This window comes from Staurois parvus, unplaced genomic scaffold (genome assembly GCF_062004578.1).
Source record: "Staurois parvus isolate SC_StPar_1 unplaced genomic scaffold, SC_StPar_1.0 ptg000071l, whole genome shotgun sequence".
NCBI classification, from domain to species: domain Eukaryota; kingdom Metazoa; phylum Chordata; class Amphibia; order Anura; family Ranidae; genus Staurois; species Staurois parvus.
In genome coordinates this window covers 3,823,430-3,951,848 of record NW_028317867.1, presented here as the reverse complement: position 1 = coordinate 3,951,848, position 128,419 = coordinate 3,823,430, and the positions used below count along the sequence as shown (strand labels likewise).

General features: G+C 41.8%; 1 protein-coding gene across 1 annotated transcript; it reads left to right on the top strand.

Moving 5' to 3' along the window:
- The first annotated feature begins 13,839 nt into the window (after positions 1–13,839).
- LOC149469411 (cyclic nucleotide-binding domain-containing protein 2-like) lies at positions 13,840–120,352 on the top strand. The gene is made up of 17 exons (XM_089669322.1): positions 13,840–13,869; positions 13,945–14,018; positions 17,262–17,373; positions 31,214–31,288; positions 35,655–35,743; positions 39,318–39,474; positions 43,256–43,336; positions 54,191–54,255; positions 59,232–59,309; positions 73,048–73,108; positions 75,871–76,021; positions 80,157–80,236; positions 83,136–83,199; positions 93,027–93,067; positions 107,518–107,580; positions 109,581–109,628; positions 120,042–120,352. Exons 1-17 carry the CDS (start codon positions 13,840–13,842, stop codon positions 120,258–120,260), a joined length of 1,488 nt encoding a protein of 495 aa, XP_089525448.1. The 3' UTR covers positions 120,261–120,352.
- The last annotated feature ends 8,067 nt before the right edge of the window (positions 120,353–128,419 follow it).

The following is a 128,419-nucleotide window of genomic DNA, read 5'->3' as shown; positions in this document are numbered from 1 at the left end:
GCAAACAGCTAAATACACAGTTTAAATACATGCAAACAGGCAGGTGACACACTTATTTCTTGGTTTAGTAATGCAGCTTCCTGTCACATCTCCAGCTTCAGCTTCTCATTGGACAATAATCAGCATCACTACTGCTGTCCAATTGGTAGGGAAGTGACCCTGGCATTAGTATTAGATCTTTCTGGCTGTGTAGTTTGGCTGATGTGTGTAAATCAGAATCAGAATACATTAACAGGTAAAACAGTAAAAATATAAGTATTTTAGCTGTAGACTTATTTGCCTGGACTTTGGCTTTAAGTGTAACATTTGAACCATAAACCACCTTTTTGTTTAATATTTACAAACACATAAATATTCTATGTTGTTGTACTAGTTCTGGTCTCTTAAACACGTTTTTCTGGGAAGCAGCACTTTATGAGTGGGGAGTTATTTACGATACTATCTCACAGCTTAGCTAAGTAAAGCTTTCTCCATTAATACATGCTGCTAGTGTATATTTAATGATATATAATAATATTCATTAGGCACAAGAGTGTGTATTTCTCTCACATCCCATTACTAAACTATCTTTATATATAATGGCCCTGTTGTATTCTTAGTAGATGTGCTCAGTAAATACGTCTATGGAGCCAAGCCATTTTGTAAGACACATCGCTTTCTGTGATCAGTTGTGTCTGCCAGACATAAAACACTTTTATTTTCCTACTTTTCCTGCCAAAAGTGTATAGGATGATGGTCATAAGTAGAGATATGTGAATATTTGGTCTCTTCCACCCCTGCTCAACCTCTGATTGGCATTAGTAACAGCCAAAACCCATTTGGCAAAGAAAACAATTGCTACCTACTGCTGACTTCACCTAAAAGAGGTTTCAGTTGGCTTTAAAGAGACTCTGTTACCAACTTAAAGTGGTAGTAAAGTCTGCTGTTTTACTTGTACCTACAGGTAAGCCTATAATAAGGCTTACCTGTATGTACTGTAAATATTTCCTAAACGTGCACTGTTTAATGGATTCACAATATTGCCAAAAGTATCAGGACGCCTGCCTTTACACGCACACGAGCTTTAATGGCATCCCAGTCTTAGTCTGTAGGGTTCAAGATTGAGTTGACCCACCCTTTGCAGCTATAACAGCTTCAACTCTTCTGGGAAGGCTGTCCACAAGGTTTAGGAGTGTGTCTATGGGAATGTTTGACCATTCTTCCAGAAGTGCATTTGTGAGGTCAGGCACTGAGGTTGGACAAGAAGGCCTGGCTTGCAGTCTCTAATTCATCCAAAAGGTGTTCTGGGTTGAGGTCAGGACTCTGTGCAGGCCAGTCAAGTTCCTCCACCCCAAACTCGCTCATCCATGTCTTTATGTACCTTGCTTTGTGCACTGGTGTACAGTCATGTTGGAACAGGAAGGGGCCATCCCCAAACTATTCCCACAAAGTTGGAAGCATGAAATTGTCCAAAATGTCTTGGTATGCTGACGCCTTGAACAGGGCTTAAAATTTCAAGTCCTGAGCTACTAGCCAGGCCTTAAGAGTTACTCGCCACCAACAAACACACAAAGAGACACCTGTACACACACACAGACATGTACATACAGATACACACACAGAAACATGTAGACACGCACAGAGACACATGTACACACACACACACACACACACACACACACACACACACACACACACACACACACATACAGACACATGTATACACACACAGGCACCTACAGACATGCATACACACAGATACATGTACATACACAGAAATACACACGCACAGACACATGTACATACACACAGACACATGTACATACACACACAGACACATGTACACACAGACACATGTCCGTACATACACACAAACACACACACACACATGTACATACAGATACATGTACACACACACAGAAACATGTACACACACACACATACATGTACATACATGCAGACACATGTACAGATACACACATGTACATACACACAGACACATGTACATGAATACACAGGCACACACATGTACACACATACACCTATAAAAAGTTGCAGTAATTCGTTGTTCACTCATAGAGCCGGGTACTGCACTCTAGGGGGAGGCAGAGAGCACAGCACAGACTCCTTCCTTTGCTTTCACTGCACTCAGCTATTGAGCAGTCTGACGGCTCCCAGTGCCAATGACAGATCCGGCCAGAGCTCGGAGCCTGCTCAGCAAGACGGCCCTGGGGGACACACTCACCCCCACCATAATTTCCACTCGCCATTGGCGAGCAGGTGAGTGGAAATTTCAAGGCCTGCCTTAAGAGTTCTCTTCACTAGAACTAAGGTGCCAAGCCCAACCCCTGAAGAACAACCCCACACCATAATCCCTCATCTACCAAACTTTACACTTGGCACAATGCAAGTACTGTTCTCCTAGCAACCGCCAAGCCCAGACACATCAATCGGATTGCCAGACAGAGAAGTGTGATTCGTCACTCCAGAGAACACGTCTCCACTGCTCTAGAGTCCAGTGGCTGCGTGCTTTACACCACTGCATCCGACGCTTTGCATTACACTTGGTGATGTAAGGCTTGGGTGCAGCTGCTCGGCCATGGAAACCCATTCCGTGAAGCTATCTACGCACTGTTGTTGTGCTAATCTGAAGGCCACAGGAAGTTTGATGGTCTTTAGCTATTGACTCTGCAGACAGTTGGCGATTTCTGCGCACTGTGTGCTTCAGCGTGCGCTGATCCCACTCATTTTATATGGCCTACTACTTCATGGCTGAGTCACTGTTGTTCCCAGTTGCTTCCACTTTGTTATAATACCACTAAAAGTTGACCGGGGAATATTTAGTAGCAAAGAAAATTCACCTTGTTACACAGGTGGCAACCTATCGTGGTACCACGCTTGAATTCACTGAGCTCCTGAGAGTGATCCATTCTTTCAAAAATGTTTGTAGAAGCAGTCTGTGGCCATGGAGGTGATTGAAACACCTAAATCAAGTGATATGGAGGGGTGTCCTAATGCTTTTGTACTACCTGTGTAGAACCCCGGCGCATTCGCTCTGAAGGAACCGCATGCCCGATATGGGTTAAAGCCCATTTGAAGCCAGAGTTGTGTTGGGGAGTGTGGTGCTTCTTTCAGAGTTGTAGGTACTAAGAGCATATTCAATATACTCAAGCTGTGAGCTTTCCGAACCTGTCTCTTATTAGTGCACCAATGCATTTAGCCACAGGGATACATCTTATCAAAAAGGTTATAGTCCTGGACTTATACCGTCTGTATAACCCAATTAGGGTTCCAGCCTAGCTTTCATTAATCAGATGTGAATCTACATGTCGGCAGTCATGATCCTGTTGGTTATACTAGGTATACCCAGTGAGTCTAATCCCTAGAGCCCTGTCATCATCATTACCTTTGTGGTTGTTGATTGGGTTAACTCATTACAGTGTATTACTGTGATCTTGGTACCCATCAAGTGAGGCTTTGGATATTATTGACTCATTTAATCATGCTAATTTCAGACGGATGGTTGTTGACAAGTGTTTTGTGTATGTATATGTGTGTGGCCCGGGCTTGGTTTTAAGGAGATAACGTTATCTTACCTTATTTTAATGGTGAATGTAGGATTGTTGGTCAATAGGCTTTATAACCTAATGTGATCTCAATAAAGCTGTTAATCGTATTACACCGTGGTTGGTTCTCTTTCACACCCCTTTTTTTTAGGAGGTCTCACTGATCTCCTAGTTACTTTTTGGTTTAAGTTTGGTTTTCAAAGACCCCACCCTACTAACACTATAGGCGAGTCGGTGATTTAATCAGTAATTTCGAGATCTGGTTTCCCACCTTGGGAGAGGTAATTTTGTCGCATTTTGTTTTACCAAATTATTTAACTAAGAACAGGGGACCTAAATAAACAGCAGCTCCTTCAGGGGTGATCACTACACATCTTTTGTATTTGTTATAAGAATATCATCTTCATTGCAATGAGAAAGCACTTGGATTGCAAATAAGGCCAGTTCAAGCCACAAGCTTAGTCTGACCAAAGGACTTTGTCACACTAGTATTTGTCACTGGTATCAAGTACTCACATGCTCCTATAGTATAATTTCCTCACTGGCTGAAATGCTGCAGTCTGGCTAGCCTAGCGACAGAGCAATCACAGAGTGACACCTAACTATTGGCAAATTTGGTAAACTGATCATATTTTATCAGCAGTTAAAGCTTTCAATTGACTTTCTGGAATGCTGGCCATTCATGAAGCTTTTGCCACAGATCTGATCTACAGGGCAAAAAATCCATGAAACCATCCTTTAAAATTACTGGAAGCGTGTAGCAGTCCAGATAAGTTGTCACTTTCCCTTCTAGTTGTTGCTTACAACTTTGGTCTAGGAAAGTGGTTTCCAAACTGCGGCCCTGGGGCCAGATGTAGCCCTGTGCTTACCCTTATCCTGCCCATGGAGGCACTGTTCCTGCCACTGACACCAACAATGGTTCATTACCGCTGTGTCCAGGTGATCACATGGTGTTTTACCATGTGATCGATGTGTCCAATCACAGCAATCACATAGTAAACAATACAAAGTGAGAGCAGAGAGAACCAATGCAGCAGCCTGTGAGTGTACAGCAGCCTGTCAGGCTGTATGTACACTCACAGACTGCCTTGCCAGCCACCCCAGTGTCCCTGGAAGCTGCCCCAGTGTCCCTGATTACTGCCCCAGTGTAGTCCTAATAAAAAATACAATCAGCATCTGTCACCTGTCTCAGTGCTCACAATAACACCATCATACACCATACCAATGTCCTGATCACCGCCATAACCCATATCAGGACCATGATCATCGCCATATGCCATACTAGCACCCTGATCACTGCCATATCCCATACCAGTGTTCTGATCACCCCATATGTCAAACTAGTGTCCTGATTACCGCCATACCCCACACTAACGTCCTTATCACCGTCACACCCCATGCCAGCATCCTGATCACCATCATACCCTGTACCAGCAATCTGATCACCCCATACCAGCGTCCTGATTTCCACCATACACCATACCAGTGTCCTGATCATCGCCATACCAGCGTCTTGATCACCAATATACCTCATACCAATGTCCGGATCACTGCCATACCTCATACCAACATCCTCCTGATCACTGCCATATCCCATACCAGCATCTGATGTTTGACACAGTTCCCTACACATGGCTAATGTGTAAAGTAAAGTCTACAGGGTTGGAAAAATCCACATGTAAATGGGTATAAAACTGGCTAAAAGATCGTAATCAAAGAGTAGTGTTTAATGATTCATACACTGAATGGTCTAGGGTTGTCAGTGGTGTACCCCAAGGTTCAGTATTAGGACCCTTATTTTTAAATATATTTATAAATGATATAGGGTCTGGGAGTAAAAGTACAATTTCATTGTTTGCAGATGACACCAAGCTGTGCAGTGGAATAACGTCCTTACAGGATGTCTCCAACTTACAAGCCGACCTCAATGCACGGTTTAATTGGGCAACTATGTGGCAAATGAGGTTTAATGTTGATAAATGTAAGTTCTGCACTTGGGGGCTAAAAATATGCATGCATCATACATACTAGGGGAAGTACAACTGGGGGAATCAATGGTAGAGAAGGATCTTGGAGTTCTGGTAGATCACAAGCTTAATAATGGCATGCAATGCCAAGCTGCGGTTTCTAAAGAGAGCAAAATACTCTCTTGTATTAAAAGAGGTATAGACTCCAGAGAGAGATATATCATATTACCCCGGTACAAATCATTAGTAAGACCTCATCTGGAATATGCAGTTCAGTGTTGGGCACCAATTCACAAAGGGAATATTGGGGAACTGGAAAAAGTACAGAAAATGGCAACCAATCTGATAAGAAGCATGGAGGAGATCAACTGTGGCGGGACCGTTCCACCTGGGCTTCCTTGTGTGGAGCAATGCGTCTCAACCAATGGTCCCCTTTTCCAGCAAGGCTTCCAGTGCTCTGCCAAGGCAGGTATTAGAGCTCAAAATACTCCCTTCCCTGCTCTCCCAAACCATGAGATGGAACTTCGTGTAGGGTGAAAATGAATGACTCTTTATTAAACACAGCTCAGTATATACAGCTTCACCCCCACCCCCACCAGACAGCCTGGCACCGGGGTTTTCCCACCCCCACCAAAACCCTACAACCAACAATACAGTATGAACTCTATTAGAAGTGAAAGACTACAAGGTCACATTTCCCTAAACAAACAGTGTAGAATGTCTGTGAAACATGTCCAGCTTTACAAAGGGGATAAAACCAGAACAGAAAGGGCAAAATGTTATCACAAAGGGACAGTTCGTCACAAGGCTCCCCCGTTGTGTAACACCCACCAGACCCAGCAAGACCTTCAAACGGGTCCGCTTGGGGCTGGTCGGTTCAGAGGGTTACTTCTCCAACTCGGGTTGCTGGGACAACCCATCCGCATTGGCGTTTTGCTTCCCCAGTCGGTACTGGATTGTAAAGTTATAGGGTTGGAGGGCCAAACTCCACCGCAACAGACGACCATTGTCCTCGGAGACCCGGTTTAGACATACCAGGGGGTTGTGATCAGTGAGTACGGTGAAGGAGCGCACGTACAGGTAGGGCTGCAATTTCTTGAGGGCCCATACCAAGGCTAGACACTCTTTCTCCACAGCAGTGTAGGCCACCTCCTGGGGTAACAACTTTCTACTTAGGTAGGTCACTGGATGGTCATTCCTGTCATCCCCGATTTGGCTCAGAACAGCGCCCAATCCAAAGGTGGAGGCACCGGTTTGAACACAAAACCATTTGGAAGGGTCAGGAGCAGCCAAAACGGGAGTATGGATCAGATCATGTTTGAGCTTTTGGAAAGCTGTTTCACACTCTGGGGTCCAGCTTTACAAAGGGGATAAAACCAGAACAGAAAGGGCAAAATGTTATCACAAAGGGACGGTTCGTCACATCAGCTATGAGGAAAGATTAGAGGAACTGAATTTATTTTCTCTTGAGAAGAGGAAATTAAGGGGGGATATGATCAACATGCTTAAATACATAGGTGGTCATATAGTGAATTTGGTGTAGTTATTCATCTTAAGGTCATCACAGAGGACAAGGGGGCACTCTTTATGTTTGAAGGAAAAGAGATTTAATCTCCAAATATGGAAAGGTTTCTTCGCAGTAAGAGCTGTGCAAATGTGGAATAAACCACCTCAGGAGGTTGTTCTGGCCAGCTCAGTGGATTGCTTTTAAAATGGCCTGGATTCTTTCCTAGGTAAAAAAATATAACTGGATACTAACATCTATAAGCAAAGTTGATCCAGGGAATAACTGATTGCCTCTGTGGGGATCAGGAAGGAATTTTTTTCCCCTGCAGGAGCAAATTGGATCATCATACCCATCAACTGTGGGTAAAGGATTATATTTTTTTTTCCTTTTTATGGTTGAACTAGATAGACTTGTGTCTTTTTTTTCAGCCAAACTAACTATGTAACTATGTAAGGTCCACTTTAGTTCTAGTAGAAATCCAGTACTCTACACACCTACCTTTTGTTCAGTGAATTAACAGACAGGAGTCTTACCTAGTCCTTACTCCACTCTCTATCTAAAACTAAAATACATTTTGCCTTTACAAATACTTTAAACTGGCCATAGCTGCTCCCGCTGCTGTCAATCACAGCCAGTGAGCCAATGTGGAGACAGAAGGGGAGGAGCCAAGCCGACATGGGGGCACCTGACAGGAAGGAGGAGCCCTGGCAGGAGACCCCAGAAGAGGGGGATCCAGGCTGCTATGTGCAAAACTACTGCACAGAGCAGGTAAAGATAACATGTTTGTTAATATTTAAAAAAAATAACCTTCAGTATTGCTTTAAGTGATTTGGTAATGGCCATGGGCCGCAATGCAATGAAATGGTTCAGAATTTTGAATTTATTATTTTGAATAGCTTAATGAACATCTACCTTCTGCAGCCACTAAATACCAGCCAGAGAGAGAGTGAAAGAAGCCAGCTTTCAGCTGTTGCAGGAGGAAAATGGAGAAGATTGTTTCCTGTATATGCTGTCCCTACCGCTCCTTCTTTCCAAGAATCTGACAGGGAGGCCACATGGGCCCAGGAGCATGGGGTAGCATCGCCACTGTGACCCCTGATGCTACATCAGTGGTTGGGGTGTGTGGTAAAAGCATGTCTCAACTATGGGGTTTTACTACCTCCCCAAACCACAGATGTATAGGAGCTCTTAATATACTGTACCCCCTATAAGGATGCTTTCACAGTGATGTGCTGTGTTTTACCTGCACAGTGGGTGCAGCACAGAGCACCTGTGGCTTTCTTGTGGATTAGCTGCACTTTGCCATAGACTTCTATTATATTTTGCTAGTGTGGTGCACTTTCTGAAAGCGTACCAAAACTCCTGTATTCAAACCTGCAGGATATACAGTAATAGAAGTCTATGGCTCAGTGCAGCTAACACGCTGGAAACCCACAGGTATGCTGCATTGCACCCGCAGATCAGTGTGAAAGCAGCCTAATAGTTGTTAACCCTTTTATAGGTGATAATATGCCCATTGCAAAACCACAGTGTATATGTTGTTTAATACACTGTCCTTTTTTTTCTCTTCCAGCTTTTGCTGGCATCGCTTTCCAGGCAGCTAGAAATGATCCAAGCGAAGTTCACAGTATCATTCCACCTTGGAAAAGAGCTAGCACTACTGAGAGCTGATTCACACATGTGCAGTGCGGATTCAAGCTCAGGTTTCACAGCTAATTGATACAGACAATTGGTAAAGATGACATCCATGGTACCCAGGGCCAAGACAAGGGGTTGGCGGAAGGGACGGCTGCCCTGGGTGCAATGGTTTGCTGTAGGGATGGGGGTGCCTTCCTTCTGTTACCAGGCTGACATGTGTAGTGACAGCAGCACTGATTTTGACAAGTGAGTGACTTCTGAGTGTAGGATCTCCTAAGCTTGCACATCATGACCAGGGGTGGGGGTGCAGTTTGGCATCTTTGCCCTGAGCTCTGGATGACCTTTAACTGCTTAAGGACCGCCCTATAGCAGATATACTGCTACAAGGCGGCACCTGTGCGCAAAATCAAGTATATATACGGGATTTTGCATTTAAGGGTAGGGGGCGTGCGCGGGCCTTGCGTGTGCCCTATCCATGCCACCATTTGCAGCTGCGCATGTCAATCACTGGTTGATTACCGAGCATCTCCAACAGGGAGGAAGATTGTGTTGTTTACAAACAATTTCCTTCCTGCCAGCTCAAGCTGGGCTGGCTCCTTCCATGCTTCCCAGGCTGTCCTCTCTCAGGGGATTGTTGAGACTGAGAGGTCCTCCCTTCCAGCTCCTGCCTACTGGTAGGCCCCTCTCCTAGGCCCCCTCCCAGGCTCCATACTCCAGCCTTCACTCCATTCTCCACCCACCTCTTCTCCCATGCTGATCAGACTCTCACATTTAAGGGCTGTCCTGCCACCATGCCAAGCCTCCTGTGCACAGTACAGCCATCCCAATCAGTGTGATTACAGTGAAGAAAACACCCCCGCCCCCTAGTAAAACACTCCCTGCATATAGTTAACCCTTTAATCTCCCCTCACATCAACTCCTTCCTGCTCAGTGCCATTGGTACAGTGTCAGTGCTTTTTTTTAGCACCGATCGCTGTATTGGTGTCACTGGAGTGTCAGTGACACCAAGTTAGTTCCCCCCAGTGTCAGAATGTTTACCGCAGTCCCGCTAAAAGGCACTGATTGTCGCCATTACTAATAGAAGAAAAAAAATCCCATTATCTATACTGCCGTTTTTAAATGCTAGAACTTTCAAGTAAACCAATTAATTTACACGTATTGGGATTTTTTTTTAGCAAAGACATGAAGCAGAATACATTTTGGCCTAAATTTATTACGAAATTATATTTTTTACATTTTTTTACTGGACATGTTTAATAGCAAAAAGTCCAAAATATTGTTTTTTGTTCAAAATTGACGGTCTTTTTTTGCTTATAGCACGAAAAATAAAAACTGCACAGGCGATCAAATACCACCAAAAGAAAGCTCAATTCATGGGAAAAAAAAACATAAATTTAATTTGGGTGCAGCGTTGCATGACCGTGCAATTGTTACTTAAAATAACGCTAAATCCTCAGGAGGGCAAGTGGTTAATTATGTCCTAAATTACAAAATGTGAGGCTCCTTAGCTGTAAATTATTGTAGAAAGTATAATCTACAAAAATTACAGTGTGAATCTACAGTATATTTATTTAAATTGTTAGGTTGATATGTGAAATAAAAATGAAAAGATAAAGATTAATAATCCATTGTCAATTGTTCTAAGCAGATTTAATGGGAGCATACAAGACTTACAAAAGGATGGATATATGAAATAAAAAAATGAGAGGATTTGCACGAGATTGTTTCTGAGCATCTCAAATGGCCTCAGTCAATGTAGCCCATAACCATACTGGCACTGTCAGCTTTGAGTTTGTTTTTTGCTTAGCCATAAATCAGCTATCAATTTTTAAATTGATACTGTGCCTAGTTCACCCTGTAGATGGCAGTACATATCAGTTCATGAACCAGCATGATTCCACCATCTGAAAAAAGAAACGACTTGTGGCTTCTAATTTTTTAGAAGTGACTAGAACAAAAAAAATTAAATAAAAACAAAACACAATAGAAAATTAAATGTTTTTTGCTTTAACCTTCAGATGACAAATTTATTGTTTTATTCCATAACTATATATACAGTATTTTTGTACATGATTTGTACATGTTTTGATACACACAAAGAATGCAGGTTTCCCACACCGCGTTCTGGTGTGAACAGGGCGTCATGAGACAGAATTTCAGGGTTGGTGACCTGTTATTCACATTGTATATACACAATACTGAAAGTACTTATATCCTTTAATAGAAGCAATACAAAAACAATTTTAAAAATGGGATTTTAGTGGTACAACATGAGACCATTATTTATCTGTAAATTTTATACATAAATACAGAATAATAAAAAAATACATGTCCACAGTCTCTGACTGCTGTATCTTTTGTATCCTGTCCACTGTCTCTGACCATCTCTCTTGTATCCTGTGTGCATTCTCTGATCATCTTTCTTGTATCCTATCCGCAGACTCTGACCATCTCTTTTATCCTGTCCAGAGTTTCGGACCATCTCTCGTATCCTGTCTGCAGTCTCTGATCATATCTCTTGTATCATATTCACAGTCTCTGACCATCTTTTTTGTATCCTGTCCGTAGTCTCTGGCCATCTCTTGTATCCTTTCCACAGTCTCTGACCATCTCTTGCACCCTGCCTGCAGTCTCTGACCATTTTTCTTGTATCCTGACTGCAGTCTCTGACCATCTTCTGTATCCTGCCTGCAGTCTCTGAACATCTTTCTTGTATCCTGTCCGCAGTTTCTGACCATCTCTCTTGTATCCTGTTCGCAGTCTTTGACCATCTTTCTTGTATCCTGACCTTAGAGTGCAAAAGGAAACTCTGCAAACCCTGATATAAAGGGGAATTCTGATGTAAAGGCCAATGCTGCAGACCCTGATGTAAGAGGGAGCTCTGATGTAAAGGTGAATGCTACAGATCATGATTAAAGGGTGGGGGGGGGGGGCTCTGGTGACCAGAGACCAACTGACATCATATTTCCCCTTTACACCAGAGTCTGCAACATTCCCCCTTATTTCATGATCTGCAGCGTCCCCCTCTTGCACTGCAAGGGGGAGTCTGCGTTGGGTTATATTAACCTGACCTTTACGTAAATGGAGAAATATGTTTTTTGCCTTTTGTCATACCTTAAACACATTGCTAATTGCACTAGCTACACCTTTATAGATTAAATTTTGATATTTGCACTGTTTTGCACTTAAAATGGCCATTATATGTACTTTTTTGAAGTTTCAGTAAAAAATGTGGCTCTAGCAGTTATTGTCATGATTTTTGTCCGTAAAAAAATTGGTGCTGTTTTTAAATTTTTTGCATCCTGTTAGTAAATTTTTTACTTTGGGTGTGTTGGCAATACTGCAAATGGAACAGGGCCCCTCTGCCATCATAGACCGGATCTGGGCCCCCCCTGCATGCCCAAGCACCCATGCACCTTCTTTCCCAAGTGCGCAGCGAAACCAAGTGCTGATGGGCAGGGTTATCCCTGCTAACCTCCGTAACTTTGCGCAGCTTAAAAGAAGTTCCAATGCACAGCGGATAGAAGCAGGGATCAGCCTGTTCAATCGGCCAACAGATCACCGCTCCAGGGAACGAAAGTGAATCGGGTTATTAACAGTGAGTTTGAAGCAAGTTTTACACTTCAGCTTGAACTGGTACATGGTACTTCGTATTAGAGAGTTGCACACACACATACACACACAAACACTCTGGGTCTGTTCATTGGTCTTCATTAGTGACTTATTTAACATAGGGGAGTGTTTACACATTTCTGATTTCTGGGTAGGGGGCGCACATGAGCCACATGCGCGCCATACTCGCGCCGCCTATCGTGCCTGTGGCTGTCAATTAACAGGTCTCGGCCAGTGATTACTCGCCGGCGCCCGGTGATTTCCGATTATCTCCAATGGGGAGGAGAACTGTTTTGTTTACTAACAGTTCTCCTCCCTGTCAGCTTGGGCACACTGCTTTGGATGGCTGGTCACAGCACAGCCATCCATCCAAAGCAGTGTGCTTACAGTGAAGCACACTGACACAGCCCCCTAGTAAAAAACTCCCAGCACACAGTTAACCCTTTGATCGCCCCTCATGTTAAGGGGGCACAGCTAAGGTGGGATCCTCCCCTCCGTCTGCATTACAAGGGATTGTTCTGCATTGTGCAGGACTGAGCTGTCAAACTGACAGTTCAGTCCTGCAGAATACCCTGGGAGAACTCTCCCTGGATAGCCAGAGGCACTCCGCTCAGCTGTCAGTGTGACAGCTGCTCGCTTTATATACAAAACACAGCACCCAGCTGTCACTGAGCTCTGATGATTACACAGGATTCTGCAGGAATCTGCAGGAGTTTGTAATCTGCAGGAGTAAACTGTCAGTTTGACAGTTGGATCCTCCTCTGTATTCTTTAGAGAATCAAAGTTTTTTTTGTTTTTTACAGTTCTAGTTTTTTGTTAGTTTGCCAAACAATCTTGTCCCAGCACTGACAATGGGCATTAATGGCATAAACACATGAAATATAGCAATCCATTGGTTATAAAGTTACAATTGCTCCTATAAATTGCAACAAATCGTAATGCAATGAAAATTTAAAATGTTAATTAGTTAAAAGTAACAACAGCTGTTTATGAATGGCCCCCCTAGGTTTATATCCTATCTGGAAACCACATTCAGCAAGCATCTCACATTGCTTCTTAAGAGAACTACAAGGAGCCTATTGTCACATGTTTACATCTTCACCATGTAACCTGCCTTTCATGCGGCATTATGAATGAGCAAGGCTGTAATGGTTTGAGGGAAATGCTAGAATCAAGGGAACACACAGCCTTCTTAATGGCTTGATTTCTGCCTCTTTCATAAGACAATTATATAGGCTACACCAGGGGTTCAGATAGTTGGAGATCCCATTGAAGAAGCTGAATGAAGAATGAAAATATATTTTCTGAATTTGTTCAACATATATATCACTCATCTTAGACTCTCTTTAAACATGGAATCTGATTGATTGTAATGGGAAACAGCGCCTTTATTTTTGCTCATTTGTTTTTGAATAAATACTGCATGAATGGACACAGTTATCATGTAAGCAGCAGTGTCGCCCAGGCTACGCATACCATACGATCGGTGAAGTAGGGAAATATGTCTCCTCCTCTATTCTACTTTGCTAGCAACTCAGTGTTGTCCCACGGAGGTGTACAGACAAGCAATATGACTGACATTCAACTTGTTAATAATAAGGTAACTATTACGCTTTATTTTCTCATGCTCATTGTGCTGTAATCCCATCTAACTTTAATGAATTTATTTATGCAGACAGAGTGCCGGAGGTTTCACCAAGTAGCTACCAACATTAAACATGTGTGTGGAATGCTGCTGAGCGTTAAGAGGTAATTTCACAGATAGTGATGGATGTCATTTCTCACATTATACCTTAATATGTCGTTTTATTCAGTGCTGTTGTAACATATGCCAATTTAAAAAAAGGAACTGGTGTGTTGTGGTATATAACCTTGGTAGATGTGAGTTTAACTACAAGCCAGTCTATAGATACTTATTGATAACAAATCAATTAGTCAGTTAGCTTGATTTATTCTGCCACTGGTGCCATATGTCCTTGTCACTGGGATACATAATGTTGTTAAATGTTTAATAAATGGACACGTGGGCACTTTTAAAATGTTGCGTCTTCTTAGGAGTCCTTTTCTGTTTCACTCTGAAACTAAATCTTGAAGGCTTAATGAACTAAACAGTGTAAGGTGCAAGGCACTTAGTGTGAAAAATGTAGAAGCCAGGGGCGGACTGACCAATCGAGCACTCGGGCACTGCCCGAGGGCGTGGGGTCAGTAGGGGGCCCCTTGAGATGCCCATGGTACCTTTCATTGGCTTTTTCATAGGCTTTTTTGGGTGTGGGCGAGGACACAGGGGCCCCATGATCCCCTATTGCCCGGAGGCCCCATGAGTTGTCAGTCCTCCCCTGGTAGAAGCTGTCTTAGATTGTAAGCTCCAAGGAGCAGGGCCCTCCTATCCCTCTTGTATTGAACTGTATTGTTGCTGTATTGTCTCCCGTTATATTGTAAAGCTCTGAGCAAACTGTTGGCGCTATATAAATCCTGTATAGTAGTAATAATAGAAGCAGCAGTCAAAATCCATTTATGCTGCCCTTGCTTTAGCAAAGTGAATGAGTTTCTGTACCTTGAACTTGGCACCATCCCCCACTGCTCTGAAACAGAGGCGAACTTAGAACCTTCAGGGTCCCGGTGCAAGAAACCATGAAGGGCCCCCCTGACCCCCAGTCAGCGTCCTTCCAACTGATACAAGGGCCCTCTACTCCCATTGTGGGGCCCTTTATTATGGTCCGGCAGTGGGACACTTTCACATGTTCTGCAGCGGACCCCCTTCCTGCCATCTTGGAGCCCCCCACAGTGGCGAAAAGCCAGGGCCCGGTTGCAAGTGTGACCTTTGCGACCCTAGTAGTTCCGCCAATGGTGTCAGTTATTATTTTTTTAACATTTATTATTTTTTTTACAATTTTATTTTAGGCGCCCTGTTGGGGGGCTTTGGTAAGATATAAGGGATCTAAACAGACCTTTGATGTTCCACCATTGAGACAGAGAAAGGAGATTGAGGACAAAGCCCTCAATCTCCACCTCTGCAGCCTCAGTTCCACTGAATGGATAGGGAATAGCTCTGTAAAAAGCTTTCTGTTCATTCACAAACTGAAGCATAGTAAACACAGTTCGGTACTGATCACTCACCTCCATGTAATTTACTAGCCCCTTCACCACTCTCCATCCTGAAAGGATTCCCTGCAGGAGGACAAGGATGGGGGAGGCCAGGAGAGTGCACAGGGGTCCGAGGGCAGCAGAACCTTGATAGGAGGGGCAGTGAAGGTAGCATTTTGAGGAAATGATCCCCTCCATTTTCCTCCCCTAGCCACTGAATGCGGGAGGGAGAGGAGGAGAAGCAAGCTTTCAGTGGTTGCTGGAGGAAAATGGAGGGCATCGGTTCCTCTAAATGGCACCCCCACCAATCCTCATATCCAGGTGTAAAGGGGAGCCGCATGGGCCCCCTGAAGCATGCGGCTGGGTTGCAATTAAGACCCCTGTAGTTATACCCCTGCTCTGATCCATAACTACACTACCCAAAATTGATTTGATACATATAAGTAAGGGAAAAAACGTGACACTCCACTTGTATCCCCATAATGGAGTGTTTGTAACACGAGCAGCAAATTGGTACATCTGAGTACTGTCACATGGCACAGAAGATCCATGCATATCTCTGGGAAAACGTCTACTGCAACTACTGGAACTAATAGAGGAAACTTGGGCTTTCTGGTGCCAAGGAATCAGGACAGCATAGGAGCACAGGAAAAAATTAGTATAATCCCTTCTTTTAAAGATATCATGTTACTTTGCCTAGCACAATACATATTTATGTTGTAGCAGAATGCCTATTTACTCACCATGTTCAGATGTAGGGGAAGACCCCTTTAACTTCTTTTCCCACAATTCCCTGGACATGTCTAAGAAAGGTAAGTTTCTCCGTTTCTCTCCTTCAACATCTTAAAAGGAAGGGGGTCTCTGCAACCAAGTGAGCAGTCCTCCACAGTCAGAGCCTAATAGCATGCAGCTTCTCCTAAAGTGTCCAGTAGCTATAGCAGTAGAGAGGCCAACAGGAAAAGTACACGGGCAAGTTGCCCTGGTTGACACAGGCTTACCTGAGGCATGGGATCTAAGCACTAACTGGTATTCACCAGAGTTCCTGATGGTAGAGATGGGCTTTACTGCATGTTAGTACCAGGTCTCAGTCCTCAGGATTGCCCCATCAGAAGGTGAGTAAGCCGTACTGTAAGGTACAGTAGCAGATAGGAATCACACAGACGGGGTAGTCAGACAACAAGCCAACGGTCAGTAACTAATGGTAGTGGAGATACAGATGGCAGCAGGAGTGACAGCAGGAGCGAGATATTGGCTGCAGAGAGCACAATAATCTGGCAAACAGAAAGTGCAAAGGCATGACATAAATAGGAATTTCATGGGTGGAGGCAGGACTGTCCAATGGATCAGACAGGGTGTTGTCCAGCCTTGAAGGTAGCTCAGAAAATACATCACTAGACACGGCAGAGGTCACAGGTTCAGATCCGGGTCCTGACACTCAGCTAATGTAGGGAACACATCCCCAGTTGCTATCAGATTATTCTAGTTCCAGTGGAGTGGCCCTTTGACCTTGGGCCTTGAATCCTGCTAGCTGTTCGCCTTTGTTGCCAGAGCCACCCTGGCTATCAGAATAAGCACAAGCAGCTGTTTATACTCAGAACTGTTTTATTAAAGTAGAGATTTTCAATTAGACTCTTTGTTGCTAGAGATGCTTTTAGAGATCCTGTTCTGCAGCCGTGTTACAATTGAGCCACAAAGACATTGCTGTTAAGAACTTGTGTTTTGCATTATTGCTTCTCACTTTGCACCTGTTTAGTAAACTACAAGTTAGTCATTCTTTGTCAGGCCATTTTGCCTATTACCCATCTTATTATGTTACATTCCATTGTTAACAGGCAGCTTAGGAAAAAAGCTGCTTTTACATTGTCAGTATATGCTATGAAGCTTTATTTAATTTACTAAATTTTACAGATATATAGGAAGAAACAGTGTTGTGGAATGGGCTCTGTTTCGTCTTCAGATGCAGATCCACAGCAGACGTGACCTGCTCTTCAACATCAGCAGCTTTTCAAAAAACAACATGGTATGTACTAGAATATTCTTTCAATCACACACATCATAATAAACATGGGAAGCAAGCAAGTGAATATTGCATTCTAGGTCAGATTGTGGATGGCGTTGGTCTTGTATGTTTACTAAAGAGCGTTCAGCAATTATATTTTTTCCCTTTCCTGGTCTCCAGTAATAAAATAATATGACAAAAGAACCAATGACACTCCAAGCTACATTCTGTATACATTAAGCCCTAAAATGCTTTACCCCAACATTAGCAAGCAATGTGGCACAGCAATTGCTGTTGTGGGTTATAAAAGCAGTGCTCAACTTTTACATACATTTTTTCCAAAATTATATGCCATGTGTGCCAGGTGCTGTTTCATAAATTGCTCATTATTCAGCATGCTTGCATTTGGTTCTTCTGTTGCTGTGGCTAGCATCTGTATGGTCATTATGGCTTTGGTGTAACATGATATTTAGCAATGCAAAGTGACATTATACTAATAATATCTATCAACTATATCAGTAATAAAGTAATAATTTAAAGGGACACTGTCACATTATTAATTGATTAATATGGCTGCTATTATATAATCTCTTCTTTAAGACCGCTAGTTCCCTCGCTGTCATTTTGATGCTTTGACTTTAAAGAAGACGTCTCATTATAAAATGTTTAACTTTTATTTATTCCCCCAGGGGACCAAGTTACTTGGCCCTTTTCAAATCTCATCCCTCAATTGTCGAGCAGCATGGTTGGACATGTTTACCCCCCCCCACCCACTGTCCTACAAAGGTGCTATAAAGGAGATGGATTTGTGTGGGACAGCTCTCCTCCCTGGAAGCAGAGGTTGCTGTGGGGACCAGCACTGCTATTCAAAAAGATCACCCGGCTTGTGGCTCTGTGTGTCTATCTGTGGCTGAATGTAAACATACACAGTCACGGTAGATGGATAACATAGCCCCACAACACGGAGTGATCTTTACATTTCTATGAATCAGCACTGCCATTGCTGTGGAGTGGGGGGCTGTGTATGTGCAGGAAGAACAGTGGCTAAATGGATAGCAATTCCACCTGGCAGTACTCGGGTCTTTGGTTCAAATCCCAACCACACCATCACCTGCCTGGAGTTTGCATGTTCTCCCTGTGCCTGCATGGGCTTCCTCCAGGTACTCCAGTTTCCTCCCACACTCCAAAGACATGTTGGTAGGTTAATTGGATCCTGTCTAAATTGACCCTAGTATGTGTATGTATGAATGTAAGTTAGGGACCTTAGATTGTACACCCCTTGAGGGTTAGGGACTGATGTGAATGTACAATATATATGTAAAGTGCTGTGTAAATTGACAGGGCTATATAAGTACCTGTAATAAATAAATGTGTAAAAGCAGCTGCTGAAAGATCACATAGCCCTCAGCATTATCAATGAACAATCAGTGCTGCATGTGCATTCACAGTAGTAAAATATGAGAGCTGTGGCTCTGTATTCAGCTGCTTGTACAAACACAGGGCATCAGCATATAGATTACACAGAGCCAAAGCACAAATTATTTTTTACTATAATGAATGTAAAACCAGTGCAAATTGTTCTTTCATAATAGTAAAAGATCATTCAACTTAAAGAGGGAGTAGGGTCTCTGTGCTGGCTGCACCTGCCTCCATATGAAACCCATAACTTGAGCTTGGGGTGGGGTGGAGCTAAAGCCAGCATGAAGTGGTATGTTTAGGGGACCACCGATCAGAATGGGACCAAAATTTTTCATAAGAGTTCTTTAATGCTGTCTGTGTTGCTGACCCAGAAAAGGGTAGACATAAGTAGTTCTGAAACTCATTTACAGCATGCTTCTTCTGGGACTGTGACTGAAGATTTTACTCATTCCCTTTCATCCTAGTCTTCGCCTCACCTGGTAGTGTTTCTTTACTCTCTGTGCTGGTCCAGCTCCTCTGCCCTCCCTTCACCACCTACGTAATCTTTTACGTAGGGGTTGTGAAAGGAAATATTATAGAGTGTCACTTGAGTGACAACTCTGAGTCTGCTGAAGCTGCTAAGATCATATTCAAGGTGGTTTTGCCCAGCAGCACTCTCAGGGCTTTTGGATGTCCACACATGGGAGACTTTTATGGGTAAATAACATGCATGTGTGACACTCACCGCCACAGGGGCCGCTGTATCTTTGCCCAGGGTTCTTTCCCTAGTAGTTGCTCTGGAAGCTGCACTGACTAGATCCCCAAGGAGAACAAATTCTCTTGGTGAGCTTCAGCAAAGTAACTATAGAATGGGTCCTCATACTAGCAGGGTTGGGAGCTTGATGAGCAGCAGAAAGCAGAAGTACACACTGGCTGCCCAGGTGGGCAGCATGCCTTCCATCCTGGACTTCCCCTCTCCACGACAAGACAAGACCACTCCAGATCTCAGACTATTTATACCCCTTCACAACAGCTACTTGTACAGGGTTTAACTAGGCTTGGCTTGAATGGTATAAATATTTACACCTATATTCCAGAACTAACTAGAGAGTTCTGACAAGACAGGGAGAGAGCAATCAAACAAGCTGCCTGTGAGACACTGAACACACCTATCCAATCACATGCAGCTGCACAGAAATGCCCGCAGCGAAAAAAGAAGAAAAGAATTAGCGCAGGGCAGGCATGACTAGGCCCAGAGTGGGAAGGAAGATGTGTAAGGGTTAATGTTAGTATTAGGGTTGGTAAAGGATAGCTGGGGGATCTGGTTGGTAGAGGAGAATGTAGGTGGGGTCTCCTGCACTTTAGGGTGGAGTGTTCCGGCGGAGGGGCGTCAGTTGGTGGGGTCTCCTGCACTTTAGGGTGGAGTGTTCTGGGGAGGGGCGTCAGTTGGGAGCTGGACGTGGGAAAGAGAGCTTCCCTCTCGCCCTCCACCAGGGTGTCCTTCCCTGAGGTTTAGGTACAGTGGCAGCTGCCAGGGAGGGACAATTGGCCCGGCTGCGGCTTGCAGGGGCTGTACTGGCTGCGGAGCCGGGTCTCTGCCTCACTGCGGGGCCCGGGCTTGTCACCAGCGGCAGGGGGGCAGGAGCGCCCATGTGCTTAGGCCTCCGGAGCACTTTTGCCCGCCCCACAGAGAGCTCAGGACCAGAATGGGAGCCCCACTCGGGACCCTCCGGCCCCGCTGGCAGGGCGCTCTCCTGAGTCTGCCTGTGGGGAGGCCGGGAAGTAGAAGGACGGTTGGGCCGGGCTGGGTGAGTCTGCGGCCTCCAAGGGGAGGGCCTGGCTGCGGAGCCGGGTCTCTGCTTTTCTGCAGGACCCGGGCTCCTCGGAGGTAGTCGGGCGGGAGCACCCATGTGCTGGGAGGTCTGCGCCTCCGGAGAGCTTTCCCCCAGTCTCCCCACTAGCCCAGGGCTCGGCTCCATGATGGGAGCCCCACTCGGGACCCTCCGGTCCCCGCTGGCAGGGCGCTCTCCTGCCTCTGCTCCCGGGGAGGCCGGGAGGAATCCTAGGCTTCGGCGGAGTTCGGGGGGGCGGGGTCACTCGTGGACGAAGCCGCGCCCGCACGGCAGTGAGGACGGGATGACAGCGGCTCCTCCGCTGACAAGGCACCTGTCAGGGAGGGTGCCCAGCGGGGGGAGATGTCCTGCTGCAGCTGCCGGGCTGTCTGGTGCTGCGGCCGGCGGGCCCCCTGTCAGCATGGAGCAGTGGCTTCATTAAAAAAAAAAAAAAAATTTTTCCACAGGTGCAGCGCTAGGCGGAGGGCTGGCAAGTGCCCAGGGTCGTCAGGGAGCGTGGCTGGTGCTGGGCGGCAGGAGCGGCACAGACCTGCGGGACCCGTGGCTCCTGGGACTGGGAGGCCATCCAGTCATCGAGAGGAGGAGGACCGATCGGAGGGCGAGCTGTCGGAACCCGATCCGGGGGCGACAGCTGGTCGCTCGGCGCCGGTGGATTTTGGACGCGCGGCTGCTGGGACGTCTCCTGGGCAGCCTCGTGAGTTACCATTTTTTTTGGGGTCTGCTCTCTTCTTTTCAGCTGCTCTCTGGGAACTGTTGGGGGCGGGCTTCTGCGGTGTCGGGGGGCGGCGTCATCTCGTTGGGTATTGGTGCGGGGGTCTGCGTTTTGCGGTCCGGCTGGGGACTTGTTGCGGCGCTTTGCGCTGGGCGGTAGTGGGGGCGCTGGGCCTGCTTCTGTGTGATTCCCGCCTGCAGGTGGGGATGTTTGCGGGGGCCTAGGGCAGGATAATGGGGACGCACGGGGGCCTGGTGTTTTTTTCTCCGGGTTAGGGTCAGGGGTGGTTACGGCGGGGTCCGGTGCTCTGGGCTAGGCGGCCCCATCCACGGTTTTGGGTGAGGGTGCGGGGGGTGCCAGGGCCGGGCGGCTTCGCAGTGTGCCGGTGGTTCGAGGGCCCGTTGGTGTGCATTGACATTCGGATGTACGGGAGTAGATTGGGTGAGGTGTGTATGTCGGGATCTTCACGCTCTTGCTCTTGGAGCGGCTGCCTGTCGATGGGTCGAGGGTTGACGAGGGCAGGCGGGAGGACGAGGAGAAGCGGCGTTCTTTTTCGTTTATCCCGCGTGCTTTTGCTAATTGGTTGCAGGCTTTCGCGATTGTGGCCAGTGTCATTGGGGAAACGGCCCCTGAGCATTGCTCGGCGTTTTTCTGTTCCCTTGACGCTATTAGCGAGGCTCCTGGGTTTAAGGGGGGATCGCTGGGCTACGGTGCGATGAACAGTTTCGGCAGCGTAGGGCGGTTTACCCGTCATTGCGCTGGGACAATACGGTCCGTGGCCTTTGGATACAGCTTATGACTCCGGCGAGGCCCTCTGGTCTGTTTTCGGGGTGGGCCGGTGGTTCGTTCTCCCCGGGACAATCAGCCTCAAAGCGTAGGGGTTCTGCTGGCGGTTCCAGTTTTGTTCGGAGGGTTTCCGCATCCCGTGTACTTTGACTTCGATTCCTCCTTTTAGCGCGGAACTCACGGTCGGCCTTGCAGTATGCAGCGGTGGTTTCGGATAAGTTGCGTAAGGAAGTGGGTTTAGACCGCGTGGGCGGCCCGTTTCCTTTTTCTCCCTTGGGGGGTTGTGCCCAAAAAGGAGCCTCATGCGTTTCGGTTAATTCCTCACCTGTCCTTCCTGACAGTGGGGTCGGTGACCGACGCAATCGATACAGAGTCAGGTGCGGTGTATTATACGTCGTTCGATGCGGCAGTTTTCTGGGTTCTTCGGTATGGGCGCGGTGCGCTCCTGGCGTTATGGGATATTGAGTCAGCGCTGTTGTGGGTACATCCGGCCGGTCTTCGTGTTTTTGGGTTGTCGTTGGGAGGGCTCGTTTTATGTTGTGAAGTGCCTTCTCATGGGGTGTTTTATATCCTACGCTTTGCTCGAGAAGTTCAGTTCATGCATGGAGTGGGTGGTGCGGGATGTCTCCGGGGTGCCTGCGGTCATCCGTTATTTAGATGATTTTCTTTGTGTGGGTCCGCCAGCTTCCGGGGTATGTGCAGTTTTTGCTGGCCACTTTGCAACACATTGCACAACGTTTCGTTATTCCGCTGGCGTTGGACAAGACGGAGGGCCCGGCTGCGGTGATTACTTTCCTGGGCGTTGTTTGGATTCCGGAGCTGTGGAGTGCCGGCTGCCTGAGGACAAGCTGTTGGCCTTCAAAGTTGAGATTCGTGGGGTACTAGGCAAGTGTAAGTTTCAGCTGCGGGCCTGGCAGTCGTTGTTGGGCAAAGCTTACCTTCGCTTACCGTATACTGCCGATGGGTTGGGTGTTCTGCCGCCGATTGCAGATTTGGCTCCCCTTTTTGGATTCCTTCAACAGGCGAGCTCTGTGGATGTCTGGCCCTGGGAGCTATTTTGACCTGGATTTGTTCCCGGATGCGGCGGCTTCCGTGGGATATGGGGCCTTTTGCTGAAGTCGGTGGAGCGCGGTTCCATGGCCTGCTTCCTGGTGGGAGGCGGGGGGTTTGTTCTTCGTATCTTGGTGCTGTTGGTATTTATTTATTTTTTTTCCGGTGGTGCTGGTGGTTGCCGTGTGGGGGGAGCATTTTTCGGAAGTAAAGGTTCATTTTCGGTGTAACATTTTGGGGGTGGTTTCGGGTCATCAATCGGGTCTCAGCTTCTTCGCGGCCGGTGGTTGGCCTGCTTCGCCATTTCGTGTTGCGTTGCCTGCAGTTGACCATTTTTCTTCATGCTGTGCATCTCCCTGGGATTGAGCAAACTCTGGTTGTCGCTTTGGCTCATTTTCAGTGGGACACATTCCGAGGGTTGGTGCTGGGGGAGGAGCACCGCGGGGTTTCTTGTCCCGACTGGCTGTGGGATGTTGCCTTGGGGTCGTTGCAGGCTGGATCCGGTAGTCGGGGAGTGAGGCGACATGGTCTGCATACTCGACTTAAATGGTGTGGGACCCATCGTTGGTATGGTGTGCCCGGGTACATTCCAGTTAACCAAGGTTTAACTGGCAGGTGGTGGTGCTGCACTGCGGATGGTATGGTTGTCTCCGAGCTGGTTGGTTGCGTCTGGAGGCCTAGTGACATATGGTTGTCTGCAGGTGCATTTTTACTGGCGGGAGTGGTGGACCTGCTGCAGCGGGTCAATATTGATCCGTGGGGGCCTGAGGTGGGTTCGCTGTGTTGTAATTTTGGCACGGAAATTAGAGCGGGGGGTGTCGGCTGCTGTGTTTGATTGCCGGTTGGCTGGTTTGGCCTTCTTCTTAAGTTGCTGGGGTGTCGGGGTTTTCACGAAAGCCTTTTTGGGTTCGACAGGCCCTTCGGGGTTCCCGTAGGGCTCATCGCTGAAGGGATTCACGGCATCCGGTGTCCGTTGAGTTGTTAGGGTCTTGGTTTGTGCGCCTGCGGTCTGTGTGTCTTTCGGGCTTCGAGGTGTTTGTTTCGGTACGGCCTTTGCGGTGGCCTTTTGGGGGCATTGCGTTTTGGTGAGTTCGGTAGTCCGTCTATATCAGTTATTGGGGGGTTATTGGGGGATGTGGTCGTGTGCTGGGTTTACTGGGGTGGGAGGTTCTCGTCCATCGGTCTGGGACGGACCAGTTGGGGCGTGGTGCATGGGGTGCAGTTCTTTGCTCTTCCAGCATCTTATGTGTGCCCAGTGGGTGCGGTGCCAGATTTTCTATCCCATCGCCGGTGGGGCAGGGGTCCTTTTTTCCAGCACGCTGAGGGGTCCTCTTAATTCACTTTGTGTCAGTTTTCTGACGGTGTTTCACGGCGGCTGGTTGGATGCGTCCTTGTGTGCTTCGCATTCGCTTTGGATGGGGGCTACTACGGAAGCTGCCGGGTGGGGTTTGTTGGATATGGGTCGCACGTATTGGTAGGTGGGATTCACGGAGATTTCGACTGTGCGTTCGTCCGCATCTGTTGGGGGTCTAGTGGGGTCTCGTGTTCTGTTGTCATGGCCTGGGGGGAGTGCCTGTCCTGTCTGGGTGATGTATTGTCCTGGGGGTATTGCTTGTCCTTTTCTTTCAGAGGGAGCGGGTGGCCTGGTGTGGATCCTGGGTCACTCCTATGTGTTCTTGGGGGGCCCGGTGGGCTGATGTTAGGCCTACTGGTAGGCAGCTGGGGTATGTTGTGGGGTCGTGTGCTGCAGGGGGGCAGCGTTTGACTCGACGGGATGGCCCACTGGATGTCCTGGTGCTTCCTGCGGGTGGCATCGATCTGAAGGTCGACAAGGAGGTGGGGCGCTTCTTTGTCCGTAATGGGGGGCTGGTGGTCCGGCATCTGGAGCTAGAGGTGGATACTTGGAGGTATCTTTGGAGTGCTGGGGTACATCTGACTGCGGTTGGAGCGGATTTATGGTCTCTGGGTCTAAGGGATGGAGTTCGGAGGGGTTTGTTGTGGTGTGGCACGCATGGGTAAGGGCTCACCCAGCGTGCTGTGGCGGTGGTTGGTCTTTGGAGGTGGTTCTTATCTTGGAGGTACAAAATGGTGTGGGACCCATCGTTGGTATGGTGTGCCCGGGAACATTCCCAGTTAACCGAGGTTTAACTGGAAGGTGGTGGTGCTGCACTGCGGACAGTATGGTTGTCTCCGAGCTGGTTGGTTGCGGCTGGAGGCCTAGTGGAATATGGTTGTCCGCAGGTGCATTTCGGATCGTTTTGGTGGTGCCTTCAAAGACCAACGACAACTCTTTATGTTTTCTGTTATAAGGAATGGTTGATGTGTTTAAACTTGATTGGTTAATAAAAGGCCGTGCTGGCCATTTACTCCAAAATTTGTGTTGTGTTTTCTGTAAGTATAGTAAGTAAAGGGGATTGGTATGGAAGGGTAATGGTGGTGTAGTGGGGTCTGGATGAACCTATCTCGGGTGCACTAGTCATGACTACAGTGAGCTATACCTACAGTAAATTTGCTTGACACAGGAATTTCAGCAACACTGATTGCAGTAAGGCAAGCTAAATTTACCTAACAACAAAATGCAGATCCACCAAACACAGTGAGCCAGAAGTAAATCTATCCAATCCTAGCACCCATCTTGGAGGGCACCACACATAAAATATGCTAATTGTTTTAGGGGGAGATTATTGTTGTAATAAATAATCTGGTGACAGGCTCTCTTAAAAAGAAATTAAATTGTTATGTACCCATCCATAGTTTAAAATGTGACAATAGTTGACTTGGAACTGCATTGAATTTTCATGTTGCCCCAATGTTTATTTGGGTTTCTCTGGGTGGCGCATCTTTCTAAAATACAAAAATATATTGATAGGTTAATAGGATTTCAAATTGGTCCATGAGTATGAGTGATTTTTTTTGCCTCTAATTAAATCTTAAAATGCTACTGAAGTCTCTAGTTTTTTTTTTACCTAAAATAAAAAAAGATGTAATAATTACTTGTAACATGCAACGGTATCGAACAGAGTGGCCCCTTACCTCCTCTTCTGAGGTCCTCCACCAGTGCTGTCCGCTCCTCTACTTCTGTGTCTGCCCCATAGCAAACTGCTTGCTGTGTTGACAGGCATGTAGGCTTGCTCCTGAGTCAGGCTGTGTGCATCCATAGACACACAAGGCTTGGCTTGTCCCTACTCCCGCCTCACAGGATTTTTGATTGACAGCAGCAGGAGCCCATGACTCTTACTGCTGCCTCTGTGCCTGTGAGAAACAGGAAGAGAAGACAAGTGCTGCTGCACAGTGCTGGATTGATATAGTACTCAGGTACAGTGGATATAAAAAGTCTACACACCCCTGTTAAAATGTCAGGTTTCTGTGATGTAAACAAATGAGACAAAGGTAAATAATTTCAGAACTTTTTCCACCTTTAATGTAACCTATAAACTGAAAGTGAAAAGGCTCACGCTCGTACGCTGCTACACCCTAAAAAAAAATAAAGGAAAATTGCTGCAGCCACTCATTAAGTGTACTCTCCCTTAAAATGTATATAAACCAAGAATGTGCAGTGTGCTAACTCCTCATCCAGACATATAAATTAAATAAAATAAACCTCCAGTAATCCTGTCAGGGATCCCCGCCGCGATGGTCCCGGCGCAGGCGCAGTATGCCGCCCTGTGCAGGGACGCGGGCTCTAGGTCCGGGCCGGCCGCGGCGTGTGAGTTCGCGCATGCGCAGTAGGAGCCGCGGCCGCCCGCTGGGCACCAATGGCAGCGCAGGGCGCGATATTTAAACGGCCCTGAGCTGTTATTCAGTGCCTTCTGGTCTTGTCCTTGCCCTGTATCCTGTATCCTGAATCTGAACCTGTACCTGTAAGTTGCTGACCCGGATTGTACCTGACCACTGCTGAATTCTCCTGCCCAGACCCTTGCTTTGCCTGACCTCTCTTCCGTATGTCCCCTATTGGATCTGACCTACTGTTGTTGACCTGGCGTGTGACCCGACTATTCTCTGCCCGCTGCCTTGTACCGTGCTGTCCTCCCCGTTACCGACCCGGCTTGCCTGACTCTGCACTTGCTCCGCCATCCATCCATCCATCCATCCATTCCTCTCAGCGGGGTTCCCAGACCTCCTCATATCAGGCTCTCTCCCGTGGGAGCCCCTGGCGACCACCCCTACCACTGACGGGTGTCCTCAGTAAGCACGACCTGGTCCCGGGGTACTCCAAGTCCATCCCCACCATCAGGGGCTCTGGTGAACAAGTACTCTGGGACTTAGACTCCGTGCGCTGGGGACGCCTGATTAGTGGAGTGCTAGTGGTGTCGCCAGGCGGTCCCTTACAAATCCCATGCAAGATAAATTCACACTACAATAGAAGTCCAACTCCCAAATCACAGAATGTCCAAAATAGTGCATTTAACAATCACTTTCCAGAAGACATGCTCGTGCTCAAGATACTCTCCCTGCTCACCTTTAAGCTTGACCTATAAATTATAATAGGTGAAATGCGTTTTTACAGCAGTAAATCCTTTCATGTGGCGACGAATCCAGAATCATTTTACAATCACGACTCCAAAAACGTGTATATAAAAAACAAAAGCGAATCGTAGTGCAACACCGTTTAAATTAAAGCTAATGGCTGAGTGCACAATACATATGTGCTCACATTACAGCAAAACACACCGTGCTCCACAACAGTGTTGTAAAGTGTTCACTTCATCCAACATATACAAAAGTGCTTCCCATCACCAATGAGTGTGCCATGCACTCACCTTCTTCCTTGACCCATATATAGGTCATAAGCACTATTAGGCCCCATGTACAGGGGACACTTCTGAACGATGGAAACTGACTGCTGGAAAACGTAGGTCAAAAAATGTCTCTGTAGCCACGTTTACATAACGTGTTTATGTGCATTTGCGTTTAGAAGTGTTTTTTAAAGATAAGCACAGGAAAACCTCCCAAATGCCAAGAATGCACTGAAAAGTGGTAAATGATTAACTATTTCAGACTGTTTCAGATAAATAGAGAAAGTAGAAGCAGAGACAGCAGTATGTGTTGAAATTAGCTTAGGAGTGAGTTGCTCATTAACATTTCTTTTGTTTCCAAGGGTGGGAAAGGTGTCTGGTGGAGTGAGTCATTAAGGTCACCTGGCAGGGGGTCTCCCTGAGGAATTTGAGGTGTGAAAGGTCATTAACATATCTTTTCTTTCCAAGGGTGGGAGAGGTCTGAGGTATAAATTGGTCATTGCAATGTGTGACAAGCTTGGTAGGAACATCCTGTTTTCAGTGTTTTGTCCATCTGAGCACCTTGAAAATGCCTTGCATGTATTTTTCATGATGAAAAAAGGCTATGGAAAGCATCGGGAACTGGAAGAGTTGAAAAAACTTTTCAGACACGATTTGCCGCGTTTAGCAGCATTTTGCATTTGAAATGCTGATAAAATCAACTGCTGAATGCACATTTTCTGCGGTCAAAAAAAGAATGTAAACTCAAATGTCTGTAAACGACTGTAAATGAAAATGTGTACATGGACACATAGGAAAACATTAGGGTGAGTTCAGGGGCTGCTGAAAAAAAAACGCTGAACAGCTCCTAAACACGAGTTTATCAGCTGCAGTGTACATGAGCCCTAAACGTTGGTAAATATTTTGCTTGTCCACCGCTATCCCTTAGTAGCTAGTTCCTTGCTACTGGCCCTTTAAAAGACAAAATTTCAGCTTCCCACCGGGATGGTAAATGCTCAGGGGAAAAAGAGGACAAATCATAGTGCAAAAAGGTACTTACATTGAATGAGAATGGCAGCTCTCTAACACGAAAAAATCTCCAGTCCTCTGCCCCCCCCCTCACTATACCCCACAGTGGTAATTTTCCAGTGCTGCAAGGGTTAATACCGCTCCTCCATTCAAAGAAGCTGCAGTATAACTTTCAGCAATGAAAAGTGGTCTATGAATGGAGGATGGGTGGATGCATGAAAGGTCTGCATTCATAAAGTTTCACTGTAGTACAGGTATGAATGGAGAAGGGAAATGGAAAGAATGGGCAAAGTTGTCACTTTTGACAAGTGTTTATGTCAGGTTGAGTGGCTCATATTTACCCCCACAGAACAGGAAGATTACACAAACAGATTTTTTTCATTCAGCTTGTGGGCTGAACAAACTCCAAAAAGAAAAATAAATGTGATAATATGACCGTGACAATTATCAACACCTATTGTATTGCACCAAATGCAATCTATATGTAAAAAAAGCTGCCACTATATATAGACCATAATAAATGAAATAATATAAACACTCAAATCATATAGTGTTGTAGTAGCGCTAAATAAATAATAATGAAATGTGAAGTGAATACCAAACAATAATTGTGACAAACAAAAACTAATAAACTGTCCGTGATTAATGTGATAAGAAATCAATTCAAATTAAAAGTGATCCAAAGTCCATGAAAACACATAATAAAGTGATCCAAAGTCCATGAAATAAATTCTTCTCCTTCACCGTGTGGTATAGACTGACAACCAAGTGATTCACAGGAATACCCCACACTCACCACAAATATTTGCCTTCCACTCTCGTGGTTGGCAAAAATCTTCCTGGGATAATCATCCCAATTATAGATGACACTTATGAATTGTGTGAGACAAAGATTCTACTGCCTCGAGATAGACCATGTAAAACAAACGAAAAACGCTCCAATGGTGTAATATGAACAACCAGATTCTTAAATTAAATGAATGGACCTAACTCACAAGCAAACTGATAAAACAAGCCCAAATGATGTGACCATTGATAAGCCTGAAGTGATCATAGACCAGGTGCTCTCACCACCTCCGGTTTGTTGGTATCTGACGCCGTCACGGCACTTCCGGTCACGGGCCACGTCACTTCCGGTTGCCGCACCGTCATGCCCTGACGTGTTTCGTCACTTCCGACTTATTCATGAGTAAGTCCGGAAGTGACATGGATCGTGACCGGAAGTGATGCGACAGCGTCAGATACCAACAAACCAGAGGTGGTGAAAGCACCTGGTCTATGATCACTTCAGGCTTATCAATGGTCACATCATTTGGGATTGTTTTATCAGTTTGCTTGTGAGCAAGGTCCATTCATTTAATTAAAGAATCTGGTTGTTCATACTACACCATTAGAGCATTTTTTTGTTTGTTTTACATGGTCTATCTCGAGGCAGTGGAATCTTTGTCTCACGCAATTCATAAGTGTCATCTATAATTGGGAAGATTATCCCAGGAAGCTTTTTTGCCAACCACGAAAGTGGAAGGCAAATATTTGTGGTGAGTTTACATTCATGTGGGGTATTCCTGTGAAGCACTTAGTTGTCAGTCTATAACACACGGTGAAGGAGAATAATTTATTTCATGGACTTTGGATCACTTTATTATGTGTTTTCATAGACTTTGGATCACTTTTAATTTGAATTGTTTTCTTATCACATTAATCAAGGACAGTTTATTAGTTTTTTTGTCACAATTATTTTTTGGTATTCACTTCACATTTCATTATTATTTATTTAGCGCTACTACAACACTATATGATTTGGGTGTTTATATTATTAAAAAAAAAATCAAACTGATTCCTCCATCTACATTAAACAGTGCAGAGAGACGACTCTGAGGCTATAGTATTTTGACAGCCGGTTCCAGTAGAATACAGTGGGTGCTGCCAAAATGATTGGCTGCAGTCGCTGTTCGGTAAGAATTGTCCACCAGGAGGAATTTAGGGTGTTGTCAGGGCCAGATTTAGCATGGGCAGGATGCATGCATGAGAAAAGGGTACCCCTGGCATGTCTATTTATGTGTGTATGAAAATAGATCTTTTAGCAATCAGTTCACTTAAAGGCATGTACAACATGTGAAATACCAAAAAATTTAAATTGCAGAGTAAAAATAACTGACGGAAATGAGCTCATGTTGTAACTGCATATTGTTTTTTTATGAAAACAATTGTACTCTCTTAACCACATACCCTATAGTATGCTAGCTATCTGCAATATTGCTGGTGGCTATGGAGATAGTTACAGTCAACATAACTTCAATGACTTCCTTTTATTGCAGAGAAAAGATTTTGAAACGATAAAGAATCTGTTATCTATTTGTCCGAAGCAAAGAACTCCAGAAATCCTGAGACAGGTATCATAAAAGCACGGTGTTTATTCTCTAATATTGATTTAGTATTATAAGTGCTGCTGTTGAGAATTAATTACTCACACTTGTAATCCATGATTGCAACTGACTCAATAGACTGAGTTTATCTTCAGCTGCCCTGCATTCCTGCGCTGACACACTCAACCTGTCTAAACAAATAGCAGTGACGTGCTAGGAGTTATTGGCTCCCACCTCTTATTCACCTACACAGGAAACCCAGCACTGCTTATACATGACAGGTGACAACTGACCACACGCTGTGAGTTATAGTACATTGATGCCGTGCATTGTTATATGAAACAAGAAAACAAAGCTCAATGGCGGCATGGTCTGCAAATAAATGCTAGTCCAAACATGCAGAAACAACTTAACTTACATGGTGGAAATCTTGATGCCTAAACCCAATATTGCAACTTTGGCATGTGTTCGTAAAACTGTACAGATCATTGCAACTACCTATTCCAAATCTGGGCCTTCATTTGGTGATAAAAGGTAATGGATATCTCCTGACATTTATTTCAGGCACTTATATAGCATTGTCAATTTACACAGTGCTTTACATATATATTGTACATTCATATCAGTCCCTGTACAATCTAAGGTCACTAACTCACATTCATATACTAGGGCCAATTTAGACAGGATCCAATTAACCTACCAGCATGTCTTTGGCATGTGGGAAGAAACCTGAGTACCCAGAGGAAACCCGAGTACCCAGAGGAAACCCACACAGGCACAGGGAGAGCATGCAAACTCCAGGCAGGTGCTTCTGTGGTTGGGATTTGAACCAATGACCCTAGTACTGCTAGGCAGAAGTGCTAACCATTTAGCCACTGTGCTTTATTTTAAACATTGCTTGCCTTAAATGGTACAAAAAGGCATTTTTTAAATGTAGCTATATTTTTTTTTTACATTACGACTCACCACCAAAAAAAACAAAACAAAACAAAAACGTTCTACTCTTGATGTTTACAGCAATATTGCACATTTTGCTTTTTTTACCCTACTTAAAGTAGAGTTTATGTGTTTATTAAAAGTCTTTTAATAAACACACACTTATCTGTCTCAGATTCCAGTGATGTACTCGCCTGCGTGGTCCCTTCTCCCCTTCTTTCCTCCACAGCGACGGCATCTCAACTGTGGGCACCAGGCTGTGACAGTTTGTGCCTTGACAGCCTGGTGCCCACTGTGCATGAGCGAGTCGCGCTGCTCTTCCTAATTGGTCCGGCAGTCTCCTGGGACCTGTGAAATTTCCCAGGAGACTGCTGGAGGGAAGAGGGGGCCGACCTTCCAGCTCACTTTGCCGCGGCGAACTGATCCAGAAGTGGGAGTGGGTACCTGTCAAAAAACAGGTACCCGCTCCCCACTCCCCCCCCAAAAGGTGCCAAATATGGCATTGGAGGGGGGAAGGAGGAGGCAAATAAGCGGAGCTACCACTTTTGTGTGGAATTCCACTTTAAGAAAAACTAGCTGACATTAAATAAAAAACATGTTTTTAATCATACCTAAAACATACTGACCCTAACCGTTGACCATGACCTTTGATACTGACCTTGAACTTGACCCTGATCTAGACATTTTATCTTTATTGTTTTTTCTACACACAGGCTTTTTTACATTCTTCTTCTGTGGCTAAGAGAAGAAAATACAATGTATATTTTTCTTTATTCAGAGGAGAAAGAGAGCACAGGGGCAGGTTTTACTGAGTGACCACTGTGATAGCCTGTAATAATACAAACCTCTGGAGAACTTCTTGTTGAATTTTGCACATTGGTACATTTTGGAAAAAAAACCCTCTAATACTAGAAAACATTACTTATATAACACCTTTATTCTTATAAAAAAAAAGTTTGTCTCGAATGATAAAGGAATATCAGATTGATTTTGTGAATTTTACACATCTACATTCAATAAATCCCAAAATGACATACACAACCTTTCTGCAAGTCTTACCATTTCCACAACTGTCTATATCTCAGGTTCAGGCTATCACAGCAATTAATTGATCTGGAGCTGGTTCTCCTGATGTAACTAGAATGTTTCAATTGCCTGTCTTCATTTGGGTATTTGTAGAGGTTTGGCAATGCCGCATACAAATGAAGAAAGCTCTGTAAAAAATGGATTTTGGTACCATCATGGGCACCTAGAGAGAAGGATCAAACTTCCTGTCTGCTGCAAAACAGAGTCAGTCTTAATGCTTCTCCACCATTCAGAAAAAGGTTTGTATTTTCATCAATTAATATAAGGCTTTCTTTTTGGCCTATAAAAGAAAGCCTTGTACTCATTGATAAAAATAAAAGGATGTGTTCTATTGATCAAAATGTTATATTGTGGATAAGCTTAAAGGATATTGATTAATTTTGGAAATGTTGGACTCAGATGGAAGTGAACAAGACAGGCTTACAAGAAAGGCCATTCTATGGAATCAAAAGCCTTCCCAATATCCAGAGAAGCTATGGTGCATGATGCCAGGATATGTTCTGATAGCTGAGAAGACAATTAAGCTATGCAAATATTATATGTGGTGGACTTTCCAAGCAAAAAGTATGTTTGATCATCATGTACCAAGGACAGTAATAAGGAGTTCAGTCTAGTGGTCAAAGATTTTTTCTTTTATAGCCACTATTTGATAGAGAAGCTGGTTTGTAAGACAATCAATTTGATCATTATCCTGTTTCAAGTAGAATTATACATTGACTGAGGTAGTTTCCCAGTAGAAAAAAAGTATTTTTGTATACTAGTTCTAGGGTAGGTAAAATTTTTGATACTTATACACTTTCAGGGGGGAAGTGACAATATAGCCTATTTAATGCCATCCCCCAAAATGTCTTTATCTAATATTTGAACCTGAGATATAGATAGTTGTGGAAATATTAAGACTTCCAGAAAGGTTTTGTATATAAATTTGTATATAATTTTTATCACTTTTTTTAAAATAAGAATAAAAGTGTTAAATAAGTCCGGTTTTCTAGTAATAAAGTTTTTTCTCCAAAATGTATCAATGTGTAAAATTCAACCAGAAGTTCTCCAGAAGTTTGTATTATTACAAAATTATTTTGAAAACATGAAAGTTGGAAAGAACAAAATATTGCCGTTTGGACTAGAGTTAGACAAAAGATCTTTGTAAAACTTACAGGGTAGATATCCCTTAACATACAGAGAAAAAAGTGAGCGCACACCCCTGTAAGAACCACAGAATACTGGGGTGCTGTGACGAGGCTCTGTAGCTCATGCATGTATTTGCAAATGTGTGCTAACTAAACCCCTGTTTTTAACGCATACTGTTAGACAGGTTAATTTGATTTGTTTGCAAGCTGGCTGGCAAGTTGAGCTGGGAAGTTTTGTTGTTTGACATGCGTCGCCCTTCCATGTGCCCCTTGCTGTGAAGGCCAGTTATAGACTGGGGCAGTGGCCATTTCTTGTATTGTTGAATTGTTGGTCAAGGGGGGCGCACTGGACACTTTAGCTGCCATTGTGCTACATGCTGGGTGTCCAGTGTGCTCCTGTACCTTTAAGGAGGGGTGGGCTCCCTCAGGTTCACCTGCCCTTGGTCTATCCATTAAATACATGTGCCTCTACTATGAGGGCTCCTAAGAGAGTTAGGCACTACAGAATACTGGGGTGCAGTGACAAGGCTCTGTAGCTCATGCATGTGTTTGCAAATGTGTGCAAATTAAATCCATTTTTAACGCATACTGTTAGACAGCTTAATTTGGCTTGTTTGCAAGCCAGCTGGGAATTTTTCTGTTTTGTTGTTTGACATGCGTCACCCTTCCATGTGCTCCTTGCTGTGAAGGGCAGTTATAGACTGGGGCAGTGGCCATTTTGTGTACACCCCTGTAAGTATCTATAAAATCAAAATCTGATTCAGATAAAATATATTTCAAACACGTTTGCATGATTACTTCAAAAATCTGGGGGGCATATCCTGATATAAATTATAGCTGGAACACAAAAGCTGATAAATTGCTCTGTTTTTTTGTTTTATTTTAATTATCATTTTATATAAAAACAGAAGCAGGTTCTTAGCTGTTCACTTTTCATATTTTTATGTAGTGTGTTTTGAAAATTATTTGTTTTATTCAAGTACTGAATTGCTGGCAGTTGCTGGTGTTTGGAAAAAAATGTTCTTGTTACTAATGACGACAAACCCGATTTTCCCTTAGTGTAATATGAAACAATGACAGCCAAATGACTGTTTGCTTATATGAAACAACTGTTCTAGCTTTAGACCCTATATTAAAACATCCCTTACATCTGCTGTGATCAGTTAGAAAACTCAAGCAATTACTTTAATCAAGAAAGCCAAAATGATATATTGAAGTAAAGTAAACACATTTTGTTTTTAAAGATTCAGCTTTGTCTGAAGAAGAACAGAGCCTTGCAAGGTCTTGAGGACAAGACTCAAATGGAGCTTTGTCAGTATGTCATATATCAAGCGTAAGTATATTACATTATTTCCCACTCCTCTGAAAGTCAGTGATCTTCTCCACTGTTCAGTGTCCTGGGTTATGGATGGGCCCTCGTGTCTTCATATACAATGCAGAACTGCTGGACCTGCATTATATGGGATGAAGTCCGAGAGCTGCGACAACTCGGGCAGTGAAGAAAAGTGGCTTAGGGGGGACTAGACTTACGGCATGAAGGAAGCCCGCAGAAGTGAGGAATAAGAAAAATGGTAGGGTAAAGTCTTTTTAAAGACTTAAAGAGTTAAATAGTTCAGCTTTATCCTGCTGGCTGGATTTGGTATTGTAAAATAAAATGTTTTGTATCTTCAAAAAAAAATATCTTTTTAAATGTATTTGTAGTCCTGACCAAAATAAAATATATTTCATCCCACTATATATTTATAGTTCTTCTGAAAACTTGGGGGTGTTGATCCAAAGTGTGATGAAACGCATGTCAGCCCGATTGGGTGATTCCATCAGAGAACCGCTTCCTTGCCACTGGGACACAGGACCAAGGTATTACAGCCGGGCTTTGCACTCAACTTCTTTATTGAACAAGAACAGATGTTCTTTATATACTTCAGAAATAGAAGCAATCCCCACAAGAACAATAAAAACAAATATTATACATTATAATAAACATCCCACATTGATTGGGTAAGAGCTTGATCACATTATCCTAAACAGTGTAAAATGTAAACAGTACAGCTAACAGTGATTAATTAACAGTAAGCTAATCAACAGCCAGGCACTCAGACAATGATTTGATTAATCAGGTTGGGTTGGGTCTGTTACATTAATGTGACAGACCCAGCCGGGACAGGGGCTTTTGGAGGGGATTGCAGGCTAGCCTATCGCCTACTTCCCATGGCCTTGGCATCCGAGGAGCTGTATCCTTTGGTGTGTGTCTGGGGGGACCTTTTGAGCAGTTTACTTCAGATTCAATGTCTCCTCCAAAACACACAGACCAGAATACAGAATTGGGATCTCTGTGCCCAAACCAACATTGACTGCTCCAACACCCCCCTTCCTAGACTCAAAGACTCTAAGAAAATGTTAATATAATCAGCTCAAAACAAACCTGATGTGAGGACTCTTGCTCTAATCTGTTTATTAGGTGTTATATGTCTTTCTATCATTGTGTGCCTCCTAGGTGTGCATTCCATTGTTAATTGAGTTAATTGAGTCACTTATTGTTTGTTTGCTGGCAAGTCCCTTTGGAGGCTCCTAGATGATGAGATTAGACTGATGTCAGCTTTATCTTGTTATCGAATTAATGTGGGATCCTAATTTATCCTAAAGTGTAATATTTGTGGTTATTCACGTGGGGACTTCCCCTATATGTGAAGTGTATAAAAACCTGTGTTTTCTGTTCAAAAAAAGAGTTCCAGTTTGGCATCTAAGCTAGTCTCGTCTAGTCTTGGGTGCAATGCCTGGTTATAATACTCTGGTCCTGTGTCCCAGTGGCGTGGAAGTGGCTCTCTGACAGGAATCATCCAATCGGAGTGACAGGCATTCCATCACACAAAGTAATAGATAAAATATTCTTGTTCATTACTATATATGTAGAAAATACATTCTGTATTTTGCTGTGCCTTTGAAGAGGGTGTTGCCTTACTACCTGGGCCTACAGAGTTTGTTTTCTGAACTGACACATTTCAGAGGCAGACTGGGCTCGATGGCTGTTTTTGCCTCCTGTGCTGGTGTTCTATAGCATATTGAGCCAGCAACTGGTGGCATAGGGTAGAGACTCATTCACCCTTTCAGACATCTGTTAGAGATGCATCTGGAGTTACTGACAGCTAATTGTTACTACAAAGAAACCTGCAATCACAGTGCATGGTAAGGGGGAGGCCTCCATCACTTTCATCCTATGGCATGAACTATGGCAGACAGCCACAAAAGAAGTCAGTAATGGAGGACTTCAGCAACTGTTAATAACAGTAGATGCAATCTTAAGGTCCTGTGTTGATTGGCTTTTATTTGATTCAAATGGGTTTTGCATTCCCATACAAGTCTTAGAGAGTGAAAAACCCACTAGAAGCAGGTCAAAGGCATGTGTTAGGGCCTGGGTCCAAATGTAGGATCTCTGCTGTGTCTGGCAATGTTTCTTCTTGCTAAGCCAATTGGAATGCTGGACATCTCCCTGGACAAATCCTTGAATGATCCTCCTTTTACCTTGTTTGTCGTGATCCTTGAACTCTTTGCTCCTCCCATGAACTTCCTGATTTAAGCCATGTCTCTGCACTTCCTGCTTGCCCGATTATTGTGCCTTCTCCAGCCAATATCTCGCTGTTGTCTCTCCTGATGCTGTCCATACCTTCGCTACTACTCATTACTGACCTTTGGCTTGTTCCTTGACTATGCTTCTACCTGATCCCAACCTGCAACCACATGTTACTGACCTTTGGCTTATTTACTGACTACACTTCTATTTGATCCATACTTGCTATATCTACTACTGAACCCTGGCTTGATCTCCTCCTGGTGGGACGCTCCTGAGGACCGTGACCTTGCACTAGCACTCAGCAAAACCCATCTCCACCATCAGAAGCTCTGGTGAATACCAGTTAGTGCTTAGACCCTGCACCTCAGGTGAGCCTGCATCATCTGCCAGGGTGACCTGCTTGTATACCTACCCTACTGATTGGTGGATGCCTCTCTTTTGCTATAGCTACTGGTCTCCGAGCCTGGCCCCTGGCCGTGAGCATGACAGAAATAGGTCAATTGCTGGTCAGAAACACCTCTCAATGAATTCTGATCTCAGAAGCATCTCAAACTGATGTCATCTACTGAAGCTCAAAGTCTGTTAACACAGGCCCTAACAGATATCTAAAAAGGTGAAATGACTCCGTACCTGCACTGGTAGAGGTCTGAATGGGTGAAGATGTTTAATGCACACATGTCCTTTGTGTCTCTCTTCTGTATAGTTGCATTCTGTATAGTTAGTTCACATCTCACAGCTGACAATATTGGCAAATGTGTTGTGCTAGAAGCGTGGATGCACTGTTACCTCAATGCTTTTATACCTCAGTGCTTTGAACTCTACATCCTGTCCTTACTATTGAGTTAGTCTCTGAGATAGGTGGCCCCATAGATATTTATTGCAACAAATAATTGTATTTACAAAATAGCAGCTCGGAAAGTAGAAAGTGCATGGACCAGAATCATTGAACTTACTGCACCACTGCACTAGAACAATTCGTGGAGAGCCATATTTGCACAAAGACCTCTCAGAGAAACATGTACAATTAATAAATTACACATGCCTCCAACTGTCTTTTCCATAGATATTTTTTGGAGCTCTATTTTAGGCTCATTGTCAAGCACTTTTTGGCACACAGTCAAATAGAAAAAATACTTTTTTTGCAATAGTTTGTTATCTTAACATTCAGAAATTATTTCAGGAGGTTCTTAGGCTTTCAGCATATCCTAAGAATGCCCCTTTTTTAGGAGGTTTACCTGATCCTATGACTTTTCCAAAGGAACTGGACTGGAGAATAATAAAACAAATAGCATGTAACATTTATATGTATGTAACAGATATATATTCTTTGTGTTTCCAGGTACGAATCAAAAACATTAGTTATTAAAAAAGGCCATATACCACGTGAATGTTTTATAATATTATCTGGAAGTTTAGCTTCAGTCAAGGAAGATACAAAATCAAGAAAACTAAGTACAACTTCGTTATATGAAGTAGAAGAAGGAGACATTGTGGGGGTAACTATTTAGATATTTTGGGGTTCATATTGTGAAGGAGGAAGAACAAATATAGCCATATACTCTCCAGGGAAAACAACTCCAAGGGGGCACTCACAAAGTCACAGGAAATTACTTTGCTTTGCAAGCCCTACCGCACCAGCTAATATTCTGCATAGTGGCCCTTTGTGCCTTCATACCTCATTTCACACACAGGAGTGATGGTGGGGTGAAGATAAGGGGTGAAATTAAGCTTTATTTAAAGTAGAACTATAGGCAAAACTTATTTTTTTTCATTTTGGATAGAGTAAGGGAGGGTTATAACCCCTGTTGGGCTTTTTTTGGGTCTCATTGCGGAGATTTCCCTTCACTTCCTGTCCCATAGACAAACAGGAAGTGAGAGAAAAACCTTGAAAATTAAGGCAATTGCTTGGGGACCCCCAGGTCCAGAAATGACAGAAAACAACTTTCTACCTAACGATTCACCCCGAAAAAATACATTCCTAACACTTGTCCCAGCCTAAAAAACATAATTACTAGATCATGGAGTCAAGCATTATCTTGCTTGAAGCAAAAGCTGTACTTTGACCCATCTCCTTCAGTGCAGCCATCTTTAACTGAGAACTGGAGCATAAACAGGCACGCTGCAGTTCTCTGGCAGAAACCTCTTGGAGTGTGCGTGCATGTATCTTATATCGTTTTATTATAAACAAGAGTAAGGGTTCATATACACGGGGCATTTGGAAAACTCTTCTGAACGATGGAAACTGACTGCTGGAAAACGTAGGTTACAAAACGTCAGTTTAGCTGCGTTTGCATACCGTGTTTAGGTGCATTTGCGTTTAGAAGTGTTTTTGAAAGATAACCTCAGGAGACCTTCCCAAATACCCAGAATGCACTGAAAAATAGTAAAAAATTAACAATTTCAGACATTTTCAGAGGAATAGAGAGAGCAGAAGCAGTAAGAGCTGTATGTGTTGAGATTACCTGTCTTTTCTGGTTGTATTTACTATGGATCCCATCATGAGCATAATGCAGCACGTTCTACCATTTTTTTCCTTTACGCGAAACCTGGAGCTGACTGCACTGGTGTACTAGGTCCATATGAATACATGGAAAACGCTTTGCATTCATTTCTGATGATGAAAAAAGGCTCTGGACAGCAACTGGACATGGCACAGTTAAAAAATGCTTCTAAACGCAAACGCTTATAAACGCGGTTAACCGCGTTTACATGTGTTTACAAGCATTTGGCGTTTGAAACGCCGGTAAAATCTACTCCTGAACACAAGTTTGATGCACTCAAAAAAATGACTGTAAACTCAACTGCCTGTAAACGACTATGTGTACATGGACACATAGGAAAACATTAGGGAGAGTTCAGGGCTGCTGAAAAAAACGCTGAACAGCTCCTTAGCGTCAGTTTAGAAGCTGCAGTGTACATGAGCCCTTGGTTGGTAAAAAAAAGCTTTCCTTTTTTAAATGCTTTTTTTTTTTTTGGCTAATGTTAAGAGAAAAGGAGGCGACAGAAAAGATGGGCTTAAAGCTGTATTAAACCCATAAACAAACATTTATTATATTGCAGCTTACCAATTCTTAGATGTGATGGCTGAATTAGTGTTCTTTTTTTAGGCTTTCTTTCTTCTATTTTCATCTAGTGATCTGGCCAGAAAGTCTCTTGCAGTTACATGGATAAGACAAACCATTGTCTACTGGCAGGGGTGCCTAAATGATAATCCTTTATTTATTCATGTAAAACATTTATTACAAAAGGGAAAAATCGTTTGCTGTAAAAGATTATAACGTTTCATTTGAAACTCAGCTTCAATTTGTTATTGTAATTAAATCTGCTAGTATATCTAATCCCCCCCCAAAAAAAAACAATCCTACTGTCCAAATCTGCCCCCTGTGCTTATTCACCCACAGTGGTGAGTGATTGGCCAGATCACCAGGTGATATAAGAAGGAAAAGGCTTAAGAAGAGAAAACTAATACAACCACTATGTGTAATGACTGGTAAGCTGCAATATATTACATTTTTGGTTTTGGGCTTAATACCGCTTTAAAGAAATGGGTAAAGTTCCATTATACAAGGACTATTTCTGCCAGCTTAACTAATGCAAACAAGACAAATTCAGGTTCAAATTTCAGAGCTATCCATTGCTTCTCATGCATCTAAATTTGGAAATTTCTGTCTTAAAGGCCTGGATGAGTTCTAACCGAGGCACATCACACTCCAACAGACACCACCCTAGTCTGGTTGGGCTGTCCTCAATGGAGGGGTTTCACATCTTAATGTTTAAAGCAACTTTCAGAAAGAGAGAACTAAAAGTATATCTAAAGGATTTTTTTAAAGATTTGGATAGAGCGGTGAGGGGATAGAACCAATGTTTTCTAGTGCTAGTTCAGTTTCGTTATGGAGATACGCTCCAAAATTCTGAGATTTGAACAGAATAGGAATAGAGAAAAATCATTCAATGGGGACGCTTGTTCCAGAATTAACTAAGAAGCAACTTTCCTGACATTGAAAACATAATTTATTGTCCTTTCATGTCCTGTTGTGCCTACAACACAGGAAGTAAAGAAAAAAACCCACATTTTTTAACCCTTGCCTACGCTACGTTATCAAAAATGAAAGAACACATTTAGCTTTAGTTATACTTGAAAATACTATATTGCCTTCAGCCTTCAGCTGGCTGTATTCTCTTCACAGGTATCAAACCTAGAAAACAGAACATATGTTCTTTCCAGGATTACTGAGCATGCCATATAATATGTAATGCTCTCTATTTAGACCCTACAAAATGATAACACCAGGACACATGGGGGCTGAGTTACTAAAATTGAAGAGTGCAACATCTGGGGCAGCTGTTCATGGTAGCCAATCAGATTCTAACTTCAGCTTGTTCAATTAAGCTTTGACAATAAATCCTGGAAGCTGATTGGTTTCTATGCAGAGCCGCACCAGATTTTGCACTCTCCAGTTTTAGTAAATCAGCCCCAAAGTATATAAAATGGTACTCCTACCAGTAGAATGTTTGCATAGGTTTGAAAATTATGCAAATTTGTGAAATGTTTTATTTTTTTGAATATATACATGCATTCTGATGAGACATGTAATACATAACCCATGAGTCCTGATTGTGATTTGATTCTGGAACTGCATGATTTATCACTGATCAAACAGATCTGAATGCCAAAATTAAAGAGAATCAAAAATGCAAAAATTGGTAATTCACCTGATTCATTCATCCTTGGGTTTGCCTCATAGGTGGCACTTGACCTGGCGGTTTGCATAATAAGCAATAAAAAGGCTTATGTACAGTAGTAATGTAAAGAATGAATAATCACAGTATAAAAATACTTGAATTAATAGAAATGAGAAAAGATTGAAGAATGTGTAGGCAATGAACTGAATAAAAAAACTGAACTGAGTACCCCATCCATACAATAGAGGTAGATGGGGGAATCCACCCTGCTGCGCTATTGTATTCTGATAGCAGGGGGACTACTCCATTGTCAGAATACTCAAATCACCACTACAGCCATTGGCTGCAGGTGCTGATCAAGCAGCTTTAATTTCCAACAGGTTCGTTCAATCGAAATTTTACCAAAGATTGACTTCCTTTAAGTGGCAGTAGATATCCACATATGGATCGAAATTTGATCTGACCTTGGTGAATCAGCTGAATTTTGATCCATCTGTGGCCAACTTTCATTTTGGAAAATTAGTGTGTATAGAAAATGAATGTGTATAGTGAAGAATGTAATAATCTGTACATTTTTCTGTTATCTTTTGGCAGGATATTGCACTTGTCACCGGTGAAAGATTAATCTCCTTCGTATGTAAAACCGATGTAGAACTTCTAGTAATTGACAAGGAGGTATAATAATCACCAGTGTTGTGAGTGTGTCTTTATTTTGCAGTGAGGTGGATAATTTACTGGGCTTTTAATAAATAGATAAACTCATAAAAAGCAAATTAAAATATAACTTTATGTCCAGTTCTGCGCTAGGAAAACACTATCTGAAATCTTGATATTATTCTTACACATGCTCTCGGCAAGAAGACATCAGGCTAACAGTGTGAGGTTTAATTCTGTGAGTCAGCCTGGCTTTACTGTATTGTATCACACTACTACTGCTACTAATGTTTTAAGCTGGCTTTACACAGCTACATTTTTCTGTTCAACCTGAACAGGATAAATTAAAAATCTAAGAGATTCTTCCATCAATACTATATGTAACGCTCCCCCCCCCACAGGAGCCACTAGTAGTATCTTTTCCTGGCCTTAGGCTTCTTCACACTTGAGTACATTTCTAACTTTTACCAAACGCTCCTATAGCTTTAGTATAGGTGTTAGACAGGCGTTAATGAGCTTTAGTATGGGCATTTATATGGCTTTTTACAAGCACTCCCCAAACGCCTTATCTGCAGTTTTGAAGTATTTTATAAGTGTTTAACAAGAATTAAAACCACACCACAAATGCCTATATTAAACTAGAATGTTATTAACATGCTGCAAACGCACCACAAATGTCCTGCAAATGCCTGCCAGCGCATTCGCGATACATCACCCTAGATTTAAATGGGAGGCGTTGACAGGCTTCAAACCCCTCCTGGCTCGAAATGAGGCTTCAATTTTTAAGCAATGCAATGCTAACGCTTCATGTTTTGATAATGTGAACAGCACTATGTGCTGCCCATAGTATCCTTTGCATGGGCTTTTGCCTGATTTCAATGCCAGTGTGAACTAGGCCTAAGGTGGAACCTCACTCCTGCTGACATCACCAGAATACCTTGGCCAGGAACTCCCAGCAGTCACACAAGATTGGCACACACTGACACTTACAAGATAAACAGATTGTATTGGCAGACTAGAGTTAAAAAGCAATACAGCAGCTCAGTGATTCAGGGTTAAGAGTGCTCCAGGGTATGAGAACAGAGCAATACAGACAATGGAGAATTGAATGACAGATACTTACCGTAATTTTCCTTTCCTGACAGGCTTCATGTCAGCACAGCTGGGTAAGGGCCCCGCCCCCCCATGCTTCCAGGACCTAACTCATAAATTTGAGCCCACTCGCAGCCCCAGTGTTCTGTAACTAGTCCTACCAAGCTGGGTGGGAATTGTACTGCCTTGGAGCCTGTCAGGAAAGGAAAATAACGGTAAGTATCTGTCATTCAATTTTCCGTTTTCCTGACAGCTCCATGTCATCACAGCTGGGAACTAACTAGCCACACAGGGACCTACTATAATACTTTTAAAACGTATTGGCAATATCAGTGGTGGAGTACACCAATTCCCCTTTATCATCTTTGATTTTGTTTATAAAATATTTAGATTTCTTTTCCTTCAATCTTTTCATCAGATATTTTCCTGGTCTATTCCCCCACTGATATCTTTCTTTTGAAACCCTATTAAAGACCTTCCTCGTTTCCTGTTCCATCAGATCTTTTAATTCCTCTCTTTTAACCACTTCCCGACCGGCCGTTGCATATAAACGGCCGGACGATGGCACTGCAGGGTCGGGTGGCCGTTTATAAACGGCCTCCCCGCACCCTGCTTGTGCACGCTCCTTGGGCACCGCGATCCGGTGCCCGCTGTGTCCTCCGGACACAGTGAAACACCGATCGTTGGACGGGACCTCTGTACGAGGTCCCGATCATGTGATCACTGATTGGCCAATCAGTGATCACATGCAAAGTAGTAAGCAAGATGTCACTTGTGACATCATTGCTTACTACGTGTGAAATCTGTGAATGATCACAGAGGTCACATGGTACAAGGCTATTCACAACAGCTCTCTCAGTACTTCTCAATGAGTGCAAGAATGCACACAGAGAGATAGAGAAATGATTGCTTTTACATCCTATATGGGTGTAAAAGCAATCAGTGTAAAAAAAAAAAGAAATCTTCATCACTCCCCACAAGTAGTACAGTGTCACCATGGTGACACTGTACTGCTAGGGTGACAGTATGTAAAAAAAAAAAATTTAAATAAAAAATAATAATATAAAAAAATAAAATAAAAATTTAAAACAAATGTTTAAAAATTATACTTTTTGGTTATAAACTAATTTGGATTTTTTTTTTTTACTAAAAAGATAACGGAATAAATTTTGGCCAAGATTTATGATGAAATATTATTTATTTGCAAAATTTTATTAAAAAAACAAACACTTTCTTTCAAAATTTTTGGACTTTTTCATTTACATAGCAAAAAAAATTAAAATCCCAGCGGTGAATAAATACCACCAAAATAAAGCTTTATCTGTCTCAAAAAAATGGTAAAAAATTTATTTGGGTACAGTGTTGCATGACCGCGCAATTGTCATTCAAAGTGTGATAGCGTTGAAAGCTGAAAATTGCCCTGGTCAGGAAGGGGGTAAAAGTGTCCGGTCTGGAAGTGGTTAAGGGTAATCTTCTGATGTGCATCTATATCCTGCTTCTTTTTATGTGCTTGTTCCAGTCTATATAACTCCTCCGTCACCAACCTTATTTTTCTCTCCCAATGTCTCTTTTTTTTTAGTCCCTGCGGCGATCAAAATTCCCGATATAAGCCTTATGTGCCTCCCATATAGTAGTCACAGATACTTCCTCGACTTCATTCAGAACAAAAAATTGCTCTATTTCCTCCCTTAAAATTTTCTCTATTTCAGGGTCTTGTATAAGCATCTCATTTAATCTCCACATAGCCCTCTTATTCCATACATCTCCAACCCATAGTCTATCCGTGACAGGAGCATGATCCGAGATAGACATAACCTCTATTCCAGATTTAACCAATAAATCCAATTGTCTATGCTTAGTAAGATTGGACTAAGCAGTAGTAGTACCAAGGGCATAAACAACAGCTCTCTAACTGAGAGATTACACCCAAAGTGACTGTGGATGCCTAACAATAAGTACGACAGACTGGCTCACTTGAGGGTTCTCAGTTGGGAGAGGCTAGGATTAGGCCTGAAAGTTTGTTACTTTATACCAGCAAACCAGTGCTGCCACCAGGCAGGCCATAAGGTCTCAACAGTTCCCTGATATTAGCTTCTGCTGACTCAGTTGGGGCCTTTTATCATTGGTGCGCAAAAGACTGTGATGCTGTTTTGGGTTGTGTTGTTCAGAAAGCAGTTCAACAAAGGGTTAAACCCAGTCAATGGATATGCCCCTTTAAATCAGTAAAGCCACGGCAAATGTGTTTGGAAGAATGGGGCATGCAATGTGGAAGGAAGATTGGAAGGAGTTAATGTTGAAATATATTACAACAAGTGGTGATACGAAAAGGGGGTAAATCAATTCAGCAGTCTGCGTTAGTGGCATCTTTGGTGTTGATAAATGCAACTTTAAGTAATAAATGTCAGCAATATGGTTGAGTCCTATTGGAGAACAGTGTCAATGAAAGGTAACAGCCCTGCTAGGCCTGCATGGTAAACCAAGAGCTAGCTGTCGAGTATAGCAGCGATGTGGGTCAGTGATCCTCTCACTCAGTCCTCTTGCGGCAATCCTTAGGAGAATGTGAGTTGTCTGCACAGTGGGGGTCCCCTTGAGTGACAATACAGCTGCAGTGATCAGGGCGCATGTAACACAGCAATGACTCTGGATAATAAAGGATCTCCCTCAGGTTGTTTCATGGCTCACTGCTCAGCCCAGAAATCTGCTCCTTGGCTTGATGCAGCTCTGTAGAATGCAGTCTAGTTCAGCCTGGTCTAAACAGCATGGCTCAGCGCAGTTCCACACACACCTTTGCCAGATGGCACACCTCTCCCCAATGGCCTTGACTCCTTACCAGGCTTTTTATTTTATATTGTCCCTCCCTTGGCTGATGCTTATGGGCTTGTTTTGACTTCAGCTTTACTGCATGCAAGAACCTTCTTTGAGACTACATCTCCCAGATTGCTCTGGGCACTTGTATAGAACTATGGTAGACAAAGTAGTGAACACTGCTATCTTGTGGGAAAATAGTGTTCTACATCTTCAGTAACAGTGCCCAGTGTTACATATACAGTGACTGGAATGGGCTCAATGAAAAACTAATCTAACCTACTTGATTCCACCATACATGCTATACAGTGCAGATGGAAGAATCTGTTACTGGAACTGTTATACAGTATTTTGACAGCTGCTGTCATATTACCCAAACTGTGGCTGCATCTGTATCTGTTTGGTTGACAATTTTCCATCTGACTTTCAATCGAAGGGTGTCAGGTTGGAGGGTGGAAATAGGGCTACCCTTGGAGTGAATTTCTTTCGGTTCATTAGGAAATTAGGTACAAATTTACATAGTGTATAGCCAGCTTTATGTACTAGAAGCTGGAAGGAAGAGTGTTCATGTAGACCTAGAAAAAGGTAGACCTTAGCATTGTAATTCTAATCATTCACAACACAGTTAGCAAGCAGGTGACACAAATAGCTGCAAGATGAAATAGTGTTGTCATATTTTGGCTATGTAGTGTGATGAGGCTTTGTGACTAACAAGACTAGTTTAACAGAATTACAAATATTGTAGCTGCTAAAACAGTTCAAAATACATATATATTTCAACTATGCATTTAGCTGTTTGATGTTTTACTTGGATTTACAATTAAAATTCATGGAGAAATTAGAACACTAAGAACTCACCTGTAAATGTTTTATTGACTGATAATATACCATTGGGCATTATATTCTAAAAGGCAAAACTGCTTAAGGATATCAAGTAACATGATTTATTGGTAAAATGGAGTCTCGTGTCTGTAATGATGTTAGGAATCAAACAGATTTCCCAGAGAAGAAACCAAAGTAATTATTCATGCTTTAGGGTCAGCAAATATAACGTGAATATTAACCCTTATGTTACAAAGAATTTGTATTGTTTCTACAGACTCACAAGTTGTCTCCAGTGGCATCCCACTAGTTCATTTGTCCTGTTAACTGAAATTGACACATTTGGCGCTTATTTAATAAGCAAAGAGAAATAATAATAAAGTTTAGCACTCAAGAGCAGACAGTCATAACTCATGTTTCACTGATCTGATTTCTATAAACTGAATTCCAGTTAGCCTCTATGGCTTATTGTGCTTTGTGGGGGCAAGCAGATGCAGGTATGTACCTAGAGGTGCCTGCACAGCCTCCAAGACCTTTGTCGTAGCTTGACTGCCCCCTCCTACATTCTCCTTGTCTCTATTGGCCAGTGAGATTCTAATTCATAGTGATGTAACAATCTGGCAAATGTACTGTATATAAGTAGTAGTGCACCAAACGAATGGAGGGCCTGTGACAAATCTGACAAGCACGGTTTATTAAAGACCATATGCATCTTGAAGTAACTCTGCCAGGTTGATAAAAAATGGGGAAAGGCCCCTACAATGCAAGCGGTATCATAGTCACCTTTCCAGCAGCTTTGTCTCCTCTCTTAGCACTGTTCCAGCACTGCAGCCTCCATTATTGTCTTCAGCATTCAACACTTTTGAAAATGTCAGATGGCTGTGTTCCCTGGTGCATGCTGTGGTTCATTCCTTCAACTCCTACATCACTACATGACACAGCAGTTTGGTGGATGGAACCAGCAGGGGACACATAAATCCAACACTTCTGGAAGTCATTCACAAAGGCTGCAGTGCTGGAATGGAGGTGGAGTAGGAGACATGGACCTCTGGAGCAGCTAATATAATTCCAGTTCTCTTGCTGAGACCTTTCACCCATACTTTTGTTAACCTAGCAAAGGATGCTTTAAGAAGTCTTAGCCATACATTTTTCTTATCCCTTCCTTTTACCTTCCTTAATTAATATCTGCCCATTATGCTAAATACAGTTTACAGGTACCATTAAAAAGGCATTATCTAAATTATTTTACCTGCTTTTTGCCCTCCTTTACTTAAATACATCATTTTAATATATATTATGAACACACTTCAAAGGAAATATGTCATTAGAGAAATATGGACACTACCATCTTAGACCAGCCCTTCTAAAAATGCTAGATGCCTGGCCACCATGTTGGTATAACTATTTTATTGTTTTTCTTATGTTTTCCCTGATTTGCATGCTTGTTCATAGTTAGTAAGTCAGTATTGTTGAAGCCAAAGGACTACCAAAACTTTGTGAGGCAGAAACACCCATTGGCTGCATCTAGTCAATCAAAGAAAAAGTAACAACCATAACTATGTGGTGGGGAACCAAAACCATTCAATTGATCTTTCTTCCATACTTTTTTTTTTTTAAAGCAGTCTGCTAATAAAATTGATTAAGCCAGGGTTTACATATGTAAACCAGTTTGCAGTGTCATTTCAAGCCCCGTCCAGTGAGACATCATTCAGTGGTTCAGGTGTGATTCGGGTGTGAATTGTTAAAGAGTATGACACTGGAAATCGCACCTGACCCAGGCTGAAAATCATACTGGACTCTTTTTAAAATTGCAAACATATGTGAACCAGCTCCATAGAAACGGTTTTTGTTCACATGTCATGCAAATTCAAATGCAGTTCAAAATTCACAAATGCATCCAATTCACATATATGTGAACCGAGTCTAATACTTACCTCTCTCAAGGGGATTGACTCTGATCATTGTTCTGCTGGCATACAAGATACAGCACTGAAGAATCTGCTGCCTTGGACACAATTCTAGGTGTCCTGGTCACTCTTGGCATGCTGTCAGTCATACTATGTATGAGGCCAGTGAGATTCACCACTACACATGGTGAGGGACCTGATACCTGACCTAGATAACTGTAAGATGCAGAAGATCCTTAGGGTACCTTTTCAACAGAGATTTCCCCCAGAAAGGTAAGTATTAATCATCTTTTATTGTAGGGTGCTATAAAAAAGTATGGAGACAGGATCGCTTTAAAAAGCCACCCCACTTCTCCAATCTCCACCTCAAAGGAAACTCCTCTACTGATACCGAACATTAATGGCTTTCATGGTGGACACAGAGTTGTTTCCAAATGATAAATGCATTTATTTTATTCAAATTTATTTGCCAAATTGCTACCTGTGTAAATCAATATGTAGCCAGTTCTGAGACTCTTTCTTCAAGAAAGTACAATGTTTAGGTGTACTTTGGCGAACATTCATAGAAATCTTAAAGAAAAATGGAATCATCATTGCTGACCTCTCCTTTAGAGCCGGTTCACATATATGTGCATTGGATGTGGTTTGAACTGCAGCCAATCTGCATGACATGTGAAATAACATTGCTTCCTATGGTGCCTGTTCACATATATCTGGCAGTGCAAATTCAGTGCGGATTTAAAAAGAATCAGAAACTGCTAGTTCTCCAGTAGCTTCAAGGCTGACCTGGAGGAATAATAGATCTCTGGCTTTGCTGACTGCAAGCTTGGCCTGCCTAAGTAATTGATTTAGGAAGCATTGTCTGTCAGGCATCTATAATTTTCATAAGACGACCAGAAATGACTGTCCATCTTAACAAAGGTTTCATTTCATCATTCCTTGTGAAAAACTGAAAAAAAGGGCGTATCCATCTAAGAAGTTAAATGTGAGACAGTCCACAACAGCAAATGGGCTTATGGTGTATATCTTTCTTCTGCATTCTGTAGTTTCAACTCTGATTTGATGCTAGCGCTACTGAAAAATCCACCATGAAACTAGCATTTAAGATATCTATGTGTTAATGCTTAAAACAATGAATCATGCATTGTTAATCAGTTCCTGCAGTTAAAGTAGAATGTAATGAATGTTGTGGTGAATTCCATATTGAATGTACCGGTAGCTGCTGCCAATTTCCCGACAATAAAATTTACTTATGCATTTTTTAATAGTGTCTTTTTAAATGCAGCAATAAGGGTGCTACCTTAATAAATATAACTTGTTATATTTAAAACAAGCCATTTCAGACTTTTGAGTAAAAGTCCTACCTAAGGATATGTACCAAAAAGGTTACATAGTTAGTTTGGCTGAAAAAAGACAAAAGTCCATCCAGTTCAACCATTAAAAAAAAAAGTTATAATCCTATATCCTCAGTTGATCCAGAGAAATGCAAAAAAAAACCCAGCAAAGCATGATCCAATTTGCTCCTGCAGGCAAAAAAATTCCTTCCTGATCCCCCGAGAGGCAATCGGATATTCCCTGGATCAACTTTACCTATAAATGTTAGTATCCAGTTATATTCTGTGTATCTAAGAAAGAATCCAGGCCTTTTTTAAAGCAATTTACTGAGCAGGCCAGAACCAACTCTTGAGGGAGTCTATTCCACATTTTCACAGCTTTCACTGTGAAGAAACCTTTCCGTGTTTGGAGATTAAATTTCTTTTCCTCCAGATGTTAAGAGTGCCCCCTTGTCCTCTGTGTTGACCTCAGGTTGAATAGCTCTACACCGAGTTCACTATGTGAACCACTGATGTATTTATACATGTTGATCATATCCCCCCTTAATCTCCTCTTCTCAAGAGAGAATAAATTCAGTTCCTCTAATCTTTCCTCATAGCTTTCACTTTGTTAGTTGGGGATTGACTTCTGGGCCTAAAACCTTTCATGCCACTTGCCTGCACCCTGTTTAAAGTGAGTACTTTACCTTTTTGTGGTTACCATAAACCTGTGGAGAAAAAAACAATGCTTGACATGTACTGAAAGTCCAGGAGCAAGTATACAAGGTCTATTCTGCCATCCAACTTACTAAAATCTCTGAAGACAGCCCTGGCTTGCCCTCTCCTGCATCCTGCAATTCACTGTTAGTGAGACTTCACTTCACAGTTGTGGTCTAATGGTGAGGTGTAGGAGGGGGCAGATCATAGCGAGCTGCCATGGAAGCTGTAGAGTTTGTAGACAGGCACAGCACTATGGACGCCACTCAAACCCGTCCCGAGAAGTCCTGTGAGAACACTGTGGTGCCAATGGCCTCAGCCGTCACTCCAGCCACACACTGTGATGTGTTTCACCCTGCCCTGCCCATAGGGGATTTGATCACAGAGGCCACTGTGACTAAGCCCCCTATGGGTGGGGCGAAATGCATCAGAGGGCGTTGCCAGAGTGACGGCTAAAGCCATTGGCACCACAGTGTTCTCACAGAACTCCTCGGGGTTTGAATGGCATCCATCCTCCCTCTCTGCACACTGCTTAGTTCCTGGTATAACTTGGGATGTTGCTCCCCTCTTCCTTGCCAGCGGGGTGATTGTGTCCTGTCCAGCCTCGAGTGGTGCCAAATGCTTGCTACATGGTTTTCAACCTAAAGGATAAGTTCACCTTTAGAACATGTTACCTGTTAGACCTGCATTTGGGGTGTAACATGTAACATGTTCCAGCAACCTTCCCGTGGCAGCAAGAGGGGGTTCCCTTCCCCCATGACCACTGCCACATTTAAAATGAGCACACCTGTGCTCCTCCCACAGAGCCACATTATTCATTCACAGGGAGCTGTGAACTACAAGTAGGGTTGCCACCTCATCCCTTTAAAACCGAACACATATTAATTACACAGGTTCTGGGGCTAATTTAATGCAGGTAAGGCACTTGGTGAGTTTAATTACCATCATAATCAGCCACAGAACCTGTGTAATTAATATTTGTCCAGTTTTAAAGGGATGAGGTGGCAACTATAACTACAAGTCCAGTCTTCCACCACAGTAGATGGTTTAGAGTTCTCAATGGACTAGGTGTAGGATACCAGAAAAAGCAGTTTTACTCATCTGATCCCCCATCCATGCTCCACAGCAGCCAGTGCTCTCTTCTCCTTCCCTGCACTCTGACAATGGACTGTCCCTCATCAAGTCAATGTATTTGATAATGTTAGAGGATATGCAGCTTCAAGAGGACAAGAGGTGGGGACCAGCCTAGCAGCCTAGGGACCAGCCTAGGGAGTCTGTGGGAGTGGGGGATCAACTAGGTAAAGGTGTTTTTTTGTATCCTAGACCTAAATGAGCATTTAACCCATGCAATGTGTGGGCAGCCCAACAGAAAAGGGGGATTTTTGTTTTACCTATAACTCAGCTTCAACAGAGGCAGATACTTACAAGGTAAGTATCATTTGAATTAGGCTTTCTTCTCCATTGGTTTTCTTCAACAGATAAAATCAAAGTGCAGAAATATCAAAACTGTGTTAATGGACAAAATATTTGTAATTATTCTAATTAGACAATGCAATGATTTACACACAGCCAGAATGGTGAAACCACTATTTACAGTTGCCTCTTCCTTGGTCACCTATCTCTATCTATCACTGAACAAGTATCTGCTGTATAGTGGACTGTGGGAAAGGAATATAAAGCCAGATTTCAAACAGTAATACTTTTTTTAAACATCATCCATCATTTTAATGAATAAACTAGTAGACTATAGGAAAACAAATGGCCACAGATTGGTTTTCATTTTAAATACTGCCACATGTGGTTAGCTGTTGAGAGCATGATGACCTAATAAAAAGGATTTTGTTGATGTGGGGTGAATTTCTGAAATTGCAGTCAGATTATATTAAAGGGTCAGTGATTAAAGAATTAAAAAGTGTGTTATTTGGCATTATCAAAGAACTAAATGGTTAATGTCACTTCATTTACAACTGCATCCATATTTTGCATTGTCTGAGCCTTTTTGGCCACTACTGCAGTACTGTAGACACACAGTGCCCCTTTCTCTTGATTATGTCACAAACTGATCAACTTTAAAAGCACTTATCATAGACATTTTTGTGTTATTGTAAAGGTTTCTTCTGCTCTGAAGTGCTTTTTTGTTTACTTGATTATTCATAATTAATGATATGATGTAATGTTTGTATTTTTGAGCTCTGTTTTTTTTTTACTCTGGCCTTCAGGCATTCAATGAGATCCTGGCTGCAAAGGTACAAGAGGAATACCTGAGCTTATGCCATTTCTTAAGGTAATTTAACAACACAAGAAAAGTATATTGTTAATGTAACTGCAGGATATCATTTGCCATGTAATAGGAGCTAAATATCAATATATTCTAAATATTTCATTATTATTTTGCTGTGTTATATTATTTCATATTTTCATGGCAGCTAGTTATTGAGCAAAATGCATGTTGCTAATTAGAAAAACCACAAGAGGGCATAAGAGCCTTTAAAGTGTAACTAAACCAATAACAGTATAATCATTCTGTATATGCAGTAAAGCATGCTTGTTATACTCACTGTGGAACCTAAGGGGTTAATCCTCTGCATTGTGAAAAAAGGCCATTTGATCCTGTCTTCTCGGCTCCTCCTCTTTTTCAAATATCCACGTCTTATCTCCTGATAAGACAGACTGAAACATAACCATTCAGCACATGCTCAGTTTAGTATGTATTGTTGGAGAGGTTTTTTTTTTTCTTGGTAGAGTGCATGTGATCAGCACAGGGCCAATCAGCACTGTCCAGACAGAGGTCAGGTGTCTCTCCTGTCAGCATAGGCATGCTGCTTTCTCTCTCTGCACAGCAAAGAAATGCAAAGTATGTCTCCCTAGTAAAACACACACAGCACACAGTTAACCCTTTGATCGCCCCAGATGTTAACCCCTTCCTGCCCAGTGCCATTAGTACAGTGTCAGTGCTTTTTATTAGCACTTATCACTGTATTAGTGTCACTGGGGATTTCCGTAGCAGTAAGTCAGTTCCCCCCAGTGTCAGAAGTCACAGTCCTGCTGTCCCACTACAAGTTGCTGATCGCCGCCATTACTTGTATAAAAAAAAATTTAAATTACAGTATATGTACTGCCATTTGTAGACTCTATAACTTTCATGTAAACCAATTAATTTACACATATTGCGATTTTTTTCTAGCAAAGACATGTAGCAGAATACATTTTGACCTAAATTTATAATGAAATTTGATTTTTTAAAATTTTTTTGGATATGTTTTATAGCAAAAAGTCAAAAATATTGTTTTTTATTCAAAATTGTCAGTCTTTTTTTGTTTATAGCTCAAAAAATAAAAAATGCAGAGGTGAGCAAATACCACCAAAAGAAAGCTCTATTTGTGGGGTAAAAGGACGTGAATTTCACTTGGGTGCAGTGTTGCATGACTGCTCAATTTTCAGTTAAAGTACAGCAGCGCCATATCGTAAAAAATGGCCTGGTCAGGAAGGGGGGTAAATTCCTTTAATCACTACCGGTGAATAACTGTTTATAAAGGAACACTAGGGGGCAATCGAATTTCTTGTGCAGGCTGGTGTAAAGGGAACATGTAACATGGCAGATATCTCCCTAATATTAGCATATAAATCCTAAGGGGCTAATAAGGATAAGGACAGAAACAATGCCATTTATCTGCAAATCGGTATAAAATAGACACATAACACGTAACGTCTAAATGTGTGTTATTTTATGCTTGGAAGAATTATTCCAGACAAATCTGATTTTAGCATTATGTTTCCATAAAGTGACTGAACTCTTCCATTACAGCTCTGTATCAGAACAAAGCAATATAGAATTGTTGTAATAAAACATTTTTCATATTAAATCACGTATCGGTTACCCACAGAGAGCACAATGGACTTTTCTAATCCAATAGTAATTTTTATTTCTTAAAAATGTCATCTTCAGATAATATTTAAAATGAGGTTTCTTAAAAAAAAACAGCAGTTATGATCAAATGTGATGTGTGGTAGGTTATTACTAAAGATTAGAGTGATTCTAAAGTCTAAACTTTTTTTTTTTTTACCTTAATGCATTCCATGCAATAAGGTAAAAAGTGTTTGGATAGCAGTATGTCTCCTCACCCCCCCCCCCACCCCCATACATACATCACTTGATCCAGCGCTGTGCCCATCTGAAGTGGCTCTCTCCTCTCACTTCCTAGCCTCACAGGCTTTGCTGAGGCAGCAGGAGCCATTGGCTCCCGCTGATGTCAGTCAAAACTTGTGACAAGGGGGTGGTGCTGAACCACGCTGTCTGTGTCTATGGAGCATGGCTCGGGAGTGAGTCCGCAGGTGTACCCCCATAGCAAGTAGCTTCCTATGGGGCATACCAAGAAGAGGAAGAACCAGGAGCACTGGCAGGGGATGCAAGAAGAAGAGGTTTGGGGCCGCTCTGTGCAATTCTAAGTATAAATGTGTTTGCAAACTTATTTCTTTTTAAATAGCAATCACTTTAAAGTAGATGTAAGTCCTCACTAAATTACATTTAGTTTGCTAAAACACTGTGTATCATAAGCATTCCCATTTAAAAAAAAAAGTGTTTTTCTTATCTTTTTAATTTTTAATTTTATTTATTTCAGGTACTTATACAGCGCTGTCAATTTACGCAGCACTTTACACATATATATATATTGTACATTCACATCAGTCCAGGGGCGGACTGACAACTCATGGGGCCCCCGGGCAATAGGGGATCATTGGGCCCCTGTGTCCCTGCCCAAACTCAAAAAAGCCTATGAAAAAGGTACCAGGGGCATCTTATGGGGCCCCCTACTGACCCCGGGCCCTTGGCCAGTGCCTGAGTTTCCAAATGGTCAGTCCACCCCTGCATCAGTCCCTAACCCTCAAGGAATATATAATCTAAAGTCCCTAACTCACATTCATACACATATTAGAACCAATTCAGACAGGATCCAATTAACCCACCAACATGTCTTTGGAGTGTGGGAGGAAACCAGAGTACACAGAGGAAACCCACACAGGTACTGGGAGAACATGCACTTCCAGGTAGGTGGTGCTGTGGGTGGGATTTGAACCAGTGACCCTCGTGCTGCCAGCTGGAAAGGCTAACCATTTAGCCACTGTGCTGCCCATCTCAGATCTGATCTCTTGCTGCATCTTTCTGCCATTTCAGATATTGTCTGAATAGTTCTGATAAAAGCAGATTATCATCCAGTCTAGCTGGTTACAGTTTACACATTACAAAATGTATTTTTTCCTTTGAAAGTCCAATCTTTTGAGCAGAAAATAAGCCAAGTATGACAATAAACAAGTATGGCATTACATGAAGGGGGTTCATTTTCTAAGGGCAAATTGTTCACTTTACAAGGGCAGCTGCACTTGGCAAGGAAATTTGCCCCAGAGCTTAGTGAAGCTCTTCCAGCTTCCATCATCCAGTCATGTGCCTACAAGTTCTTTTTACAGTTAAACTTCTTGGCATTCACTAAGTTCCCTGGCAAATCTCCTTACAAGGTGCAACTTCCTTTGCAAAGGAAACCGTCTGTTTGCCTTTATATTATATGTTATACCAGTGGTCTCCAAACTGCGGCCCAGGGGCCGGATGTGGCCCTTTGCTTGCCTTTATCAGGCACTTGAGGCATTATTCCTCCAATTTATGCAAGGTGCTATTCCTTCTACACCAACAATGGGGCATAATTCCTGTCACTGATACCAACAATAGGGAACTATTCCTACCACTGACTCCAACTATGGGGCACTATTCTTCCCACTGACACCAATGATGGGGCACTATTCCTCCCACTGACACCAATGATGGGGCACCATTCCTCCCACTGACACCAATGATGGGTCATTATTCCTCCACTGATACCAATGATGGGACACTATTTCCTACCACTCTCTCTGCAACAAAGGGGCACTATTCCTCCCACTGATACCAATGATGGGGCATTATTCCTCCACTGATACTAATGATGGGGCACTATTTCCTACCACTGATACCAATAATAAGGCATTATTCCTCCACTGATACCAGTGATGGGGCACTATTTCCTACCACTGATACCAATGATGGAGCATTATTCCTCCACTGATACCAATGATGGGAGACTATTTCCGACCACTCTCTCCAACAAAGGGGCACTATTCCTCCCACTGATACCAATGATGGGGCATTATTCCTCCACAATGATGGGGCACTATTTCCTACCACTGATACCAATAATCAGGCATTATTCCTCCACTGATACCAATGATGGGGCACTATTTCCTCCCACTGATACCAATGATGGAGCATTATTCCTCCACTGATACCAATGATGGGACACTATTTCCTACCACTTTCTCCAACAAAGGGGCACTATTCCTCCCACTGATACCAATAATGGGGCATTATTCCTCCACTGATACCAATGATGGGGCACTATTTTCTACCACTCTATCACTCTCAACAACAAAGGGGCACTATTCCTCTCACTGACACCACTGATGGGGCGCTATTCTTTCACTGAAACCAACTAAAGGGCCTTATACTTCCCACTGACACCAGTGATGGGGAACTACTGTATTTATTTCTCTAATACCAATAATGGGGCAATATTCCTCCCACTAATACCAATGATCGAGCATTTTTTACTCCCATTGAAACCAGGGCATTTTTTTACTCATGCTGGCCACAGTCCAGCCCCCTCAAAGTCTGAAGGACAGTAAACTGTCACTGTGTTCGGGAAGTTTGGAGACCACTGTTATACCATCAACTTCATTACCATTAATAGTACGTAGGTGTGGCGATGTGTGCACCATGGCAAGAGTGTCATATTTTTAATAAATCGAACACATGTTTCTAGGGTATGTTCTCACCTAATATGTACATGAGTGATGTGACAACTCACATTGTGGTACATGCCCATCCATTTCCTTTAGATCCTCAACATGCATCCACACAGCAAAATTTGTATGTGACCCTATTTTTTTCATAACACCGCAAAGCATCACTGAAGACGTGTCTACTGGTGAGTGCTAGTGCATTGAGGGCCAAATATAAACTAAAGTGCATGCCCCAAAAATGCATGCACAACTCATACGTGCAACTTGCATCATCATGCATTGAATTGTAGCCTGAACCGTATGGATTAACTATGATGGCCATGTGAAGCCTTGCGAAATTCTGCTAATCTTGTATTAGCAACCAATGAGCAAAAATATGGAAAGCTGCAAGTTTCGTCCTTGAAAATAATATACTGCACTTTTTTTCTGTATTAGGAATCTGCCGTTGTTTTCTTCATGGCCTCCAGAGAAGATAAACCTTCTTGCTCATTGCTCTCTCCGAAGAAATCACAGGTCAGATATTACAATGCAAAAATGTTCTTGTCATCTATCAGTATTTTAATACATTTTTTTTCTAAGGAGTACAGACATGTTTAAAACAATAGAAAACATTGGAGTCCTTTTATGAAACTGAGATCAGTGGTGATCCTAAGGATCGTTGCTGATCTCAGATCATTAGTGGTTTAGGAAACAAAGATGATCAGAGGAGAACATGTTCTCTGCTGATCATCTCAGCACACAGAGAATCTGTCAGAAACGGCCAGTGTATGCAGGATCGATGTCAGCCCTTCACTGGCGATCTGTGTGAAAATTCTCCCTCCATATTCTCCAGCCCAGAGATGGAGAATCGGGGGAGCCGTTATTTACCGCTGCTTAGTAAACTGTGTGTTTGACTGATCTCTTACTGTCATCTCGGGAGATTATGGTAACAGCAGCCCTTTTCTAGCGTTCAAAGCATTTGTAGATCACTTCTCTCCTCATTAGGAGAAACAATCTACACGGCTTCATGAACAGGCATTCAGAGGAGAACTGTCTCCTTTGGGAATGCCAGAGAACTGAGCAGCGGTCATTTACTGCTGCATGATAAAAGGACACCATAGACAGGCTTTGTGTATTTTTATCTTACACTAACACCTGTATAAAAGAACTCTGTGAATTCTGTGTATCATCGTTACTCATTTATGCAAACGTCAGCAGAGGGCATTGTGTTAAATATTTGAAGAGAGGATAACATTTTACGGCCGGTTCACCCCATAGAAACGCAGTACAGATGCGTTCCAAATGCGTTTCTGCATGTGCTTTTTTGACATGTTTTTGGAGCAATCCGATGCATTTTTTACATGGTCTGTTGCGTTTTTGATGCTTTTTCGATGCATTGCAGTGCATTTTTGATGTTTTCCGGTCCTTTTCTTAAAGTTAAATGGGGACATATGCCTTCCAGTGCGTTTTTGATGAATTTTACTACATTCCAGTACAGTTTTGTGCTGGAAAAATGCAGCCTGTTCTAGTTTTTTTTCTGCAATTGGAATGCACTGGAACTGCAAGCAATGATATTAACTATGACATTGACAACCATATAACCTACTTTCTGTGCATTTTGGATGCAGAAAAAAAGCAACTGAAACGCATGTAGTGTAAACTGGCCCTTAAAACAAAGGTCAAAATAAAAAAATAAAAGTCAACAGCTACAAAAACTGTAGCTGCTGACTTTTAAAAAACAGCCACTCACCTGTCCCTGTTCCCAGCCCCAACATCTTCAGTGTAGGCACCCTGCTGAGACAGCTTGCAGCTTCACAGCCAGGTGCCCACTGCGCATGCGCGAGTAGTGCTGCGCTTTGTGAATGGTCCTGTAATCTTCTGGGACCTATCACCTGTCCCAGAAGACTACGGGGGGGGGGGGAGGTGAGGGGGAGGACAACTTCTACTTCTGATTGCCTAGGCGATTGCAGCAGAAGTGGGATTGGGTACCCCCTCCCTAAAGGTGCCTTATTCTTCATCCTCCTTAATGGGCAGCGGGGGACGAAGCCTTAAAGTGGGACTTCTCTTTTGGGTGGAGCTCTGCTTTAATGTGTCATTAAAATACCAGCAGTGGTTGTGTGGTGCACAGAAGCCCTAGAAAAAAATAAAAGGCTATTTTATAAATAAATAAACCATACAATGATCAGAGAAACATATCATTTAAAAACAACTACATACCGCAGGGTTGCTCAACCACTGGCTCGCAGGCCACATGTGGCCCTCGGAGCCCTCTGATGTGGCCCCCAACCTCAAACCAGGGAAGCACACTTCTGTTATATCCTGCAGGTTTGGTGAGCTTTCTGAAAGTTGCAGGAGTTTTAATGCACTTTCAAAAAGTGTACCACATCTGCAAGATATAATAGAAGTCTATGGCAAAGGGCAATAAGGGCTTGTTTACATTTGTAGTTTTGGGGTGGTAAAACCCCATAGTTGAGACATGTTTTTACCACACACACCCAACCCTGCCCCATGTTCTAGGGGGCCTGTGTGGCCTCCCTGACACCTTCTAATTTACACTTGAGCAGGAGGGGTAGCAGGGATGGCATATACAGGAACCTCTCCATTTTCATCCTGCAACTGCTGAAAGCTGGCTTTTCCTTCTCTTCCTCCCGCTGGTATTCAGAGGCTGCAAGAGGAAAATGCTCATTATGCTATTCAGAAATAAAAAATTCTAAATTCTGAACCATTTAATTTCATTGTGGCCTGCGACCAGTTACCAAATCAGTAAAGTGGCCCTCGCTCTTGAAAAGGGTGAGCACCCCTGACATACAGCATCCCCTATCTATGGAGTGAGGTTGGGACAAAATTATTTAAGGCAAACGAACATAAAATGCATTTGCAACATGATAGTGAGGCTCTGGCACACAGGTGTAGGTGTTCTGGCATTTTTTTTTTACTGATGTGAATGCTGCCCATTGCTTTCAGTGAGCCTATACACACGAGCATGTAAACTTCTGTAAGCTCTTTAATTGTAGATCATATCTGGATCAACTGTGGGTGCAGGACTCTGTATATGGAGTTTTATTTATTTTTTCTGTTTATTTTTTTTTTAGTTGAACTTGATGAACTAGTGTCTTTTTTTATTATTATTATAAAGTATTTATATAGTGCCAACAGTTTGCACAGCGCTGTAACCTATGTTACATTTTTAACCTATGAAGCTATGAATTTTTGGCATTCTGGGAGCAAGAAGAATTTTTATGTGCACATAAACGCATGTAAATGTGCGTACTATACAGACAATACTCTCAATTTTTTGAATAGTAACTTACTGCCATGAAGATCCAGCATTTATTCATCAGTATAAACTGTATATTTTCAGCTCCCTTTGGCTCTCATGTTTTTAAATAAAAAATGTTATGATAATTATGAACTCACCATATCATTGCCGGAGGAAGAGTTAGGAGGAAAATACCCCAGAGAACAAAGATAGGGAGCCATGTGAGAGACAGTTTTATAGTGATTAATGAGAAAAAACAATTGTGCTTATATTAGTGGGCAGCACAGTGGCTAAATGGTTAGCACTTCTGCCTGGCAGTACTCAGGTCATCGGTTCGAATCCCAACCATGGCACCACCTACCTGGAGTTTGCATGTTCTCCCTGTGCCTGTGTGGGTTTTCTCCCACACTCTAAAGACATGCTGGTAGGTTAATTGGCTCCTGTCTAAATTGGCCCTAGTATGTGTATGTATGAATGTAAGTTTAGGGACCTTAGATTGTACACCCCTTGAGGGTTAGGAACTGATATGAATGTATAATATATATATGTAAAGCGCTGCGTAAATCGAGGGCGCTATATAAGTACCTGAAATATATAAATAAACTTACACAGGAATAGTTTTTTTTTATATTTGGCTTTTACAAAATTTCTACAAAGGTGCATGCCATTATTTAAAATTCTCAGATACTAAGAAACAAACATTCCTCGTATGATGCTGGTGCTGGTATGGGACAGACACTAAGGTAGGGTTGATTTACCAAAGGAAGACAGGTTGGTGTCCTAGCAAAGTGCATGTTAGTGATAGCGGTGAAACTGTATGTACCATTGATTCTCCAATCACGTACAAGGCAAATAAAACAAACAAACAAAAAAAAAGATTTATAGAAGCGCCTGATTGAATATAAACAGTGACCACAGCTTTACCTTATTCACTAACATTCCCTTGTAAAATGAGCATTCATTCTGTAAAGTGAACCGTCAATTTAGGTGAGCAACCTCTATTTCTTTGATAAATCAAACCATTGAATAAACACTTAGAGGCAGATTTGGTGTACAATGGTTGTATTTAACCGCTTTAGGACCGCCTTGCAACAGATATACTGTGTGCAAAATCACGTGTATATATATGTGATTTAGCATTTCCGGGTAGGAGGTGCACGAGCCATGCACTGCCATTCGCAGCTGCGGATGTCAATCACTGGGTCCCCGCTGGCGCCCGGTGATTACCGAGCATCTCCGACAGGGAGGAAGATTGTTTTGTTTATAAACAATCTTCCTCCCTGTCAGCTCAAGCACACTGCTCTGGATGGCTGTGCACAGTATAGCCACCCCGATCAGTGTGCTTACACAGAAGAATACACCCCCTAGTTAAACACTCCCAGCACATAGTTAACCCTTTGACCACCCCTCACATTAACCCCTTCCTGCCCAGTGCCATTAGTACAGAGTCAGTACTTTTTTTTTTCAGCACTGATCACTGTATTGGTGTCACTGGAGATGTCAGTGACACCAAGTTAGTTCCCCCCCAGTATCAGAATGTCCGTCGCAGTCCTGCTAAAAGTCACTGATCGCCGCCATTACTAGTAGAAAAAAAAATCCCATTATCTATACCGCCATTTGTAAACACTATTACTTTCACGTAAACCAATTGATTTACATGTATTGGGATTTTTTTTAGCAAAGACATGTAGCAGAATACATTTTGGCCTAAATTTATGACGAAATTTAATTTTTTAAATTTTTTTTACTGGACACATGTAGCCTCCCTGGCGGTATTCCCGAGTGTAGCTCGTGGTAAAGTTTCAGTACCACAAGCGGTATCCCCGAGCTATACTCGGGCTTACCATGTGGCGCTGCTCCGCGATCCCTTGATCACTTACCTTGTCCTGCGCTCCCGCGATGTCCCTCCTGCAGTGTCCCCAGCAATGTAATCCGGCGGATGCCGGCATCTGTCATCTGGGTTCCGTCCCCTGCGAGCGTCGGGACGTATGGGGTACGGGGAACGGCGGGAAATTTGAAAATGACAAAAAGTGACATTCACTAAAATCACTAAAATCTCATAGTATAACATTACTGTATACATTTTGTCCCTAGTGCTTTGTCCTGTGCCCTGCCTGCATTTTTACTGTTCTTTCTGCCTGGAAACTGAGAAATGTCCATGGCGTCCAAAAAGCGTCCCTTTAGGTCAAAAGCGGTTTTAGACCAGCTAGAGAACAGCGATAGTAAATCAGAACCACTTGCAGAATTGAGTGATAATGATTTGTGGGGAAATTCGTCATCAGACACTGAAAACGATTCTGCGACTTTGCTCAGTGATGCGCTATATTTCAAATTTCAGTGTTTATGGTTTGATTATATTATTGAATTAAATTTATTATTATATTATTATTTTTTATGATTATTTATTAAATTATAATTTATGATTTCGTGTTTCAAGTTTTATCATACCTGGGATGTTTACTAGACTCTTGTTCGGACAGATTTCAGTGAGTTATTCCTAAAAATTACAGGCCTACAATATAAAATGCCAAACTTCCAGGCAAAATAATGGTACCGCTTTCAGCACAAAAAATCTGAAATAATCATACCGCCAGGGAGGTTAATAGCAAAAAGTCCAAAATATTGTTTTTTTTTCTCAAAATTGTTAGTCTTTTTTATGTTTATAGCGCAAAAAATAAAAAAACACACAGACAATGCTAAAAAAAGCCCAATACGTGTAAATTAATTGGTTTACATGAAAGTTATAGCATCTGCAAATGGCGGTAAATATACTGAAATTTTTTCTATACTAGTAATGGTTGTGATCAGCGACTTATAGCGGGACTGCGGTGGGCATTCTGACACTGGGGGGGAACTGACTGTCACTGACATCCCCAGTGACACCAGTACAGTGATCAGTGCTAATCCTGGCCCTCCACCACCTCCCTCACCCACACAACACCCTCCCGCCTCCACGTCCTGCCGCAACTTAGTATCTGTCCCCCTGCTCTCTAAAATCTCCCCCCCATTTTCATGTGCACTCCTGAACACCCGATCGGTGTGCAACAAGCTTGCCGCCATCCACGACCTCTTTGTTTCCTGCTCCCTCAACCTCCTAGCAATTACGGAAACCTGGATCCAGGCCACTGACTCTACCTCCCCTGCTGCACTCTCCTACGGAGGTCTCACCTGGACCCACTCACCCAGGCCCAACGGTCGTAAAGGTGGTGGGGTTGGTCTGCTCCTGTCACCACAGAGCACCTTCCGAGTCCTCCCAAACCCCCCCTCTCTATCCTTCTCCTCCTTCGAGGCCCACTGCGTCCGACTATTCTCCCCAACCCCCCTAAAGATTGCTGTGATATACCGGCCTCCTGGATCCATATCACGCTTCCTGGATGACTTTTCCTCCTGGCTACCCTTCTTCCCCTCTTCTGAGCTACCCACCATCATCCTTGGGGATTTCAACATCCCTGTCAACCTCGACAACCCAGACACATCCCATCTCCTCCACTTAACCTCCTCCTTTGCACTTGCACAGTGCATACAATCCACCACCCACTCCAACGGTAATATCCTTGATCTCGTCTTCTCCAACCGCTGCGCTCCCCACAACCTCACTAACACCCCCTTCCCTCTCTCTGACCACAACCTGATTACCTTCTCTATCTCCTCGTCCTCCAACGCCTACCCCTCCAAGTGTCACAATTCTACCAGCCGTAACCTCCGCAACCTTAACCCTGCCCCCCTCCACTCTGCAGCCGATCAACTCCACGACAGCATCCTCCCCCTGCCCTGCCTTGGCTATGACTGCCTACAACAACATGCTGTCAACAGCCCTTGACTCACTAGCGCCTTTAACCACACGCAACATCAGACCCCGACCGCTCCAACCTTGGCAGACTGATCACACCAAAACCCTCAAACGAAACAGTCGTGCCCTGGAGCGACTATGGCGCAAAACCAAATCCCAACAAGCCTTCACCCACTATATATCTGCCTTCCACATCTACACCTCCTCCCTCCACGCAGCCAAACAAGCCTACTTCCTGACCCTCAAGCCGACAGTCCCGAGGAACGTCCTGACATCACATCCACTAGGCCACGCTCTCTACACATTTCGTCACTCGACGACTTCAAGGCGCTTCTTTTTACTATTTCATTCTTATTTTATTATATGGTTTTCTAGTTATTCTTTTCTGTTATATTCTATTGTCTTCTTTTATGTTCTTTTCTATTTTTTTTGTATTCAAATTTGATTCAAATTCAATTCGAATTCATTTGGATTCGGATTAGTTACTAATGTAATTCAGAATTCAAAGACATCTGAATGTCTGAATACCGAAAAATTTGTGCAAATTCGAAACAAACCGAACTGCACGTGTCTATTAAACATTAAAAAAAAAATAGATTTAAACCTCATTATCTGGTATGGGTGTTGGACAGAAAGCTCTTATATCAAGCACTTTGATAACTGGCAATTAGTAGGAGAAATTTAGCCATTTCAGGGGTTTGCTTGATCCACCAATATTGTCTGTAAGTGGGGTGTGGAAAAGGAAGAGTCTAGGACATCTAATGACTCTTTGGGCTGGCTATAACAGTAATGCATACAGGTTTTTAAAGCATCTGACAAGCATCTATCAATGTATGTATAACAACAAATAGCCTTTCAAGCTCTGTAACTGTACCAAGGATGGGAATACAGCTATCCAATCACTTCACTTTCTCTATGGCAGAAGCATACTGGTAATGACACCTTGGAGAGTCCTAGGTTTTCTGATAAGTCTAATTAGCAACTTAAATTAATTAAAAACAGAAGGGTTAGCATTGGTTCTCCAGATGCCAAATACAAATTCTGATGTCTAATTATATGTAAAATTAAATATAAACAGAGCTGTTGTCAATTTGTAGTTTTGCTACATTTCCATTTAATGAACGCTCTTATCAATGTCCGTTTGAGTCTGTCAGTTGTGTGCAGTTTCATACTGAATTATTCAGATACTTTTCCTCTTGTGTTGGCAGTTGCCACTATTTATCTGCCTATTCTATCTACACAATTAACATGGACAGAAAATCTGTATGAAGCTAAGCCCAGTGGGCTTGAAAGTAACAGACTCACTTAATGTGGAACTCAACGTTTCAAGAGAAATTAATTTTTCTTTACTTTGATGACTAAAATAAACTTGCTACCAACAGCCATCTACACATATAGGTAGTCATGTGGTTTATTAGGTATTATAACTAACCTTTAAAAAAAGACAGTGGTAAGAGAATGCTAGATATAATAATAAGGATGATGGCACAGGCTAGAAGTGACAGAGTTGTTCACTTGGTAAGGAATGGCTAGGGTGGAGTGGTAAGCAGTTTTGAAGAAGTGGGTTTTCTTGTGCTGTTTAAATGTGTGAAATGTGGTAGAAAGCATGAAGAATTCATTTAAGTGCATTAAATGAAGCTATGAATGAGGTAGACACATTTACAGTTAGGTCCATATATATTTGGACACAGGAGGCACAATTTTAGTTTTTTTGCAGGTATTTACCAAAACATATTCAAGCTATAGTTATTCAATGGATATGGGCTGAATGTGCACACTCTCAGGTTTAATTTGAGGGTATGTACATCCAAATTGGAGGAAGGGTTTAGGAATTATAATATAAGACGTTCTCAACGCACTCCATGTCTGAGACTGCAGGCTTTTTACTTGGAGGTGAACTTGAACTGACATAAAATGTTTCCAAGATCACAACAGTGCCGAAAGCATACAGTACATCTTATGGTGCTTGTAAGTACCCGTGTTAATCTTCAAATCAATCTGTGTTCCCATGATGACTTTTGGATTCAAAGTTCTTGATTTATGCCAAATTCTTTGCCCTAGCCATCCTGATATTAACCGCAGTCAGCTCCTACTGCCAACTGCATTTCTGGCATTAGATAGTTGAATGACATCAAGTTTAGATTGAACGGAAGTCCATGCCCCGTGTAGAGCTTGGCTCTAGTATTCAAAGAGCTTCACAAGAACAAATGGATTATTTTGAAGACTAATACAGGTAATTGCATACATTGGTGTCTTCATTGTAGATCTATTCTTCTCCCATCAATGTTTTAGGCCAGTTCTAGTTGAATTTGAATTTAAATATTAATTATTAAAATGTTGAATGTTCAGCTTGGATCTGTTTTACCAATAAAAGATTCGTACCTCTACCTTAGTAACTGTAGATATACAGTTTGTAATGTAAAAAATGATGTACTATTACCAATAAAAGATTAGCTTTTAGTTATATATTTTAGAGAACAAGACTGAAGGTACTGTAATTTGCCACAGCAAAGTTCTTCAGTCACATTATATTCAACTAGACAGAACTATTTTCTTTTGGTGTTGTCAAACGCATATTTAAACCTAAAATAGAAAATTGCATTATGTTCAGCAATAGCTATTAATAATAATCTCATCCTTATGGACAAAAATGTACTTACATGCTGAATATTATGTCCTTGCTTATACTATATATACAAATGATTAGAGAAAAAGATCAATCTATAAATGTATCAATCCCCTATTGTAAAAAAAACCTCCAAAATTGTAAAAAACAGACATTGTGCGCAATCCCGCTGCATTTAAAACCGCACAATATAATAACAAGCATCATAGAGTGTAAATGACTCCAAATACAGCACTATAGCTACAGTATATATATTCCTACTAAGTCATAAGTTAAAAATTTCAAAAGCGTCAATGTGCAAATGACATTAAAACTCAAACTGCCAAAAAAATATAATACAACTCTTCACAGTGTGATAGGAAACATATACTGTACATATGACAGATAATAGAAATCAAAAGATATCATGTGCATAGTGTTGAAATAAATAAATTGAAATGCAGTACACTAAATATCAGAATACACAATAAACACAAGAATTCAAAATATAGGTGCACTTTTCCTTTAAATCAATGAAAAGATACCATAATATCAAAACCAATGTGCTTGTGTCAAAAAAGGTCGTAATTAAATTACATACAAGCACAATTTAAAAGTCCATGTCCCTTTACATGTAAAAAAAGTCCATAATTGAAATTCTTGAAATTTCGAATCATATAGACATAATGTGCCAGAATCCACTCCACAAGGTCCTTGCTTCAGTGTGTCACACCAACCAATGTGACAAAACCTCTTACCAGATACAAACAATCTCCAATTTATAAGAGATCAACAGTGCTCAAGGACTAGGCAACACCTCAGCCCGCAATCAGCATGGATTATCCAGTGATATTACGGGTGCTCAGTAAGAAGATTTACAAATACCATGGAGAGAGATAAAAAAGCAAACCACAAGTGTAGTATTTTAAAACCATATACCATTTATTAAAAGAATGCTGCTTACAATATCTAAGAAACAAAGGACTTGTACGGCAGCCAGCGCAGCCGGCGGGCGTAATGACGTCACTGGTCAAGGCTCCGCTCTATGCGTTTAGTTACAAATCATCAGGGGATGAGAGCTGTACAAATGGCTACATAGCATAATATTGCTGAAATCATGTGCTTTATTAAAAAGTGATTGCACTTACAAGATAATTTCTTGATGCACATCAAACAGCATCCATCAATGTGCAGGCTCAGGAAGGGAAGATCATCTCCCACTGACAACAGAGTAGATGCCAGCCACTCTGTCTGTCAGCACTTCCTCCAGATCCTCTGCACACACAAGACTCACTGCTTGACCACACTCTGATGTGTTTTGTCGTTAAGTCCTCTTACAATGGAACACATCGGGGCGCTGATAGTCAGAGCAGCCGGCATTTACTCTATCAGCAGGAGGTGAATTTCTTTTCCTGAGCCTGCACATTGGTGGATGTTGTTTGATCTGTATCAAAAAATGATTAAGTGCAATCACTTTTAATAAAGTTCATGATTTTAACAATATTTTGCTATGTAATCATTTTTTATTCTATGCTTCCGGGATTATATTCTTGCTGCGAGAAATGAGGGGTTGAAAAGAGTTTGTGGTGGTGAAGCAGCTGGATCCTATTAGAACTTTGAGCTACATATAGGGATCTTTGAATAAAGAAAGACATGTAGTATTGGTGAGTGGCCGTCTGATTTGCGTTGACGGGTATCGCTGAGACACAGTGAATTTTTTTTTTTATAACAACATAACTGTTTTGTATTTATCATTTTAAAGGACTGAAGAAACTGTCACTGTTATATGTATGTGTTTAATATCACACTGTGAAATGTTTTTGTTGTTGCCATTTTTGGTTATAATGTTGTTTGCTCTGTGATTTCACATTGAGGATTTTTGAAATTTAAAGTTATGATTTAGCTGAAATATTTATAGCAATAGAACTGTATTTGGAGTGGTTTATACTCTATGATGTTTGTTATTAAATCCCTACTATATAGTTGGGACCAATAAGTTGCTAAAATTCTTCATATCTATTGTAGTGTTTTAAAGCACTTTTGCAATTGATGGCTCTTCAAACAAAAATTCCCTGCATTCACATATAGCTACTATTTAAATTCAAACATTTGGATATCAACTGACGAATCTAATCGGAAACATAAGCTTGCTTAAAATGAAGCTTTATATTAGAAATACAGTTCTATATTCCTGGGGTAAAATCATGAATCAGTTTTTAGAAGGAAATTTTAAAATGCTGTACAAACATAAGGGCCGCCTTTATTAATAGACACATTAGGCCTTTGGCTGTGGTACATGACAGACACAAAGAGGCTGCTTAATCCTATATAGTTTTTGACCACACATTTCTTCCTCACCATTACCAGAATACACCCATCTAATATAAGTAGTTCCTCTTTAAGGTAAGCGGACAAGAGATAAAGCACCATCACGCCCCGATCCCCAATTCCTATTAGTCTATCACTATAATAAAAAGCCATGCTGGCCAATTAGAATGTGGATAATGCAGGAGGGGCAGTCAAGTTCTATGACCACCAATTGCTAGAGCTTTGCCTGCTGGAAACAGTATAGTATTTGGCCATAGCACAGGGCAATGAACACTGATGAAGGTATATTTCGGCACCTCTAGCTTCCTTTTTTTTAAGTGGCAGAATTGAATTAGTGACAGTCTTCAGAGGATGAGGATTCATCCCAAGCAGATGTCTACCATTATTACAAAGTTCCTACAAGGCACAACTCTTCCCCAAATCCAAATTATTGACTTTGATTCTCAAGCCCCATTTTTTTATATTTTAAAAGATCTGTAATAAACAAGGGATGGTTATGATGAAGATCAACTGGCTTCTCACTCTTATCATTTTGGTATATTTAGATGGAGATAGAGAATACATTCAGCACCCACATGTATTACAGTTTTTGATCTGCTGCCAATTTAAGGCAGATTTGGTCTGATGATTTCTCTGAGGCACAATAGTGCATGTTTCTTCACATTTCCTCAACAAATATAATTAGCAATGCCTCATTTCCTCAGCATTTTAACATTTACACAAAACGACCTGCATGTGTATTTCTCAAACCTTGGTAACAATGAATGATAGACTTAAATAACATTAACAATAAAATAAAAGAACAACATTTAAATGGATGTTTATCTAAATTTTCTATACACATTTTATTTCATTCCAGGTACTTTATTTTGACCTATGTCAGAAATTAATGTTGATGATTGCAAGCCTGGTATTGCTAAAAGAATGACTACTGATAAATTGAATTAAGAACAACAAGATTAAATCTAGTCATTGTAGGCGATTGTATTTACGATTTTCACAAAGTTCCATTGCAGATTTAGCCCAGATAATCAAAATATAACCATACATAAACAAGGTAACACAGTACAAATAGAGAAAAACAAGGTAATTCCAGCATGCTATATTCTATTAATCTAAATTTTTTCCTGTAATGTTTATGTCTGTTTCTGAGAATCTATTTTTAGGTACACTTGTGTTCCACTAAGTATTGAGGTTCTGATTAGTTTTTCTGATATTTGGCAATCTCTGACATCATGGTGACATCAGCAATATATCAATCTGCTTCCTCTTATGATTTGGATGAACTCATGTATATGACTGTTGCAGGGCATGTAACATTGTGTCTGACATCATAACCAGCAGCAGCAAACCAGATAGGAATGATCCATGAGCTCAGATGATTAAACTTTCCAATTAATCCTACTCACGGAATTCTAAGCTCATCTTGGGTCACTACCCAACTTGGCTGGCTGAAATTTGATTCATCTATGGGCAGGCTGGTTGTACTGAAGTCAATCTATCAATTGATGCCTAAAGACCTCCCCTTCAGATCCCTGTACCAAAAACATATTGGGATGACAACCTTGTTCAATAGAGTAGAGCCTTATTGGCTCAGAGTGCTGTCTCTTCCACTCTCAGCCTCATTTGTGGTGTGGAAAGAGTATATCCAAAATAATTTAAAAACAAATTTTAGAACTCTAGAAGTCAATGCAATGGATGATGATTAATTAAGGTGTAATTAAAGGCAAAACTTTTTTTTCATCTTGGATAGAGTAAGGGAGAGTTATTATCCTTGTCAGTATTATTTTGCTGTTTGTGTGCCATAGGGGAGATTTCCCTTTGCTTCCTGTCAAAACAGTAAGTGAGAGGAAATCCCTCAAAAGTGAAAAAATCCAAGGGTGTTATCAGGGTTACCAGAACTACTGATCCATTGGAAGATTTCACATCTATTACTGCTCTGATGTCAACCCAAAATTTGGGATTTTCTTCAACTTTCACTATCAATGTTAATGGTAAAAAGAACAAATAGAGAGGGTGAAGCTCCCTAATGGGGCACAGGCAACAAAAAAAAAACCTGACGGGTTTTCTAATCCCTCTCCACTCTATCCAAAACTAGAAAAAATGTTTTGTCTTTAGTTATACTTTAATATTGGTTATTGACCTTTGTCCCTTTCACTTTAATTTATCTTGCCATATTTTAATTGTACAGTAAGTGAATAAAATAAATTAGATATCAAATTCTACATTACATCATGTAATACTAACAAACACATTATAGTCTGTCTTTATTTTTTTTTCCTTTCTACAGAGCTGGGACAACTGTTGTTTTAGACAGCACCAAATCCTCATTCTTGGTGTTGATTAAATCTGTAAGTAATTACTCTATTTCACTAGAACACCCCTCAGTTAAACCATGTGAAACAATAACTTAACATTCTACATAAAATTACTCTATTTATAAAAGTTAATTGAGGTTTTCTGACCTTCTCAGCCTGAAAGACATAAATTGACATAAGTAAAGAATATTTGAATGAAATATGGTATTCTAGTACTTACAGATATCACTCCATGTAAAATGCCTGGAAGTCATAAATCATGGTCTCCCATTAGAGATTAATGATCCTTTCTTACACATTATTATTTATTCATTATAGGTATTTATATCATATATCAATCAATTTATATCAATTTTCGAAGTGCTTTACATACATATTGTACATTCACATTAGCCCCAGCCCTCAAGGACCTAACAATCTAAGGTCTCTAACTCGCATTATTACATACATATACTAAGGCCAATTTAGACAGGAGCCAATTAATCTATCAGCATGTCTTTTGAGTGTGGGAGGAAACCCATGCAAACACAGGGAGAACATGCAAATGCTAGGCAAGTAGTGCCATGGTTTGGATTTGAACTCATGACCCTAGTAATTCCAGGCAGAAGTGAAAAACACTTAGCATGCTTGTTTTATTACTGAAGCACAACACAGGGAGATTAAAGCGTACTTGGGATAGTAGATATTTGAAGGCTGCCTTTCGGACCTCCTTCTTAAAATGCTAGTTGCCAGGTGTCTATTGTGATCTGACATTTCCAATACATTCAAGTCACTGGCCTAGAAAGAATGCAGGCAGTGAAGTCAGTACGCCTGCTCTATGAACCTATTTCAAGTCAGTAAAGCAGAAAATACTGAAGGCAATAATTTGCCATACAAACCAGGCAACTAACATCTGCAAAATAAGAGGTTAGGAAAGGAAAAATAAATAAAGACATGTACACTATATTGCCAAAAGTATTGCAACACCTGCCTTTACACACACATGAATTTTAATGGAAGTCTTAGTCCGTAGGGTTCGATATTGAGTTGGCCCACCCTTTGCAGCTACAACAGCTTCAACTCTTCTGGAAATGCTGTCTACAAGGTTTAGGAGTGTGTCTATGGGAATGTTTGACCATTCTTCCAGAAGTGCATTTGTGAGGTCAAGCACTGATCTTGGACAAGAAGGCCCGGCTTGCAGTCTCCACTCTAATTCATCCCAAAGGTGTTCTATTAAGTTGAGGTGCAGGCCAGTCAAGTTCCTCCACCTCAAACTCACTCATCTATGTCTCTATGGACCTTGCTTTGTGCATTGGTGCACAGTCATGTTGGAACAGGAAGAGGCCATCCCCAAACTTTTCCCACAAAGTTAGGAGCATGAAATTGTCCAAAATGTCTTGGTATGTTGACGACTTAAGAGTTCCCTTCACTGGAACTAAGGGGCCGAACCCAACCCCTGAAAAACAACCAAACAACCCCATACCATAATCTCCCCTCCATCAAACTTTATACTTGCCACAATGCAGTCAGGCAAGTACCATTCTTCTGGCAACCACCAAACCCAGACGTGGCCATTGGATTTCCAGACAGAGAAGTGGGATTTGTCACTCCAGAGAACACGTCTCCACTGCTCTAGAGTCCAGTGGTGGCATGATTTACACAACTGCATCCGAAGCTTTGCATTGCACTTAGTAAAGTAAGGCTTGGATGCAGCTTCTCGGCCATGGAAATCCATTCCATGAAGCTCTCTATGCACTGTTGTTCTCCTAAATTGATGCCCACATGAAGTTTGGAGGTCTTTAGCTATTGACTCTGCAGATAGTTGGTGACTTCTGTGCACTGTGCACTTCAGCATGTGCTGACCCCACTTTGTCATTTACATGGCCTACCACATCGTGGCTGAGTTGCTGTTGTTCCCAGATGCTTCCGTTTTGTTATAATACCATTGACAGTTGACCGTGGAATATTTAGTAGCAAGGACATTTCACAGATGGACTTGTTGCACAGGTGGTGACCTATTACAGTGCCACGCTTTAATTCACTGAGCTCCTGACAGCGACCCATTCTTTCACAAATGTTTTTAGAAGCAGTCTGCATGCCTAGGTGCTTGATTTTATACACATGCGGCCATGGAGGTGATTAGAACACCTGAATCCAATGATTTGGAGGGGATTCCCAATACTTTTGGCAATATATATATATATATATATATAAAATGATCACCTGTTTTGATGCACAGCAGATTTCTGCACTGAACTTTGAAATCTGACATAGTTAAATAAAGCTGCACATTGTACAAAGATGAAATGCATCCTGACTGACTTCTGTGGGATTCCAGGGACCATAGAGACCTATGTGAGAGGCCACTGACCCAAGCAGCATGCCAAAAAATATTGCAAAGGGCCAGATTCGGTCCTGGAATAATAAAAAATAGAGGTTTCATAAATTCTATTTTTCAGGAGGAACCTAGAAAAATCTTGCTCTGTCTTTAAAACTGCTCGATGGACTTACAGACTGGCCATACTTGTTATTTTGCTCTTTCCAGGATGGTGGAGCTGAAAAGAATCAGCTTCACTGCATGTGAAGTCTCCACCCTAACTTAACCAAGTAAAAACCTTGGTCATATTTGCAATACACCTGTATTTTCATGCAGAATTTCCAGAAGAAGGTTATTTTTCTTATCCATTTACTCAGCATGCTAGGTACATTTTTGTATTGTACTGTAGCTGATAAAATTTAATCTTAAAACATAAAAACTCTGCTAAATAAGATATAGCTGAAACCCTGATATTTCAGATTTTCTGTTCATATTCTAGGGAAAGTGTCAAATAGTTGTTCAACTCAATCCGGACAGACCATCTACTGCAGCTGGAACCTCCAGAAATTACTACTCGATTGTAAGCCGGCTTCCCACAGTGCCATTCTTGCTTGAGAAAACAACAGACAGCTCTTCATATCTGCTGGAAAGTAAGATTTACTAACTGATATAGCATAGGATTAATGAGGATCTCAAAGTTTAAAAAAGAGAGTCCACATAATAATGGGATACTGAGCTAGAATTGGGTCTGCTCAGGGCAGATATGTTACTGGTTTCTTATAATACTTCCCTGGAGATTTTGGCTTGCTTTACCTTACCTACAATATTATTTTCCTTACTTAGTTTTTTCAAGCACCAAAATGTTTAAGCCTAGAGGTCTGTTTACCTGTTTGCAATATACAGTATATATATATATAATCAGTGAAACTGGCAATGCAGGCACTAATCTCTTAGAAGAAATGTGTTTAGCTTGCACAAATGCCTCTGACATTTGTGCAACTATGTAACTATATTACCCAGGACCAAGATCTAAGTTTTCAACTCCAGCCAATTTCATTTGTCATCACTGGGGGCTCTTGTTCTCTCTATTATTATTTTTTTATTATTACCATTAATTACATATAATTCCTAAACATTTGGATTATACTGCTGCCTTCAGGAGGGTGGGACAGTGGCAAACAAAAATTGTTAAGCCAGACGAATATAACCTAGCATCTAACCATTACTGTGAGCAAACAGTAACGCAGAGGATCCATGTCCTTCAATAGACTTTAAGAAAAAGATTTTAATGTATGTACAAGACCATCCGGTCAACAGCAGAAGGCTGAACACTTCTAATCCTTTACTTCAGGGAAAGGTCCCTGAAAAGGAAGTGTGTCACCTGATTAGACAACCAGGCACATAAAGAGATACCCATGAATGTCAGAGCTTGCACAGAATAACATTTAAGTTGTATAGGGAAAAATAACATATGCTGGAAAAAATGGAAGGGTACTAACTCTTAATTCTCCTGAAGAAGAGAGTAGGGTAATCAAAATCCACACAATAGGGTACTCAGGGACGTACCATAATCAAAACAAAAAAAAATAGGTTGAGTAGAACTCCTTCCAAAACAACACCCATAGTTGTTTCTGAGGTATGATATCCACATTGCAAGCCTGCTAAGCAGTTATTAAATATATTATTCTTGGGATCATCCAACCTTCCTCTGTAAAAACAGAGTCTTCTGCTGAGGAGTGAAGGGGTAGGAATCCTAGTATTACTACTAAGATATTTATCTGATAAAGAAGGAAAGAAGAGAGAATCTAAGGAGACTCCCTCAGAAGACTGCAGCTTGGCCACAGAAAGATGATCCTACACAAAATTCTAGAATTTTATTGTTACTCTTTGAGGGAATCTGCAGCAGGCTAACAGTGTGTCATACCTGCAGACCATCCAGGGGGAGTACATGGCTTTCCAGTGATGGATAATTCTTTCCAAGGAGGGAAGCATAGGTACTCCCTTGCTAAAACCCTCACTTTTCCTTTGCAATAATTGTATTGGAGTTTTACAAAATACATCAGGGAGTGAATGTGTGTTTTATCGCACAAGGTACAGATACCCTCACTTTTCAAGATAGGAATAATCATCTGAGGAGATCTGGAAGGTAATATCTGAGCTCTAGGAAGACAGTGCACTCACAAATTACACAAACTCTGCTGCCCAGCATAGGGAATAGGTCATATGGTCTGTTGCAGAGGAGGTTTCCTCTGATGTACAACAGAGGTCAGGAGAGCAAACCAATGAACAAAATGATTCCCCAGATGATTCAGGAACTGTATGTCCTGGAGAACCAGCCTTAAGGGGCAGACAAGAGTATACGTCTGTTAGTGGGAAGGAAAGGAACCATCCCTCTCCCTGGTCAGGGTTCGGCGAGTTGTAGCTCGTACCTTTTGATCTGAAAATACCAACTTGGGGACCACCCAGATTCCAAACTTCCTAACACAGATGATGAGGCAGAAAGGGACTGAGAGACCACATGTTAAGAGGGGACCATGCTCAATAGGGATTCCCCAACAATTACACAAACCCAGAAAGAGGTAAATAGGTAAACGCCTATAAGTATGAGGGCAAAGGTCCACAGGGAGTGGACTGTCTTAATGAGTACTTGAGTCAAACAGCTGCACTGGAAGGGGACCTAATATTACCACTGCTAGAAAGCTGGCAGATGATAGAACCATCAGTTTTGTTTCAACTATTAGAATCCAGAAAATGTATTCGCTTCAGGAGGAGTCACCTGAATGTTCCACAATGGGTATTCCAAAAAAAAAAAAAACCCTCCTCAGTATTATGAACAGGGGCCAGAATTGCTGGAAAACACAAAATAATCAGGTCCTTGCTAGAAAAGGGAACCATAGGGACTGACCCCTGTTAACCTTGGTTAGTAAGTCCCTCAGGAAAGGAAAGAGGCTGAGGGGAGTCAAGCACCGCAGGGGGTGTAAGTGTCCTCTGTCCATCTTTAAAAAGACATGTTTCACTGCATAGTGTAAAACAATTAGGCTCAAATTGGGGTACAGCCTTTTGTACTGACAAACCCAAGTAGATGAAGCTGCTATAGGTCACAAGTGTTTGGCAGTATCCAAGTCACTGCAGCTGGCAGTGGAACAAGACTGAAGAATGATCCATGAGGTCCTTCAGAAGCAGGAGCAACAGTGGGATGGTGCTTCTTTTAGACTGAATGAGGGGAAAAGAGCCCAGGGCACAAGAGTGCAACACTTCACATGATGACATCATCTCAGTTCCCTTAGCCTTAACCGCTACCGCAATGAGACGGTCACAGCAGTACATTAAAAGGTACCCAATGGTAACAACTCTTTGGTAGCTCCCATTGCTTTACCCTGACTTGTCTTACTTACTATGTGAGTCCTCAGAGAGCGGGTCACACCAGAGACCGTGCCACATCTCTAGACCCAGAACTAACACAGTGCACAGGTCTGGAAAGTACCACAATGCAGAGCCCAATGCCCAAAGATCACATTCTTGGCTAGCCCTGCAATCTTCAGTCCATTTGGGTCCAGGTAAAACATCCAAATGCCGTTGCTGAGCATATGCTGATTTGCATAGCTGCTGTTTAGAGACTAACTCAATCAGCTTTTATGAAGTCTTGATTAAAGTCACAGAACAAAAATATATCTATATACGAAGTGCAGAGTATCTTGAATGAAAATTAAAAAAAAAAGAAGAAAAGCTAGTGAAATATAGTTAGACATGTTTTCAGCTGAATTTAAAAAGATGTCTAACTTCCTAGCAGAGTAGCAAAAAATAGAGGCATGACAGTTATAGACAGGGTTACTGTATATGGGGACTGGCTTAAAGAATATGTTACCCCAACATTGGGTTGTTTTACAAAGTAAGGGTTCACCTACACCAGGATTTCAACCAGGTTGCTCAGGCACCCTGGGGTGCCTTCAGGTTTCTTCATGAGTGCCTTGCCAAAATGCTTTTTATTGAGCACAATTACAACCTTCCAGCCGGCATCCTAACAACCAGTGATGTCATTGGTGTAGAAAGAGGATGTCGGCTGCCTGCACAACTTCCTTGTTTGCCCCTCTCCTGCCCCTCTCTGTCCACATTTGGGTCACATTAGCTGAGTGACGGAAAGAAACTGATGGAGACGAGAAACATGGAAATGCCAGTCAGTACCAGTGTGAAAAGGTGTAGTTACTTTTGAGGAATACTACTATAGCTGGGTGTCCTGTGTGCAGGGGCGGACTGACCATTTGGAAACTCGGGCACTGCCCGGGGTCAGTAGGGGGCCCCATGAGATGTCCCTGGTACCTTTTTCATCGGCTTTTTTGAGTTTGGTCAAGGACACAGGGGCCCCATGATCCCCTATTGCCTGGGGGCCCCATGAGTTGTCAGTCCACCCCTGCCTGTGTGTATGGATGCTGCTCCTTTTTGTAACACTATTCCTGTAGGCGGAAGTTTAAGAATGTTTAAAAATCGTTAAACTCCTGTGTTCCTCAATGCACAATAAATAACGAGTTTTAATACTTTCTAGTTTCCATCTTAAGTTTTTGTAAAATGATAAGTTTTTTAGTACATGCTGAAAATCAAGACTTCTTGCCATATTTATAGTTGTTATTTGGTACAGTATTATATAAGATTTTGTACTTGGCATGATACATTTAATGAATTGATTGTCTTCTTATCACTGTATGTTTCAGTATGTTGTGGCATATTGGGAGAGTCCCCTGTGCTTTATGATTCTGTTATAACCTATGTTTACATGTGTCTTATGTGCAGGGACTGTTTTGCCCAGAACATCTTACTCAGCCTCCTACAGAACAGTGGCTAATCCAATGCATATGAAACCTAGGCCTCAGGTAATTAAGTACTTTTTAAGGTCCAAATGTGTCTATCCATTAAATAGACCTTGTCACCTTGGCTATTCAGGACAAAGTAGAAGGGTCTCTTTTAACCTACCTACCAACTCAGTTATACTCACCTTCATAGTGCTCTACTGCCATCCCTTCCTGCACAACATTCACTATGACATTTCTGGGGGGAACCTACAGAGAATTATGTTGTCACCCCCTTTTGTTATGTGACAGCATTTTAGTCTAGCGATTTCCTGCTAGGTCTGAGCATTGCACCATAGATGGAGGTCACATGCTGCTCTATACCTGAAGCAGCAGGTTTTTTTATGGTGTCTGTGGCAGAAAAAAAATCAGCAGGGGAGTGCTGCTACGGTGAGTATAGCTAGGTTGTAGGCTGTCATTTTGTTCAGTTTGATTTTAGAACATCCAATCTTAATTTGCATTTTCCTGAGTTACAAAAGTGTCAGTGTTACCTCTGCCTAGTTTCTTTTTCTTTCCCTGCAAAGACCCACAAATACCTGTTGAGCCTGCCTGCAATGTTCAGCACATTAAGCTTCCTTTGATGGTGTGGCAAATATGTTTCACTGCTCCTGAATTCAGAATAGAGTTGCTATTCTCATGTAGGCTGTGCCTGCTTGCAAACAGTTGGATGAAAAATGTTGCAGGGTGCATGGATATCAGCATTGTCACTGCTGATTCACAAACCAGTAACTCTCAGCTGGCCACACCTAGTCCTACCTCTTATACCGGATTGGCAGTACTGACTCTTATGCTGACACCCTCGCATTGTGAGCTGCAGTATCTGGGAAGCGGAGCAAGTGAGACACAAATGAAAGAGGACTTGGCTCTGACCGGAAAGGTAAAGGACGTTTTTTGTTTACTTTATGAGGCTTGGACATCACATTGCAACTGGATTCAGTACTTGTATAGACTCTCATACAAGGGTCTTTACTTTAAAGTGATAGTAAAGCTTATAATTTTTGTTACAATAAAGAGGTTTATAATTACCTGCTCTGTGCAGTGATATTTCACAGAACGATCCCTGACATCCTCTTTAGCGGTCCCCCGCTGGCACTGTCTGCATCTTCTTCCTCTGCGTGTACCCATAGCAAGCCATGCGTGCATGCTTTGGAGGTGAGCTGTGTGTGCCCATAGACACACACACAGTGCGAATCCACCCTGCCCCTGCTCCCTCCTCACAGCAGCTCTCGCTGGTGCCTGAGTCTCCTGTGAAGGGAGAAGACCTACAACCAGGGCTGTGGATAAGGGGGTACCACCAGTCCTCCTGTACAGGGCCCAGACCAGCAGGGGGACCCAGGCAGCTGGATGAATTGGATGTAGGTGGAGGTGTGATCGGCACCACGGGGGAGGGGGCAGTTACTGGAACTTACCCCTTGTATGGCTCCCTCTGCAACAGCTGAAAGCTGGCTTCTTCTCCTCTCTCTGCCACTAGCTTTCAGCTGCTGCAGAGGGAATTGGTTCCAGTAATTGCCCCCCCCCACTGCATCAATAACCCTCCCTGTGCACCATACATTCTCCCCTGCTGCTCAGGCCCCCCTTTGTGCCCCCACCCCTGCATTGCTGCTGGTTCCCCTCTGCTCCTTTCCACTGGCATCTGCAAGCACACAATAGAATCCTTCAGGATGGAGAGTGGGAGAAGGGTGTAACATTTACCAGCCCCATTGTTTATTGAATGAACACAATGAGTGATTGGTACATAACTGAAGCATAGTAAACTGTGGTTTTTTTTTTGGGGGGGGGGATGTCAGGTTAGCTATATGGGACCCCGTGGTTTCTAAGAGCAGCCCTGCCTGCAACTGGGACAGCTCAGGATCAATCAGAGGACACAGTTAAGTGTTGGGGTGGGTCGAAAATGTATCTAAGCATTATTACGTTCATGCATGGAAAGCATAAAGGTACAAGATGTTTAGACTTAAAACTACTTTTAGTTGAGGATGTCATATTTTCTTACTATATGCATAGAACAACATAAAAACTAAGTTTAAGACTGCATGCTTTTTGCAATGCTGATAGCAAACATAGTTACATATAGTTACATAGTCTGGCTGAAAAAAAGACAAAAGTCCATCCAGTTCAACTATTAAAATAAAAAGTTATAATCCTATACCCCAGTAGTTACATTTTATTTGTTGAGAACAAGTTTTACAGGAAGCAATTACAAAAATAAGACACAGTGAGTCTGTTTTACTAAAGGATTTGAGAATTTTCACATAGATTGTGTGAATTTGCTCTTTAATTATCCAATCGTGCAGATACCATGTTAGGTAATTTACTACATTTATTTGTGCATAGCTTGTAAATATACTATGTGTACATCAGAGCAACCATATTTGTTAATTACATATACAGACTTTGCTTCCTGTGATGTCTGTAATGCAGGGGTGGACTGAGCATTTGGAAACTCGGGCACTGCCCAAGGGCCCGGGGTCAGTAGGGGGCCCCATGAGATGCCTCTGGTACCTTTTTTATAGGATTTTTTCAGTTTGGGCAAGGACACAGGGGCCCCATGATCCCCTATTGCCCGGGGGCCCCATGAGTTGTCAGTCCGCCCCTGCTGTAATGTGTACAAATGCATACAGTATATTGCCGCATTCATCAAGGCCTTTAACTCAGGTCTTATTTTTCAAGAATAGACGAATAGAAATACAATTTTTTTTTCTTTCTTTCTCCCAGTCTGGTGGAGAAATGAAGAAAGCCCGATTGCTAGGTAGCTACACTAGCCATAATAGCACTGCTTAGTCATAAATCACAAGACACAATGAAGTTAAACTGACAATACATCTTAGCCTGCGTAGAAATGCCACTATTCTAGTAACAACTGCCTCAAGAAGTCTATTTTGCTGTGACAAATGTCTATAATTTTCTCCTGTTTAATGTTTTGCAGACTGCAGGACCATCAACCTTTTCATTAAGATACAGGAGCAATCTCTGTGATTTAGACTATACAGGTAATAAATCTGTAGGGGAAACCAAGTTACATAGATAGCAAGATGTTACAATAGTGATTATTTGTGCTCGATATTTACAGGCTGTTGACATGTTGTGTGACTGCAGTAACGTCATAGAATTTGGAGTGAGTCATGAGGAAGTCACCCATGTAATTTCTTGTTACATTATTAGGGATGTAGAATTGGGAACACAAACACTATTGCGGCAATGTTTCACTGTATGCCATTGGCAATGGTCGGTAAGGTCAGTTTAACTAAAACCAGTTTGTAATACAATGAATGCTAAAAGAAATGAATCGGGCGTGCAATCACCAATGAAAAACCAGCATTAAAGTGTTACTAAACCCAGGACCCTACATTCACTATATCCGGTCTCCCACAGTACACACAACATGAACATGCAATTATTTTAGTAAATATAAACTGCTAAATACCTTTTCTCATCAGCAGTATATAGCAGTCGTGTGACTTCTATCAATGTCCAGCTGAGCACTGGTTAATCTTATAGGAAGAGTTTTCATTCTCCCCTTATTGTCCTATGAGGCTGCATAACCCCTGACCCTCTGTCTGGACAGCTCTGATTGGCCCTGTGCTGATCACATGCACCCTCCCAAGAAAATAAAAAATACACACCAAACTGAGCATGTGCAGCTTGCCCCCAAGGCTCTGTTCGATCAGCATATGGATTGGGGATAGTAGAAAGGGTGGATCAGAGTAGACAGGATCAAACATCCTTTTTACAGAGGATTAACCACTTAGGTGAGTATAACAAGTATGAATTACTGCATTTACAGACCGATTTTACTGTTGTGGGTTTAGTAACACTTTAATATAATAAACAGAGGATTCACAACATATAGTCTCACCTGTTAACCTCCTGCTCTGACATGTTTCACCCACTAAGGGCTTAAGCACGGAGATCTCTATGTCAGTGTGTGGTCAGTTCATTTCTACTTAACAAGCGGGTACAGCTGAGCAGGGATCCACTCCTGGGCATGCCTCTGAAGGGAGGTGGTGGAACAGGGAAAGAAACAAGTTTGGGGCATCACAGCTTCTATTGATTCCACAATGGATGCTGGGTCACAGAAGATGAATAAGATTCAATGAGATTTGCCCAGCAAATAGCAGGACTAATCTGGCAGGATTATATGACATTTGGGGAGTGAATTGTTAGGTTAAAATGTATTAAGATGAATCTTTAGAGTACAGTAGCAGCTATTTTTCACCTTTAGGTGAATCTTTGTGAGATTGTTTTGGTCAAATCTTGTTAAATAACAGGCGTCTATTCATTCACTCACTGGCACTTGCTATCCATGGTGCTGAAACTGTGAATCAGAACAGTTTCAACAATACTGGCCGACAGGCATGCATATTCCCTGGTATTCCCATAGCAAGGGGGCAGTGAGCATGCAGAACCTGAAGGGCACAAGCTTGTTTGGCTCCTCCAGTGCCCAGAAGGGGGTACTTGGTAGGGAAGGCCCATATCACACCTACCATGGACAACCATCTACCTGTAGATCAGTGGTCTCCAAACTTTGGCCTGCAGGCCAAATACGACTCTTTGCTTTCTTTTTTCCAGCCCTTGGGGGGACTATTCTTCACACTTATATGAACCACTATTCCTTCCACTGACACCAACAGTGCGGCATAATTCCTCCCACTGACACCAATGATGAGGGACCATTCGTTCCTCTCTTCCACTGACATCAGTGAGAGGCCACTATTCCTCCCATTAATACCAATGATGGGGCACTATTCCTCCTCCTACTGACCACAGATGTTATTTATTTTTTTACTCCCACTTACCAGCAAACCTGAATTTTACTCCCACTGATGCTGGAACAATTCTTACTCCCACTGGCCGCAGTCTCCCCCCCAAAGTCTAAAGGATAGTAAACTAGCCCTTCATTTGGTAAGTTTGGAGACCTCTGATCTAGATCGTAGTTCCCCCCTCAAAGTGAACTGATTTCCCTTTCAAGGTTCCAATGATCTCTAAAGGTGTCCTGCTGTGTCCAGTTCAGAGACAGAAATGTAAAAGAAAGGAGAGAAAATCCTCTCCTGCCCCAATATGCTATTTGGTCAGACCTCAACCTTTTGAAGAATTGTCCACACTGGGCTTGATTTTAACTTGGGAGTTCTGGGGGAAGAGTTTCCTCAGAGCATCACTGATTTCTGTGTCCTGGCATACATCCTTGAGCACAGACAGCCTTAAATATGAGTACCACTTTCTACAGTGTTCTGGTGGTGCGTATTTCAGCCTGTCATCAACTCTGAACCTGCGCCTCCCAGGGTCCTGAAAATGTCGGGGCTTGACATACATGGGCTGAATGTCCAGTGTGTATATAAACAGGTGCTGGCTCAAAGTGAAAAAAAGATATGAATGGTAGGTAGGGGAAAGTAGAATGGAAAAGGGAAGGGGAGGATATAAGTGGAGAAAGGAAGCTATTACCAGATATGTGGAGATAATGTATATGTAATAATACCCCTTTGGAGTCACTGAGTTTTAAGTCCCCCTACAGCTCTGCACAGCCAGGCAACATGCATTTTCTTCCACACATTGCACTCAGAGTAAGTAAACAGTCCTTGAGCTTAGTTTTGTGATTGTATTAAATGGGTTAATAAGTTGGATGGGGATGAGTGGTATATGGGATGCCCATGGAAACTGCAAACTTGAGTACCAACTCCTTAGCAACTATGTACAGATGTTGACAAAATAGTCTCTCCTTTAAGAGCCCTCCAGCTCTCTGGTGTATATCCTCAGATCCCAGATGAATCTTCCTCTTCACTAAGCTACACTGAAGGTATTCCCTGGGCAAAGTTGCCAAGAAACTGCCAATTCAACATAGCAGCCCCGGATGAGAAGCTAGCTGGATTTTCCACCTGACTGCCCTCTCCCCTTATCTGGCCCAGGGGGTGTAAGAGTACCCACACTGTCCTCTCCTGATAACTTAAGGAGTTGGTGGCTGCCTTCAGGCCTTTCACTGGGCTGGCTCCTTCCCTGCTGCTCAGGATGTCCTCCCTCGGAGAGGGTGGTACAGTGGAGATCCTCCTCCCCAGCACCTGCCTGTAGGTAGGCCTCTTCTCTGAGCTTCCTCCAAGACTCCATACTCCACCTTCCACCTGATGCCCTCTGTCCCTGCTGCACAGGCTATGCCACTTTTGAGGGTTGCCCTAGACACCATGTCTAGCCTCCTGCAAGGGGATTGGCCAGGGTCCCTTAAACATCCAGATCTGTGCCTCCTCCCCTCCTCCAGCCCTCTTTTAGAAAGTTCTCTAAGTTGCTGGAAGAGTGGGAGGGCTTCAGTCTTGACCTGTTAGAGCCTCCCAGCCTATTCTGAGGCAACCTCACTACCTCACTCCCAGGTTGACTTATCCCAGGCTGCTACTCAGCCTCTGCCTAAAAAAATAAAACAACAAACTCTGGCTAAGCTAGAGGGTGTTACATATAGAAGAGGAGAAAATAATTTTGGAAGCAAAGTAGGAAGAAAGAAACATCCTTGACTTTTTGATTCAAAGTCTAGTCTTCAAATACAGTATTTGATAAGAATAGAAACAAAGAAAGTAAGAAATTTGATACAAGGCCCCCATATATGATAGCTAAAAGACAGCAAGGTTGTACAGTAAATGTAAAATGATAACCATTTGTTAAACAGTGGCTTAATTAAACATAAAGTAATCTGGTTGCTGTGGACAATATTACCAGTCTGTTGCAGAGGACGCCATCCCTGGACATAGTTGCCTTCCCTTGAAACAATCTGATAGTCATTAGGTTCCAGAAGTACTATATTAATTGCAAAAAAGAGCTAATAAAAACACTTTTAACAGAGAACCTAATAGTTCAGTGTAGTGTTTTCTGAGAGATAGATACCACAGGCAAAGGCAAGGTTAATGATGTGAAACAATTATCTCAGAGCTTCTGTTTATCTCAGCTCCTCCAGCTGGCTCATATGGTAGTCACAGAGGGCAAGACCCTTTCCTTTTTATAATTTGTTAACTGGAGTGCTGACTAGATGTGCATCTAGAGAGAAAAATATTCCCACACGTCTTCCTCTTATGTACTTCAGATCTGAAGGTTAGTTTAGTATTGTTCTATTTTTATATATTAATTGTGCGGGAAATTAATCCTAATATAACTACAGCAAAACATTATTTGTTAGTTTTGATTAGAGTGAGACAATTGTACATTTTTTTTTGCTTTGATTCTGTTGAGATTTGGCCTTACCTGGTCCTTGAGAACAAGAATCATGGACAGGAAGTGAGAAAAAAATCTTACCAATGGGCAAATAGATGGCAGTACAATCTATGCCCTCCTCACCTATCCTAAAAAAAGGGAAATGGTTTGGGCAGAGTTCCACTTTAAAGAATACATGCTGTTGTTAATAAGGCTTTTGATCTGGGCCTCAATCTACATGTTTTTTTCCACAGTCACAGTTTTTACATTTTGAGACCCTTTCTCTAACATCATATAATAATGACTAGCAGTTTATTACTTTGATAAAATAGTGGCAGCATGCACTATAACCACCATTTAAGGACCACCCTATAGCAGATGTACTGCTACAGGGGTGTCACACTGTGCAAAATCAAGTATAAATACGTGATTTCACATTTCCGTGTAGGGGCGCGTGAGCACCACCCTACCAATGCTGTCATTGGCTCCCGAGATGTCAGACACTGGACCCCAGCCAGCGATTCATGGCTGGGACTCAGTGATCGACAAAGAAGCTGACAGGGGAGAGATCTGTGTGTAAACAGCACAGATCTCTCTCTCCTGTCAGCAGGGACATGCTGCTTTCTATCTCTCTGAAAAGCAGAGAGTTGGTAAGCAGCATGTACCCTAGTAAAATCCCACACAGTAAGCACAAAACAGTTCACTGTTAACCCTTTGATCGCCCCATATGTTAACCCCTTTCTGCCCAGGGTCATTAGTACAGTGTCAGTGCTTTTTATTAGCACTGATCACTGTATTGGTGTCACTGGGGATGTCAGTGGCAGTTAGCCAGTTCCCACCCAGTGTCAGTTAGTGTCAGAATGCCCGCCGCAGTCCTGATATAAGTCGCTGATCGCTGCCATTACTAGTATAAAAAATAAATAAATAAAAATTCCAGTATATACAGTATACCACCATTTGTAGATGCTATAACCTTCATGTAAACCAATTAACATATATTTATTGGCATTTTTTTTTTACCAAAGACATGTAGCAGATTACAGTTTGGCCTAAATTTATGAAGAAATTTTAGTTTTTTTTAATTGTTTATATTTTATGGCAAAAAGTAAAAAACATTGTTTTTTTTTTTCAAAACTGTCAGAGTTTTTTTGTTTATAGCACATAAAATAAAAAACACAGAGGTGATCAAATGGCACCAAAAGAAAGCTCTATTTGTGGGGAAAAACATTTAATTTACTCTATGTACAGTGTTGCATAGCTGTGCAATTGCCAGTTAAATTAATGCAGCGCCGTATCGTAAAAAATGGCCTGGCCATGAAGGGGGGCAAGTGGATAACATTGTAATATGCTTACATGCAGTATCATTGTGTTTTCAATAAACAAAGCAAAAAAACAAATGGTGACCGCCAGAGTGCATTTCCCTTCTTTATTTCTCTTAACTGCGTGAGCTGTTCTTAACAATGATCCTTCAAATGTTGAGATAAACCCAGACTGTCTGATAGATCAAGACAGCTGCCAGCTGATTTTGGTAATCATGCAGATGATGATGCAAATAGCTACATCATTAATTTATACTCTGGAAGATAAGTTTATTGTAAAAATATTTCTTTCCACCCACTTATTATTTTCATTGAAATTGAGTCAGGTTTGCTTCTTAACCTTAAAGAATCTTTACACTTTTACACCAAAAATTAGGATGCCTATTTTGTATTTGTTGTATATGTTTTTTTATGCATAGTTTTAAAATGCTGCTTACATGTTTTAATTGCTTATTAATTGCAATATGCAATATTAAGAAAGGGGCTAGAGAGTTATCTTTACCATAATTAACCATGTCTGTACTATGCTGGCAAATCTCATTATCAGTTTTAAATGAGGTGAGCACACAGATCTCAAGGCTTGGGTGGATCATTGTATGTTAATGCACTTACAAAAACTATCCCTCAGTCTGTCCCCTAATTGCACATAGTAAGCTATTCTAAACACTAGAAGCTGCTCACAGAGTCCTATGTACTGTAGAAATCTACTCTAAAGAAACAAATACAAATATTTTTGAAAAAGAGATTTCTATGTATGCTCTGTAAATGGGAACACAGAACAAACATTTAATGGATTCTCAAATTTGACTGCAATAGTGAAAATAGACTTTAAAGGTAAACTCCACTTTTGTGGAACAAATATACCAAATAAAAACAAACAATTAATCTAGCCTATGCCATTGCTACAGAAGCCATGATGTCATTTAATGTTATTAAAAATTACCTTTACGTTCTATGCAATATGGCAATCTGGAGGTGTCCTTCACACTGCCAGTGCACAGAATGCTCCCAGAAATGTTAAATTGATCACCCAGAGGGGATTGTTTTTTCTTAAGTGGAGTTAGTTTTCATAGTATATGTCAGGGGTAGGCAACCCCCGGCACTAGTGCTGGAGGTGGCACATGACAGAATCAAGGACAGCACCCGAGCGGAGTCCTAGGAGACCCACCTCCCAAACAATAAAGGTGGCCAGTGGCTGCATTCAGAAGAAACAGTGTGGATGGTGCCTGCTGTTTTCGCTTCCTATGTTGCTTTCTCCACATTGAAGCTGTGTCAAGTCAGATTCCCCAAGCTGCTTCTCACTTTGAAAGGGTAATTATATTTAGTATTTTTCCTCCTCTGCATTACACAACTCTTTTTTTAGCCTGAGCCGGCTCATGGCCAGGCTTTTACTATTGGTGTACCTGCCCTTCCTCCAAACATTTCTGTCCCTCAGCATCCATGCGCCTGGCTCAGCTTGGAGGGGATATAGCCAGAGAAATATATATTCAAATGGCTATTAACCATCTTCATCACAGCAATCGTTTAACAAGTGCAGGAATTGGGGTGGACTGAGGTGTGAAAGTTCATTAATTAGGTGATCAGAGGTGTGAAGGTGCAGGATTTGGGGTGAGCTGAAGTGTGAAGGTGCAGTAGTTGGAGTGATATGAGCTGTATGGGTGCAGGAATCGGAGATGATCAGAGGTGTAAAGGTGCAGGTATTTGGGTGATCGGAGGTGGGAAAATGCAGGAATCAGGACTAATCTGAGGCCTGAAGGAACAGGAATTGAGGCTGATATAGGTTGTAAAAATGCAGGAATTGGGGTGATATGAGGTGTGGAGGTGCAGGAATTGGGGCTGATCTGAGGCTTGGAGGTGCAGGAATTGGAGCTGATCTGAGGTCTGGAGGTTCAGAAATTGGGGTGAGCTGAAGGGTGAAGGTGCAGGAATTGGGGTGATATGAGCTGTAAGGGTGCAGGAATTGGAGATGATCAGAAGTGTAAAGATGCAGGTATTTGCGTGACCTGAGGTGTGAAAATGCTGGAATTGGGGTCTGAAGGAACAGGAATTGGGGCTAATCTGGGTTGTGAAAATGCAGGAACTGGGGTAAGCTGAGGTCCAGAGGTGCACAAATTTGGGTAACCTGAGGCGTGAAGGTGCAGAGATTGGGATTGACCTGAGGTGTGAAGGTGCAGATATTGGTATTGACCTGGGGTGTGAAGGTGCAAATATTGGGACTGACCTGAGGTGTGAAGGTGCAAATATTGGGACTGACCTGAGGTGTGAAGGTGCAGATATTAGGATTGACCTGAGGTGTGAAGGTGCAGATATTGGGACTGACCTGAGGTGTGAAGGTGCAGAAATTGGGATGATCTGAGGTGTGAATGTGCACAAATTGGGGCTGATCTGAGGCTTGGAGGTTCAAGAATTGGGGATGATCTGAGGTCTGGATGTGCAGGAATCAGGGTGATCTGAGGTGTGAAGGTACAGAAATTGTGATCAGAGTTCTGAGGGTTCAGGAATTGGGGCTAATCTGAGGCCTGAAGGCACAAGAATTGTGGCTGGGGACTGGGGTGTGAAGTTGCAATAACTGGGGTGAGCTGAGGTGTGAAGGTGCAGATATTGGGGCTGATCTGAGGCTTGGAGATGCAAGAATTGGGGGGTGAAGGTGCAGGATTTGGGGATGATCCGAGGTGTAAAGATGCAGTAATTGGGGCTGATCTGGTTTGTGAAAGTACAGGAATTGGGGTGATCTGGGGTGAAAAGTACAGAAGTTGGGGTGATCTGATGGGTGAAAGTGCAGGCATTGGCGTGAGCTGAGATGTGAAAGTCCACGAATTTGAGCTAATCTGAAATGTAGAGGTGAAGGAGTTGGGGCTCATCTGACGCCTGAGGAAATAGGAACTGGGGCTGTCTTAGGTGTGAAAGTGCAGAAAATGGAGATGATCTGAGGCCTGAAAAAACATATATTGGGCCTTATCTGGGGTGCAAAAGTGTAGGCTTTGGGGTGAACGGAGGTGTGAATTGGGCTAATCTGAGGTGTGAAGGTGCAGGAATTGAGCTGATCTGAGGTGTAAAGGTGCAGGAATTGGTGTGATCTGAGGTGTAAAGGTGCAGGAGCTGGGGTGACATGAGGTGTGAAGGTTAAGGAATGAGGGCTGATTTAGGGTCTGAAGGTTGGGTTTGGTCTGAAGATTGGGTTTGATCTGAGGGAACTTCATTAGGGTGACCACTATCACCTCACACGTCATTTCCAACTGTATATTCCGCAGAAGACCTCGGTTGACATATGTGTATAATTGACATTTTTAATATTAGTGGCACTCTCAATTTCTTCAAGAACATTTTTCAGCACACCATGTTCAAAAGGTTGCCTACCCCTGGTGTATGTAAAGGCATTTCCCTTGGAATAGAGTGGGTGTTTTGCTATGTCTTTTAGAGTTCTTTGCAGTAAAAGCAAGGAAGCATAACAACCTCTATAGTATAGATTAATATGTTTTACTGAGCATAATACAATTGTAGCCGTATTAGTGCACTTGAAACAATTGAGTACTGTCCATGATACTTATTTATTTGCACTACTAACATACAAAATTTCATGGTTTATGTGAAAGTCTCCTGCTTCAGGGTTCAAGCAGTACTAATACACAAAGTGTTAGCAGACTGTTAAAAAAAAATACAATCCCTGAGGGAAAAAGCACACACAAACCAATGTTGCACACCAATGGTAATAAAACTAGGATAGCTAGTGAGGTAAGATAGAAGGAGAGCTATAGAATGGGGATTGGGGGTGGCAGTCACATCATGGGTCGTAAAACTGTTGGATAATGAGTAAGAAATCCCAATTCTAAATTTAGCCCATTATCTTTTGTGTCAAGTAGAACTACCATTCCTAGTTCAAAAATGTTCCTTTCCTGAATAGTTTTAAAATTCCCTTTAAGAACTAGGATATTGGGATCTTCCATAGTGGGGTCTGGTTGTGAAAAATAATGTCCCACAGGTATGCAGAATGTCTTTATGTGGAAGAACTCAATGGCTCAACTGATAAAACATGTTTTTAAATCATTGACATAAGAAAGTCATGTTCACATTTCATTAGAATGTGTTTTACATTGTATTCATCGCCCACAAAAAGCAGTTTGTTCACAGCAAGTGACAGAAGGGAACTGCAAGGAGACAAACATTATTTTCTGTTGTCTAACAATCTATTATGTTTACATTGACTTGATATCTGTGCAAATCTGGCATACAGTAAGATGACTGCTACTACTGTAGACAAGACTGAAAGGAAAACAATTGTGGATAAAACTGGATTTATTATATTGCTGAAATTAACATAATGTTCTGTTCCTGTACAGACAAAAGACCGAATGACAAAGGAAGATGCAACCAGCAAGATGTAAGACATACATTTTACAGTTCTCTACTGCTCTGTTGTATTCACTACTTATTATCATTTCATTCTCATTTTTAGATAATATCAAAGTTAATTTTCAATCTTTTTTAAATCTACAGCTTTTGTTAAAATAATTCCTGGTGATCCTTCCATGTTTAGACTCTTGCCTATATAGTCTGTCACCGGCTCTTGGCTCTGTCCCTCCAGTCCTCACTGTAGCACCAGGCTGTGGAGTTGCAGGAGTGGCTTGCTCTCAGGGAGATTAAGCCAGCTGCTGGTCTGGATTGGCTGAGTGACATCAGCTGACAGCAGACTTTAGCCCGCTGTTGGCTGAGTCTGGGTGCACTTCTTCACACCTAGGACCCACAGGAGAAGCAAGGCTAGAAGAGCGTTGGCCCTACTTCTCCTTTAATGAAACTAAATGTAATTTATTTAGTGATTGCTCCAACCAGCAGTCTGAGAAGTGACTCCCCTACTTGCATAGACCCAAAAATTAGTTAGAGTAAAAATAAAAAATAGCTACCACTGTGCTCCCTGTGAAACTAGTGCCATGGGTGTACCCACTGTTAAATATTTATTGGTAAAATACAGAGTTAATAGGGGATTTAGCCTTCCCTTCTCTATACAAATCTTAAAAAATATGTAGATAAAAATAGAAATACACTTTAACCACTTGCCCTCCAGAGGATTTGCCCCCCTTCCTGACCAGGCCATTTTCTGTGTTACGGCGCTGCATTACTTTAAATGACAATTGCACGGTCATACAGTTCTGCACCCAAATGAAATTTACGTCCTTTTTTACCATGAATTGAACTTTCTTTCGGTGGTATTTGTCACCTGTGCGTTTTTATTTTTTGGGCTATAAAAAAAAGACCAACAATTTTGAGAAAAAAAAACAATATTTTTACTTTTTGCTATTAAACAAGTTCAGTAAAAAAATTTTAAAAATCAAATTTCGTCATACATTTACACCAAAATGTATTCTGCGACATGTCTTTGCTAAAAAAAAAAAATTCCACTACTTGTAAATTAATTGGTTTATGTGAAAGTTATAGCATTTACAAATGGCAGTATATATACAGTACTAGGATTTTTTAAATTTATTTTTTAATTTTACTAGCAATGGCGGCGATCAGCGACTTATAGCAGGACTGCAGTGGACATTCTGACACTAGGGGGAACTGACTTGGTGTCACTGACATCCCCAGTGACACCAATACTGTGATCAGTGCTAAAAAAAGCAATGACACTGTACTAATGACACTGAGCAGGAAGGGTTTAACAAGAGGGGGCGATCAAAGGGTTAACTGTGTGCAGTGAGTGTTTTACTAGGGGGTGGTGTCAGTGTGCTTCAATGTAATAACACTGTTATGGATCGCTGCGCTGTGCACAGCCATCCAGAGCTGTGTGCCCGAGCTGACAGGGAGGAGAACTGTTAGTAAACAAAACAGTTCTCCTCCCCGTCGGAGATCGTCGAAAAACACCAGGCGCCGGCGAGTAATTACCGTCCAGGACCCGGTGACGGTGGCGAACGGCAGTGCGGGTAGGGCTCGCGTGTGCCCCCTACCCAGAAATGCAAAATCACGTATATATACGTGACTTTGCACACCCGTGCCGCACTGTAGAAATATTTCTGCTACAGGGCGATCAGGAAACGGTTAAAAGAGAACTGTGTTTTTTTTAAAACATATTCACCTAGATCAAACCAATGCTGCATCTGTCTCCCACTAGCTCTAAGGGTGAGAACTGAGCAATCAGATACTGCTGATCGCTCAGTTCTCCCTGCCACTCTGAGCAGAGAGCAGTGACTGTCAATCATCGCTGTTTGCTCTGCCCTCCTAGCACTCAGTGGAGCGCTGGGCTGTGGAGGGGGCGGGAGCTGCTGGCTCAGGCTCTCAGTGACTCTTTGAGAGGCTGAGCCAGATGCCAGTCCAGGCATCTTGGTGGATCCCAACTTTAAAGTTGGGATCTTTTCTCAGCGTGGACCAACTGAGCTTAATGACTTCTCCCAGAGCTAATTGGAGCCAGGAGTGAGCCAACCTTGACTCCAATTAGTGTGATGATATTGGATGTGTTGCTGACAGCTGTCCTGCCCTTAAAAAACACACACCTGTTTTGGGTTTACTGGTTTCAAGAAGCACGGTCTGATGTGAACCATGCCTCGCAGAAAAGAGCTCTCAGAAGACCTACGATCAAGAATTGTTGACTTGCATGAAGCTGGAAAGGGTTACAAAAGTATCTCCAAAAGCCTTGATGTTCATGTGTCCACGGTAAGACAGACTGTCTACAAATGGAGAAAGTTTAGCACTGTTGCTACTCTCCCTAGGCGTGGTCGTCCTGTAAAAATGACTGCAAGAGCACAGCGCAGAATGCTGCATGAGGTAAAGAAGAATCCCAGAGTGTCAGCTAAACACCTACAGAACTCTCTGGCACATGCTAACATTTTTGTTGACACATCTACAATAAGGAAAACATTAAACAAGAATGGAGTACATGGGAGGACACCACGGAGGAAGCCATTGCTGTCCAAAAAGAATATTGCAGCACGTTTGAAGTTTGCAAAAGAGCACCTGGATGCTCCACAGCACTACTGGCAAAATATACTGTGGACAGATGAAACCAAGACTGAGTTGTTTGGGAAGAAGGTTATTGCTGCCAAAGGAGGGTCAACCAGTTATTAAGTCCAAAGGTTCACATACTTTTTCCTCCCTGCACTGTGAATGTTTACATGTTATGTGCAATTAAACCATGGCAATTAAACTAATGTTTGAGTAGTATTATGTTCAGCAGACTGTGTTCTTTTGTTGTGACTTAGATGACGTTCAGAGCACATTTTATGCCCAAATTATGCAAAACTCCACGTAATCCCAAGGGGTTCACATACTTTTTCTTGCAACTGTAGAATCCCTCCAGTTCCCTGGCCTCGCTAGTTACCTCAGCTATTTCACTCAGCTGTCCCAACTCTCCCAGTCCTTCAAGTAGGGAATCTCGCCAACATGGAGTTCTGTCTCCTGAGCAGATCACCTTTCCTTTCTGCAGCGAACACCTATTGCCATACAAGGGCCCTTGAGCTATGGCCAGTATGCACACCTGTGCACACACATGGCCTGGAGGTCTCCAGAAAGACCTGGACATAGGATTGAAGGCTTCATTTCACCCAAGACACTTTGAAACCTTCAAGTCCTGGGCCCCGATCCAGGATTACACACCCAAGAAAAAAATGTAAACACAATAAACACTCCTGAGCCTGAACTCTGCATTAGTGTGAGCACTGTATGATTCCTATATCCATTTTCACAGTAGCAGGACCTTGCACACACACTCCCATCCTTTGTTTCGATCCAGAGGGTGGAATACCTGAACCCATCTTTTCGGTTGGGACACCTCTGTGCCAGCCATCAGCCACATAGGCCCAACCTCTTTTCTGGGTGTGTTTCCAAGTACACCCTACTATGATTCTCAACAGGGTCCCACTGTTCTGTACACTAAGCTTTCTCCCTCTTCTTACAGGGTTCATGGGTTTATCCTCATTTTCTTGGGGTACTCTGGCTTCCCTGACCAGCTTTACTCAACATTGGTGGTTTGCACTTTTCAGTGTCACAAACACCAATCTTGTCAGTACTCTGTTTGTCAGAATCCCCATTGTTACTGAGTCTATTCTGGGCCCTTTTTTATTATGAGAACTAGCGATTGAGGCAGTATCCACACCTGTTACTAACCACTGCTCAGACGCACCTCGGACTTCACCAGCAGTAATGCTCCACATCACTGCATCTCTGACATGTTTGTCATTTGTGATTTCTTGAACAGTTCACCTGAGTGCTTTCTATACAAACATGTATATTCACTCTCAAGGGGGAACTGTGAGACCACTTTCCATGGACTTAACCAGCACTGTACCAACCAGTTCTATTTTTGAACAATCCTGCTTAGCACCACCTGTACTACCTTGCTCCACCGATTGCTACTTGTTAGTACCAGCTTGTCCGACTGGGGTGGAGATAATCATGTGTACAGTGAATGTGTTTTTACAACTTCAGGTATCTCCTCTAACACGTTAGTCATCTTAATACATCCCACATCTAAACACAACACCTTTCCAGGGACTTTTCCCTTGTTAGGGACATGAACGGCTCACACTGACATCTAAGAAGTTGAGACATTTAAAGAGACCTCCATCTCATGGGAGATAGCCATCATTACAACCTGGTGCTCCCCCAGAGTGGTGTCAGATGCATGTCTCATACTTATCCCCTCTCCTTCAGCATCAGTGAACCACTGCAAGTCATGACCAGTTAAGCAGTCCAGTGGGTTGAATGAAAAGAAAAATTACTTGAATTCCCTCCTACACACTAGAGATGAGCGAATTTCTCAAAAATTCGATTCGGCTGATTCGGCAAATTCCAGTGTGAAATTCGATTCGATGCGAATTTCTTCGCTACGAAGATGACTTATAAAAAGGGTTTCTAGGCTTCAGAGAGCCTTTAAATTAGTGCAGAACACTGTACCTTTAATTTAAATGCCCTTGGAGATGAGGAAAGAGAAGGAGAAGGAGAAGGATGAGAAGAAGGAGAAGGATGAGAAGAAGGAGAAGGAGAAGGATGAAAAGAAGGAGAAGGAGAAGGATGAGAAGGAGAAGGATGAGAAGAAGGAGAAGGAGAAGGATGAGAAGAAGGAGAAGGATGAGGAGAAGAAGGATGAGAAGAAGGAGAAGGAGAAGGATGAGAAGAAGGAGAAGGATGAGAAGAAAGAGAAGGATGAGAAGGAGAAGGATGAGAAGAAGGAGAAGGAGAAGGATGAGAAGAAGGAGAAGGAGAAGGATGAGAAGAAGGAGAAGGAGAAGGATGAGGAGAAGAAGGATGAGAAGAAGGAGAAGGATGAGAAGAAGGAGAAGGAGAAGGATGAGAAGAAGGAGAAGGAGAAGGATGAGAAGAAGGAGAAGGAGAAGGATGAGAAGAAGGAGAAGGATGAGAAGAAGGAGAAGGATGAGAAGAAGGAGAAGGAGAAGGATGAGAAGAAGGAGAAGGATGAGAAGAAGGAGAAGGATGAGAAGAAGGATGAGAAGGATGAGAAGAAGGAGAAGGATGAGAAGAAGGAGAAGGATGAGAAGGAGAAGGATGAGAAGAAGGAGAAGGAGAAGCAGAAGGAGAAGGATGAGAAGAAGGAAAAGGAGAAGGATGAGAAGATGGAGAAGGAGAAGGATGAGAAGAAGGAGAAGGATGAGAAGAAGGAGAAGGAGAAGGATGAGAAGAAGGAGAAGGAGAAGGATGAGAAGAAGGAGAAGGATGAGAAGAAGGATGAGAAGAAGGAGAAGGATGAGAAGAAGGATGAGAAGAAGAAGGAGAAGGATGAGAAGAAGGAGAAGGATGAGAAGAAGGAGAAGGATGAGAAGAAGGAGAAGGATGAGAAGAAGGAGAAGGAGAAGGATGAGAAGAAGGAGAAGGATGAGAAGAAGGAGAAGGAGAAGGATGAGAAGAAGGAGAAGGATGAGGAGAAGGAGAAGGATGAGAAGAAGGAGAAGGATGAGAAGAAGGAGAAGGAGAAGGATGAGAAGAAGGAGAAGGAGAAGGATGAGGAGAAGGAGAAGGATGAGAAGAAGGAGAAGGATGAGAAGAAGGAGAAGGATGAGAAGAAGGAGAAGGATGAGAAGAAGGAGAAGGAGAAGGATGAGAAGATGGAGAAGGAGAAGGATGAGAAGAAGGAGAAGGAGAAGGATGAGAAGAAGGAGAAGGATGAGGAGAAGGAGAAGGATGAGAAGAAGGAGAAGGATGAGAAGAAGGAGAAGGATGAGAAGAAGGAGAAGGATGAGAAGAAGGAGAAGGAGAAGGATGAGAAGAAGGAGAAGGATGAGAAGAAGGAGAAGGATGAGAAGAAGGAGAAGCAGAAGGAGAAGGATGAGAAGAAGGAAAAGGAGAAGGATGAGAAGATGGAGAAGGAGAAGGATGAGAAGAAGGAGAAGGATGAGAAGAAGGAGAAGGAGAAGGATGAGAAGATGGAGAAGGAGAAGGATGAGAAGAAGGAGAAGGAGAAGGATGAGAAGAAGGAGAAGGAGAAGGATGAGAAGAAGGAGAAGGATGAGAAGAAGGATGAGAAGAAGGAGAAGGATGAGAAGAAGGAGAAGGAGAAGGATGAGAAGAAGGAGAAGGATAAGAAGAAGGAGAAGGATGAGAAGAAGGATGAAAAGAAGGATGAGAAGAAGGAGAAGGATGAGAAGAAGGACAGTTCTGTGACAGTTTCTGTCTATTTCTGACAGTTCTGGGACATTCACTCCATACAGCTGTTTCAACCGCTGTATGGAGGGAATGTCATGGAACTGTCAGAAATAGACTATTAATGACAGTTCTGGGACTGTCCTTCCATGCAGCGGTTGAAACATTGTATGTATTTGTTTCCATAAATGGATCCATTTATGGAAACAAATACATACAATGTTTCAACCGCTGTATGGAAGGACAGTCCCAGAACTGTCATTAATAGTCTATTTCTGACAGTTCTATGACATTCCCTCCATACAGCGGTTGAAACAGCTGTATGGAGTGAATGTCCCAGAACTGTCAGAAATAGACTATTTATGACAGTTCTGGGACTGTCCTTCCATACAGCGGTTGAAACATTGTATGTATTTGTTTCCATAAATGGATCCATTTATGGAAACAAATACATACAATGTTTCAACCGCTGTATGGAAGGACAGTCCCAGAACTGTCATTAATAGTCTATTTCTGACAGTTCCATGACATTCCCTCCATACAGCGGTTGAAACAGCTGTATGGAGTGATTGTCCCAGAACTGTCAGAAATAGTCTATTTCTGACAGTTCTGGGACATTCACTCCATACAGCGGTTGAAACATTGTATCTATTTTTTTCCATAAATGACATTCTGCAGATACACTTAGAGGAGCGCTGCAGATACACTTTTTGCCGGCTTGGAATTATTCTTATTTTCATCCTACTTCTTCTTTTTCTTCTTATGAGGATGAGGATGAGGATGAAGAAGAAGAAGTAGGATGAAAATAAGATTAATTCCAAGCCGGCAAAAAGTGTATCTGCAGCGCTCCTTTAAGTGTATTTGCAGAATGTCATTTATGGAAAAAAATAGATACAATGTTTCAACCGCTGTATGGAGTGAATGTCCCAGAACTGCCATAAATAGTCTATTTCTGACAGTTCTGGGACATTCACTCCATACAGCTGTTTCAACCGCTGTATGGAGGGAATGTCATAGAACTGTCAGAAATAGACTATTAATGACAGTTCTGGGACTGTCCTTCCATACAGCGGTTGAAACATTGTATGTATTTGTTTCCATAAATGGATCCATTTATGGAAACAAATAGATACAATGTTTCAACCGCTGTATGGAAGGACAGTCCCAGAACTGTCATTAATAGTCTATTTCTGACAGTTCTATGACATTCCCTCCATACAGCGGTTGAAACAGCTGTATGGAGTGAATGTCCCAGAACTGTCAGAAATAGACTATTTATGACAGTTCTGGGACTGTCCTTCCATACAGCGGTTGAAACATTGTATCTATTTTTTTCCATAAATGACATTCTGCAAATACACTTAGAGGAGCGCTGCAGATACACTTTTTGCCAGCTTGGAATTAATCTTATTTTCATCCTACTTCTTCTTCTTCATCCTCATCCTCATAAGAAGAAAAAGAAGAAGTAGGATGAAAATAAGAATAATTCCAAGCCGGCAAAAAGTGTATCTGCAGCGCTCCTCTAAGTGTATCTGCAGAATGTCATTTATGGAAAAAAATAGATACAATGTTTCAACCGCTGTATGGAGTGAATGTCCCAGAACTGTCATAAATAGTCTATTTCTGACAGTTCTGGGACATTCACTCCATACAGCTGTTTCAACCGCTGTATGGAGGGAATGTCATAGAACTGTCAGAAATAGACTATTAATGACAGTTCTGGGACTGTCCTTCCATACAGCGGTTGAAACATTGTATCTATTTGTTTCCATAAATGGATCCATTTATGGAAACAAATAGATACAATGTTTCAACCGCTGTATGGAAGGACAGTCCCAGAACTGTCATTAATAGTCTATTTCTGACAGTTCTATGACATTCCCTCCATACAGCGGTTGAAACAGCTGTATGGAGTGAATGTCCCAGAACTGTCAGAAATAGACTATTAATGACAGTTCTGGGACTGTCCTTCCATACAGCGGTTGAAACATTGTATGTATTTGTTTCCATAAATGGATCCATTTATGGAAACAAATACATACAATGTTTCAACCGCTGTATGGAAGGACAGTCCCAGAACTGTCATTAATAGTCTATTTCTGACAGTTCCATGACATTCCCTCCATACAGCGGTTGAAACAGCTGTATGGAGTGATTGTCCCAGAACTGTCAGAAATAGTCTATTTCTGACAGTTCTGGGACATTCACTCCATACAGCTGTTTCAACCGCTGTATGGAGGGAATGTCATGGAACTGTCAGAAATAGACTATTAATGACAGTTCTGGGACTGTCCTTCCATACAGCGGTTGAAACATTGTATGTATTTGTTTCCATAAATGGATCCATTTATGGAAACAAATACATACAATGTTTCAACCGCTGTATGGAAGGACAGTCCCAGAACTGTCATTAATAGTCTATTTCTGACAGTTCTATGACATTCCCTCCATACAGCGGTTGAAACAGCTGTATGGAGTGAATGTCCCAGAACTGTCAGAAATAGACTATTTATGACAGTTCTGGGACAATCACTCCATACAGCTGTTTCAACCACTGTATGGAGGGAATGTCATGGAACTGTCAGAAATAGACTATTAATGACAGTTCTGGGACTGTCCTTCCATACAGCGGTTGAAACATTGTATGTATTTGTTTCCATAAATGGATCCATTTATGGAAACAAATACATACAATGTTTCAACCGCTATATGGAAGGACAGTCCCAGAACTGTCATTAATAGTCTATTTCTGACAGTTCCATGACATTCCCTCCATACAGCGGTTGAAACAGCTGTATAAAGTGATTGTCCCAGAACTGTCAGAAATAGTCTATTTCTGACAGTTCTGGGACATTCACTCCATACAGCTGTTTCAACCGCTGTATGGAGGGAATGTCATGGAACTGTCAGAGTCCCAGAACTGTCATTAATAGTCTATTTCTGACAGTTCCATGACATTCCCTCCATACAGCGGTTGAAACAGCTGTATGGAGTGAATGTCCCAGAACTGTCAGAAATAGACTATTTATGACAGTTCTGGGACATTCACTCCATACAGCGGTTGAAACATTGTATCTATTTTTTTCCATAAATGACATTCTGCAGATACACTTAGAGGAGCGCTGCAGATACACTTTTTGCCGGCTTGGAATTATTCTTATTTTCATCCTACTTCTTCTTTTTCTTCTTATGAGGATGAGGATGAAGAAGAAGAAGTAGGATGAAAATAAGATTAATTCCAAGCCGGCAAAAAGTGTATCTGCAGCGCTCCTCTAAGTGTATTTGCAGAATGTCATTTATGGAAAAAAATAGATACAATGTTTCAACCGCTGTATGGAGTGAATGTCCCAGAACTGCCATAAATAGTCTATTTCTGACAGTTCTGGGACATTCACTCCATACAGCTGTTTCAACCGCTGTATGGAGGGAATGTCATAGAACTGTCAGAAATAGACTATTAATGACAGTTCTGGGACTGTCCTTCCATACAGCGGTTGAAACATTGTATCTATTTGTTTCCATAAATGGATCCATTTATGGAAACAAATAGATACAATGTTTCAACCGCTGTATGGAAGGACAGTCCCAGAACTGTCATTAATAGTCTATTTCTGACAGTTCTATGACATTCCCTCCATACAGCGGTTGAAACAGCTGTATGGAGTGAATGTCCCAGAACTGTCAGAAATAGACTATTTATGACAGTTCTGGGACTGTCCTTCCATACAGCGGTTGAAACATTGTATGTATTTGTTTCCATAAATGGATCCATTTATGGAAACAAATACATACAATGTTTCAACCGCTGTATGGAAGGACAGTCCCAGAACTGTCATTAATAGTCTATTTCTGACAGTTCCATGACATTCCCTCCATACAGCGGTTGAAACAGCTGTATGGAGTGATTGTCCCAGAACTGTCAGAAATAGTCTATTTCTGACAGTTCTGGGACATTCACTCCATACAGCTGTTTCAACCGCTGTATGGAGGGAATGTCATGGAACTGTCAGAAATAGACTATTAATGACAGTTCTGGGACTGTCCTTCCATACAGCGGTTGAAACATTGTATCTATTTTTTTCCATAAATGACATTCTGCAAATACACTTAGAGGAGCGCTGCAGATACACTTTTTGCCGGCTTGGAATTAATCTTATTTTCATCCTACTTCTTCTTCTTCATCCTCATCCTCATAAGAAGAAAAAGAAGAAGTAGGATGAAAATAAGAATAATTCCAAGCCGGCAAAAAGTGTATCTGCAGCGCTCCTCTAAGTGTATCTGCAGAATGTCATTTATGGAAAAAAATAGATACAATGTTTCAACCGCTGTATGGAGTGAATGTCCCAGAACTGTCATAAATAGTCTATTTCTGACAGTTCTGGGACATTCACTCCATACAGCTGTTTCAACCGCTGTATGGAGGGAATGTCATAGAACTGTCAGAAATAGACTATTAATGACAGTTCTGGGACTGTCCTTCCATACAGCGGTTGAAACGTTGTATCTATTTGTTTCCATAAATGGATCCATTTATGGAAACAAATAGATACAATGTTTCAACCGCTGTATGGAAGGACAGTCCCAGAACTGTCATTAATAGTCTATTTCTGACAGTTCTATGACATTCCCTCCATACAGCGGTTGAAACAGCTGTATGGAGTGAATGTCCCAGAACTGTCAGAAATAGACTATTTATGACAGTTCTGGGACATTCCCTCCATACAGCGGTTTCTGGCAAAAAGTGTATGTGCAGAGTTCCTCTATTCTGCAGATACACTTAGAGGAGCTCTGCAGATACACTTAGAGGAGCTCTGCACATACACTTTTTGCCGGCTTGGAATTATTCTTATTTTCATCCTACTTCTTCTTCTTCTTCTTCTTCATCCTCATCCTCTTCTTCTTCTTCTGAGGATGAGGATGAAGAAGAAGAAGAAGAAGTAGGATGAAAATAAGATTAATTCCAAGCCGGCAAAAAGTGTATGTGCAGAGCTCCTGTAAGTGTATCTGCAGAGCTCCTCTAAGTGTATCTGCAGAATAGAGGAACTCTGCACATACACTTTTTGCCGGCTTGCAATTATTCTTATTTTCATCCTACTTCTTCTTCTTCTTCTTCTTCTTCATCCTCTTCTTCTTCTTCTGAGGATGAGGATAAAGAAGAAGAAGAAGAAGAAGAAGAAGAAGTAGGATGAAAATAAGATTAATTCCAAACAGGCAAAAAGTGTATGTGCAGAGCTCCTCTAAGTGTATCTGCAGAGCTCCTCTAAGTGTATCTGCAGAATAGAGGAACTCTGCACATACACTTTTTGCCGGCTTGGAATTATTCTTATTTTCATCCTACTTCTTCTTCTTCTTCTTCATCCTCATCCTCATCCTCAGAAGAAGAGGATGAGGATGAGGATGAAGAAGAAGAAGAAGAAGTAGGATGAAAAGAAGAATAATTCCAAGCCGGCAAAAAGTGTATGTGCAGAGTTCCTCTATTTCTGACAGTTCTCTCACAGCTTCTTCACATGTACAGCGGTTGAAACATCTGTATCCTAAATGGAAACTAATAGATACAAATTGTATCTATTAGTTTCCATTTAGGATACAGATGTTTCAACCGCTGTACATGTGAAGAAGCTGTGAGAGAACTGTCAGAAATAGAGGATCTCTGCACATACACTTTTTGCCGGCTTGGAATTATTCTTCTTTTCATCCTACTTCTTCTTCTTCTTCTTCATCCTCATCCTCATCCTCTTCTTCTGAGGATGAAGATGAAGAAGAAGAAGAAGTAGGATGAAAAGAAGAATAATTCCAAGCCGGCAAAAAGTATATGTGCAGAGTTCCTCTATTTCTGACAGTTCTCTCACAGCTTCTTCACATGTACAGTGGTTGAAACATCTGTATCCTAAATGTAAACTAATAGATACAATGTTTCAACCGCTAAACATGTGTTCCTTCTGTCAGAGAACTGTCAGAAATAGCGGAGCTCACTGCAGGGACACTTTTACCGGCTGATCGGGAAATGTTCGATTCGCGCACCCGAAGTAGGCAAAATTTCGGTTTCGCCGCGAATCGAATATTTCCTGAAATTCGACTCGAATTCCGGTTCGCCTGGTTCGATTCGCTCATCTCTACTACACACTCTAGGTACAATACCCCAGCAGGAAGGATTCCTCCATCCACCTTGAGCGTGTGGATGGGGAAATCCTCCTTGCTGAGGCATTGTTTTCTGGAAGCACGGGAACTTCCTCTACTGTATGTCAGAATACACAGATTGGTGCTGCTAGCTACAGCCTGCAGCGCTGATAGAGTGTGAACAATCTGACAACCTGGTTGTACAGAAGTCGATCAGAAGATCAATTGCTGTACAAGTAAGCAAGTCTCACACTGTCACAATACCTAGTAAAACACCCCACTCACCTTTCTCTTTTAAAAACTGGCTATTTCTGTCTTAATAATACTTCTGGAAAGCATTGCTGAATGTGTCTGTGATAGCTAGATTTATTTATTATTTATTTATTTCAGGTACTTATATAGCGCCATCAATTTAAGCAGAGCTTTACATATATATATATATATAGTACATTCACATCAGTCCCTAACCCTTAAAGAGCGTACAATCTAAAGTCCCTAACTCATATTCATACATACACATGCTAGGGCCAAATTAGACAGGATCCAATTAACCTACCAGCATGTCTTTGGAGTGTGGGAGGAAACGAGAGTACCCAGAGGAAACCCACGCAAGCACAGGTAGAACATGCAAACTCCAGGCAGGTGGTGTCATGGCTGAAATTCTAACCAGCGATCCTAGTACTGCCAGGCGGAAGTGCTAACCATTTTGCCACTGTGCTAAATGGTTCACGAATCTGAAAATGGTGCCAGACATAATTTTCTTCTTTCCACTTGCTCAGTGCAAAGTAATTAAGCCACTTCTTATGTGATTATGATTATAGTAGTGAATTAAAAGTTTGTCATATGACTGATAATACAAATTTATTCTAAAGGTAAAAATGATTAAAATATAGTCTGAGTCTCAACCTGTGTCTTGTACACTAAAGTGAGCAGAAAAATGTCAAAAGTTGAAACAAATATACTGCACTTTAAAAAGTATGTTTTTATATCCTAGAACTTGATCCTAAGTGGTTTTTAAACTAATGTGCACATCTGTGTGTATCTGATTAATTTTGTTAAGTAAAAATAAAAATTGCTTGATTTTCCTGCTTGTTGGTCAAGGAGTGTGGCATTTCTTCTGGGTTCATCCCTACATATTTCCTTAGTCTCCTCTTCCCTACTGCTCAGAGTATATTTATTTATTTATTTCAGGTACTTCTATAGCACCGTCCATTTATGCAGCGCTTACATACATATACAGTATATATATTGTACATTCACATCAGTCCCTAACCCTCAAGGGGCATACAATCTAAGGTCCCTAACTTACATTCATACATACACATACTAGGGCCAATTTAGACAGGAGTAAATTAACCTGCCAGCATGTCTTTGGAGTGTGGGAGGAAACCAGAGTACCTGGAGGAAACCCACACAGGCACAACATGCAAACTCCAGGCAGGTGGTGCCGTGGCTGGGATTTGAACCAATGACCTTAGTACTGCCAGGCGGAAGTGCTAACCATTTAGCCACTGTGCTGCCCTATTGTAATATATACTCTGTAGTGAGTCACAAGGTTTGAGACTACAGCAGTGGCTGATCTGTGTGATACATTTATAATCACAGCCAAGGACTGCATGGACACCAGGATTTACAGTACATGAATGTGTTATCTCTGAGCCAGCATCTCAGTCCAGGAACTACATGCTGATCCTAAATACAGATGAAACTGTCTTCTGGAGACATATAGCAGATGAATGCATTGTCAAGGAGAGTGTTGAGATCTTTGTGTGTCATGAGTATTAAGTAATAAACGCCCATAACTGTTATTTTTACACTTTAGGCTGGCCATACATTATACAATTTTCTTGAGATTTTTGGTTTAGATTTACCAAAAACCATATATTAGGAGGTCAAATCTAACAACACTTTCAATTGTATCCAACTAGGCAGGCTCTTGCACTACATAGTTGAAGGTAAATCTAAAGGAAATTGGGCAGAAATTGGACAGAAAATTGTATAGTGTATGGACAGCTTTACTTAGCATGGATGCACTTATGGTACATAATAAATTGGGCCTGCTTTAAGTTTCAAACTTTTTCATTATGTCATCATGTTGTAATTTAACTTTTTATTTCTGTCTTCTAGATATGTACTACAACATCAGCTCCCTTTATCACTGTTGGGACTCTGGAACAGGGAAGCATTTTTGTGAGTACAGTTGCTTTATAAATATTGATCCCATTGTAATATGCTGATGTGCAAAATATTGTGTCTGGTTGTACAATTTGTGCACTTTCTGTACAATGTACATGATACCATACTATTACATATTTTATACTTCACATCTCTGCTGCCTTGTTGGAAAGATGTTTCATAGTTTTTTTTTATATATTTTTTGTGTTATTGTAAATCTAATACACATACTCATGCAGGTGCACTCCTCTTTTGCAAAAAAAAATAAATAAAAAAAAATATAACATAAATGCTAAACAATAAATTTAACATTTTATTGTAACATTTAATATTCTTAAAAATTACTTTTTTATTTCAGTGTATGGCCATTTGAATGTCACTAACATATACAACCTTGGGTATGTGTACAAAATGCCCCCAGAACACATATCATAACCCTAAATGTCTGTACTGAGCTATGGGTCATATTGCAATCATCCCTCGCAAATGTAAAATTTTTGAATATAGTTTAAAGGCTTAAAGCAACTCTGTTGCTATTTAATATTAAAAAAAAAAAGTTTATCCTGCAGACCCCATTCACACTTGAGTGTTTTTCAGCTCCATGCTCAAAAACGCTCAACAAATACAATCCCATTATTCCCATTGGCCCCTGTTCACACTTGAGCATTTTGTCACCTGTAGTAAAAGCCTGGCACTCAAAAAAGTACTTGCGCTATATTTCAGGAAGATCTGAGTGTTTTGTCCCCATAGACTTGAATGGAAAATGCCTGGTCAGTGGGAATGAGTGTTTTTTCAAGCATTTTTTCAAGTTGTTTTTCAGGCAGTTTCAGCTCAAACAGCCACAGCAAATACGCAGAAATGAAAAACGCCTCAAAAAACACCTGTAATATTTGCAAATCTGCTTAAAAAAATTCCCAAAACCACCTGAAAAAAAACACTTGAAAAAAAACCACCTGAAAAACGCTTAGCTCAGTGTGAACGGAGCCGCAGGGAACAGGATAAATACTCACCAATGCCGCCAAACTCTGCTGTCTTTAAGAGATAAGCTTGCTGCATACTCTTCAGTCCCACTTCCAGGAGTGTCAAAATCCTGGTTCATTGCTGTGTTCATTGTGGGCGGGGCTGCATCTATGGGAACATGTTACATGTTCCACCCTAAAAACCAGTGGAACATATAACATGTTCCCAAAGGTGAACTTATCCCTTAACTGCTTGCTGTCACCTTGTTTGGGAGATTTTACCTCACTGTCTGTCCCTGTGACACCAGGAAAAGAAATGAGGGAACTGTGTGTCATAGAGAGGTGGAAGACACACATAAAAATTTGACAGAGCTCAGGTGTGTTTTGGGAAGTCTCCCCGATGGGGATAGAAACTTAAAAACAGGCGCAGGTTCTCTCTGTTTACTTCTAAAATTAGAAGTTTTGGCTGGAGTTTGGTAACTGTATGCATACCGATGCACATAATCATTTTAAAAAGTAAATCTATGTGGTAGTTTCTAAACTAATATACAAAAACAGTGTAGCATAACCTTCATAAAATGGTAATAAGATCATAAATGAATATATAGTGCATATACAAAAAGCACTGATAACTGTGACAAACGTGAGATAATATCTTCCAAATATGGGAAAAGATGTGCCATCCATGCATCCACCCAATGTGCTCACCTCCAACTTTGACCTCACAGGAAAAGAATGAGGTCAAATATTGCTTTATAACACCCTAGTTGCCGGAATCAAATCATAGGATCCAAATCTCTTAACAACCCCCCTCTGGATACATTTAGGCATCAGATAATCACTATTCTCTGTGTTTCCACATTCACTGCTCAAATAGGTATTTAGGCATCTGAAAGAAAAAAGGGTGACCCATAGTGCACGCTGTATAAAATTTAATCTGACTCGTATTTTCTAAACTATAATATAGAGAACAAATGTAAAGTTTATTTTTGCCATGTGTAGTCATCAGATATACAGTCATTCATAAATACAATATATTTATCTCCCATGTCATAGGGACTAGCGGAAACAGTAAACAAGACCTCAAGCCTAAACTTTAGCCTGGTAAGTAATTACATTCTCCTCCTTGCAGGGACAGATTTTTTTTCTATTAATCATACTAGACCTGTGCCTACAGGGGGCAAAGACAGAGGCAACTTTTGGCCACGTTTTTTGCCATCATCAGTAGGTATACAGTTATCTCATATTAACTCATTGATATGCTGTCACAACTTCTGAATTAGGTCCAATTCAACAAAAAAAAATTCAATGAATCCTAGAAGAGGAATGTTTCCCAGTTATTGAAATCCAGCCTTGCTATCTTGAATTATCTTATTTAAAATATTCATTGACATACTAAACAGTACCTTAGAGAGAGGAAGGATTTCCATTGGTGATGATGTCCTCTTAAGTCCCTTTATTGTGTTGTTGCAAATAGAAAGCAGTATAAACCATCTATAATGACGGTCCTCTGCTTTAATATACCTTCATAGGGGAAGAAAAAGCGATTGTAAGCGCCAAGGAGCAGGGCCCTAGAACCCCTTATGTATTGTATTGTTACTGTATTGTCTCATGTACTGTCCCCCACTATAATGTACAGCGCTGAGCAAACTTTTTGGCGCTATGAAGGACAGTTCATTTTTAGCTTTGGCATTTTTGATTTTGGAAAACACGCTAGAATATTTGTGTACAATATGTTATCGTTTCAGATAATTTTTTATACAACAAGAATTTTCTGTACTTGTTGATAATGGTCTTAAGCTGAAAAATTATAACTAATGCATGCCACAACTTCTAAGGATTTGTAAACTGCAGTATATTACATTTTTGACCGTTTGTATTGATATTCTTTAATACCAGTTTATAAAGCTGCCCATATATGACCAGATATCTCCCTTAGAACAACAGACAGATACCTGCCTGTCTTTGATTAGCTTACCAGGGCCCATTAAGATATTTGCAAGACAGACTATGAAACAATAACATCTGTACCATTTAATGCGTCTCCCATGAATAATTGGGTCCAGCTTAGACAAAGTTTGTAAAATGCTTGTGTGTAACAATAATCATCAAACTTCCAATCAAATGCTTGTTATAGCCACCTTGACAGGCAGAAAAAAATATTATGCTAAATTATCCAGTGCCTTAACCATTTTCCCTTCAGGGGATTTATCCCCCTTCCTGACCAGGCCATTTCTTGCGATACGGCGCTACGTTACTTTGACTGACAATTGCACGGTCATGCAACGCTGCACCCAAATTAAATTTAAGTTCTTTTTTTCCTATAAATAGAGCTTTCTTTTGGTGGTATTTGATCACCTGTGCGTTTTTTATTTTTTGCACTATAAACAAAAAAAGTCCGACAATTTTGAGAATAAAAACATATTGTTGACTTTTTGCTATTAAACGTCCAATAAAAAAATTTAAAAAATCTAATTTCATCATATATTTAGACCAAATGTATTCTGCTACATGTCTTTGCTAAAAAAAATCCCAATACGTTGGTTTATGTGAAAGTTATATTGTCTACAAATGGCGGTATATATACTGGAATTTTTATTTGTATTTTTTTATACTAGTAATGGCGTTGATCAGCGACTTATAGCGGGACTGCGTCGGGTATTCTGACACTGGAGTGGAACTGACTAACTGTCACTGACATCCCCGGTGACACCACTGCAGTGATCAGTACTAATAAAAAGCACTGACACTAGTGATGGCACTGGGCAAGAAGGGGTTAACATGTGAGTCAATCAAAGGGATAACTGTGTGCTGTGGGTGTGCTTTCCACTGTAAGCACATTGCTTTGTATGGCTTTGCTATGCAGAGCCATACAAAGCAGTGTGCAGGAGCTGACATGGGAGAGATCTGTGTTTATACACAGGTCTCTCCCCCGTTGGAGATACTCGGCGATAACTGGGTGCCAGCGAGTAAGCACCGGGAGGGTCCCGGTGATTGACAGCTGAGGCCATGAATGGCGCGTGGGTAGGGAGCGTGCGCCCCCTACCCGGGACTGGAAAATCGTGTGTGTGTATGTATGTACAGTGGGGCAAAAAAGTATTTAGTCAGCCACCAACTGTGCAAGTTCTCCCACTTAAAAAGATGAGAGAGGCCTGTAATTGGCATCATAGGTAGACCTCAACTATGAGAGACAAAATGTCAAAAAAAAATCCAGACAATCACATTGGCTGATTTGGAAAGAGTTTATTTGCAAATTATGGTGGAAAATAAGTATTTGGTCAATATGAAAAGTTCATCTCAATACTTTGTTATATATCCTTTGTTGGCAATGACAGAGGTCAAACGTTTCCTGTAAGTCTTTACAAGGTTGGCACACACTGTTGCTGGTATGTTGGCCCATTCCTCCATGCAGATCTCCTCTAGAGCAGTGATGTTTTGGGGCTGTCGCTGGGCAACAAGGACTTTCATCTCCCTCCAAAGGTTTCCTATGGGGTTGAGATCTGGAGACTGGCTAGGCCACTCCAGGACCTTGAAATGCTTCTTATGAAGCCACTCCTTTGTTGCCCGGGCGGTATGTTTGGGATCATTGTCATGTTGGAAGACCCAGCCACGTTTCTTCTTCAATGCCCTTGCTGATGGAAGGAGGTTTGCATTCAAAATTTCACGATACATGGCCCCATTCATTCTGTCCTGTACATGGATCAGTCGTCCTGGTCCCTTTGCGGAGAAACAGCCCCAAAGCATGATGTTGCCACCCCCATGCTTCACAGTAGGTATGGTGTTCTTTGGATGCAACTCAGCATTCTCTCTCCTCCAAACACGACGAGTTGTGTTTCTACCAAACAGTTCTATTTTGGTTTCATCTGACCATATGAAATTCTCCCAATCCTCTTCTGGATCATCCAAATGCTCTCTAGCAAACTTCAGACGGGCCCGGACATGTACTGGCTTAAGCAGGGGGACACGTCTGGCACTGCAGGATCTGAGTCCCTGGCGGCGTAGTGTGTTACTGATGGTATCCTTTGTTACGTTGGTCCCAGCTCTCTGCAGGTCATTCACTAGGTCCCCCCGTGTGGTCCTGGGATTTTTGCTCACTGTTCTTGTGATCATTTTGACACCACGGGGTAAGATCTTGCGTGGAGCCCCAGATCGAGGGAGATTATCAGTGGTCTTGTATGTCTTCCATTTTCTAATTATTGCTCTCACAGTTGATTTGTTCACACCAAGCTGCTTGCCTATTGCAGATTCAGTCTTCCCAGCCTGGTGCAGGTCTACAATTTTGTTTCTGGTGTCCTTCGACAGCTCTTTGGTCTTCACCATAGTGGAGTTTGGAGTGTGACTGTTTGAGGTTGTGGACAGGTGCCTTTTATACTGATAACAAGTTCAAACAGGTGCCATTGATACAGGTAATGAGTGCAGGACAGAGGAGCCTGTTAAAGAAGAAGGTACAGGTCTGTGAGAGCCAGAAATCTTGCTTGTTTGTAGGTGACCAAATACTTATTTTCCACCATAATTTGCAAATAAATTCTTTCCAAATCAGCCAATATGATTGTCTGGATTTTTTTTCTCATTTTGTCTCTCATAGTTGAGGTCTACCTATGATGCCAATTACAGGCCTCTCTCATCTTTTTTAAGTGGGAGAACTTGCACAATTGGTGGCTGACTAAATACCTTTTTGCCCCACTGTATATAGAAATATATATATATATATATATATATATATATATATAATGTGATTGTGTGCACCCGTGCCACCCTGTAGCAGTATTTCTGCTATAGGGAGGTGCAGAAGCAGTTAATTCTGATGACTTATTGCTAGATGTGCAATAAAATCAACCATTAATACTCAAGTCAAGCTTTCTTTTACTTTAAAGACTTAATAAAACCCAAAACAAATTGCAAAATATGTTACAGTATTGGTGTAGAATATGTTATTGTTTCAGATATTTTTTTTTAATAAATTTAGATACAAGTATATACAATTTGTAGTTTGAATTTAAAATATCATAATTGGATAACAGAAAGCATTATTGCACTATTATGTTACACTATTCCAACCTTTAGTTGCAGCTTACCAGTCCTTGGATGTGGTGTCTGCATTTGTTCTTTTTTAGGTTAAATACATTTTCCGCAAGTAAACAATGTAGGCCATCGATTCTGCCAGAAACCCAGTGTACCTGTCACTTCCTGTGTATTGAGCTGAATCTGAAACATTATCAGCTTTCCAAGCCCTACCTCTCTATGTAATGGAAATGAGGGGAAGGAAGATGTTTGTATTTCAAATTAGGAGAGCAATGATAGTGATAACACTGCTCCTCCATGGATACAGTATGGTGAGTGAGCGGTGTCACAAGCAGTCTGGCAGGATCACTAGGTGTAAATAAAAATAAAAAAATTATCATTTTTGGTGGCTCTGCCCCAAGGTCCAGCAGCTGCAGATACAGGTATACCACTTAATTAGAACTATATTACAACAGCACCTACATAAAGACTCAAGGGAGTCCCTATTGCATAAACCTGTTGCATAAACCTAATTTAACCAAAATGAGCATAAAATTGTCTCAACCATTGGTGTGCGCAGCCTTTGGCATTAGGGTGTGCACCCCAAAGCATAAGACACATATGTGTGTGTGCATATATATATATATATATATATATATATATATACAGTCAGGTCCATAAATATTGGGACATCGACACAATTCTAACATTTTTGGCTCTATACACCACCACAATGGATTTGAAATGAAACGACCAAGATGTGCTTTAACTGCAGAATGTCAGCTTTAATTTGAGGGTATTTACATCAAAATCAGGTGAACAGTGTAGGAATTACAACAGTTTGCATATGTGCCTCCCACTTTTTAAGGGACCAAAAGTAATGGGACAGCATAATAATCATAAATCAAACTTTCACTTTTTAATACTTGGTTGCAAATCCTTTGCAGTCAATTACAGCCTGAAGTGTGGAACGCATAGACATCACCAGACGCTGGGTTTCATCCCTGGTGATGCTCTGCCAGGCCTCTACTGCAACTGTCTTCAGTTCCTGCTTGTTCTTGGGGCATTTTCCCTTCAGTTTTGTCTTCAGCAAGTGAAATGCATGCTCACTCGGATTCAGGTCAGGTGATTGACTTGGCCATTGCAGAACATTCCACTTCTTTCCCTTAAAAAACTCTTTGGTTGCTTTTGCAGTATGCTTTGGGTCATTGTCCATATGCACTGTGAAGCGGCGTCCAATGAGCTCTGAAGCATTTGGCTGAATATGAGCAGATAATATTGCCCAAAACACTTCAGAATTCATCCGGCTGCTTTTGTCAGCAGTCACATCATCAATAAATACAAGAGAACCAGTTCCATTGGCAGCCATACATGCCCACGCCATGACACTACCACCACCATGCTTCACTGATGAGGTGGTATGCTTAGGATCATGAGCAGTTCCTTTCCTTCTCCATACTCTTCTCTTCCCATCACTCTGGTACAAGTTGATGTTGGTCTCATCTGTCCATAGGATGTTGTTCCAGAACTGTGAAGGCTTTTTTAGATGTCGTTTGGCAAACTCTAATCTGGCCTTCCTGTTTTTGAGGCTCACCAATGGTTTCCATCTTGTGGTGAACCCTCTGTATTCACTCTGGTGAAGTCTTCTCTTGGCTGTTGACTTTGACACACATACACCTACCTCCTGGAGAGTGTTCTTGACCTGGCCAACTGTTGTGAAGGGTGTTTTCTTCACCAGGGAAAGAATTCTTCGGTCATCCACCACAGTTGTTTTCCGTGGTCTTCCGGATCTTTTGGTGTTGCTGAGCTCACCGGTGCGTTCCTTCTTTTTAAGAATGTTCCAAACAGTTGTTTTGGCCACGCCTAATGTTTTTCCTATCTCTCTGATGGGTTTGTTTTGTTTTTTCAGTCTAATGATGGCTTGCTTCACTGATAGGGACAGCTCTTTGGATCTCATCTTGAGAGTTGACAGCAACAGATTCAAGATGCAAATAGCACACTTGAAATTAACTCTGGACCTTTTATCTGCTCATTGTAATTGGGATAATGAGGGAATAACACACATCTGGCCATGGAACAGCTGAGAAGCCAATTGTCCCATTACTTTTGGTCCCTTAGCAAGTGGGAGGCACATATGCAAACTGTTGTAATTCCTACACCGTTCACCTGATTTGGATGTATATACCCTCAAATTAAAGCTGACAGTCTGCAGTTAAAGCACATCTTGTTTGTTTCATTTCAGCTCCATTGTGGTGGTGTATAGAGCCAAAAATGTTAGAATTGTGTCGATGTCCCAATATTTATGGACCTGACTGTATATTTATATATACACCAGGGGTGGACTGACAACTAATGGGGCCCCTGGGCAATAGGGGATCATAGGGCCCCTGTGTCCTTGCCCAAACTCAAAAAAGCCAATGAAAAAGGTACCAGGGGCATCTCACGGGGCCCCCTACTGACCCTGGGCCCTCGGGCAGTGCCCGAGTTTCCAAATGGTCAGTCCGCCCCTGATATACACGCACTAGTAGAAAGCAAGGAGGAGGCAGGATCCCCTTTGGGGATGTTCCTGCAGTCCTCCATGAGAAGGCGGAGCACCTGAAACTACTGGGAGAGATGGTAGGGGGAGGAGATTCATCTTGAAAATGTGCATGTTATCTAGGACATTTGCCAACAATTGGTGATTAGGGTGTGCCTAGGTACATTGGCACACCCTGTGCGCACGCCTATGTTCTCAACTCTTTTATAGCTACCAAAAAGACAATCATGAAGGGTTGTAGTCTGCCTACCTTAAACTACCAGGAGGTCTTGCAGTCTTTCAGGTCAATTGACCTACAAGAACTATTTTTAGCTTTATAAACGCATTAGTCAAGAATGTACTTTTTTTTCTTTTACTTTTTCTCCCCCTTCTCTTCTATTTTCTTCTATATATTGTAGCAAACTATTTAAAATTATGCAAGTGCAAATGCTGGCTTCCCTTGCATCTTGGCTGTATTTATGTGAATACTTTTGCCATTCTTGCATATGGGTATACAATTTTGTGATTTGTAGATCTGTAATTTATATGGATCTGGATGCAGAAGTATTGTATGGTATGGGCACATGCACATTGCTTTTCAGAGTCCTATACTGAGATTGTTTGAATACTATGAATATTTTCCTTAGTGACTGAAAGTGATATCTGGTCATTGTGCACACGTTTACAGTGTGTATGTTAATTTTTCTGCCTATGTTCTATTGTAATATTCTTGCAAAACTAATAACATTCTTGTGAAATAAATTTAACAGAAAAAAAGTTAAGCAAATGAAAACGAATTCAGCCAGTGGGAAATGCAACACTCATTAAATTACATTTTTGCTTTGGGGTTTAGATTTAATTTTAAATATCTCCAGTTCTGATAATTTACTGTAACCTTTACAGAATAAAATCAGTAAAATTTCTCCTAGGAGATCATGAAAGATTTTGTTTACCTGAACCATGCTTTATAAGCATGCTTTTAGGGTTTTGGGTTTTTTTTGCCTTCCCCCGGATCAACTGTGCGTTTATGGTTTAATGAATGCTTTTAATTTTCTTGTTTCAGTTATTAAACTTTGTGGGTATGGTATTTTCTTTCTTTCAACCTGACTATGACGATGTAACTATGCAACTAAATCCCCCCTTCCCTATAAATTGTTTAAAACGCCTGTAACAATTATCTTCCCCTCAAAATGTGCTGCCATGGACTTTCATTGCAGACTCTCATGTAACCACAAACCTAAGCTTTGGTCACATGAGCTCAGTTTAAAGGCGATAAGAACTGTCATCCAACCAATTAGCATCTCTTGAACTCTGATCCTCTTTGAGAGCATTCTCTGTAAGATACATTTTACAGTATTTCTTTTATGATTCATTATTTTAGGGAGCACAATGATCGGAATGGGCTTGGGTTAATTTAGGTATAGGTCTAACTTAGGAAATCACTAATAAATGCCACATAAGCTGCCATTATCAAAAATTATGTAAATGATGCATAGTGGCCATAAGTACCATCAAGATAATGTGAAATGGAAACAGGTTCAGTGAACAAAGGTAAAATTACTTCTTTATTGTGATTGTGCAATGTTACCTTTACACATTGCTGAGAATCCATCTCGCTCTTGAAGATTTTATTCACTTGGGATATTCAGTAATGACATTAAAATGTACTAAATTCTGCTGAACTTTTCTCTACAAATCAAACTGAGGTGATTCAGCAATAAGAATTTTTAACAAGCTCATTTAATAATATTTCTGTGACCAGAAAGCTACAATGTATTCAGACTAAGTCTACATATTATAATTGTCATATTTATAAATAATGAGGTCCCTTGGGGCTTATTTCTAGTAACAATTAGCACCGCTGTGAACAACCAATTCTCCCGTATGCCCTGTCTGCCATTTCAGCTCTTACATCTAAAGGTTATCTAAGAAGAACTTTCTGATTTCAGTTGATAGAAGAATAACTGTGTGGTGAAGACCTATGTTTTAATTATTTGAGTTGTATAATTCACAGCATTTCACTCATGTGCTGTAAACAAGTCTGTACTTCTCCTAGCCTACTTAGTAGCCTTTAACTGGAAAACCAGACAGCATGAAATAAACATATAATGTAATTAAGAGATACATTGAGGATGTGAGGGCAAACTTTAAGCCTTGCACAAACAGTTAAAGAACTCTGTTGACCTTAATATTACTCCATTGTGTTTCAGGTAAACAATAACACTTTAGAGTTGATTTGCTAAAGGCAAATAGGTTGTTCACTTAGCAAGAGAATTTTCACTTTGCAAGAGATTTTTCCCTTAGCTTAGTGAAAATTCACTTTGCACAGAATAGCCAAAAACAAGAACAATCAAGAAAATATCAATGAAGAAAATAGTGTTTTATATGAAACTGATTAATTTATAGAAGTTAGCAGAGCATCATTCACGCCAGTTGTGAGTCCATTTTTCAATGCACATTTGCAGGCATATTCTATGCCATATGTCTATCACTTTGTCTATTTGTGATTTATGTCACTTTTGCAATTAATTATGGGACGCATTTGTATTTTCACAATTTTCTTCAGTTTTTGATGTGCATTTTTCTTTTATATGTATGTATTTCCTTGCACATTATCACATCATAATATATGTTTAAACATCTCACACAGTAGAATTTTATAAGAGATTTATTTAATTTATGCATTTATTATGTTCTTTAAGTTTATTTAGTGTATAGGTATCTTATATAGGAGCGCAGCACCATTTTTTCCCCAATTTTTTTTTTGCATTCTATTCAGCTGTATAGCCAGGTGATAGTAGCTTCCTTATTTTAGTTTTAATTCTATTTGGGTAGCACAGCTGGTTTACATACTACAGAACTTTACCTCATTCACTCAAATAAGAGAAAATTCTCCTACAAAGTGAAAATTCCCTTGCAAAGTGAACAACCTATTTGCCTTTAATAAATTCCTTTTGTACAAAAAAAAACAAAAACATAATATCACTGAGCAGGTCTGGATCATAAAACAAAATAAAGAGCTCTTCTCCGACCTGTGAATAGTAACTTTACTTCCTCCGCAGCCAGGAGAGCACCCAGTTGTCTTATAGCAGGGTGGACTTGATGACCAATCTCTGGTTTAGGAGGCCAACTAAATTATTTAGCTTTTAGTATGTTATGTTTTGAATGAGGCTACTGGAGATTAACTCAAGGCAAATAAAAATAAATCCCTTCCCCACTCCACCTACTGTATCTCTAGATAATCTTTATCATTATTATTATTATTTTAATGTAACTAAAACCATGGTCAGATGAATGTCTTTTTTCCTTTTGGTCTGTAGTGTGGGACTGTACTCCTTGTAGCACCCATCTAACTTTCTGGTGACATAAACTCTGCACATTGGTCCCAAAGGAATCCATCAACGGACCCTCAAAGAGTCCTACAGTCTCAAGCTCACTACACATGTCAGTCTGATTGTGCCATCTCCTTTAGATCCACCAACAAGTATGTAGTACAAGGCCTGCTTGATAGGATAGAAGTAGGTTTGGTAGATCTAAAGTTGATTGTACAGAGAATGTATGGCCATATTGCAACATGTATGGTGACAGCAGCAGCTTTGTAATATCAGAACATGAGGGGTAGCAACAAGTCTAGTCTCTATTGGTGATCGCCAGTCTTCATTAGGAAAAGAGGTGCCTTGCATGGTCACTTTATAGCGGATTTAGACAAGTAGTTCATGATATTAGGAGATTTTTGTTTCATAAAAACTGTATAAGAGTTAGGAGTGTAGCTTTATGTGAAGCTTTGATAGGAAAAAAAAATCCATGACCTGGAGATGACCAAAATGCTTGGATCCCCTGACCTAGGGATTTTTGTTCCCTGTAACCTCTATAGTTGTGTCCTAAGTTCTAGTCGTTGGACATAGTGGCAGAAATTGCAGTAGAATCAATGGCCATGATCGCTACTTTAGCTGTTCTCTCATCCCTGTTTCTTGCTGAATTTTTTTACGTTTCATTTGCAGATAAGTGAAGGAGCTGAATGCATTTTTATACCTGCCAAGCTGTTTCTGTCAGAAGCCCCCGACAAGTCCTGGCAGGTGGCCAAAGAGCTGGTAAACAGTTACCCCTCTGAGAAGAAGATCAGGGAATCCTATACCACTCTGCAAAACTGGCGTGTCTACAAGGAGAAGATGCTAGGGAAGCAGCAAGATGGCTTCAAATATTTTAAATCTGGGAGATAAATACTTGCCTTTTCTCACTAGATTCTATGTATGAAAAACAAACTTATATTGAACTGTAAAAACAAAAAATATAAAAAGTCTATTAACTTTTATTTATTTGTATGTTTGCAATTATACTCCTATGACAGACAGTAAAAACAAACTAGTTAGGCATGTTTTTCCTGAATTTTTTAAATTGAAATTTTGATGCAATAGTTCAGATTTTGTTCAAGGTACATGTAATTTGTTCTAGGCAAGCTGGATACTCCTCACTAAGTAGTAATGTGAGGATGAGAATTACGAAATGAGTCTGCAGATTTACAAAGCCAGCAATGGCAAGGCCCACATTTCTATATTAACAGGTACCCTTTAAGTTTAAAATTGAGATGCTTGAAGCTTAAGTATGACATACAAGCTTACCAAGACCCTTAAATATTGTTTTAAAAATTAACAACCAATGCAATGCAATGCTACTGCGTATGACAAAAGTGAAAGTGTATCTAAATTCAAACGCAAAAATGTAATATATTACAACGCATCAGTCATTAACCACTTCCCGTCCGCCCTATAGCAGAAATACTGCTACAGAGTGGCATGGGTGGACAAAATCACGTATATACAAGTGATTTTGCATTTCTGGGTAAAGGGCATGCCAAGTCAGTTCCCCCCAGTGCTCATTGCTATCATTACTAGTAAAAATGAAAATAAAAAATCCCAGTATATATAACTACAGTATAACTTTCAAGTAAACCAATTAATTAACACATATTGGGATTTTTTTCAGCAAAGACATGTAGCAGAATACATTTTTGGCCTAAATTTATGATGCAAGTTGATTTTTAAAATTTTTTTACTGGACATGTTTAATAGCAAAAAGTCAAAAATATTATTTTTTTTTCTCAAAATTGTCGATCTTTTTTTTTTACAGCGCAAAAAATAAAAACCGCACAGGCAACCAAATACCACCAAAAGAAAGCACAATTCGTGGGAAAAAAAGGACGTAAATTTAATTTGGGTGCAGTGTTGCATGACAGCGCAATTGCCAGTTAAAATAACACAGTGCCGTAATGCAAAAAATGGCCTGGTCAGGAAGGGGGGTAAATCCTCAGGAGGGCAAGTGGTTAACTAAGTTTTCATTTTAGGGCTATTGTTTCTTTACTTTTACCTGGTGATCCTGTGAGAGTATGCTCACTCCTCCACTGTACCCATGGAGGAAAGCTAGACTTCAAACACGTCTGTCTTTGTTCCTCTCCATAATGGGGGGAAGCGGAGATTAGTTGTTTAGAAGAATAACATTGTTTTAATCTTCCAGGTCAGATCACAGGAAGTAACAATGACCATGCATTTCAAGCAAGATTAACAGGTATTTTCTGTACTTGCTAAAAATGTTTTTAGCCCAAAAAAATCTAAATATAAAGCCACCACATCTAAAGACTGGTAACCTGCAATATTTTATATTTTTGTTCTTGGATTTAGTTGTGCTTTAAAATAGCATAAGTAATAATTATCCTACATACATAGTACAGTAATTCTGCTTGTGTAGCCATGACGTTATAAAGAATTAATCAACTTCAGATCAGCCGCTAATAGAAGGCCATGGTCAGCAAACAAATAAGACCCAGACTGATTGATTAAAGGTCCCCAAAGATATTAACTAACTACAGGCGTACCTCGGTTTATGAACGTCTCGGTTAACGTAATTTTCGGTTTACGAATGAAAATCCATTGAAAATAATGGCTCAGTTTACAAATTTATTTTGCAATACAAAGTAAGTTTCCCCAGGATGCATTGCGCCTGGGAGGTTTATAGCACCGTCCCCGTACCTTTAAAGTGCACTTTATAAAGAGTTTTGAACAGATAAGACTTTTTTGAATTTTTTCTGACCTCCGGAATGGATTAATTGGTTTTCAATGCATTTACAAATTTTTTTTAAATCATGTCCCTGTACAGTATTTATGCCTTTAAAATGCACTTTATAAAGAGTTTTGAACAGATAATAGTCTTTTTTTTTAACTTTTTTCTGACCCCCGGAACAGTTTAATTGGTTTTCAATGCATTCCTATGGAAAACCGCATTTCGGTTTACGAATTTTTCGCAATATGAAACATCCCCGAGAACACATTAAATTTGTAAACTGAGGTACACCTGTATCTCACTTCACATGCCAGATAATCAGATGAGCTCATCAGTCTGCTGCTTCTCCTTTCACTGTCCAGTCAAAGGCTAGAGGAGGGCAAGACTTGTGAGCGTTATTTAACCACTTGCCTACCAGGAACTTATACCCCCTTCTTTACCAGGCCAGTTTTCAGCTCAGTTTGAATGACAATTGCGTGGTCATGCAACTTTTTACCCATATGAAATTTTTATAATTTTTTTCACACAAATAGAGCTTTCTTTTGGTGGTATTTACTTGCCGCTGAGTGTTTTATTTTTTGCGCTATAAACAAAAAAAAGCAAAAAAAATGTAAAAAAAAAAGTTTTTCTTTGTTTATATTATAAATTTTGCAAACAGGTAATTTTTCTCCATCACTGATGTGCATTGATGAGGCTGCACTGATAGGCAGCACTGATGGGCACTGATAGGCAGCACTGATGAGTTGGCACTGATGAGACGGCACTGATAGGCGGCACTGATTGGCGGCACTGCTGGGCGGCACTGCTGGGCACTGATGGGTGGCACTTCTAGGTGGCACTGATGGGTGGCAATGCTGGGCTGCACTGATGGGCACTGGTGGGTGGCACTGGTGGGCACTGCTGGGCAACGATGAGTGGCAGTGCTGGGCACAGGTGGGTGGCACAGCTGGGCACTTGTGGGCGGTACTGGTGAGTGGCACTGCTGGGCACCGATCATCAGGGCATTAATCCTAAGTGCCCTGATGATTGGTGCCGATCCCTCCTCTGACAACTGCCGGTTCTCAGCAGTACTTTCCTCACGCTGTGACAGCATGAGGAAAGTGCAGTCGATAACCGGCAATTGCATTTCCCAGCAATCAGCGTGTCATTGGACATGACTGATCACGTGGTAAAAGGCTGCTGTGATTGGCCTTTTACCACATCACGTGATCAGCTGTGTCCGTAGGGGGGGCGCAGGAGAGCGCATTCTGGGAGGACGTCATATGACGCCCTCCGAGAACTGGCCAGCCGCAGTGAAGCCGTCATTCAGCTATCTGCGATCGGCAAGTGGTTAAAGCAGTCAGAAACCTAAATACAAATATTTATTAGATTGTACCTTACCAATTCTTAGATGTGATGGCTGTATTGGTTTCCTTTTTTTTAGGCTTTATTTCTTCTATCTTCACCTGCTGATCCAGCCAATATGTTTGTTGTTTTTCAACAAAAAAGCTCTCTTGCAGTTACAGGGATGAGACAAATAATTTAACACTGGCAGGGTGCTTATAACGTTCAGCTTTTATTTATTAATGTAAAACCTTTACCCAAGAGGCAAAAAAGCTGTCCATCTAACACTCCCCTCCCCCCTAGAGTGACAATGCTGCTATCGAAATGTACCCCCTGTGTTCCTTCACCCAGAGTGGTGTCTGTATAGTACAGGTGGTGTGTTACTGGCCAGATCACCAGGGGAAAACAGAGGGGAAAAACATAAAACAAGAAAACTAATACAGCCACTACATCTAATTAATGGTAAGCTGCAATATATTACATTTTTGGTTTGAGGTTTATACTGCTTTAAAAAAAAATCAGCACTCCCGTCCTATTACACAGGGCTGAGCTGTGTGTCCAGAACTATGTAAAATTAAAAAAAAAAATTAGGTGACTGGATACAAACCATTTGGCAATTAAAAACCGTCCCCTTTTAGGGACAATTCTTGATGCAGCACAGTGCACAAATAGTTAGCACTTCCGCCTTGCAGTACTAGGGTCGTTGGTCCGAAAACCACCTGCCTGGATGTTCTCCCTGTGCCTGCGTGGGTTTCCTCTGGGTACTCTGGTTTCCTCCCACACTCCAAAGGCATGCTAGTAAGTTAATTGGATCCTGTCTAAATTGGCCCTAATATGCATTATGCATTTTGTCTGTGTATTTAATTGTTTGCCTTGGGTTCAGCTTTAAACACACTTGTATTACGTAAACTTGCAGGAAACATTCTTTGGCATGGCAGATAAGTAATAGATGCAAGGAAAAAACAGCAATAGCTGTATTTGTTTCCCTGATATCAACCACCCACATATTGCAAGTATTCCACTTGTCTTAGATATTAGTTGATGCACTGACTTAGCATAATTATCATCCAGAAATACCCTGTTGCTCGGTTTCTAGTAGATCGAACTAGAATAAGTATGATACATCTTAAGCCTCACAATATCCACTGATTTCAGTGGCTTTCTAAGACTTGAGCTGTGTAGTGCCAGAATAACCCAAGCAGTGTCAAACCTCCAAGAGGTACTAAGCTAGGAAGGACAATACCCATAAAACAAGTCCTCCTAGAATTGGGCTTCCCGCTATCATCAGTAAGAACCTTACTAAGCAATGTTTACTTTAGTAGCAGCTACCCGCGTAAATTCATTATCTCTTATTGTTTAGAAAACTGTATTATATACCAAAGCCTCTAGCTGGCATCCATACAGTATCTGCAGGGATTTTCATCTCTGCTTCTGTGTCTGTCCACTATTTCAGCTTGTTACTGCTGGACAGTTATAACCCAGGAAAAGGCTCACTTTTTTTCTTATAGATCAGAGGTTCCTTGTTTCCCTGCTGAACCACAGGATAAACAAATGTTGTCTACGTACTAAGAGCCATGTGTATTAGGCCCCTTTCACATGAGTGAATTGATCAGGTCTGTTTTTAAAGCGGACTCGATCAAGAGCTCCATTGCTGTCTATGGAGTGGCAGCTGTGAGTGGACGTGTCCATCCAATCTGAACCTGTCTGCTGAAAACAGACGGACCGGGATCCCTTCCCTATCCATCTGGTGGATTGGATGACAGTCGTATGGAGATTAACAGGCGGTCCGTTTCCATCCGACAGCCCATAGAGGACAGCAGGCTGTGCGGGCTTATGCATGGACCACTCATCCGCTTGCTCAGCAGAGATCAGGCAGATCCCCCGCTGGGCAAGCGGATCAGATGACAGGCCCCCCCCCCCGTGTGAAAGGGGTCTTATTCCTTTAATCTTGGTGTGCTTTTTGTATATCTTCCAGATCTGTGCAGTAATCCAGCATGAAACTTTGCCTCTGTGCAGGAGCTTCCTCTAATAAAGACTGGTCACTGCAGCTCTCTGTCCTTGTGCAGGGTGACTGGTCTTGTCTCCATCCCCTTTTTTGCAGGCAGCCTGTAGTAGGATGACCTACTTGGCCCCTCCCACAGGTCTGCTTTGTGCACAAGTTGTGTGTACCACAGTGATAATGTTCCCACAAATTGTGCAAGATAGTACTGGGGTTTGTAAAGTAGATTTATATAATTTGTGGCAATTGGGGAATATATTTGGATGCAGATATTTGAGCCCTGAGTTCAGCTTTAAGGGTGTCATGTTCTAGCTTGCCTATTGCTTATTGCAGTGAAGCAAGAAACTCAGTCAGAATTAATTGTATTTAGTAAACTTAACAGCGCTCTTAGAATGGATTCTGACCCTTAGTTAAAGTAGTTGTAAACCTCTGAGATGAAAAAAATGAACAGAGCATATCCCTCTATAATGTGTACTAGCCTCCATGTATGCCTTCTATCAGGAGGAAAGAGCACAGTACAGGGGGGCCAGGAGTGAAGAGTACAGGGGGTCAGGAGAGAACAGTATGAGGGGAGCAGGAGGTAACAGTACAGGGAGGCCAGGAGATAACAGTATAGGGAAGCCAGGAAAGAATAGTATAAGGGGGGGGGGGGGGCAAGAGAGAACAGTATAGATAGGCCAGGAAGGAATAGTATAGGAGGGCCAGGACGGAACAGTATAGGGGGGCCAGGAAGGAACAGTATGGGGGGCCAGTAGAGCACAGCACAGTATAGGGGGCCAGAAGACAACAGTACTGGGGTCTGTAACGGTTTTCCTCATGTAGAGTAGCTCAGGAAATTTTTTGGATCATATCTGGCACGCTGATCCCCACCCACCCTCCTCTCTTGTCCCCCCTGAATGATGTCACACACAGGCACCTGGGACAGACAGGAAGAGAGGGCCAACTGGGATCAGCACAAGGCAGTCATGCAAGTTTTTTACCTCTGGGACTCTGCAGCTGGACTGTCAGCTATGTGGGGATGAGATCTACCTGTCTTCTGCTTTTTATGGATGGGCAGATCATGGCGGAACCCCTAGGGACCTCTTGTGGAACCCCAACACTGGTCTAGATGTTGGTCTCACCAATTTAATGACCAGACTATAGGTAAACATTATACTGTGATGGTGGAGAACATTAATAGGATGTTTAAAGGTTATAAATATAAACTCATTGTCAAATGTACCCTCATACCTATCAATTAAGGCATGCGAGGAGGACTGAAACTATCACCTACTCTATCCCAACAATCACCCAACTGTAGGAGGTACAAGATGGAGCCCACAAGCAAACTAAATTGGAGCCTTTCCCCTGCAGTGCCTCCTAGTGGCAAAAATGCACATTTCCCTTGCCTGAGAATTGCATTGAAAAGTACAGTGATACTTGAATTATATTCCAGGATTTGCTTGTCTTCAGCTGAGAGAACTTTACATAAAGTCTCAGAATCTTTCATTAAGGTCTTCATGTTATATACTTTGAATACCATGTCATAGATATATTATTTATAATTTTAAAAGAACACTTTCCACACTTCTTTTTTTTTTCCAATTTTTCTGGAAAAATAACCCAAAAATGGCTTTGGAAGAAAATGGGAAAAATAGTTTTTTCCCAATTTTTCTTTTTTTTCCAGGCCCTCCCATCTCTTCTGAGAGGTTATCCCAACACCAAACAATCTCAGGAGATTACCCCCTTCCCCCTCCAGCACACAGAAGGTAATTGAGTGCCTTGGCTGTGCATGTTTTCTTATGAGACTCTGTCGGGGGTGTGTGTGTGTGTGTGTGCGCGCCAATTTCCTTCACTCAGGTCTCAGACTACACTCAGCTCTCCTCTATTTGCAGTGTGTGACATCAGAGCGTGTCTCCATTGATCTGTTCAGGAACTATGTCTGCCTGAATATTCTCACATTCAACATTTTCAAGCGTATCTTATACCTGTGTCTCCTGCTTTGTGCTTTTGTTTCTTATGTTGACCCCTATGTCACTGTTCATGTATTTATGTAGGGACTGGTGAGGGGGACCACAAATTGGAGCAAGGGAACATACAGAACACTGCAAAAGAGTAAAGACTGGAGGGGGGCAGGCAAGCATAAACCCTCTTCTTGTGCTTTTTGCTTTATGCTTAATGCTTTTTGACATGTATAGAGCCCTCTAGTTTAGCTAGATAGGTCAGAGTCTTACTAGAAGCCTGGGATGAGTCAGCCTGGAAGTGAGGCTGGGAGGCTCTACAGGTCAGGGCTTCTGGAGCCCTCCCACCCTTCCAGAAACTGCTGGAACTTTCTGGAAAAGGGGTGGAGGCCCAGATTTACATGTTTAAGGGAATTTGGTCAATCCCCAGGCAGGAGGCTGGGCATGGTGGCTAAGAGCAACTCCTAAATGTGGCAGAGCCTGTGCAGCAAGGAAGTTGGGTGGAAAATGGACTTAGAGAAGGTGCTGGAGTGGGGGGACCCCAGGGAAGGGGGGCCTACCTTTAGGCTGATGCTGGATGGAAGGATCTCCACTGTGCCACAAGCTTCCTAGGGAGGACATTCTGTCAAAATGTAATTAGCCAGCCCAGTGTAAGGCCTGAAAGCAGCTGCAACCCAACAAGCTAACAGGACAGTGTGAGTACTTCTACACCCTTTGGGCCAGAGAAGGGAGAGGGCATTCAGGTGCAATACTTAATTAGTTCTCATTTGGGACAACTTAATTGCAGATCTTGGAATCCCTTGCCCAGGGATACCCTCAGGACAGTCGGGTGAAAGAGGAAGGATTCATCTGGGGTCTGAGGAGGTACACCAAAGGGACATCAGTGCTCCTTAAAGAGACAGTTGCTACTGTCTGGTCCACATTTTGGTATAGTGTACAGTGTTTTGTAAGAAGTTGCCCTTGAGTTTTACAGTTCCTTGAGCATCCCATATACCACTAGACCCCATCCAAGTTGTTAACCCTTAATAAAAACAACAAAAACAAGCCCAAGAACTGTTTTTTT

Coding starts and splice junctions, on each gene's coding strand:
- LOC149469411 (XM_089669322.1), top strand. CDS start 13,840: ATGACTGACATTCAACTTGTTAATAATAAG. Junction 17,374..31,213: donor GCTTTTCAAAAAACAACATG/GTATGTACTAGA, acceptor CTTTTATTGCAG/AGAAAAGATTTTGAAACGAT. Junction 83,200..93,026: donor CTGTGATTTAGACTATACAG/GTAATAAATCTG, acceptor GTTCCTGTACAG/ACAAAAGACCGAATGACAAA.